The 144,179-nt window shown below is 39.8% G+C and overlaps 2 protein-coding genes and 2 non-coding genes across 5 annotated transcripts; 1 reads left to right on the forward strand and 3 right to left on the reverse strand.

Moving 5' to 3' along the window:
- Nucleotides 1-3,143: 3,143 nt before the first annotated feature.
- LOC138983927 (centriole and centriolar satellite protein OFD1-like) lies at nt 3,144-66,141 on the reverse strand. Of its 2 annotated transcripts, XM_070365789.1 has the most exons (21): nt 65,816-66,141; nt 65,466-65,564; nt 59,236-59,436; nt 56,793-56,861; nt 56,674-56,704; nt 56,066-56,104; nt 47,521-47,628; nt 45,867-46,003; nt 45,381-45,554; nt 40,183-40,289; nt 38,126-38,242; nt 37,315-37,388; nt 35,961-36,052; nt 34,760-34,949; nt 31,993-32,123; nt 31,359-31,470; nt 18,026-18,622; nt 17,432-17,552; nt 12,497-12,597; nt 4,976-5,133; nt 3,147-4,351 (listed from the first exon to the last, which is right to left on the reverse strand). In XM_070365789.1, exons 2-21 carry the CDS (start codon nt 65,556-65,558, stop codon nt 4,337-4,339), a joined length of 2,667 nt encoding a protein of 888 aa, XP_070221890.1. In that variant the 5' UTR covers nt 65,559-65,564; nt 65,816-66,141; the 3' UTR covers nt 3,147-4,336. The 2 variants fall into 2 exon arrangements, 1 of the variants encoding a protein (XP_070221890.1); XR_011463201.1 differs by lacking the exon at nt 12,497-12,597 and having other exon boundaries at nt 3,144-4,351.
- On the reverse strand, nt 17,009-17,113 carry LOC138986519 (U6 spliceosomal RNA). The gene has a single exon (XR_011463335.1). It is a non-coding gene; the product is annotated as a U6 spliceosomal RNA (small nuclear RNA).
- On the forward strand, nt 44,338-44,443 carry LOC138986616 (U6 spliceosomal RNA). The gene has a single exon (XR_011463420.1). It is a non-coding gene; the product is annotated as a U6 spliceosomal RNA (small nuclear RNA).
- Nucleotides 66,142-101,616: 35,475 nt separating the features above from the next.
- On the reverse strand, nt 101,617-107,847 carry LOC138986512 (amelogenin, Y isoform). Its single transcript, XM_070366627.1, has 5 exons — nt 107,794-107,847; nt 105,883-105,930; nt 104,324-104,368; nt 103,161-103,586; nt 101,617-101,622 (listed from the first exon to the last, which is right to left on the reverse strand). The coding sequence occupies exons 1-5, from the start codon at nt 107,845-107,847 to the stop codon at nt 101,617-101,619; spliced, it is 579 nt and encodes a 192-aa protein (XP_070222728.1).
- Between the last annotated feature and the right edge of the window lie 36,332 nt (nt 107,848-144,179).

Raw genomic sequence — 144,179 nt, forward strand, 5'->3', positions numbered from 1 at the left:
TTCAGTCGCGCTGTGGGGAGGGAGGGACACTGCAAACAAATAACACTGGCGTGCGCTCACAACATCTCAGCCACACTGGGCCTGCCCCCACTCATGGCGCCTGCACCCTCCCTGCCCACACAGCTCAGGCTCTAGGTTGCTCTGGTGGGAACCGTTCGAGGCCAGCCCTGGGCTGCATGCACCTCCCAGGTCTAAGCTGCTGTTTCAGGCACTTGGGTAGTCCTCAGAGGCGCAGACTCTGTTGGGCCTGCGTTTTGTGCCCTTCCCAGCTCCAAGCAGCTCAGGTGATAAGGTGTTTGGCGAGCGTGGTCACTGCGACTTATCGCCTGTCCCGTCCCTGCCGCTCAGTTTTCTGGGTGTACAACCAGCGCACCTTCTCAGGCAGATGACTGTCCAGAACCCCAAGAAGTCTTAGTAAGCAAAGAAGCCTGCTTGCAGTTTGGTAGATAATGTCTCTCTGGGGCTGCGAGTGCCTGCTTCCTGCTCTGGCTGCCTGTCACTGGAGGGGGATGGTCCGCAGCTGGCTAGTTCTGTTCAGTCCTTTGTTCTGTGTGCGGGCCTGGTGGTGTCTTAAGGCTTTTCACGTGGTAGCTATCCCACAGTCTGGCTTGCTAGCCCAAATTAGTTCGCTCTGATTAGCCTTGGGGGCATTCAGGCCCGATCCTTAGTCTAAACAACGCAGTCTGCGCTGCTTCTCCACTGGGGCTTACCATTGGGCTAGTAATCTGTGGGTTTTATTTACTTATTTTTCCTCCCTATTATGTTGCCCTCTGTGCTTCGAAGGTTCGGCACAGACTCGGCAGTGAGTGTTTGGAAACACTCTCTGGAAACACTGTTTGGAAACACCAGTTTCCTGGTGTTTGGAAACTTCTCTCTTTTTAAGACTCTCTTCCGGGACAGAGCTCCGTCTCTACCTCTTTTGTCTCTTTTTTGATGTATTTTTCCTACCTCCTTTCGAAGACAATGGGCTGCTTTTCTGGGTGCCTGATGTCCTCTGCCGGCATTCATCAGTTGTTTTGTGGATTTTACTCAGCGTTTAAATGTTCTTTTGATGAATTTGTGGGGGAGAAAGTGGTCTCCCCGTCCTATTCCTCCGCCATCTTAGGATCGCCTCCCCGCCACCTCTTCTTAATATCTTCTGCTTCTGTTAGGTCCATACCATTTCTGCCCTTTTTTGAGCCCATCTTTGCATGAAATATTTCCTTGGTATCTCTAATTTTCTTGACGAAATCTATAGTCTTTCCCATTCTATTATTTTCCTCTGTTTCTTTGCACTGATCACTGAAAAAGGCTTTCTTATTTCTTCCTGCTATTCTTTGGATAGCCCCCTAAATAACAGAGAGCTCTAAATGTGCTACCAAAACATGAGATGATGCTTTCTACAGTGAGTGATAGAAAGATCAAGAACAGGGAATGAAGAGAAAAAATTAAAAATTTATGTCCTTTTCCTTCTGCCTCTGAAACTCAGCTTGCTCCTTGCAAAGTCTAGATCATTTAGGTCTCAGAAAGTGGGGACTCAGAATACTAGCAACTGGAGCTTATCTCAGTCATCCTTTTCCTGCTCTTTGCAATTGTCCTAGCCCCTGCTAACCTGCTTAATCATGCCTGTCCATGTATAAAATCTCTGTAACTCCTCTGTTCAGGGCTCAGAGCTTGGAGTGTTAACTGCTCTGGGATCGCCAGTTTTAATAAATTTGAGTTCTCCAACTCTCTGGGTGTGGTTCTTGGTTTCTCAATAGTGGTTTCGGCAACATTACCACCAGCAACACCTGGGAAGCCCTAAACCATTTTATGAGAATATGTGTGTGCTTAGTCTATTCAGAAGGAATAAAAAACACCTCTGAATATCCTTTCTGCTTTAGTATGAAGCTTAGTGACCAAACACACTTCACCAGCAAAAAGAACTAGCCCAATCTGAATTTGTAAAGGGAAATGAAACCTCTAGGGTTTCACTGGAAAGACAGAGCAGACCGACCCTGCCTGTGTTATGCTCTGGGTAACCTTCAGTTAGCACTGAAAGTCTAGAATAGAAAAACATGTGTTTGTATTTTCAGGGAAAAATCATGAGGAGAGTGTCAAGGAAGATGGACTCTTGTTTGACAGGTGGGAGCCCAGTTCTGAAGAAGAAGGAACACAATGGGAAGTTAAAAAAGGCAGGCCTTGGACTTCAGCAATGAGAGAAATTTTCAAGTAGATATAACCTAAGACAAAAATGGAGATTAAAAAACCAAAAAAACAGCAGCTCCTTTCATTGTAATGAAAGGCCTAAGAATGAGAAACCCTGAAGAGGTGTCATTTGACTATTTTTCATTTATACACTATTGAAAGATTGCTGCTGTGAGCTGAGTGTTACACATGTGACCCCCAGAGGAGACAATTTCAATCTGGGGTCAGAGACAAGGCTTGGAGCTTTTTGTATAGCAAAATTTTATTAAAGTTTAACAGAGATAGGGAAAGCTTCTGAGATAGACATCAGAAGGGGACAGAAAGTGTGCCCCCTTGCTAGTTTTTAGCAGGTGTTTTATGTCTGTTGAGTGAGTGAATGAAAGTTGCTCAGTGGTGTCTGACTGTTTGTGACCCCATGGACTGTCCATGGAATTCTCTAGGCCAGAGTACTGGAGTGGATAGCCTTTCTTATCCCAACCCAGGGACTGAACCCAGGAATAATCCACTGCATTGCAGGCAGACTGTTTACCAGCTGAGCCACAAGGGAATCCCAAAGCTATTAATCAGATAAGAGAGACACCTCAAGGATGAGGGAGTTTCACCATGACCCTCTCCCACAATATGCATTTTTGAGATAGGATGGCACGAAGTGTGTCACTCCCCGGCCATAAAACAATTGACAGTAATACTGGTTTGTTGAGCCATTATCAGCCCAACGTTTGAGAAAAGAAAAAAAGTCTTGGGTGGAACCATTTTGAAGAAAGGCAGATTCCAAAGCAAATACACAGTTTAGGAAAAATGTTTCCAGAAGAAAAATGCATTGGTTAGCTCAAGGCAGAAATGGATATTGTCAACATAGAATTAAAAGAAGTCTGTGTGCAAAAAAGGAAAAAAAGGTCTGCCTCTTGCAGTTTATTTCCTCCTTCCGCTTGGGGAGCTCTGGCCTTCCTGTCTGTTACACTCCCACTGTAGTATCAAATAGAACTAGGAATAAAAATCACACTGGATTACATATGAATTTTTATTGAGCAGTTTTTCTCACTACAGAGAATTCACAGGCCACTATTTATGATCACAGAGTAAGAAGCTGGGCAGCAAATGTGGTTAACAAATGTCATCTGGTTCTTCATGAGAAAAGCCCCCAAAACTAAATTAGGGAAAGAGAAAAATATCTGCTACATTCTTATCATGTTTATTCTGTGATTTCTATCATGTTCTCATTCCTTTTCTGTGGGGTTTCTACCCCTGCTTATGATTTTTATCAGTAATTTTACAGGTTAATAAAATGTAGTAGTTGTTTTTTTTAAGTCAGTCATTATGACTGTTTGTTATAGGCAGACTCAAATATCTGAATGTTTCCCTGATTGAGAATGAACCAGCAATATGCTAAATGGTTTGCATTAGAACACAAAATGTTGGGGACACCACAGATTTTGTCTTTGCCACTAGATGGCAGTATGTCCACTTCTGAGCTCTCTCTGACCACCATTTTGGAACAATGACACAACGGAGATGGAGATGAGAATTTTTCAATTAGATCTGTATTCATTTTATTAAACACTTTATGATTTCTCTAGGAACTACTTTTGAAATATATATGTAACTGAAGATTCTATAAGGCAGTGACTTTTAAACACAGTATTCTGCAAGCACACCAGAATAAATTGCATGGAAGGCATTCTCAACATAGTATATTAGACTTGGATAAAACATTACTGTCTCATGACTAACAAATTTGTCATTTCATCATAGAGCTTCCAATATATTTAGTTCTTGTTCTCAAATTATTAAGACATGTCTCAACTTCTACAAACTTTGACAAATCATTTACTCAAACAAAAGCCATGACATTTTGTCAGGAGTTACAGATATTGAGAAGGCTGGAGCTCTGTGTGACCCTTCAGATTTTCTATGCTTCTCCCTTTGTCTCCAACAGAGAAGGCAGATCGTTATCCCAAGGTTTTCAAGTAAACCACAGAAGCCCTCAGTACTCCTCACCCACAGACACCTGTCCACAGCATCAGCACCTTATCTGTAGTGTCCTGGTCTTGATTCTGTTGCAGGATTTTCATGTATTTCTCTAGATGATTTTCACCACTAACAGATATAGATTTGTCTTTCATTTCCTGAACACTCATTTCGAAGTTTTTTCCATTTCCAACTTCAATGATTATTCAATTAGCCTCTGAAATGGGCACCAAAATAGGAAGAATAAATATTTTAGAACTTTTAAGTTGAAAACACACAGTAATATAATCCTGATCTTTTACCTACAACCCACATGAAAAGAATTGTTTTTTAATCGAAGTCATTGGTATCATTAAAGTAGGGACAAAAACATGACATCTCAATGAAAAAATGGGTTAATATGCCTCAACTGGGATTCTCTGGTGGCTCAGACAGTAAAGAATTCACATGCAATGCAGGAAACCTGGGTTCAATCCCTGGGTCAGGAAGATACCCTGGAGAAGGAAATGGCAACCCACTCTAATATTCTTGCCTGGAGAATCCTGTGGACAGAGGAGCCTGGCAGGCTAAAGTCCCCTGGGTAGCAAAGAGTCAGACACAACTGAGCAAACACACACAGAGTGAGAAAATCACCACAAAAGAAGGTCCTCCTCATTCATGAGCCTATTTCGAGGACCAGTTGAGGATGCATGGGAGAAGGCTGGCCTTGCTATCTTGAACCAGGAGACCTGAGGCCTGTGTGCTCTGCAGCTGTGTTTATGTCATCCAAGGCTGGTTCACTTCCCCACTCCTCCTAGGACTCAGAGACAGAGGGGACTCCCTCTCCCACCACCATGATTACCCTTTCCCGATCCAGCATTTCAAGTTCTCCCCACTCTCTCTGCAGAGTTTCTTGCCGTTTGGTCTGCCTCTGCTCTTCTTCCTGCCTTTGTTGCTTGGCCTGCTGTTCCCAAAGTTTATCTTCTTCCTTCCATTCTCCAAGTGGTTTCTGGTTGACACCTAATGGGACAGAAAATGAAGAACCAATAGTTTTCAGAAGCAAATTTTTCAAACAGGGGATAGGTGTGCAGGGTGGGGGGAGGGGGATTGCCAAGCCCCAGAGAAATTGTGTGATTCTCAGCTGCCACTGTGCACTTGCTTCAAGGGGCTGCTCCACTCTCACTGTCCTCAGAGCCCCTAAACCCACCCTGAGCAGCACGCCCTGCCCACCTCTCAACTGTGCCCCCCATTCCCACTCTGACTGCAGAGGCGAGCCCTGCATTTTCACCTCTGCATTTGGTTTCAAGCCCGCCACATTCTTAGGAGACTTTTTTTTTTTTTTTTCCTGCAGCTTGCACATGCAGATGTGTTTTGTCTTTTTTTTTTTTTTTTAATTGGAGGCTAATTACTTTACAATATTGTAGTGGTTTTTGTCATATATTGACATGAATCCACCATGGGTGTACATGTGTTCCACATCCAGTACCCGCCTCCCACCTCCCTCACCATCCCCATCCCATCCCTCAGAGTCATCCCAGTGCCCCAGCCCTGAGCACCCTAGGATTCTGACCCAATCATTTGTCACCATTTATTCCCACAGCACTTTGGTCATTCCCCTGACCCTACTCCCATGAGGGCGTGAGAATCTCCTGCCCAAAGGAGGACAAAATCACGACCCTCAGCTCCCTACTCAAGCTACCTGGTGAACACTCCATTCCTTTCAGGCAGATCCCTCCCTGGGGTTTGGGACTGCCTCTGTCCCCATCATTCCCCCATAATTCCTCTTGTCCCTCTCTGTCCTCTCTGGCTTCATACCAATGCTTCTATGGGGGCAGTTCCCTGCCATCTGCACATGGCAATCCCACAACGGCAGTTTCCCTCTGGCCCCTGTGACTGAGATCACTCTATGCTCTATCCACCAACCCCCAGGGCTTCAGGCTCCCACCTCCTCATCCTGCTGCTACAGTGAGGGTCCTGATCACCCTTCACTGACAGCGCCAACACCAGTCTCTGTGCTCCCTGACACGAGTCTCTCAGCCTTCAAGTCAGCTTGCTTCCTTAGCACCTGTCACCTCCTGAAGAGAAGGAAGGGAAGCACTGTGTGCTGTCTCTGCTCCGGTAGAGTCGAGACCACCGCAGCCAAGGCCCTGTCAACTGACCTTTTCTTTCTGGACTGAATTCCTCCATGACCACCAGTTTTGCACATCTAACCTCCACCAGCACATTCACTGTCACTTGACTCCAGCTGCTCTTCTCTGCCACCTTTGCTCCCACAGTCTCCCTAATTGATGAATTCCTCCCCCACCTCTCCCCACAAAACCACCTAGCCTGTAAACCCCACCCATGTGTACACCCAGTACCCCTCCTCCCCCATAGGGATGGGGAACCTCTCCAGTGCCTGTTGTGTCCACAATCATGTGTTATTTACTTTCTGTTCCTTCAGGATGAGTCTCAGGCTTCCTTTGCCTACTCCAGAGAGCCTACAGCATCTCATAGGTTGAATTACATTCCAAATCCACTGCTTATGCTTTTTCCTCCAGTTTTGACTGAAAAACCTCAGCACCCACCCCCCAACAGTGCTGAAAAACAGACAAATTCACTGCTTCAACACAGGACTCTGAATCTCTGTGCCGGGACCTGTTTCATATCACCAATGAAACTGAGCTTGCTCTCCTCACAGGAAGAGAGGCAACACAGGCTTGTCTTACCCTTCATCCTGGCTGTTAACCTGACTATCAGGAAGCAGGCACTATTTATTTTCACAGGCAGAAAGGCAACCTTCTGCCTCCTTGCTGGGGACAAGGGTCACCCCTGAAGGGTGCAGCCACACTTCTGAACACTCATTTTAAGAAGACATTACTCAGTTCAGTTCAGTCATTCAGTAGTGCATGCCTTTTTGTGACCGCATGGACTACAGCACTCCAGGCCTCCCTGTCCATCACCAACTCTTGGAGCCTGTTCAAATTCACATCCATCGAGTCGGTGATGCCATCTAACCCTATCATCCTCTGTCGTCCCCTTGTTTTCCTGCCCTCAATCTTTCCCAGCATTAGTGTCTTTTCCAATGAGTCAGTTCTTTGCATCAGGTGGCCAAAATACTGAAGTTCAGCTTCAGCATCAGCCCTTCCAATGAATATTCAGGACTGGTTTCCTTTAGGACTGACTGGTTTGATCTCCTTGTAGTCCAAGGGACTCTCAAGAGTCTTGTCCAACACCACAGTTCAAAAGCATCCATTCTTCCATGCTCAGTTTTCTTTATGGTGCAACTCGCACATCCGCATGTGGTTACTGAAAAAACCATAGCTTTGACTAGACAGACCTCTGTTGGCAAAGTAATGCTCTGCTTTTATATACACTGTCCAGGTTTGTCATAGGTTTTCTTCCAAGGAGCAAGCATGTTTTAATTTTATGGCTGCAGTTGCCATCTGCAGTGATTTCGGAGCCCCCCAAAATACAGTCTGTCACTATTTCAATTGTTTCCCCATCTATTTGGCATGAGGTGATGGGTACCATGATCTCAGTTTTCTGAGTGTTGAGCTTTAAGCCAACTTTTCACTCTCCTCTTTCACTTTCATGAAGAGGCTTTTTAGTTCCTTTTCACTTTTTGTTATATGGGTGGTGTCATCTGCATATCTTGATTTCAGCTTGTATTTCATCCAACCCAGCATTTCTCATGATATATTCTGCATCTAAGTTAAATAAGCAGGGTAACAATATATAGTCTTGACATACTTCTTTCCCAGTTTGGAAACAGTCCATTGTTTCATGCCTCATTCTAACCATGCCTGCTTGCTTCTTGACCTGCAGATTTCTCAGGAGGCAGGTCAGGTGGTCTCTTATGTCCATCTCTTTAAAATTTTCCACAGTTTGTGTGATTCACACAGTCAAAGGTTTTGGTGTAGTCAATAAAGCAGAATTAGATGTTTTTCTGGAACTCTCTTGTTTTTTTTGATGGTCCAGTGGATGTTGGCCATTTGATTTCTGGTTCCTTTGCCTTTTTAAAATCCAGCTTGAACATCTGGAAGTTCACGGTTCACATACTGTTGAAGCTTCACTTGGAGAATTTTGAGCATTACTTGGTTAGCATGTGAGATGAATGCAATCATCAAGTAATTTGAACATTCTTTGGCATTGTCTTTCTTTGGGATTAAAACAAAAAAATGACCTTTTCTAGTCCTGTGGCCTCTGATGAGTTTTTCAAATTTGCTGGCATATTGAGTGCAGCACTTTCACAGCCTTTTAGGATTTGAAATAGCTCATCTGGAGTTCCATCACTTCCATTAGCTTTGTTCATAGTGATGATTTCTAAGGCCCACTTGACTTTGCATTTCAGGATGAGTGATCGCACCATCATGATTATCAGTGTCATTAAGATGTTTTTGTTTAGTTCTGTGTATTTTTGCCACCTCTTCTTAATATCTTCTGCTTCTGTTAGGTCCATACTATTTCTGTCCTTTATTTTGCCCATCTTTGCATGAAATGTTCCCTTGACATTATTACAATGAATTATATAAAAATATAATAATATAATTATTATAATGAACATAAGAGAAGACATTATTATAAGAACTGTTACCTCTCACAGGTGGAACATTAATCTCCTCACTTGGTTTCTTTTATTTTGTTATTTCTATTCCCATCTCTGTCAGATGGCTGCCACCACTGCTACTGAGTATCCATTTGAATGGGGCTCCCTGGTGATGGGTTTCTGATTACACCTTGCCCCCAAATTGGAGAAGCTCCACAAAGCAGGGACTGCTTGACTGCACAATGCCCTGCCCCCAGGAAAGTCCCCAGCATAGAAAAAGCTCTTGATCAAGCCACCCTAAATGAATGTTTTCCACAATGATTTACACTGGAATCAGCAAAATCATCTCTTACAATCTTTATTCTGACAGCAATTCCTCCTGTTCCTGAGTATGGTGACTTCACACTGCCTATAAGAGTCTTTGCACAGCTTTGGGGGAGGATGTTTCCCCAATGTTTGGAAACCACCAGTGTCGGGAGCCAGCACTGGAGTTCCCACCCATGACAATGGTCATGCGGAGAGGCCTGATATGTAAAGGCGAGTCAGGACTCGAGGGGCCCCCCTGGACCTGCCTGAGCATCTACCCCCAAACCAGAATCTGTTTTACTATTTCACGACTTTCACCAACTCCTCTGACATTAACAGGGGGCTATCCCCGATCAGCTTTCTCTGAAGGAAATCAACTTAGAGCTCTAGCTAACTAGCCTCCTGGGCATAATAGGAGTGTTTCAATCCAAACCCCTCAGATGGCTCTCTAACTTGCCTGACAGGTTTACCCGGACTCCTACAACTACGCATATGATTGTTTACCGTCTCCCAACCGCGAGAGACACAAGAAGCTTAAGATATTCAAATAGTATAGAGCCTCTCGGAGAGTTAGAAATTGTTAGAACTAGTAGAATATTTCATTGTCGAGCCAATGCTTGCTGCCAAGTTTCCACGTCCCCTGTATTGTATTCTTGAAAGTGTGTTAATTAATATAGTTGGTATATAGAAAAAATAAGTAGTGGCCTTGGTGCTAACAACTTTAGACCATTAAGGTAATAAATTCTTTCCTCGTTGTAAACCCTCTGCATCTCTGCCCTATAGGAATGCAACTTTATCTAACACCTTTGGAGGATGGCGCCAAATTTTAAAATAATTACTCTTAGAGAAAATAAGTCTTATGGTTGACAAACCTTTATCAGAGTCATAAAATGTTAACAGGCCTTCTGGCCAAAAGATGATGTAAATCACCTAAACCATTTGTATACGATAAGTTTACAAAAAAAAAAAAAAAAAAAAAAGCCTGGTCTCGATAACGATCAAAGACTGCTGACTTTACATGATTTCACACCCCCTATTATCCTCTATGCACAACTTAAGGTATATAAGCTCCCTTTGAAAATAAAGCTACGGGCCTTGCTCAAAGCTTGGTCTCCCCGTGTTGTTCTTTCTTGTTTCCTTTCCTCCTTTTCTCTTCTGATATTCCTTCAGGCCAAAATAATTGGAGCGCGGAGGTCCTCTGAGACCACTTACTTGCCTGGGCTTCTAAGACCCACTCGAGAAGGTGCCCAAGGTGGGGCACCTTCAGCGATTCAAGAGAGTGCCTGCAGCCTCCGTGGTCAGAGCCAATCTGATGTCACAGGTTACACTGATTTTCCGCATAAACCAGTTATAATGAGCCTCTAATCTCTTTGCTTTGCTATTCTAATCGCCGACGCTGTTACCCTGAAAAAATCCCTAGATCCAACTGGGGCTGGACCCCAATACATGAGTATGGCGTTTTACTTGAGGAAAGGCACTTTGGTCAAGGAGAAAAGGACCTGTCTACCTGTCTACCTGTCTACCAGGCAATGCATGGACAGCCTCTAAATGGACAGCCTCTACATGGTGGTGAGGGAAGGGGGAGCCTGCAGAAGAGAAAGAGAGAGAAAGTGGACAACAGGAGGGGTTTAATGACCACTATTCCTTCAATGTCATCACTGTTCTGATGACTGAAATAAAATAGATTAACTGTCCTAATTTATAAAGCATGAAGGAAGCAAAGAGATAGAAAGAAAAATAATATTGAGTTTTATTACTGACATATCTCATTAGTTAATGAGAGGGAAACTCATCCAGGTACTGAAAGGAGATAGGCCTGGCAGGCACAGAGGCTGTGGCACTGTCCATGAGAGGAATGTCACCGGCTTGATGGATACTGTTTTCTTGAACAGCCTTGGCACACTCCATCCATCTATAAGAGGTACAAGCGAGTCTCCCCTAGCCCTCGGCAGCAGCAAGAGAAGAGAGGGTGGGGATAACCACTTGCTGAGCACTTAAGTTTCAGAAAAAGCAACTGGGCCAGCCTTTTCCTTACAGGGTTCCAGGAACTCACTGGAGCCACTTGCCAATGTATCTGCTTCTCCAGTGACAGCAGAATTCATCTGACATGGTGAAAGCATATGAATTCTATTTCAATAGCAGTGATTTAACAAAGTTAATGAAGTTGGTTCAAAGATTTCATAAAATATACTAAGCTCTTTATTTTACCTGTTCAAAGTACTAGACATTCAGACTTGAGGATGAAGTTCTCAAGGCAAAATAATAGGTTAACACACAAACATAAAGACTTTCTGGGGGATGGGTTCAAGATGGTGGAGGAGTAGGTTATGGAGCTCACCTTCTCCCACAAACACATCTCAAAACATCTGCACATGGAACAATTTCTCACAAAACATTACAGATCACTGGAAGACCACATGAGACTTAACACGAGGGCAACACAAGTGTAGGTAACTAGGTGGGATGAAAGAAAAAAGAAAAACCAAAAACAGAAAGGAATTGAGAGGGTACCAGCAACCATGGCAGGGGTGGGGAGGGCGGCGCTGTGAAAAAGGAAAGGTTTCTTCACTCTGGGAGCTGAGGCTCAGGCTTTAGAAGTTAGAACCAGGGAGACAGCCTGAGAGGTTACAGTGTGCAAGAGAGTGTGGTAATAAGCCTGGACCAGCCAGGTAGTTCATGGGGTTACAAAGAGTTGCACATGACTTAGTGACTGAACAACAGCTGACAGATACTTAGGTTATTTCAAGTTTCTGGCTATTATGAATAAAGTTTATATAAAGGATATACCAAGCCATAAAGAAACTCAGAGCTGGTTGACACTACATCTCTATTGTTTAGTGAAGTAGGCTCTGAGGTCGAACAATGTAAGGCAGGGTCAAAGCCAAGACAACAATTTCTAGTCTCTTAAGCTAATACTCTTAAGTCTCCATTCTGTAACTAAGGAAGTGTTTTCCAAATTTGAGGCAACTGATGGAATCAGTATAATCCAAGAGTCTCTTAACATTTTCACATTCTACAAAAGTGGGGGCAGGGAAGCAAATTTTAAGAAGTCACTTATTGTAAATCTGAGGCAATCCTAACCTTCATAAATTAAAGATTCATTTTGGGACTTAGTTCTGAATTTGCAAGTGTTGTTCAACAGTCACTAAGTAGTGTCCAATTCTTTGGGCCCCACGGACTACAGCATACTAGGCTTCTCTGTCCTTCACTATCTCCTGAAGTTTGCTTAAACTCATGTCCATTGAGTGGCAAGGTCATTCAACCATCTCATCCTCTGTTGCCCTCTTCTCTTCCAGCCTCAATCATTTCCTAACTTTGAAACTAGTTATCTTGAAATTTAAAAAAAATGGAACTCAGAACTTAAAAAATTCTTTGTGAAAAAAAAACCTGGCAGTATATCTGTATCAGTGGCTTTATAAGAGAACAAAACTGTATTAATTTGTAGCTGTGTCACTTTTTGTAACAATTGGTATGTTTTGCCAAAACTGAATGTTCTATATTTTGAAACAAGTTCTACATATAAAAATAAGAAGTAATATTTAAACTTACATTCAAAAGATGGTTCAAATTCCTCATTATCCTTAAAAGTTAGCCTGTCTGGATTTGAAAATTCACTTTTGTCTTGAAGGTCTGGGTGTCTCTGATGAAGACTATGGGGAGAATAAAATACAAAAATGTGAAGCTTTAATAAAGTAAGAAACAAGAGCAAAGGGTGATGAAAAGCCTTTTGTGACTCGAGAAAATGCTTTAAAAAATTAATTTTTTGTGGACTCACAGTGATTAGGAGCTACCCTGCACTGGTTGCTTTCCATGCACCAGACATCATTCCAAACTGTTAGTGCATATTAACTCAGTCACTCTTTCATGTTGCCTCATGCCATGCTGCTAAGTCACTTCAGCTGTGTCCAACTCTGTGCAACCCCAGAGACGGCAGCCCACCAGGCTCACCCATCCCTGGGATTCTCCAGGCAAGAACACTGGAGTGGGTTGCCATTTCCTTCTCCAATGCATGAAAGTGAAAAGTGAAAGTGAAGTCGCTCAATCGTGTCCAACGCTTAGCGACCCCATGGACTGCAGCGTTCCAGGCTCCTCCGTCCATAGCATTTTCCAGGCAAGAGTACTGGAGTGGGGTGCCATTAGAATATGCTGGCACTTTCAAAGCTTTCCAAGGAGGGATTTTTTTAAAAAATTCTTTTATTTTTAAATTATTTAAATGGAGGCTAATTACTTTACAATAATGTACTGGTTTTTGCCATACATTGACTACTTTACAATATTGTGGTGGTTTTTGCCATACACTGACATGAAGCAGCCATGGGTGCACATGTGTCCCCTATCCTGAACCCCAACTCTACATCCCTCCACACTCCATCCCTCTAGGTTTTCCCAGTGCACCGGCTTTGAGGGCCTTCCTTCATGCATTGAACTTGCACTGGTCATCTATTTTACATATGGTAAAGTATATATATCAAGATTGCCGGGAGAAATATCAATAACCTTAGATATGCAGATGACACCACCCTTATGGAAGAAAGTGAAGAGGAACTAAAAAGCCACTTGATGAAAGTGAAAGTGGAGAGTGAAAAAGTTGGCTTAAAGCTCAACATCCAGAAAACGAAGATCATGGCATCTGGTACCATCACTTCATGGGAAATAGATGGGGAAACAGTGGAAACAGTGTCAGACTTTATCTTTTTGGGCTCCAAAATAACTGCAGATGGTGACTGTAGCCATAAAATTAAAAGACACTTACTCCTTGCAAGGAAAGTTATGACCAACCTAGATAGCATATTGAAAAGCAGGGATATTACTTTGTCAACAAAGGTTTGTCTAGTCAAGGCTATGGTTTTTCCTGTGGTCATGTATGGATGTGAGAGTTGGACTGTAAACAAAGCTCAGAGTCGAATAATTGATGCTTTTAAACTGTGATGTTGGAGAAGACTCTTGAGAGTCCCTTGGACTGCAAGGAGATCCAACCAGTCCATTCTGAAGTAGATCAGCCCTGGGATTTCTTGGGAAGGAATGATGCTAAAGCTGAAACTCCAGTACTTCGGCCACCTCATGTGAAGAGTTGACTCATTGGAAAAGACTCTGATCCTGGGAGGGATTGGGGGCAGGAGGAGAAGGGGCCAACAGAGGATGAGATGGCTGGATGGTATCACCGACTCGACGGATGTGAGTTTGAGTGAACTCCAGCAGTTGGACAGGGAGGCCTGGCATACTGCTGTTATGGGGTTGCAAAGAGTTGGACATGAATGAGCAACTGAACTGAACTGAACTGAATATATGTTTCAGCTATTTTCTCAAATCATCCCACCTCGCCTTCTCCCACATACTCCAAAAGTCCATTCTTTACATCTGTCTCTTTTGCAGTCTTGCATAAGGGGTCATCATTACCATCTTTCTAATTTCATATATATGCGTTAGTATACCGTATTGGCATTTCTCTTTCTAACTTACTTAACTATGTATAATAGGCTCCACTTTCATCCACCTTATTAGAACTGACTCAAATGCATTCTTTTTTTATAGCTGAGTAATATTCCATTGTGTACATGTACCACAACTTCCTTATCCATTTGTCTGCCAGTACACATTTAGGTTGCTTCCATGTCCTAGCTATTGTAAACAGTGCTGTCATGAACATTGGGGCACATGTGTCTCTTTCAATTCTGGTTTCCTTGGTGTGTAGGCCCAGCAGTGGGATTGCTGGGTCATATGGCAGTTCTATTTCCAGTTTTTTAAGGAATCTCCACACTGTTCTCCATAGGGGCTATACTATTTTGCATTCCCACCAATAGTGTAAGCGGGTTCCCTTTTCTCCATACCCTCTCCAGGATTTATTGTCTGTAGACTTTTTGATGGCAGTCAATTAGACCGGTGTGAGATGGTATCTCATTGTTGGGCTTTTAAAATTAATTTATTTTTAACTGAAGAATAATTTCTTTGAAGAATATTGTTTTCTGTCAAACCTCAACACGAATCAGCCATCAGTTCAGTTCAGTTCAGTTGCTCAGTCGTGTCCGACTCTTTGTGACCCTATGAATCGTAGCACGCCAGGCCTCCCTGTCCATCACCAACTCCCAGAGTTTACTCAATCTCATGTCCATTGAATCAGTGATGTCATCCAGCCATCTCATCATCTGTCATCCCCTTCTCCTCCTGCCCCAAATCCTTCCCAGCATCAGGGTCTTTTCTAATGAGTCAGCTCTTCGCATCAGGTGGCCAAAGTACTGCAGTTTCAGCTTTAGCATCAGTTCTTCCAATGAACACTCAGAAGTGATCTCCTTTAGGGTGGACTGGTTGGATCTCTTTGCAATCCAAGGGACTCTCAAGGGTCTTCTCCAAAACCACACTTCAAAAGCATCGATTCTTTGGCGCTTAGCTTTCTTTGCAGTCCACTCTCACATCCATACATGACCACTGGAAAAACCATAGCCCCGACTACATGGACCTTTGTTGGCAAAGTAATGTCTTTGCTTTTTAATATGCTGTCTAGGTTGGCTATAACTTTCCTTCCAAGGAGTAAGTGTTAATTTCATGGCTGCAATCACCATCTGCAGTGATTTTGGAGCCCCCCAAAATAAAGTCTGACACTGTTTCCAGTGTTTCCCCATCTATTTCCCATAAAATGATAGGATCAGATGCCATGATCTTAGTTTTCTGAATGTTGAGCTTTAAGCCAACTTTTTCACTCTCCTCTTTGATTTTTATCAAGAGGCTTTTTAGTTCCTCTTCACTTTCTGCCATAAGGGTGGTGTCATCTGCATGTTTGAGGTTATTGATATCTCTCCCAGCAATCTTGATTCCAGCTTGTGCTTCTTCCAGCCCAGCATTTCTCATGATGTACTCTGCATAGAAGTTAAATAAGCAGGGTGACAATATACAGCTTTGATGTACCCCTTTTCCTATTTGGAACCAGTCTGTTGTTCCATGTCCACTTTAACTACTGCTTCCTAACCTGCATACACATTTCTCAAGAGGCAGGTCAGGTGGTCTGGTACTCCATCTCTTTCAGAATTAGGTATACACATATCCTCTCCCTCTTGAACCTCCCTCCCATTTCCCTCTCATCCCATCCCTCTAGCTGGATATAGAACTCCTGTTTGAGTTTAGACACATACAGCAAATTACTGTTGTCTATTTTACATATGGCAATGTAAGTTTCCATGTTACTCTCTCCACACATCTCAACCTCTCCTCTGTGCTTCGCATGTCCGTAATTATGTTCTCTATGTCTGTTTCTCCATTCTGCTGCCCTACAAGCAAATTCTTCTGTACCATCTTTCTAGATTATGCATATATGCATTAGTATATGATATCTATCCTTCTCTTTCTGACTTACTACACTTATAATTGGCCCTAGATTCATCCCCTTCATTAGAACTGTCTCACATGCATTGCTGTTTATGGCTGACTAATATTCCATTGTGTATATGTACTACACCTTCTTTATCCTTCCATCTGTCAGTGGACATGTAGGTTGCTTAAATGTTCTAGCTACTGTAAACAGCAGTGCAATGAACAATGGGATACATTCGTCTTTTTCATTTTTGGTTTTCTCAGGGTATATGCCTAGAAATGGGATTGCTAGGTCATATAGCAGTTTTATTCCTAGTTTTTTAAGGAATCTCCATACCGTCTTACATAGTGGCTGTATGAATTTACATTCCCACCATCAGTGCAAGAGTGTTCCCTTCTCTCTACACTGCCTCCAGCATTTATTGTTTGTTAACTTTTTGATGATGGCCATTATGACCAGTGTGAGGTGATATCTCATTGTAGTTTTGATTTGTGTTTCTTTAATAATAAGTGGTGTTGAGCATCTTTTCAACCATAGTCATCTGTAAGTTGTCTTTGGAGATATGTCTGTTTAGGTCTTTTTCCCACTTTTTGATTGACTTCTTTGTTTTTCTGGCATTGGGTTGTATGAGCTGTTTGTATATTTTAGAACTTAATGCTTTGTCAGTTGTTCCATTTGCTATTATTTTCTCCTATTCTGAGAACTGTCTTCTCATCTTGGTTATAGTTTCCTTTGCTGTGCAAAAGCTTTTAAGTTTAAAAAATATGGAGTGATTCATGAATTTGGATGACATCCTTGTGTAGGGGCAATTAATCTTCTCTGTATCATTTCAATTTTAGTGTATGTGCTGCTGAAGTGAGCACTGCATTTGCAGATTTAGTACAGCTGCTTTATCTTTAATACCAAGTCTGCTCATGAAACTATAAAGATACTTATTAATACCTGAGTACATCATGTTTAGCAAACAAAAAGGAATTAGTCATTTGCTAAAAGCAGTCTTTTTTTTCCTCCAGCCAATGATTCAGATGATTCTCAGAGATCACACATCCTATAATCTGATTGCTTATTCTATCCTGCCAGGTGGTTTTTAACATCACTTAAAAAAGTGGAGCCAGCCATGGCTGAGAACACAGGAAGCTAATCAGTTTTGGCAGAGGCCGGGCAGAGGATGAGGTACTTACCAGGCATTCTGCTCTGGAGGGCTGGAGAGTGAGTGCACGGGAAGGCTGCACTTGGACTCGGCAGGTGATGGCTGTGACTTTCTGTCGGGACAGGGAGCAGCGACTGGGGACCGGCTCAGACCTATGGGGCAGGAGGATCCAGGACGAGCATGTTATAGATTGCATGGAGAAGATGGCAGTGCAACTTCTAAGGATTTCTACTGCTTTGAAAATGCATTCTATCATCCTTGCAAGAAATGGAGTAAGTGGAAATCATCCACAGATGATTTTATAGGAAATCAGAACAATTCAGGCATGAAAATGAAAGTGCAGTGATAATAAGAGAACACATGAAACTAACCAGCAGCTAAGAAAAGCCACGGTCACTCTCGGAAAACCTCCATGTGCCAAGCAAAATGCCAGCACTTGACTCTCCATCCCACAACCTCCACACCACCTGTTACCTGGGGGGGACGCCCTGCTCCCCAGTAGCCTGCAGTTCAGAGGCTCCCATGACTCCTTGTACTTCCAGCTGCACTCTTATCCAGAGATGCGGGGATGAGGAGCAAAGTGACCCCTGTCCAGAGTATCCACAGGCCTGTGTCCATAGCTCACCTTCCAGGTACATTTCACTATCATGGCTTCTTGCGTTGGGGAGCAGTGTGGAGGAGAGCCATCTGGAGACTGCACTCTTGCGTGACGTTGAGGCCATACTGCTGGGCACCTCAGACACCACACTTTTGTCCCCTCCACATGTGTTTACTGGAGGCTGCGGAGAGGTGACTCTGTTGTCCACAAAAACACACCTCTCAGGAGCAGCTGCAGTGATGTTCTTAAGAGTCCCTGGCAGGTAGAGGGTAGGTGAGCTTCTGACTGCCACCAGGCTCTTGGCAGGGCACAAACGAACCCTTGGATGGTAGTTCTGGAAAGCTTTTTCCAGGTTCTCTGCCTCCTGCTCCAGCTTTCTCACCCTATCCTTGGCACTGGCTACAAACTCGAGGTCAGAATCAGGGGAACTGACCTCTGTGCTGGTATTTGGGTAACCAGAGATCTGCGATGTAACTAGGCCTGCTGTTGCCTCCTCTTTTCTCAGAGGATTTTTCAAGAAATCTCCACTGATGTTACCCTCATGAGCCCAGGTGCTCAGTAATGTGCTGATGGAGCAGTTTTGAAGACAGTGCTTCTGGTTGCAGTATACTTCATTCTCTAGTGCTGTGGGTCACAAACAGATAGTTTGAGACAGGAAGGGAAAAAGTAGGGAACTAAACTGAAAGGTCTGGGGAATTTTTTCATTGAAAAATCAATTAGCATGTTAAATAGTTTGTAGGAAGTGATCAAGATGGTGGAGTCTTAAGACATGAACTTAAGACACCCACAAATACATCAACAATACATCTCTGTGTAGAATGATTCTCACAGAATATCTACTGAACACTGGCAGAAGATCTCAGACTTCCAAAAGGGCCAAATAATCTCCATGGAACCAAGCTGATTCCAAAATAGTACAACAACAAAATAAAGTGAAGAAGAATCTGGGACAGGAACTGTACCCTCAGGAAGGAGCTGTGAAACAGGCAAGGTTCCTGCACTCCAGGAGATCAGCCAAGATGGGGGTGAGCTCCAGAGCCTTGGAGGAGAATGCAGACTCTGATGTGCAGCAGCTGGGAGAGAGACAGACCTGCACAAAAGGTCAGCACCACTGCCTTGTATTCCCTACCCAGAGACATGTGTCCATCCATGCATACAGGAGCTGGGTGTTGAAGCTTACACTTTGGAGATCAGACTCAGGCTGAAGGGGCTGGAGTCTGGAGCAGTTGCTTCTGAGGGTGTACATGGAGGAAGCTTGGGCCGCCTTAGAGGCCAGGTGCTATTGATGGTCGAGCTGTGTGAGGGGGGTGGTGGGACACACCACTGCAGCCTTTTCTGCTGTGCATGCTCTCAGGCAGTATGACATGGCCTACACGAGCTCCAGGAGGGGTCATGGGCATGGCAACTGCCATCTGCATGCCACAGGCTTCAGGTTGGTTCTGAGCCTCTGCTACTACCTGCTCCCCATCCCAAACTACAGAAGCAGTCTCGAACTGCTGCCACTGCCACCCTCCCAGGCTCCAGGAGTGGTCACATGCTCTAGGTGGTATGTATAAGATCCTCCACCAATGCCAAGAACTTCAGGACTGGGCACCAGCCACCACATCTGCACACCTGGATTATAAGGGTATAATGATCATGGCCAGCACACATTGAACAAAGAGACCACAGGCATTCAAACCAAAAACAGCCCTCATGACAAACAAACATTAAACCCACAGAAGCTACACAGGGATGCTTCCACATATAAATAGTCCCCCAGGACCACAGTAGATGTATTTCTCTTCTGTAAATTCAGGAGGGAAAATTATGTAAAATGAAGCAGAGGAATTACCCCTAGTTAGGGGTGATTAAACCAAGAAAACTCCCCTGAAAGAACAAACAATGAAACAGAACTCTTCAGTTTAATAGCACAGATTTCAAAAAAGGATAGTGGAAATACTAAAGGAATTAAGAAAAAGTTATCAGTAAAAGTTCAAAGTACTATAAAAATGGACTAGAAACTATAAAGAGGAAGCAAGAAAATCACAAAACTCATTTGCTGAGATGAAAACCAAACTAAAGGCAATGAACAGAAATGAATAATGCAGAAAAACAGGCAATTTCCTAGTAGTGCAGTGGTTAGGACCCCATGCTTTCACTGACAAGGGTGTGGGTTCAATCCAGGGAACGAAGATCTTGAAATTCATGGGGCATGGCCAAAACAAAACAAATAATTCAGAAGAATCAGTAAGTGCCCCCAGAAGATAGAATAATGAAGATCACTCATTCAAGACAGTAAACAGAATGCCAAATAAAAAAAAAAAGAAATCTACATACAAGACCTATGGGACAATAAAAAGCATGCCAATCTATACATATTAGGGATTCCAGATGGGGAAGAAAAAGAAAAGATAAAAAATGTATTTGAAGAAATTATGGCTGAAAACTTCCCAAACCTGAAGATGTAAACAGATATACAGGTGCAGGAAACAGGGTTCCACACAAGGTAAACCCAAAGAGACCTACATCAAGATATATTATAAAAATGGCAAAAGTTAAAGAGAGTGTACTAACAGCAGCAAGAGAAAGACAGAATTAATTATAAGAGAACCCCCATAAAGGAATCAGCTGATTTCCCTACAGAAATGTTGCAGCCCAAAATGGAATGGCAAGAGATATTCAAAGCACTGAAAAGGAAAAATCTGCAACCCAGGATACTTGGCATGCATGCATGCTCAGTTGCTCAGTCATATCTGATTCTTTGAGCCCTCATGGGCTGTAGCCTACTAGAGTCCTCTGTCCATGGAGTTTCCCAGGCAAGAATACTGGAGTGGGTTGTCATTTCCTCCTCCTGGGGATCTTCTCAACCCAGGGACTGAACCTACATCTCTTGCATTGCAGGCAGATTTTTTACCACTGAACCATCTGGCAAGCCCCAAATTAACCAGTATAGAGATTAAAAAAAAAAAAAAATCTAAGAAAGTGATGATAATCACAATGAATGGCAGAGAAATGAACATGAAGATGTAAAAGAGGACATAAAAATCATAAAATGTGAGGGAAGAGAGTAAGAAAATTTAGATTCCCCTTACTTCCTATAATGTGTTTGAATCTATATGGCTACCAGTCCAAGGCAAGTAGATAAAGGATGAAAACAGGATAACTAAAAAACAAAAAAACATAGAACAGATTCACAAAAACCAAAAAGAAGACAAGTAACTATAATAAAAAAAAATTCATCAATTCACACAAAGTAAAACAAAAAGAAATGGACAAAGAAATATAAAATCAATGGGAAAACATTTCTTAAAATGGCAATATACTATTGCTTTTAAGTCTCTCAACTCTGTCCAACATTCTGTGACCCCCATGGACTGCAGCACACCAAGCTTCCCTGTTGATCACCAACTCCTGGAGCTTGCTCAAACTCATGTCCATTGACTCAGTAATGCCATCCAACTAACACTATCTCTCATCCTCTTTTGTCCCCTTCTCCTCCTGCCTTCAATCTTTCCAAGCATCAGGCCTTTTCTAATAAGTCAGCCATTCGCATTGGGTGACTGAAGTACTGAGCTTCAGCTTCAGTATCAGTCTTCCAATAAATATTCAGGATTGATTTCCTTTAGGAATGACTGCTTTGATCTTCTTTCAAGGAACTCTCAAAAATCTTCTCCAACACCACAATACAGAATTGTCAATTCTTCAACCTTCTTGATGGTTCAACTCTCACACCCATACATGACTACTGGAAAAACCATAGCTTTGACTAGACAAATGGACCTTTGTTGGCAAAGTGTTGTCTCTGCTTTTATAAATGCTGTGTAGGTTTGTCATAGCTTTTCTTCCAAGGAGCAAGTGTCTTTTAATTTCATGGCTGCAGTCACATCTACAGTGATTCTGGAGCCCAAGAAAATAAAGTCTGTCACTGTTTCCATTGTTTCCCCAACTATTTGCAATGAAGGGATGGGACTGGATACCATGATCTTTGTTTTTTGAAGGTTGAGTTTTAAGCCAGCTTTTCATTCTCCTCTTTCACTTTCAACAAGAGATTCTTTAGCTCCTCTTTGCTTTCCACCATATGGGTGGTGTCATTTGCATATCTGAGGTTATTGATATTTCTCCCAGCAATCTTGATTCCAGTTTGTGACTCATCCAGGCCATCATTTCACATGATATACTCCGCATACAAGTTAAATAAGTAGGGTAACAATATATAGTCTTGACATAATCCTTTCCAATTTGGAAACAGCCCATTGTTACATGCCTGGTTCTAACTGTTGCCCCTTGACCTGCATAAAAATTTCTCAGGAGGCAGGTAGGGTGATCTGTATTCCCATTTCTTTGAGAATTTCCCACAGTTTGTTTTGATGCACAAAGTCAAAGGATTTAGCACAGTCAGTCAGTTCAGTTGCTCAGTTGTGTCTGACTCTTTGCAACTCCATGAACCGCAGCATGCCAGGCCTTCCTGTCCATCACCAACTCCCAGAGTTCACCCAAACCCATGTCCATTGAGTCGGTGATGCCATCCAACCATCTCATCCTCTGTCGTTCCCTTCTCCTCCTGCCCTCAATCTTTCCCAGCATCAGGGTCTTTTCAAATGAGTCAGCTGTTTGCATCACGTGGCCAAAGTATTGGAGTTTCAGCTTCAACATCAGTCCTTCCAATGAACACCCAGGACTGCTCTCCTTTAGGATGGACTGGTTGGATCTCCTTGCAGTCCAAGGGACTCTCAAGAGTCTTCTCCAACACCACACTTCAAAAGCATCAATTCTTCAGTGTCAGCTTTCTTTATAGTCCAACTCTCACATCCATACATAGTATAGTCAATGAAGCAGAAATAGATGTTTTCTGGAACTTTCTTGCTTTTTCCATGATATAGTGTATGTTAGCCATTTAATCTCTGGTTCCTCTGCCTTTTCTAAAACCAGCTTGAACATCTGGAAGTTCATGGTTCATGTATTGCTGAAGCCTGGCTTGGAGAATTTTGAGCATTACTAGCGTGTGAGAAGACTGCAATTGTGTGGTAGTTTGAGCATTCTTTGGCATTGCCTTTCTTAGAGACTGGAATGAAAACTGACCTTTCCCAGTCCTGTGGCCACTGCTGAGTTTTCCAAATTTGCTGGCATATTGAGTGCAGCACTTTCACAGCATCATCTTTTAGAATTTGAAACAGCTTATCTGGAATTCCATCACCTCCACTAGATTTGTTTGTAGTGATGTGTCCTAAGATCCACTTGACTTCTCATACCAAGATGTCTGGTTCAAATTAAGTCTGAATTTTGCATAAGGAGTTCACAATCTGAGCCACATTCAGCTGCAGGTCTTGTTTCTGCTGATTGCATAGAGCTTCTCCATTTTTGGCTGTGAAGAATATAATATGATTTCAGTAATGACCATCTGCTTACATTCATGTGTAGAGTCATCTCTTGTGTTGTTGGAAGATGGTGTTTGCTATGACCAGTGCATTCTCTTGGCAGAACTGTTAGTCTTTGTCTTTCTTCATTTTGTACTCTAAGACCAACTTGCCTATTACTCCAGATACCTCTTGACTTCCTACTGTTGGATTGCAGTTCCCTATGATGAAAAGGACATTTTTTTTTTTTTTTTTGGTGTTAGTTCTAGAAGATCATGTAGGTCTTCATAGAACTGTTCGACTTCAGCTTCTTTGGCATTAGTGATTGGGGCATAGATGGATTACAGTTGGATTACTGTGATATTGAATGGTTTGCCTTGGAAACAAAATGAGATCACTTGGTCATTTTGAGACTGTACCCATGTACTGCATTTCAGGCTCTTTTTGTTGACTATGAGAGCCACTCCATTTCTTCTAAGGGATTCTTGCCCACAGTAGTACATATATAATGGTCATCTGAATTAAATTTTCCCATTCCAATCCATTTTAGTTTACTGATTCCTAAAATTTTGATATTCATGTTTGCCATCTTGTTTGACCACTTCCAATTACCTTGATTCATGGTGCTATCATTTCAAGTTCCTATGCAATTCTGCTGTTTACAGCATTAGGCTTCACTTTAATCACCAGGCACATCCACAACTGGGCACTGTTTCCAAACTGGCTCAGACTCTTCATTCCTTTTGGAGCTATTACTCAGCTCTTCTCCAGTATCATACTGGGCACCAACCAACCTGGGGACTTTATCTTTCAGTATTGTATCTTTTTGCCTTTTCATATTGTTCATGGGTTCTAAGGCAAGAATGCTGAGTTTGTTTGCCATTCCCTTCTCCAGTGGACCCAGAACTCTCCACCATGACCTTTCCATCTTGGGTAGCCCTACATGGGATGGCTCATAGTTTCACTGAGTTAGACAACATTGTGATCCATGTGATCACTTTGGATTTGTTTTTGTGATTATGGTTTTCATTCTGCCTGCCCTCTGATAAAATCTAAACAACCAGTTCAGTGCAGTTCAGTCACTCAGACTTATGTCTGACTCATTGCACCCCATGGACTGCAGGATGCCATGCCTCCCTGTCCATCACCAACCCTGGGAGTTAACTCAAACTAATGCCCATTGAGTCAGTGATGCCATCCAACCATCTCATCCTTGGTCAGCCCCTTCTTTCGCCTTCAATCTTTCCCAGCATCATGGTCTTTTCAAACAAGTCAGCTATTCACATCAAGTGGCAAAGTATTAGAATTTCAGCTTCAGCATCAGTCCTTCCAATAATATTCAGGATTTATTTCCTTTAGGATGGACTGATTGGATCTCCTTGCTATCCAAGGGACTCTCATGAGTCTTCTCCAATACCATAGTTCAAAAGCATCAATTCTTTGGTGCTCAGCTTTCTTTATAGTCCAACTCTCACATCCACACATGACTACTGGTAAGACCATAGCCCTGACGATACAGATCTTTGCTGGCAAAGTAATGTCTCTGCTTTTTTAATATGCTGTCTAGTTTTGTCATAATGTTTCTTCTAAGGAGGAAGTGTCTTTTATTTTTATAGCTGCAGTCACCATATGCAATGATTTTGGAAACCCCCAAAATAGTCTCTCACTGTTTCCATTGTTTCCCCTTCTATTTGCCAAGAAGTGATGGGGTGAGATGCCATGATCTTAGTTTTTTTTTTTTTAATATAAATTTATTTATTTTAATTGGAGGTTAATTACTTTACAATATTGTATTGGTTTTGCCATACATCAAGATGAATCTGCCACGGGTGTACACATGTTCCCCATCCTGAATCCCCTTCCCACCTCCCTCCCTTGATTTTAGTTTTTGAATGTTGAGTTTTAAGCCAACTTTTTCACTCTCTTCTTTCACTTGCATCAAGAGGCTCTTTAGTTCTTCTTCGATTTCTGCCATAAGGGTGGTGCCATCTGCATATCTGACATTATTGATTTTTTCCCTGGAAATCTTGAGTCTAACTTGTGCTTCATTCAGCCCAGCTTTTCTCATTATGTACTCTGCATATAAGTTAAACGAACAGGGTGACAGTATACAACCTTGATGTATTCCTTTCCTGATTTGGAGGCAGTCTGTTGTTCCATGTCCAGTTCTAAATGTTGCTTCCTGACTTGCATATGGATTTCTCAGGAGGCAGGTCTGGTGGTCTGGTATTCCCATCTCTTTCAGAATTTTCAACAGTTTGTTGTGATCCACACAAAAGCTTTGGCATAGTCAATAAAGCAGAAGTAGATGTTTTTCTGGAACTCTCTTGTATTTTCAATGATCCAATGGATGTTTGGAATTTGATCTCTGGTTCCCCTGCCTTTTCTAAATCCAGCTTGAACGTCTGGAAGTTCATGGTTCATGTACTGTTGAAGCCTGGCTTGGAGAATTTTGAGCACAGATTTGCTAGAGTGTGAGATGAGTGCAATTGTGTGGTACTTTGAGCATTCTTTGGCATTTCTGTCTTCGAGACTGGAATGAAATTGACCTTTTCCAGGACCTTTAAAAATTGCTTCCCCCATTCCAAAACATAAAAAATAACCATGAATGAAGAGATGAAAGATTTATATAATGAGAACTATAAAATATTAATAAAAGAAATTAAAGAGGATTCAAAGAAATGGAAGATGTCCCATGCTCTTGGACTATAAGAATACTGTTAAAATGGCAATACTACCTAAAGAAATCTATAGATTTAATGTGATCTCTATTAAATTACCCATGATACTTCCTCACAAAACTAGAATAATCAATCATAAAATTTATATGTATAAAAACTGAATTCCCAAAGAAATCCTGAGGGCAAAAAACACACGGGAGGAGCCATAATCCTTTCAGACTTCAGAAAATATTAGAATGGTATAGTAATCAAAACATCATGGTACTGGCACAAAAACAGATAAATGAATCAATGGAATAGAATAGAGAGCCCACAAATAAACCCCCATACCCAAAGTCAATTAATCTTGGACACTGAAGGCAATAATGTACAATGGGAAAAACACAATTTGTTCAAAAAGTGGTGTTGGGAAAGCTGAAGAGCTGCATATAAAGCAATGAAATGAGAACACATTCTCTCATCATACACAAACTCAAAATAGCTTAAAGACTCAAACAGAAGACACGATTCCACAAAACTCCAAGAAGAGACCATAGGATAACATTCTATGACATAAATCATACCAGTGTTTTCTTAGGTCAGTCTCTTGAGATAATAGAAATAAAAACAAAATCAACATTTATGTCATAAATCTAAAAAAGCGTGATAAGCTTTTGTAGAGCAAAAGAAACCATAACCAAAACAAAGACAACTTATGCAATGGGACAAAATATTTGGTAACAACACTTAATTTGTTAGCTTAATTTCCAAAATATACACACTCAACAGCAAAAAATTAAACAACCCAAAATGGGCAGAAGGCCTAAGTAGACGTTTCTCTGAAGAAGAAATACAAGTGGCCAATAGGCACATGATAAGATACTCAGAATCACTAGTTATCAGAGAAATACAAGTCAAAACTCTAATGAGGGGTTACCTCACACTGGATCAGAATGGCCATCATTAAAGACTCTACAAATGCTGGAAAGAGTGTGTAGAAAATGGAACCCTCCTACACTGTTGGTGAATATGGTTCGTACAGCCACTATAGAACAGAGGTTCCTCAGAAAAGCAAAAAAGGAATTACCATACGATCTAGCAATCCTGTTCCTGGGCATATATAGAGACAAAACTCTATAATCTAAAAAGATACATGCACCTGTATGTTAATAGCAGCACTATTCACAATAGCCAAGACATAAAAACAACCTACACATTCATCAATATATGAATGGATAAAGATGTGGTGTGTGTATACATACATAAACACACACAGACACAATGGAATACTAACAAGGCAAAAAAACAGAAGAACAAAAATAATGCCATTTGCAGCAACATGCATGCAAGTAGAGATTACCATACTAGGTGAAGTAAGTCTGAAAGAAAAACAAATACCATGTGGTATTACTTATATGTGGAATCTAAAATATGACACAAATGAGCATGTCTATGAAACAGAAACAGACTCATGAACAGTGAGAAGAGACTTGGGATGGCTAAGTGGGAGGGATTTGTGTAGGGATAGAATGGGATGGCACCCACTCCAGTACTCTTGCCTGGAATATCCCATGGATGGAGGAGCCTGGTAGGCTGCAGTCCATGGGGTCGCTAAGAGTGGGATATGACTGAGGGACTTCACTTTCACTTTTCACTTTCATGCATTGGAGAAGGAAACGGCAACCCACTCCAGTGTTCTTGCCTGGAGAATCCCAGGGACAGGGGAGCCTGGTGGGCTGCTGTCTATGGGGTCGCACAGGGTTGGACACGACTAAAGTGACTTAGCAGAGTGGGCTGGGAGGCTGGATTTGACAGATGTAAGCTATTATGTATGTAATGGATAAACAACAAAGTTCTGTAAAGCACAGACAACTATATTTAGTATCCTGTGATAAAGAAAAGAAAGCGAAGTTGCTCAGTCATGTCCAACTTTTTGCGATCCCATGGACTGTATGTAGCCTACCAGGTTCCTCCGTCCAGGGGATTTTTCAGGTAAGAGTACTGGGGTGGGTTGCCATTTCCTTCTCCAGGGGATCTTCCCAACCCAGGGACTGAACCTGGGTCTCCCACATTGTAGGCAGATGTTTTAGAATCTGAGCTACCAGGGAAGTTCATCCTGTGATAAACTATAATGAATAAGAATATCAGAAGCAATCTACATATGTGTAACTTAATCACTGCTGTATAGCAGAAATCAACACAATAGAGTAAGTCTACTAAACTTCAATAAAAAAATAGCTTGTAAAACCACAATCATAACAGTAATTAATGTTTGAGAGTTTATGTATACCAACTGTTGCTTCATACGCTTTCTTCTGTAATGCATGTTATAATTTCACAATCCATCAGGCACAACCTTGAAATCCAACAAGCTTGGAGAACTGAAAAGGCATTCACAATGTGTTTGGGGACAAAGCCTAACCAGACTTGAACTCAGATGGTTGAAAACCTTACCTGAGCTGATATAAATCCATTTATAATCTTTGCTTATTTCACCTGGCAGGAACATTAACACACTTGACTTTAAAATACTGAATGTGTCTCATTACAGAATGAGACCCCAAACTCCCAGGGCTGTGGCAAATTCTATTGCATACAGCTTGAGTCTCAGAGAAGGGAAGAAGGGTGTGTGTTCAGGGAACCACTGTTAGCCCAAAACTCTCACTGCTCCCACGTCACAGAGGGGAGACTGCAGCTAAATCACCCAGCAGCAAGGCACCAAGTCACTGGGCTGGCCTAATGCAAAGCCACAACATGTGACCACTCCTCTCCTGCAAGGCCACCTTGATGATGCCAGGGACAGATGCATGGTAGACTCATGCTCATGAAGCTTCCATCCTCACTGAACTATTTCTAATGATCTGAGTTCAGGACAGTTTGAGCAGTAGGCAGTTTGGCAAATGCAGAGTTGTAGAGAGAAAATGAGGAACAGGCAAGAGTAGAGATGAGTGAACAGATGGAAATAAAAGTGGTGTGGGGAGAAGGGGCCAAGGGAGAAGAAGTGCAAACAGGAAGTGAAGAAGGCTCAGAATCATAGTCTCATGAACTTCCACTGGGCTTGAAAGCAGCTCAACAAAGCATCTAAGCCTCAGCACTTGTTAGGATGGAGGAAGGGCAGATGTCACGTTTCCACAGGAAGACACAGTAGTAAAATGATAGCTATGACCATTTCTCCAATGTTTTATACGCCCCCAGGCACTGCCCTGGAGCTGCTCACATTTCCCCTTTGTCTTCCAGAGAACGGAAGATATTATCCTCATCACAAAGGGGAAAACTGAGGCCCAAGGAAGTTAAAAGGAATGTACCCAGGGCTGAATAACTAGCTTCAAAATTGGTGTACAAACCCAATTTTCTGATTTCAGCGGCAGTACTATTTCTGCCAGGCAATGCTGCCTCTCTCACTGACATACTCCTCTGTCAGGGAGTATATAAAACTATTCAAGAGTTCACTGGTCTTTTTATCAGGATGTGTATTAGTCACTCAGTCATGTCTGACTCTTTAAGACTCCATGGACTGTAGATTACAAGGCTCCTCTGTTCATGGAAATCTCCAGGCAAGAATACTGAAGTGAGTTTCCATTCCCTTCTTTAGTGGATCTTCCTGACCCAGGGGTCGAATCTGGGTCTCCTGCATTGCAGGTGAAGTTATCACTATCTGAGTCACCAGATAGCAAATAAAAAAGGAAAGGCTAGGTCCAGGATGAATTTGGGGGCATCTATGTCACTATCACCAGAGATCATTGCCAACATTTGCTGGATTATTGAAGAGGCAAGAGAGTTCCAGAAAAACATCTACTTCTACTTTATTAAGTATGCCAAAGCCTTTGACTATGTGGATCACAATAAACTGTGGACAATTCTGAAAGAGATGGGAATACCAGACCATCTGACCTGCCTCTTGAGAAACCTGTATGCAGGTCAGGAAGCAACAGTTAGAACTGGACATGGAACAACAGACTGGTTCCAAATAGGAAAAGAAGTCCATCAAGACTGTATATTGTCACCCTGCTTATTTAACTTTTGTGCAGAGTACATCATGAGAAACGCTGGGCTGGAGGAAAGACAAGCTGGAATCAAGATTGCTGGGAGAAATATCAATAACCTCAGATATGCAAATGACACCACCCTTATGGCAGAAAGTGAAGAACTAAAGAGCCTCTTGATGAAAGTGAAAGAGGAGCGTGAAAAAGCTGGCTTAAAGCTCAACATTCAGAAAACGAAGATCATGGCATCTGGTCCCATCACTTCATGGCAAAGAGATGGGGAAACAGTGGAAACAGTGGCTGACATTATTTTTTCTGGGCTCCATAATCATTGCAGATGGTGACTGCAGCCATTAAATTAAAAGATACTCCTTGGAAGGAAAGTTATGACCAACCTAGACAGCATATTAAAAAGCAGAGATATTATTTAGACCACAAAGGTCCGTCTAGTGAAGGCTATGGTTTTTCCAGTAGTCATGTATGGACATGAGACTGGACTATAAAGAAAGCTGAGCACCAAAGAATTGATGCTTTTGAACTGCGGTGCTGGAGAAGACTCTTGATGGCAAGATGTCCCTTGGACTGCAAGGAGATCCAACCAGTCCATCCTAAAGGAGATCAGTCCTGGGTGTTCATTGGAAGGACTGATGTTGAAGCTGAAACTCCAATATTTTGACCACCTGATGCAGAGAGCTGACTCATTTGAAAAGACCCTGATGTTGGGAAAGATTGAGGGCAGGTGGAGAAGGAGACAACAGAGGATGAGATGGTTAGATGGCATCACTGACTCAATGGACATGAGTTTGGGTAAATTATGTGACTTGGTGATGGACAGGGAGGCCTGGCATGCTGCGGTTCATTGGGTTGCAAAGAGTGCCGGAACTGAACTGAACTGATGTCACTATCACACCTATCTGTGGTATGAGGTTCCCCCAGTCACGGGGCAGCTGTGAAAACAAGTCCAGTTAGCTGACCACCTGAATGGTACCCCTGAAACGGACAGGGGAGCTTGACTTCTGAGACGGCACAGCTCTATGACTCTTCCCTATGATCTGCTGTGTGCTCAGTCGTGTATGATTATCTGTGATCCTACAGACTGTAGCCCCCTAGGCTCTTCTGTCCATTGGACTCTCCAAGCAAAAATACTGGAGGGGGTTGCCATTTTCTCCTCCAGGGATCTTCCTGACCCAGAGCTCAAACTTCTATCTCCTATGTCTCCTGCACTGACAGAAGGTTTATTTACCACTAAGCCATCTGGGAAGCTTTCCCCTACTATAAGAATTAGTAAAAATTCAATGAGTAAAATCATTAAATGTACACAAATGTCAGAAGTTTGACACACACGGACACACACACAAACATAGGTTAAAATGTCTCTAACCTATTTGAGTTTGTTTCAGTTGTGATTTTAAATTGGTAACCTGCACAGTTAACCTCTTGAAAGAAGCATCATATTCTAATATCTGGGCCTTCAGCTGGGTGGAGTGCTCAATCTGCAGAGAATTACAGAAGAAAAGAAATCAATGCAGAAGAAATCACAGCTCACTGCAACGGGAGCAGTACTCTCATTGGGCTTATGCTTTTTTTCCGTTTTGCCAATTCTGAGTAGCGATCCACACTTAATCCTTAATGCACATGGTCCCTACAATGATAAGAAATAAAACAAGTTTCCACATCTTGTTACATGCATGTTAAAGCAGCTACTCCAGGGCATGGGCAGACACCAGAGAGATGGCAGCAGTATTTCCAAGGCCCTGCCACTGTGGGCACCACCAGGACTTGTAGAATTATGTGTTTCAGTAAGTTTGCTTGCCTCTGGATTTTGTGACAATTATGAATGTAAAGTCACATGAGCACTGTAGAGAGCTCTCAGATGAGAAAGCACACCCTTTAGTACCTTGGGGAAGCTCTAATTTTAAAGTAAACCCCATTTACACCAGTGTGGCATGTGCCAAGTTCACATGTTTATGCAGCAGACTGGCCCAACCCCTGGCTGCACAAGAAGCAATACTTACCTCGCTTTGAAGCTGTTTTTGCAGAGCTTGTTTGTGGGTTTCAAACTCCTTATGCTCAGATGCAATTGCATTTTCTGCTTTCTTTAATTCTTTCTGAAAAATTAGTACCTCTGGAGATGGCTGAGCTATGCCTAGGAAGGTAGAAGAGCCTGGTTGTTATCAACCTGAAATTTTATAATTGTACTCTACTTTTAAAAGCAGCTAAAGAAGTTTAAAATTTGTTCTTCTTTTTTGTGTATGCACACTATTTTCTATCAGCTCTATCACATGGACAATGAGCAGTTCTGCCACAGAAATTTCAAAACAAAATAGTTTAATGTACTAAATGCAAATTTTACTATTTGTTGAGTCCTTCTCCATGTAATAGAGTTCTTTCAAATCCTTAAATTAACTTGAAAGCCTGTCTCTCCCCTATACCAAGCACAGAGTTAGAGAAGGAACACTCTATCAAAACCTATCCATGAATACTCTGAGGTCCAATCAATCTGTGTATCTATCAGCAGCTCTCAGGGTCCAGGCAGAGAGCAGATGGCATTCCCAATTTGGATCATCAGAGAGGCCTTCAACGAAGACTGACTTAGGCTGGTCCCTAGCCACAAAGGATGAAATAGTTCCCTAGACTGCTAATGGGGCCAGGCTCTTTGCTACCAGCCCTTGGGCCTGGAGGGTCAGGGAGGCAGGAACTCCCAGAACTCCCAGTAGAAACACACCTACTGATGGAGCAAAAGATCTGTATGGAGGTAAGCTGACAATGAATGAAATTAAAGACAACACAGATGGAGAGGTTTACTATATTCTTGGATTGGAAGATCCAATACTGTGAAAATGACTATACTACCCAAGGCAATTTAGATGCAGTGTAAACCCTATGAAATTACCAACCACATTTTTCACAGAACTCGAACAATTTCGCAATGTATTGTTAAAGACCCAGAGTAGCCAAGACAATGTTGAGAAAGAAGAATGCAGCTGGAGGAATCAGGCTCCCTGACTTCAGACTATATTACTAAGCTACAGTCATCCAGACAGTATGGTACTGGCACAAAGACAGAAATATAGATCAATGGAACAAAATAGAAAGCCCAGAGATAAACCTATGTCCCTATGGTCAATTAATCTATGACAAAGGAGGCAAAAATATCCAACGGAGAAAAGACAGTCTCTTCAAGTGGTACTTGGAAAACTAGATAGCAACATGTAAACGAATGAAATCAGAACATTTTCGAACATGATACACAAAAATAAACCCCAAATGGATTAAAAAGCCTAGGTGTACATTAAGCCCGGATATTATAAAAGCACTTAGAGGAAAACATAGGCAAACACACAATACTGATATCAATTGCAGAAATATCTTTTTGGATCTGCCTCCTACAGTAATGAAAATAAAAATAAAAAGAAACAAATGGAACCATATTAAACTTCAAAGCTTTTTCATAGCAAAGGAAACCATAATAGGATGAAAAGACCACTCAGAGAATGGGAGAAAACATTTCCAAATAAAGTGACTGACAAGGGATTAATCTCCAAAATATACAAACAGCTCATGCAGTTCAAATAACCCAACTGAAAAATGGGCAAAAGATTTAGACATTTCTCCAAAAAAGACATCCAGAAGGCCAAAAAGCACATGAAAAGATGTTCAATATCATGAATTATTAAAAAATGAAAATGAAAACTACAATAAGATATAACCTCACACCAATCAGAATGGCTATCATCAAAAAGTCTACAAAATATAAATGTTGGAGAGGGTATGGAGAAAGGGGAACTGTCCTACACTGATGGTAGGAGTGTAAATTGGTACAACCGTTAAGGAGTACAGCATGGAGGTTCTTTACAAAACTAAACACAGAACTACCATATGATCTATCAATCCCACTGCTAGGCATATATCTGGAGAAAACCATAATCTGAGAAGATACATGCACCCCAATGTTCACTGCAGCACTATTTACAATAGCCAAGACATGGAAGCAACCAAATATCCGCTGACAAATGCATGGATAAAGAAGATGTGGTACATATATACAATGGAATACTATGCAGCTACAAAAAAGGAATAATGCCATTTGTAGTAACATGGATGCAACTATAGAATACCATACTAAGTGAAGCAATTCAGACAGAAAAAGACAAACATCTTATGATATCACTTATATGTGGAATATAAAAAAGTAATACAATTGAACTTATTTACAAAACACAGCAGGCATATAGTCTTTGGAAAAAAGTTATGATTAGCACAGGTGAAAGGCAGGGTGAAGGATAAAATGAGGAGTTTGGAATTAACAGACACACAGTATCATATATGAAATAGATAACCAATAAGGGAACTTGACTCAATAATCTAATGATCTATATGAGAAAAGAATCTGAGAAGAATGGATATGTGTATATGTATAACAGAATCTCTTTGCTATACTTTTGATACTGATACAAAACTGTAAATCAACTATACTGTAATATAAAGATTAAATTTTAAAAACATTCTTCTTAGGACACTATGAATTACAGAATAGCAAGCAAAAAAGAAGGAATTTCAATCTGAGGATTTTAATTTTATAAAATCTTCCCAATTGAAGCCTCCCCTAGAACAGTTTCCTGGGACTTTCCTGGTGGTCCAGAGGTTAGCACTTTCACATGGGACATGGGTTTAATTTCTGGTTGGGGATCTAAGATCCCATATTCTCATGGTATAGCCAAAAAAGCAGTTTCCTAATATGAGCCTAACATGAATTACAAATCATATAAAAAAAAGACTTACGGTTTAGAAGATGCATGTTTTCACTTTTCATGTCTTCCACTTGTTGTTTAAGTAGTTTATTTTGCGCCTGAAGCTCCAGTTTTCCTTCTTTCAGTAGTGAATAGTTGTCCATCTCTTTAACCTTCTCGCTTAGCATTTGGTTTTGCTTTGTTAATGCCAAACAGTGAGCTCTAACAGACTCCATCTCAAGCTGGAATTGGAAAAGGAATACTTATATTGGAACAGCGACTCTATAGGACTGAGTAGGTAAACACTGACAGTCTGCTCTCAGCTTTGTGGCATAATTTAATCATGGTCAGTTTGCTGGTCTGGTTCTCTGTAACAAGATGACCCTGACTACAATTACTTCTGTTCTGGAGCTGAGGCAAGTTCATACAACTCGATTTATGCAGAACCCTGTCCTACACAGCAAGTCCTTCAGATTACCACCCATTTTCCAGATGCACTAAGGACCCAAAAGCCATCACAAATTTAATTACATGTCTGTTTTTCAACACAAAAAGGTGAGACAGATACCACTAAGGTGTTGGGAGGTGCTTTCCTTCCCTCAGTCTGATATATCTCTTCTTTGAAGACAGGAAACTATAAAGTGCTCAAATAAATAATTTCAGTTGCAGGAACAAATTTTATATACAGAACATATTTAATTATCTGAAGTTCCAGTTCTGTCCTTAGTATATCAAGTACAAAAAAAAAAACAAAAAACAGAAAAAAAGTAACAGTTTGTGAAAAATGCCTCTCATTTTGCTTTAGTCTGTGAGATCCTAATGTAGTGATAGAAATTTTTACCTGGTGCTGAGAAGAGAGAAGAAACCAAATAGATGCCAAACACCTGCTATGGGAAAGGCACATAAATCAGCTGAAGTCCCTCCCATGAGATGTGAACAATATCCTAGAGTTTATGGATAAAGGATCTGAGGTCACAGATCTTACCCAAAAGCACACAAACTGTGAGGGAGATAAACAAGATTCAAGGATGACTCTAGGCTCCAAAGGACATGCTCTTTCTATTCTTCTCTAGGAGACAAAGATTGAAATGAAGAACTACTGAATTAAGTTCAGCCATCGCCCTCTTGAGTCATATAATAAATAGTCCAAACATAACAGGAAGATCACTGGAGATAAATTATGTGTGACTGAAGTTAAAATTTCCTGTGTTGTCTAACATCTATTTAAAAAAATCAATATGCTTAACAATTACCTCAAGTTCTTTCACACGGTTTACAGAATGACCAAGTTCTTCCTTTTTACAATTAAGAGCTGCAAGTTCCTCTTGCAAATGTATAGCTTTTTCTGAAAGACAGAACCAAGCAACTAAACATCATAAAGTTTTACCAGTGAATATAAAAGTCATTTAATCATTTATAGCCAGTATGCCAGAAATAATGAGCATTAAACCTCATCATCTAAAATAGCAGCAGGAATTCCCTGGTGGTCCAGTCATTAACACTCTATGCATTCACTGCCGGGAGTGCAGGTTCAGTCATTGATCAACGAATAGAATCTCACAAGACACGTGGCATGGCCCCTTGCCCCCCCTCCCCAAAAAAGATATAAAATAGCAGATACTGGGCCGAAAAAAATTAGTGAGCAAGTAAGTCCTGTTACTCAATAGGTGATGGGAAGTTAGTATACATGTGGTGCACTTCCTGCTACACACAAGTCACCAGAGTTACACCACCTGTGTGGAATGTGGGATCCTCATGCCAACAGCTGTGAATTTCCTTAAAGACAGACTGCTCTGGTAAGATTTTGCAGTTATTATTTTGTCATTTTCACTTCTTCTAACATAAGCATATATACAATGCATCATCAAAAAGTCACAAGCTAACTACGTGGCAAAACCAATTGCTAAAGAAGTATTACTACTCACTAGCCTGAGTGAGTGAAGGTCACACACACCTGGTGACCTTCTGATAAGGACCAAGTACTCAGCCCTGGTTTACCCTCTGGAATCCATTTGAAATACCAATCCAAAACTCTTGTCTTAGGCTAGTTCCTAGAAAGACACTGCAATGTAATATACTTGAAAGATCAAAAAATTAGCCAACTTTCCTGGTCTTGGAGTAATATATACAACAGTTTAGGAAGTTATATGTGAAAATAAAATATCATGAAGCATAAATATGTGTTAGAAGTTAAGAAAAATAAGTAACAAGGTCACTAGAGACAAATAAAATTTCTCCTAGGTTAAAAAAAAAAAATCTCATGGTTCAGAGTACTATTAAGTAATGGCAGCAAGTTGCTGCCACTTTCTTGACATCACAGATCTATTCATCAAAATATACTGAAATAAAGTTGAATAAAATTCTACCAATAAAGCTCTGATCTTTATGAATATACAAAAATTAAACAAGGTTTGCAAAAACATAGGGAAAGACTGATCATTTTTTTCATTGTGTAAAATTAAAAGGACATAAACTGTGTCAGTTTATAGTAACAATGATGTAGAAGGGGTATACACTTTATGGATTAAAGAACAGACCCAACTCAGAAGCCTAATAACCTGTGTTAAAAATAAAAAATAGAGAATTGTACCCCAGCCCAAGAATCACCTTTATTCTTCCTTTCACTTTCAATCAGTCTGTTAGTTCTAGTGATGTAGTCCTCCTTCAGTTCAAGTTGATACCTGAGAATCGGAAGGATGGAAATGAGTTCCTGGTCACTTCCCTAGGCAGACTGCTGTCAATGATGAGCTTATCTATGGTACCAGGGCACAGAAGAACACTGAACAGGACATAGGGACATAGTTAATTCCATTTGTTTCTTTGATTCTGGCTTGGCAGAATCTTAAAAAAATACAGATCAACAAATACTATAACAAATAAGCAGAATAATTTACACATCATTAGAGAAGGCAATGGCAACCGACTTCAGTACTCTTGCCTGGAGAATCCCAGGGATGGGGGAGCCTAGTGGGCTCCCGTCTACGGAAATGCACAGAGTCGGACACGAGTGAAGTGACTAAGCAGCAGCTGCAGCAGCAGATATTCCATCTTAATGGCAGTATGAGTGGGGCAGAGGAAAAGATAAAAATGACCATAATTCCCATTTTATAGCTTCTCAGGAAGTTACAAGGTGCTGTAAGAAATTCACGCAAAATCACAGGCCTTCAATAAATACTTGAGAAGTGACAAAAGCGAGCAGAGGATGCTATTCCCTGTACTGTATCTTTAAAAAAACATCTTAACTCAAAATATTCATGGAAAAAACTTGACTGTCAATGAAAACATGTATTTCTTTTTTCAGAAACACTGGATTTTGCTATAAAATACTAGATTTATCTACTCATTAATGTTGCTGTGTTTCCATCAACTTAATTCAAACACAATACTTTTTTTCTTTTTTAAGATGCCAAACAATTACTTTAGAAATTTGTTCTTCAGCTTCTGGTCATAGGTCTCCTCAAGGCTCTTTATAGTCATCTCTCGCCTCGTCAGCCCATCGGTCATGCATTTGTTTTTTTCTGGTAGCTTCTGGGCCCTGAAATTAGTCAAAACAAATAAGTCAAATTAGAAAAATATTAACATTGGTGAAAAGATACCATGTGTTTTTAGTCCCACAGACTCAAAACTGTTCTGTAATTGTCATGGCTGGGGAGTTAAAAACAAAGAGCCAGAAGTCACCCATCATTTTAGGGGCTGACCTAGTGATGATGGATCTGAAGTACAGGCAGAACTCCATAGTTCTATGGCTGGAGAGTGTGAAAAAATGCCAACACCAAAGTGGTTCCTCATTGGAGATCATTCACATTAAAAAAAAAAAAAAGATCACAAGTGATAAGTAATTGTAATTAAAGGGTAAAAGATTGTTTAAAGTTAGAAAACTACAAGCCAAACTTTAGTTACAACATTCAAGTGCTTGTTTCTTTTATAATATTGTTTCTAACTGTGAGGTTTAACTGACTAGCCCATAGCTATTAAAGACAGAAGATTAATTTTGGTGTTTGACAACCTACTAAATCAATACTAGTTCAATACCAGTGAACTTATTCAATACTAAAAGTAAATACTGAAAAGAGAGCAAAAGACAGATGGATCAGTCAAAACGTGACAACACTGAAGAAAGGAATAGCCGTGATGGTGAAACCTCAAGTCAAGCACAAAATCAGTTCCAGAGCCAGGGAACTGGGTTCACAAGAACTCAGATCAAGTGAAAAACAGAACTGCTAGGGAACAGACTGCCAAGCAAATTATAAAAGGTCTCTGTGTTAGCTCCCTCTGCTGGTTAATCTGTACACTGGTATAGTTGTTTAGTTTGTATGATATGCTTCTCTGATGGCACAGATGGTAAACAATCTCCCTGTGATGCAGTAGACCTGGGTTTGATCTCTAGTTGGGAAGATCCCTTGGAGAAAGAAATAACAACTCACTCCAGTATCCTTGCCTGGGGAATTTCATGGACAGAAGAGGCTGGTGGGCTACAGGGGTCACAAAGAGTTAGACATGACTGACAACTAACCCTTTCACTTTCAGTATACTTAGAAAGGAGGAATAGGGGAAGTGGAGGTAAATAAGTGATTACATAACCACTAACTATCAATGCCCAAATTGGTTTCCTTTTCTCTTATGGTCAATTTATCTCTTCAGTATTGCCAAAAAGAGTAAGGTTGGCAGAGAGAAGAAATCAAATGAACTGAGCCTACGTAAATGAGAAAACAACGTTCATGAAAATGAAGACAAATCTTTCAAGGAAAGAAGATTTCTGGTGTATCTATGAGTGCCGATTAATGGCAGATAACAAACAGGAAAGAAGGCTTATACCATAACCTATAAAACTGCTGAGCCTGTTACTAATCCCTGGTAATATATGAAGAATGAAACACTAGTGAGCACTTAAGAAAGCAACACACACATTACATGAAACAGTTTCTCCCAGTACAAGTCAACTCAGAGGCATTGTGTTGCCCTTTTTTGCCAGCAGAGTATGTCAATATGGCAGGTTTTGCTGTCTGGAATTCAGATACCATATGCACATGAAAATGTGAGATCTGAATGTTTGACATAAATGGGAAACATATGATCTGTTAAAGTGTCATCCGCTTCTCCAAATTATTTGTCAGGTCCCACTGTAACCTGACGATGGTATCTCCTGCTTTCATCCCAAAAACAAAATGCTCATCTTCATTTCACCTGAAGTGTGCCTTGAAGCTAGGTGATAACACCTTTACAATCAAGAACTCTACTCTGCAGTTATTATTAGAATATGTAGACATATTTCGGAGAAGGCAATGGCACCCCACTCCAGTACTCTTGCCTGGAAAATCCCACAGACAGAGGAGCCTGGTAGGCTTCCATCTATGGGGTCGCACAAAGTTGGACACGACTGAAGCGACTTAGCAGCAGCAGCAGCAGCAGCAGACATATTTAGTTCTTTTTCATCTCATTCATTCTGAAAGTCCAAAATGGACACACATTACTTACAATTCAAAGGCTTCAATTCTTTGCTTCAGCTCAGCTTCTCTGCCTCTCAGCAAATCTATGTCTTTTAGTAGAAACTGCCTTTGGGCATAGATTTCTTTTGTTTCATTCTGCAGAGGAAAGCATTAACTTTTACCAAGCAAGCTAAAGAAAACAAAGGAGACGAACAAATACATTGCTTCCTAAATTCTAGAAAACAAAGGATGGACATTTAAAGGAACAATTTTCAAGAGGTTCCAATGCAAGGTGTATGTTTTGCCTTTTTATCCCCACAAAACTGTACTTCCTCATCTCCCAAGGACTGTTACATTACCCTGTATTTCTAGCATCCCTTGTCTATAGTTATTTTATTACTTCATTAATGCCTCTCAGATACTGAAGAAAATTCATTAAGTTTTTCAGCAAGAAAAAATGAAACTAAATGTTCATTCAGTAATAGAATAAAACTTAAAAGATGATGCCCCAAATGAACGACCACACGTCCATGTATGTGTTCCCTGAACACCTATCACATATTCAAGGCCAAACTGGGTGTTGTGTACATAAAGATGTACAGATAGAGCTCAGTCTTCACCTTAAAAAAAAAAAAAAAACTCAGTTTATTCAGGGAGAGAAAGACAAACCAAACATGATGATTTCACAATTAAAGTAAATTGAGACTCCACAGGATGAATGATGCCTGGAGGAGTACATCATTGAGGGGTCAGGAGAGGCATCATGAGGACCTGACATTCCAGTTGGATTTCGAAGAATGGACAATTTTATCAAGCCAAGAAGGGAAGGGGCATTCCAGGTGGTGGAATAAAGGCATGGTGCTCTTCATAAATGGCAACCTTCTCAGGAGCCTTCGTAGACCAGTTGACTAAACCAGAGTTCGAGTCTGTAAACTGACTGATCTGATCTAATCGGTCATCTATCTTCTTTTTTTGAATGGTATTGAAGTTTAGATGATTTATCATGCTATGTTAATTTCTGCTGTAGAGTAGTAACTCAGTTACACAAATGTATCTTTTTTATATATTTTTTCCATTATGGTTTATCACAGGATATCGAATATAGTTCCATGCCCTATACAGGAGGCCCTTGTTGTTTATCCATCCTATATATTATGGTTTGAATTTGCTAATCCCAAGCTTCCAGTCCATTCCCACCCTCTACAACCTTGGAAACAAGTCCATTCTCTTGTGTCCATGAATATGTCTCACAGACATGTCCATTTGTTTTGACTGGTGATAGAAGCAAGGTCCGATGCTGTAAAGAGCAATATTGCATAGGAACCTGGAATGTTAGGTCCATGAATCAAGGCAAGTTGGGAGTGGTCAAACAGGATATGGCAAGAGTGAATGTCAACATTCTATGAATCAGCAAACTAAAATGGACTGGAATGGATGAATTTAACTCAGACAACCATTATATCTACTATTGTGGGCAGGAATCCCTTATAAAAAATGGAATAGCCATCAGTCAAAAGAGAGTCCGAAACACAGTACTTGGATGTGATCTCTGAAAGGACAGAATGATCTCTGTTCATTTCCAAGGCAAACCATTCGATACCATGGTAATCCAAGTCTATGCCCAAACCAGTAACGCTGAAGAAGCTGAAGCTGAATGGTTCTATGAAGACCAGAAGACCTTTTAGACTAACATCCCCAAAATATGTCCTTTTCATTATAGGGGACTGGGATGCAAAAAGTAGGAAGTCAAGAAACACGTGGATTGACAGGCAAATTTGGCCTTGGAGTATAGAATGAAGCAGGTCAAAGGTTAAGAAAGTTCTGCCAAGAGAACGCAGTGGTCAAAGCAAATACCCTCTTCCAACAACACAAGAGAAGACTCTACACATGGATGTTACCAGATGGTCAACACCGAAATAAGACTGATCATATTCTTTGCAGCCAAAGATGGAGAAGCTCTACACAGTCAGCAAAAACAAGACCGGGAGCTAACTGTGGCTCAGATCATGAACTCCTTATTGCCAAATTTGGACTTAAATTGAAGAAAGTAGGGAAAACCACGAGATCATTTAGGTATGACCTAAATCAAATCCCTTATGATTACACAGTGGAAGTGAGAAATAGATTTAAGGGACTAGATCTGATAGACAGAGTGCCTGATGAAGTGTGTATGGGGGTCCATAACATTGTACAAAAGACAGGGATCAAGACCATCCCCAAGAAAAAGAAATGCAAAAAAGCAAAAGGGCTATCTGAGAAGGCCTTAAAAATAGCTGTGAAAAGAAGGGAGGTGAAAAGCAAAGGAGAAAAGGAAAGATATACCCATTTGAATGCAGAGTTCCAAAGAATAGCAAAGAGAGATAAGAAAGCCTTCCTCAGTGATCAGTGCAAAGAAATAGAGGAAAACAATAGAATGGGAAAGACTAGCAATCTCTTCAAGAAAATTAGAGATAACAAGGGAACATTTCATGCAAAGATGGGCTCAATAAAGGACAGAAATGGTATGGACTTAAGAAGCAGAAGATATTAAGAAGAGGTGGTAAGAATACACAGAAGAACTGTACAAAAAAGATCTCAAGACCCATATAATCAGGATAGTGTGATCACTCAACTAGAGCCTGACATCCTGGAATGTGAAATCAAGTGGGCCTTAGAAAGCATCACTATGAACAAAGCTATGGAGGTGATGGAATGCCAGTTGAGCTATTTCAAATCCTAAAATGTGATGCTGTGAAAGTGTTGCACTCAGTATATCAGTAAATTTGGAAAACTCAGCACTGGCCATGGGACTGGAAACGGTCAGGATTCATTCCAGTCCCAAGGCAATGCCAAAGAATGATCAAACTACTGTACAATTGCACTCATCTCACACGCTAGTAAAGTAATGCTCAAAATTCTCCAAGCTAGGAGTCAGCAATATGTGAACTGTGAACTTCGGGATATTCATGCTGGTTTTAGAAAAAGCAGAGGAACCAGAGATCAAATTGCCAAAATCTGCTGGATCATAAAAAAACAAGAGAGTTCCAGAAAAACATCTATTTCTGCTTTAGTGACTACACCAAAGCCTTTGATTGTGTGGGTCACAATAAACCATGGAAAATTCTGAAAGATGGGAATACCAGACCACCTGACCTGCCTTTTGAGTAACCTGTATGCAGGCAGGAAGCAACAGTTAGAACTGGACATGAAACAATGGACTGGTTCCAAATAGGAAAAGGAGTACATCAAGTCTGTATATTGTCACCCTGCTTATTTAACTTATATGCAGAGTACATCATGAGAAACACTGTGCTGGATGAAGCACAAGCTGGAATCAAGTTTTCTGGGAGAAATATCAATAACCTCAGATATGCAGATGACACCACCCTTATGGCAGAAAGTGAAGAACTAAAGAGACACTTGATGAAAGTGAAACAGGAGAGTGAAAATGTTAGCTTAAAGCTCAACATTCAGAAAACTAAGATCATGGCATCCAGTCCTGTCACTTTCTGGCAAGTAGATGGGGAAACAGTGGAAACCGTGGCTGACTTTATTTTGGGGAGCTCCAGAATCACTGCAGATGGTGACTACAGCCACAGAAATTAAAAGATGCTTACTCCTTGGAAGGAAAGTTATGACCAACCCAGACAGCATACTAAAAAAGCAGAGACATTACTTTGCCAACAAAGGTCCATGTATTCGGGGCTATGGTTTTTCCAGTGGTCATGTATGGATGTCAGAGTTGGACTATAAACAAGGCTGAGCACTGAAGAATTGATGCTTTTGAATTGTGTTTTTGGAGAAGAGTCTTGAGAGTCCCTTGGACTGCAAGGAGATCCAACCAATCCATCCTAAAACAGATCAATTGTAAGTGTTCATTGGAAGACTGATATTGAAGCTGAAACTTCAATATTTTGGCCACCTGATGCGAAGAGCTGACTCATTTCAAAAGACTCTGATGCTGGGAAAGATTAAGGGCAAGAGGAGAAGGGGATGACAGAGGATGAGATGGCTGGATGGCATCACTGACTCAAAAGACATGAGTTTGGGTAAACTCCGTGAGTTAGTGATGAACAGGGAGGCCTGGCATTCTGAGGTTTATGGGGTTGCAAAGACTTGGACACGCCTGAGCAACTGAACTGAACTACCATTTCTCACTTAAGTGATATCATGCGGTATATTTCTCTTCCTGACTTCGTCACATATCTTAAAGATGACATTGTTAGTACTCACTTTAACGGCACATATACAAAAGTAGAATGACACAGAGAAGATTAGCATGGCCCCTGCAAAAGGATGACTTGCATATTTGTGAAACATTTCATATTTTTTCCTAGTTTAGACACTTCAGTTCAGTCGCTTTGTTCATAGTGATGCTTCTAAAATCCACTTGACTTCGTATTCCAGGATGTCTGGCTCTAGGTGAGTGATCACACTATTGTGGTTATCAGGATCATTGAGACGTTTTCTGTACAGATCTTCTGTGTATTCTTGCCACCTCTTCTTAATATCTTTTCCTTCCGTAAGGTGTTTGCCATTGTTGTCTTTATTGTGACCATCTTTGCATGAAATGTTCCCTGGTATCTCATTTTCTTGAAGAGATGTCTATTCTTTCCATCTAAGTGAGGCCAATTCCCAGAACTGCTTATACAAAACTTGCAGAAGGGTTGTAATTACCCTTCAATAACTGGGTCTTCTTTGGAGAAATGTCTGTTTAGTTATACAGATGGCTAACAAACACATGAAAAGATGCTCAACATCACTCATTACCAGAGAAATGCAAATCAAAACCACAATGAGATATCATTTCATGCCAGTCAGAATGGCTGCAATCCAAAAGTCTACAAGCAATAAATGCTGGAGAGGGTGCAGAGAAAAGGAAACCCTCTTACACTGTTGGTGGGAATGCAAACTAGTACAGCCACTATGGAGAAAAGTGTGGAGATTCCTTAAAACCTGGAAATAGAACTGCCTTATGATCCAGCGATCCCACTGCTGGGCATGTGCACTGAGTAAATCAGCAGCCATTTCATATCTTGGATCCTCTCCTCCTGCTGTTAATGAAGCCTCAAAGCTGCCACTTCTTTGGTATGACTTTCTTCCATTCCCAAATGATACCATCTGCAGTCCCTTCCATCCACCCATCTCAGAGGATGGGTGCCTGCATATCCTTTTCAAGTCCCCTGCTCCACTTGCATTCTTGACCCCAAGAACTACTGAAGAGATAGCCCAGAAATAGCCACCCAGTAAATGATTTTAGAATGTTACCTCCTGGTGCTTTTGAATTCTCTCAAGGGCCATCTTTTCACGAGATATAAGGGTCTCAGATTTTGCTTGATAAGCTCTCTCCAATTCGTTCCGGAACTCAGCTAATTCCTTCTCACACTTACTTTTCTCTTCTGTTTTAATTTTCTCTATTTCAGTATCTTTAAAGTACTTTAACTGCCAGTTGATGGGAAAAAATTGTAAATATCAATAACTACAGTAAAGATACAATAACAAATTTTCTCTATTAACACTGTCTAAATATATTTAGCTTATTTCATCTTCATGTTACATCTCATCCATTACAATTCTAGGGTGTGCTCAGAAGCCATAAAGAAATGATATTATCTGGAAAGAGAAATAATATCCACAACAGTATAGTACCACATTCATTAGTAAAGATTTTCACTATTTCTCCATATACCAAAGGTGAAGACATTAAAATTTGAGGAAAAATATCACTCTTGATGATAACAAGATAAATCTTACCTCCTGATTCATTTCTGCCCGTAGCTGCTGTTCTATTTTCCTCTTACATTCATTTAACTTGACTTCTAAGGATTCTAACTTTGGATGTTGAAGACAAGCACCAGCAAACTCATTGTCAATAAGCTGAAGCTTCTCCACTGCCAAAGAATGACACAGTATATGAGGTCAGAGAGACATGTGTAGGTGAGCAAACAGCCAGAGCTCTGTTCAAACACAGAGTATACTCAGGGAAAAGTGTAAGGATGTCTGCCATTTTACTTATTAATAGAAATGCATCCAAAAAAGTGAGAGTGTTTAATGGATGGACAGATAAGTGATGAAGCAGGTATAACAAATTTCATGGCAGCCTCAAGATGTACAAGTGTTTGCTGTAAAGCTTTCAACTTTTCTGAATATTTGAGAATCCTTATCATAAAATATCAGGGGAAAAGAAAACAAAAAATATACTTTAAGTCAGAGAACAGTGGCTTTTCTTTCTTATGTTAAAGTGCCATGGGAGAGGGCTCTTTCACTGCACTGACTCACACTTTCAAAACATTGACCCTAAGAGGAATCAAAGATGTTGTGTTTCACTTCCTCTACTTCACAGATTAGGAAACTGATGCCCATCCAGTTGAAGGGACTTCCAGAAGGCTATGCAGCTACATAATGGCACCAATGGGGCTAAGGCCAGGACTATGATTGTCTCACATTCCAGCAGTCTTTTCAGGAGACCCCCAGCTCTCAAAAAAACTGTGGATTTGAAACCAACCACACCACACACTGCATACCTGGCCCTCTCATACAGTCTTAATCAGTGTAACACCAATATTGCCAAAAAGTAGGCAGAGGAAAAAATAGCTGGCACAAGCAGATTAAAATATGTGCTCAGTCATGTCCAACTCTTTGCAACCCCATGGACTATGGCCTCCAGGCTCCTCTGTCCATGGGATTCTGCAGGCAAGCATACTGGTGTGGGCTGCCATTTCCTCCTCCAGAGGATCTTCCCCACCCAGGGAATGAATCCATATCTCCTCTGTTTCCTGCACTGCAGGCAGATTCTTTACCACCTTAGTCATCAGAAATCAAACTATTGGCAGGTATGTCTCTGACTGGCAAAATGTTACACATGGTTTCCATCTACTTTTTTGTATTCTACAGAAGGCGTATAACTCAGAAAAGGCTCCAGTTCACAGGCCAGAAAATGTGGACTCCAATATCAGCTCTGATCCAGACAGGGCATTGCCAAGTTGTCCTTCCTCAAATGATCTTAGGTTTTTAAATTATAAAATGCAAGGATGGCCCACTGACTTTTCTAGTTCCCTGCAAAGTAAGTAGTCTATCTTCCCACTTTAGTAGCTATAAAATAAAGTAAGATGAGACACAGGGAAGAACTTCCCAGTCAAGAGAGATTCAACTGAACAAACAAGGAAGTGGTCCTCTGGATCCCCATGTGAAAAGCGTAGCCCTGGTGGTCATGAACAGAGAAGCAGCCCTGGAGAGCAGCTTCTAGTCCCTCCGAGAGAAAATGAGCAATGATTCCAGAAAACATGTCACCAGCAGCCTATATCCCTCTCAGTGAAGCAACAAATACATAATACAGTACATCAGATCATCACATTCACTGTAAAAATAAAATGGAAGAAATGTAATTATGGACGAAGATCACAATTACCAAGAGAGTCTTCGATGGGAAATGTTGAACTTGTCTGAGTTTCCATATTGCGACTCTCTTTACTTTGATGAAATTCTGCCAATTCTTTCAGAAACATAATAAGAAAACCTGAAAAGCACAAAGTATATATTTTTGTTTCATAACTTTCTTTCATTCAACCATTGTTCAATCACTGCTTATGCAATCTTGAACTTATAACATTATCTTTCTCACATCATGTATCCTTTAAGAATAACTTCTGAGAAACGGCCTTTCCAGACATGGAACAACAGACTGGTTCCAAATAGGAAAAGGAGTACACCAAGGCCATATATTGTCACCCTGCTTATTTAACTACTATGCAGAGTACATCATGAGAAATGCTGGGCTGGAAGAAGCACAAGCTGGAATCAAGATTGCTGGGAGAAATAATAACCTCAGATATGCAGATGACACCACCCTTATGGAAGAAAGTGAAGAACTAAAGAACCTCTTCATGAAAGTGAGAGGAGAGTGAAAAAGTTGGCTTAAAGCTCAACATCCAGAAAACAAAGATCATGGCATCTGGTCCCATCACTTCATGGCAAATAGATGGGGAAACAGTGGAAACAGTATCAGACTTTATTTTTCTGGGCTCCAAAATCACTGCAGATGGTGATTTTAGCCATGAAATTAAAAAAAGGCTTACTCCTTGGAAGGAAAGTTATGACCAACCTAGATAGCATATTCACAAGCAGAGACATTATTTAGCCAACAAAGGTCCATTTAGTCAAGGCTATGGTTTTTCCTGTGGTCATGTACGGATGTGAGAGTTGGACTGTAAACAGCTGAGTGCCGAAGAATCGATGCTTTTGAACTGTGGTATTGGAGGAGACTCTTGAGATTCCCTTGGACTGCAAGGAGATCCAACCAGTCCATTCTAAAGGAGATCAGTCCTGGGTATTCATGGGAAGGACTGATGCTAAAGCTGAAACTCCAGTACTTTGGCCACCTCATGAGAAGAGTTGACTCATTGGAAAAGACTGTGATGCTGGGAGGGATTGGGGGCAGGAGGAGAAGGGGATGACAGAGGATGAGATGTCTGGATTGCATTACCAACTCAATGGACATGAGTTTGAGTGAACGCCAGAAGTTGGTGATGGACAGGGAGGCCTGGTGTGCTGCGATTCATGGGGTCACAAAGAGTCGGACATGACTGAGCGACTGAACTGAACTGAACTGAAGCATGATATCAAACATGAAAATAAGAACTTATATATGGCATGAAAGAACAAAGTCAAAAGACAAATGACATATTGGAAACAAGTATTTGCCATAATATGAAGACAGAGGATTAATTTTTGTAGTATCAAAAAGCTTTTACAAATCAGTACAAAAATATAAAAATAGGACAAGGACAAACTTTATAGGTAATAGTTTTAATGTCAAATAAACATGAACAAAATCATAAATAAATATGAATTAATACTATGACTAGAAATACTAGAAAGATACTATTTTCTCAATAGATGTATTATCAAAGTTTTAATCTTACCACTAAAAGTGTTGGCAAGGGAGCAGGAAAGCAGGCATGCTCTTTCACTCAGGAGGGAAATGGTCAGTGTTTATGGATATTCAAAATGCAAGTGTCCTTTAACCCACTCTCTGAATTTATAGAACTAGACTTTCTCAAAAGTGTATACCACCGTACACCACACACTTCTAATGGCAAACCCCTATCAACAGGGGGGGTTAATTAAATACATTTAAAAAATATAATTAGTCTAAGTACACAGCTAGATAAAGATATACTGGTGGATAAAGGAAGCAAATTGCACTACAGTATAATGATTCCATTTATGAACATATGTGCTTTAATTACATATAGACTTTGATCCCCATAAACTAAATGCTCATAGGATATACAAGAAACTCTTCATTCTAGGTACCAGCAGAAAATGAAATTAGACTATTGAGACTATTTTTCTTTCACTTTATACCTTTCTGAATAGTTTGAAGCTTTTTTCTTTTAAGCCATGCCACGTGGCTTGTGAGTTTTTAGGCACCTAACCAGGGATTGAACCCAGGTCCCCCACAATGGAGTCCTAACCAGTGGACCACCAAGGAATTGCCTGAAACTTGTTTTTTTCTTAAGTTCTGAGTATAAATCTTGTAAGTTTTCAGTTTATGCACAAGGTTTCCTCTGCTACCCCAAGCTCCTCCCCCTTGGCAACCACAAGTCTATTCTCTACATCTGTGAGGCTGTGTCTGTTTCATAGATAGGTTCAATCGTGACATATTTTAGATTTCACATAAGTGATATGACACAAGGAACTGTTTTTTCATTTCTCCTACTGTAGGTATAAACTTTTCTTTCATATTCAGTGCCTTGTAACTCTTCTCTCTCATCCACCCACTTCTGACCATTTCCTCTGAGCCTGTTCTCACCTCATCCCCCTCCTCATGCTGAGGCCAGATCTTGGCTCCCTCTCCAGGAGGTCAACATTTGGCAGAAACTTTGAGGATCTTGCAGTAGGTCATCTGTAGGTATTCATTATTCCACCTCAGCACTCTAATGCTGTGAGTTCTGCAGCTCTTTCCACAGGCCCCTAATTAGTTCCACTTCCCCCTTCTCTCCTCCACATCCCCTCCCCGAAGAAGGATATGGCTAGTCTCCTTTATCCATTCATTTCTTGGTGTCAGTATGAACCCCTACTTTATACTTTGGTAATTATAATTCATAGCTAATTCTATAACTCATTTATATAACTCAGCCATTTTTCTTTTTGTTGTTGTTGTTGCTCCTGGTGTTCCAGCTTTCTTTTGCCTTCAGGAGCACTTACATTGTAAATTTTTTCTTAAGCATTTCCTTAGGTTCTGGAACTATAATGGGCTCCAAGTTCATTATATTGGTTAGCCTCTGCCCCATTCCTGGAATCAACCACTGTTGCAAGGAGCCCTGGTTTCTGATTATTACAGAATGGTACTAGAAACTGTATCTTAGTTCTGCAAACTGGGCTTGAGGTGTGCTCACTGCAACTGAGATGTCACTGCTTCTAGCCCCTCAGCCTGCAGAGTTAGGAAATATGAATGTATATTAACCTATGCATACATACTTATTTATAAATATCTCTATGTCTCATCTGTATCTATGTTAAATTAAACATGAGTTCATATTGATGTCTCCAACGACACCATTACCATATGTATCATCTTAGCCTGTTGTTTATCTGTAAGTTCCCACCTGGCTCCCACCATCTACTATTCACTTTCTTTATTGTTCAATTCCAGCCCACACGTATAACGGTTTCAGAATTGTCAACCAGCACCCCCATGAGAAGTTAACTCTCATCTTGACTACATAACCTTTATATAGTTCCTTCTGCATTCAGTTGTAGTCTTCATCCCTTTCTAGAGTTACCCCTTCAGTGAGGTTACTACACTTATATTGTTTTGTCACAAGCAGCATTTCATCCTGAGATCACCTGACTTCCTACATTTGCATATACTAAGGTTCACACTTTGTAAAGCTCTACAGGATTTGACAAATAGTGCCATGTATTCTACCATTATAGTAATCTTTCACCACCCTAAAAAACATCCTATGCTTTCTATCTTCAACTTCCTACCCCTTCCCTCCACATCCCTAGAAACCACCTAGCAGCAAGGTGGTCAGGTGTGCTGACCACTCTAGCTTTGCCTTCCTCAGAATGTCACATATATAGATTCTTAGACCGTGGCCTTTTCAGATGGGCTTCTTACATTAACAACACAGATTCGTGATTCATTTCTCTCTCTGCATGGCTTGATAGTCATTTCTTTTAGCTGAACAGTATTTCCCAGTTTTGATGTACCATATCCTGCTTATCCATTCCCCTACAGAAAGATATCTTGTTTGTTTCCAGTTTCTGGCAATTGTAAATAAAGTTGCTATAAGCAATTACATGCAGTTTAAGTCATTTGGGTAAATACCTAGGACAATGATTGGTGGGTCACCTGGTAAGTCTATGTTTAGTTGTACCACCAAACTACTCCCTGCCCCCAAGCAACTATACCATTTGTCCCACCAGCAATGAGTAACAGCCCCTGTTGCTTCACATCTTTCCAGCATTTAATGTTGTAGATGAGCTGGATATTAGCCATTCCAATAGGTACAGAATGTTACTTCATTTCTGTTTTAATTTGCATATTATTTGTCTAATAACAAATAATATGGAGCATCTTTTGATATGCTTACTTGCTGTTTGCATATTTTCTTTGGAGAGTTATTTATGCAGACCTTTGCTGATTTTTTAACTGATTTGTCTTTGTTGAGTTTTCAGAGTTCTTATATATTTTTGACATAAGTCCTTTATTGGATGTCTTTTGGCAATAACTTCCCCCATCATTATTTGTCTTTTCACTCTCATAGAAATGCAATTTTAAATTTTAACAAAATCTAACTGGTCAATTTTCTTTCATTTAATTACACTTTTGATGTCATATCTCATCACCAAAAACCAAGGTCACAAAGATCTTCCCCTAATGTTTTCTTCAAGAATTTATTATCATTTTGTGTTTTACATTTAGATATATAATTCATTTTCATTGAATTTTTGTGTAAGGTGTAAGGTCTGAGTCTAAGTTCATTTTTGTGCTTATGAATGTCCAATTGCTGCAACACCACTTGTTGAAAAGACTTTCTTCCAGTAAATTGCTTTTCCTTTTGTCAAAAACTAGTTGACTGTATTCAGTTTAGTTCAGTTGCTCAGTTGTGTCTGACTCTTGCCGACCCCATAAACCGCAGCACCTCCCTGTCTGTCAACAACTCCCAGAATTTACCCAAATCCATGTCCATTGAGTCGGTGATGCCATCTAACCATCTCATCCTCTATCATCCCCTTCTCCTTCTGCCCTCAATCTTTCCCAGCATCAAGGTCTTTTCAGATGAGTCAGCTGTTCACATCAGGTGGCCAAAGTACTGGAGTTTGAGTTCCAACATCAGTCCTTCCAATGAACACCCAGGACTGATCTCCTTTAGGATGGACTTGCTGGATCTCCTTGCAGTCCAAGGGACTCCCAAGAGTCTTCTCCAACACCACAGTTCAAAAACATCAATTCTTTGGTGCTCAGCTTTCTTTACAGTCCAACTCTCACATCCATATATGACCACTGGAAAAACCATAGCCTTGACTAGACAGACCATTGTTAGCAAAGTAATGCCTCTGCTTTTTAATATGCTGTCTAGGTTGGTCATAACTTTCCTTCCAAGGAGTAAGCGTCTTTTAATTTCATGGTTGCAGTCACCATCTGCAGTTTTCCTGGAGCGCCACCTACCCTGCCACCAGCAAATAAAGTTAGCCACTGTTTCCACTGTTTCCCCATCTATTTGCCATGAAGTGATGGGACCGGATGCCATGATCTTAGTTTTCTGAATGTTTGAGCTTTAAGCCTACTTTTTCACTCTCCTTTTTCACTTTTATTTGGTTCTCTATTCTATCCCACTGATCTATCATTTTTTCGATCACAGATATGGACTTTAACTTCGGGAAAGAAAAGAACCAGTGTCCAAATTCTCCACCCAGCTATTTTCTCTATACCATTTATCTTTGAAAGAACAACTAGGGGTGGGACGGATGTGTGAGTGGAATCTAAGGGAAAGTACCAACAGACACAGTACCAACATCCAACAGATCAGCATCCCCTAAGTATAGATACAGTTAGATAAGACCAAAGATCTCTGTCAGGAAATATACAGCAGTCAGGTACAAAACATTTTCCTACATGTTTTCTGATGGTCTCAGTTTCTTTAGGCTAAAGAAGCTCTAGTGTTTTGTCCTCCTGATGCAAAGAGCTGACTCACTGAAAAGACCCTGATGCTGGGAAAAACTGAAGGCAAAAGGAGAAGAGAGGGGCAAAGAAAGAGATGGTTGGATGGCATCACTGATTCAACAGACATGAATTTGAGCTAACTTTAGAAGACAGAAGACATAGGAGACTTGTGTGCTGCAGTCCATGGGGTCGCAAAGTGTCACACATGACAGTGACTGAAACAATAACAATTTCTTAATTAGAAGTCACCAATTTAAAAATAATTTCATTGTAAGAGTAGCTATTTTACTGTTAGCCCAGAGTTTTATGAAAATTATGCCACTAGCATGTGTGAACTGGAGAAGGAAATGGCAACCCACTCCAGTGTTCTTGCCTGGAGAATCCCAGGGATGAGGGAGCCTGGTGGGCTGCCATCTATGGGGTTGCACAGAGTCGGACACGACTGAAGCAACTTAGCAGCAGCAGCAGCAGCATGTGTGATGTGTCTGTAACTCAGTTTTTCTGACTTTCAGGGATTTTACAAGGATGCTGGGTGAAGCTGACCAGACATCTTTCTGAACTAGAAAGAATCAAAGAGCATGTTTAAAAGTTAAAGCTATTTTTAATAATATAAATACCTAGAAATAAATGGATTAAACCCTTTAAAGCCTCTAATTTCTTTCTGAATTAGTTACACTACAGATAGGAGCTAATTACTTAGATGTGTGCTGTCCAACGTGACAGCCAGTAGCCACATGTAGCTATTTAAATTATAATCTCAGTTCTTCACACTAACCACATTTGCTCAATAACCGCAAATGGTTAGTGGCTACCATATCAGAAACCACAGATTCAGACATTCCCATTATCACAGAGTTATATTAGACATCACTGCCTTAGAATCTACAACCTTTGATCAAGTACCATCCTCAACTTCAGTAAGGGTGAGCTACTTTGCAGGTTATCTAGAGTGCCTTGTGATCCAAATATTATATACAGGATGGAGAAACAACAAGATCCTACTGTACAGCACAGGGAACCATATTCAATTATCCTATAATACTGGGTATGTGGGAAACAATATTAAAAAGAATGTAAATGGCACCCCACTCCAGTACTCTCGCCTGGAAAATCCCATTGATGGAGAAGCCTGGTGGGCTGCGGTCCATGGGGTCGCTATGAGTCAGGAACGACTGAGCAACTTCACTTTCACTTTTTACTTTCATGCATTGGAGAAGGAAATGGCAACCTACTCCAGTGTTCTTGCCTGGAGAATCCCAGGGACGGAGGAGCCTGGTAGGCTTCCATCTGTGGGGTCGCACAGAGTCGGACACAACTGAAGCGACTTAGCAACAGCAGTATGTTTAACTTTTCTGTATAGCTGAAATTAATAGAATATTGTAAGTCACCTATACTCCAATAATACAATACAATAAAGCAGAAATAGAATGTCTTGTAATTTAATTTACTTATCCTCAGCTAACATTACTTCCAGGAGACCAGGAAGTTAAGTTACAGACTAATGACTGGCAGAAAGTACTCAAATGTTTGCCAAAGACTGATGAATCAATGTTCTAATGAGCATGGTAGCAATGCTGGCAAAATCCAGGAGCACACCAACATGAAAGGGCCATTACATAATATGTTACAGATTTTTTGAAAAGCTCTAAATAATAGTTAGGCAACACAGGCAGGTTACCAGCTTATGTTCATTCATACTACCAAGTCCATCAAGTCTAGCCCATGGCCTGGCAACCCACAGAAGTTGTAAAGGGAAAAAGAACCTCAGATTTCATCCTTCTGTGTAGGAAAAAATCCACCTCTTTCACCTCTCCACTCCCTGTCAGCCTCCTTGGCTTTTACACAGAACGGGGCACCACACTTCACTCCCGGCAGCCCTGCTTACCTGAAGTGTGGGGGTTTCTCCCCACATCAAGCCATATTCTTATGAGGCCAGCTGTGTGTCCTAAAATTTAACTTAATTCTGACATTGTCTACCTGGAGCTAGGACCTGATGCCATGGGTGAGGGGTCTCACTCCGACAAGACTGATTCCCCACCCCTCTTAGATACAATACTGCTTCAGATGCCAGCCCCCAGGCCAGGTTGCCACCTGTGGTTCTGAGCAATGGCTATCAATAGGAGATGCCACCCTCCTCCGTGGGCTTGCTGAACGTGTCAGAGCAGCACACAAAACTCAGTGAAGCTCTTAGACTTGGTAGTTTATTAAAGGACATAATGAAACAGCTGAACAGCTGAATGGAAGTACTGCACAGGAGCCAAGCAGAAGCCTGGAATTCCATGCCTTCTTCAGGCATGCCACTCTTCCAGCACCTCCACCTGTTCACTGACCTGGAAACTCTCTGAACTCTATACTTTTGGGATTTATGAAAACTTCATCACAATGCATGATTCATTATTAACATCATTTTTAGTCCTTCTCCCTTCAACAGAATGGGGGGGGGGGCGGGTAGGCAGGGCTGAAAACCCCAGGCTTCTAATCATGGCTTGGTCTTTTTGGTGACCAGTCCCCATCCAGGAGCATACCCAGTGCTGGCTCATTCAAACAGAAGACACCCCTATCCCCTAGGAAACTACAAGGGTTTCAGGAGCCCTGTGACAAGAACTGAGGTCAAAGACCAACATGAGAACAAGAGCTGCTCCATATATTCCTAGTGGATTACATGGGTTTGCAGAGCTGTGTGTAGGAACCTGGGGGTAGAGATCAATATATATATTTTTTCTATTATCTCAGAGTAGTTGTACTTCCCAGATGGCGCTAGAGGTAAAGAACCTACCTGCCAATTCAGGAGACTTCCCTGGGTCAGGAAGATTGCCTGGAGGAGGAAATGGCAACCCACTCTATTATTCTTTCCCAGGAAATCCCAAAGACAGAGGAGTCTGGTGGGCTGTAGTCCATAGGGTCACAAAGAGTGATACATGACTGAAGCGACTTAGCATCAGATTTATATAAACACTTGATTACAAAAATAACATACAACATACAGTTCATTCTTTAAGCAAATATGAATACACAACTCAATACACTGGACTTGTGGGATGTCTAGGATACAAACACACCTAAACATTGTTCTCTTTGTTTTGGAAATGTTCCATACAGTGGTTATCTTTAAAAAAACTAGCTTTCAAGCTGTTTGTAGGGCTCTTGATGCTATCTCTAGTTTTCTTATTTGAGTAAGAGCTATCTTAAAAGGTTGAAAACTAGGGGAAAAGATCCACATTTGTCAAAACAGATGAATGATTGTATTTAAAAACGTATCGCTAACAAGGAAAATCAAATGATTCAATGTAAATTCCCTATTCTTCCACCTAAAAATTATTAGCTTCATATAAAAAAACACATAACAAAAATGTTCCTATTCTCCACAAAGATGAAGGCTCCTACCTTTTTGGTTTTCTTTATCAAATCCTGAAATCTGTTAAAAGAAAACAGTTTATTTTCATTCAACTATTCAGTTTTTATTAACAAACCAAAGCAGGTTATTAAAAACTAAACAATCCTACCAGTGACTTGTAGAGACTGGATTCAGGACTGATTTTAAAAAGATGTAATAGATTCTGCATAGTAAATACCTTAAAAAAAAAAGCACACATATTTTAACATCAATGATTAAGTCATTATCTGAGATGTTTCTGAATTTTAAACTAAAAATCATAGTTCAAGTTAAATAAGATTGTAACTATGCTAGTAACATAAAATGTTACTACTATTAAATAAATTACACTAAACATTGAGGTCAAAAGGATAAAATTTCTCTTGATCATGTAATTAACCTCCAAATAATTCACATAAAGCATAATATGCCTAGAGCTTGTCTGGTGGCTCAGTGGTGAAGAATCCACCTGCCAATGTAGGAGACACAAGTTCAATCCCTGATCTGCTAAGATCCCACATGCCATGGAGCAGGTAAGCCTGGAGCAGCACAACTACTAAGCCAGTGCTCAACAGCTCACATGCCACAGTCACTGAAGCCCACGGGCCATAAAGCCCATCCTCCACTAAAAGAGAAGCCACTGCAATGAGAATCCTCATGCCAAAACAAAGTAGCCCCTGCTTGCCACAACTAGAGAAAAGCCAGTGCAGCAGTGAAAACACAGCATGAAAACAAACTTAAAATTAGATATATATTTAAAAAATGATATGCCTGACAGAAATAACAGAAATGGTTAATGACTTACAGCTGACTCTCAAATATCTGAGGCACCATGAACATATGAGTGTATTCCAGCATCTCTCAATTACAATGAAGTTTTAAAATTACTATTGCTTCAAAATGTAAATAAAGTAAGTTTTTACTCTATTTAAAACAATGAATGTTTAAAACTATTTTAGATATACCTATGGTCAAACATTTTGAGTAAATTAAAAAAATATATTTATTTTGGTTGTACTGGGTCTTCACTGTTGCACAGGGGCTTTCTCTGGTTGTGGCCAGTGGGGGCTATTCTTTACTGCAGTGTGCAGGCTTTTCATTGCAGTGGCTTCTCTTATTACAGAGTATAAGCTCTAGGGCTTGGGGGCTTAGTTGCTCTGCATGCTGGATCTTCCCCAACCAAGGAAACGAATATGTCCTCTGTACTGGCAGGTAGAGTCTTAGTCACTGCACCATCAGGATAGTTCCTTGAGTAAATATTTTTCACATGTATTTCTATTACCATATGTATTGCTTATTATCTCTACCCTGAGGACACTGATATAATTTTCAGTTGGTTTTCCTTTAAAGACAATATTTTATACTATAGAAACCTTTAAGTGTGTGAACTAGATCAATGTTATAACTATGTGATTATTATTCATTCAAGCAGCAAAATTGTGAAATATGAGAAATTTAGATGGAAGGATCAAAAAAGAATTCCTAATGCTGCTAAAATTTAGTTGTTAAATATACTGTATTTATTCATTATTGATTTAGTATTTATTTGGTGGTGCTGGTGTTAGCTGTGGTATGTGGGATCAAGTTCTCTGAGCAAAGATTGAACCCAGATTCCCTGCATTGGGAGCATGGAGTTTAAGGCAGTGAACTACCAGAAAAGTGTCTATACAAGGCATCTAAATTTTAAGTTTTTTCCAATAATAACACTATTGTTTTCTTAAAACTTCTGAGTATCACACTTTTGGGCAATTATGGCCCAGATAAACAGCAAAAACACAGGGACAACCCCAAGACTGAACCCTAATGTAAACTATAGACTTCAGATGATAATGATGTGCCAATGTAGGTTCACTGAATGTAAAAATGTACATAGTAGAAAATGCTGGGGTTGAGGGGCTGTGCTTGTGTGGGGTCAGGGAGCAAATGCACTGCTTTTTTGCTGTAAACATAAATTGTTCTAAAAAATTAAGTCTATTAAAAAAAAAAGAGGAAATTTCCTATATCTGCTTTTAAAAAAACCAAAGTGTAACTATTATGTTCAATGGTTGGTAGAGAGACAGTTAAAATCATTAGGAAAAAGCTATTTTACTATTGAAGAACTCCACAGGCTTTTAGAAATTATTCTTCTCTTATGTAATCACAAAGAGGACAAGTATCTGACCAGACTGTAGCAGAGTCAAGAAAGCACATTGTAGACCTAAATTAATGCCCTGTTGCCACTTACAAATCATATGAACTTGAGTAAATCATCTCATTTCTCCAGAGGCTGGATTCCACCTAACCCATCTACCATCTGCAAAGTGACCAGCAGTGCCAGTCTCATGACAGATGTTCAACATAAATGGCAGTCTGGGGGTCTCAGACTACATGGAATGTCAGGTCAATTCTAGCTCTAAAACATCACAATTTTATAAAGACAAAACAAGATACCAAGGAATTGGTAACAATGTTATATTTCCTATTCTTTTGTCACCTTATACTAAATGCATGATGTAGTTTGAAAGATAGACCCAGCTATCCAGGGAGCACTTAGCAATTTTCTGAGAAAAGTTCAGAAAAGCAAAAGGTGTTACCTTTTCTTTTGCCAAACCACTTTCGGGAAAGAAGACAGAAAGTGAATACTCATAGCCACATCTCTGTAAGTGACTGGCTACTAGAAAGTTGGAGGCTTCTATTAAGAGGCAGCTTTCTTCCACTGAGATGGATGGGGACTGCATCTTGCCATTCAGTGCAGGGTCCATCAGTTCATGAATCAGCTGGTTTCTGACTTGTGTCTAGAACAAATACATAAGTGAAACAAGAGAAAAAATAATTTCAGCAGGATTTCCACTGGAGGTTCACAGATTTGTCACATAAATTAGAATCTTTCCTTTTATTTCCAGAATGGTTCAAGATCCATGGCCAAAATTTAGAAATCTTTTCTTGCACTCTGTCTTACACTGTGAGACAAACAACCCAGTGGGTTCTGAAAAGAGCAGTTTGAACTGGTGGTGAGCTACAACGTGGTGAGACTCATTTCACTTTTCAGTTACGGAACTTTTCATTGTGGTTTCAAACATAGGAGAAAACTTGGCTACTAAGCCCCTCACCTTTCTGTGGATAATTGGAGGATATGAAATTAAAATGTTTAAATATTAAATATTAATAGGATTATATATGTTAAAGTATGTTGATGAAAGAAAAATTAGGTTCCCAAAAAAATAATACACGCAAGAGAGAAATCAATAAAACCACAAATGCTTATTAAGATTCATTTTCACATGGACTATTTATAATTCAAGACACTGTGAAACATAATTTCCCTCTATTTTACAATAAGAAAATTTTAGGCTAAAGGTGGCTAATTTTCTCAAGGTTATAACATGAGTATCATTGTTTATCTGGATTTTAAGAAAAATCCCCTAAATTATTCAAACTAGTGGGTTTTGCTTTAACTGTTTTCCACATAATCTGAAAACATACAACTGGGCCGAGCTTAAGAATACACACACTGCCTAGATTCATGGGGCTTAACAGTAAACAATATCTAAGAAATTCTTATTAAAAGAATAAAAAGAATAAACCAACGGAGTTCTTGGTTTATTACATCTCTTTCTTCTCTTCTTTAGCTAAAGAGTAGAAAGTATATGGTGAGTGTAAAACAAAATTTATTATATGTACATTTAAAATTCTATTGTAAACAACACTTCTACACAAAACAGAATATACACATTTTGCTTCATCTGATACTAAGTTACAGCCTTTATCATCAATAAAATTTAATGGTCTAATTCAACATAGCAAGAAGAAATATATTTAGATCCAGCTTAATTAAAAGGATTTAAGGTGTCTTGCAAACAAGTACTGAAATGGGTAAGAATTAAATGAAGGACATATGCAGGGTAAAGGAAAAGAAGAGAAGCAAACAGTGGAATGACATTACAGATGAATTTCCATCTAGACAAACACAAAAGTACACCATATAGCATTTGTTAGAAGGAATCCAAAAAGTGGCTGGGAGGCTTTCCAGAAGCCAGTGCAAAGAGGGAAATCTATTCAGAATTCAAGTGTGAAATGTCCCCAAAGTAGAAATAATGACAGAGCACTCACTAAAGATTTTACCTATTAAAAACTTCTCCCTCAAAACCACAGGGGAATTCGGGTTTTTTGAGCATGAGTCACCTGTTCTCCTAACTTGGCCCTGCAATCAACCTTTCTCTAATTTAAAAAACAAACAAACAAACAAAACCCCAAAAAACAAACCACAACTATTCCCAACTATTGTGGGAAAGAGGGGAAGTGGGAGAAACAAGAGTTATAGACCCTAAGCACATCTCTCATGAGTTGACAGAGTATACAACCATGATTACTCTACCCGGAAAGGATCTCATTCAGATTCAACAGACAAATCAAAAGTTTTTCAGATGAGCAAAAGCTAAGAGAATTCAGAACCACCAAATCAGCTTTACAACAAATGTTAAAGGAACTTCTCCTGGCAGGAATCACAGGAGAAGAAAAAGACACAAAAAAACAAATCCAAAACAATTTAGAAAATAGTAATAGGATTACACATATGAATAATTACCTTGAATGGAAATGGATTAAATGCTCCAACCAAAAGACACAGACTGGCCAAATGTATACAAAAATAAGAGCTGACTCATTTGAAAAGACCCTGATGCTGGGAAAGATTGAGGGCATTAGGAGAAGGGGACAACAGAGGATAAGATGGTTAGATGGCATCACCGACTCAATGGACATGAGTTTGGGTAAACTCCGGGAGTTGGTGATGGATATGGAGGCCTGGCATGGTGCAGTTCATGGGGTAACAAAGAGTTGGACATGACTGAGTGACTGAACTGAACTGAACTGAGAAACAAATAACAACAGAAACACAATGACCCAAACTTTATAGCACACAACAAAAAGCAGTTAAAAGAGGGACATTTATAGCAATTCAAATCACTTCAAGAAACAAGAAAAAAACTCAACGATCTAAACTTACACCTAAAGCAGCTAGAGAAAGAACAAAAGAATTCTGATGCTAGTAGAAGAAATCATAAAATAACAGAGCAGAAATCCCTGAAGTAGCACCAAAATGACAATAGCAAAGATCAATTAAATAATAGCTAGTTCCTTGAGAAGAATAAAATTGATAAACCTTTAGCCAGACTCACTGAGAGAAAAAGAAAAAGGATTCAAATCAAAATTAGAAATGAAAAGTTACAACTGACTCTACAGAAATACAAAGGATGAGATTACAAGCAATGACAACCTAGAAAAAATAGACAAACACTTAGAGCAGTACAAACTTCTAAGACTGAACCAGGCAGAAATAAACAGATCAATGACAAGTAATAAAACTGAAACTGTAGAATCTTCCAACAAAAGTCCTGGATCAGATAGCTTTACATACAAATACTATCAAACATTTCGAGAAGAGTTAACACCTATCCTTCTCAAATTTGTTCACAAAGTTGCAGAGGGAGGAACAGTCCCAAACTCATTCTACAAGGCCACTATCACTCTGATACTATAACCAGACAAAGATATCACAAGAAAATTACAGCCACTATAACACATGAACACAGATTCAACAATTTTCAACAAAACACTAGCAAAAAGAATCCAGCAACACATTAAAACAATCATACATAATGATTAAGTGGGATTTATCCCAGGGAGGCAAGGATTCTTCAATATACACAAATCACTGTGATACACCATATTAACAAGCTGAAGAATAAAAAAGCATATGCTCATCTCAATAGATGCTGGAAAAGTTTGACAAATTTCAATACCAATTTATAATAAGAAAAATACTCTCCAGAAAGTGGGCATAGAGGGATCCTACCTCAACATAATAAAGGCCATATACAATGAATGCACAGTAAACATCATTCTCAATGATGAAAACATGAAAGCATTTCCTCTAAGATAAGGAATAAGAAAGGATGTGCACTCTTGCCACTATTATGCAACATAGTTTTGGAAGTCCTTGCCAAGGCAAATAGAGAAGAAAAATACAAGGAATCCAAATTTAAAAAGAAGTTAAACTCTCTCTCTGTTTGCAAATGTACCATACCTAGAAAATCTTAAAGATGCCACCAGAAAACTCATTGATTATGAGAGCTAATTAATGAATTTGGTAAAGTCATAAACACAAAATTAATACACAGAAATCTCTTGCATCTCTATACATTAACAATGAAAGATCAAAAAGAGAAATTAAGGAAACAATCCCATTTACCAATGCAACAAAAAGAATAAAACACTTAGGAATAAATCTTTCTAAGGAGGCAAAAGGCCCGTACTCAGAAAACAGTGACGAAAGAAATCAAAGATGACATAAGATCAGTTGGAAGAATCAATATTGTGAAAATGACTATAATACCCAAATAAGTAAAGCAATCTTGAGAAAGAAAAAAAGAATTGGAGGAATCAGGGCCCCTGACTTCAGATGACACCACAAAACTACAGTAATCGAGACAGTACAAAACTGGCAGAAATACAAAATACAGATCAACGGCACAGGATAAAAAGTCCAGAGATAAACCCACACACCTATCACCACATAATCTGTAAAAAAGGAGACAAGAAAATACAGTGGAGAAAAGACAGTTTCTTCCAAAAGTGGTGCTGGGAAAACTGGACAGTTATATGTTTTTAAACACAAAATTATAACATTCTCTAACATGGTACAGAAAAATAAACTCAAAATGGGTCAAAGACATAATGGGTTAATTAACACTATGTTAGTAAAACTCTTAGAGGAAAACGTAAGCAGAACACTCTTTAACATAAATCACAGCAAGATGTTTTTTGACCAACCACCTGGAGTAATAAAATTTTTTTTAAATTAACAAATGGGGCCTAATAGTAAAAACTTTTGCAAAGCAAAGGAAACCATAAACAAGATGAAAAGACAAATCTGGGAATAAAAGAAAATATTTGCAAATGGATGGGTTGTGCAGTTCAATAGCAAAACAACAAACAACCCAATCAAAAAATGGACGAAGATCTACATAAACATTTCTCCAAAGAAGACACACAGATAGTCAAGAAGCACATGAAAAGATGCTCAACATGACTAATTATTAGAGAAATGCAGATCAAAACTACAGTGAAGAATAAGCTAACACTGGTCAGAAGGACCATCTATGTGGGGCTTCATAGAACCATTAAGTTTCAGCTTCTTCTGTTTTAGTGCCCATGGAACAGACCTGGATTACTGTGATGTTGAATGGCTTGCCCAGGAAATGAACAAAGATCATTTTGTTGTTTTTGAGATTGCACCCAAGAACTGCATTTCTTACTCTTTTGTTGAGTATGAGGGTTACTCCACTTCTTTTAAGGGATTCTTGTCCTCATTAGAAACAGACCCCGATGCTGGGAAAGACAGAAGGCAGGAGGAGAGGGGGACATAGAGGATGATGGTTGGATGGCATCACCAACCTGACAGACATTAGTTTGAGCAAGCTTTGGGACTTGGTGATGGACAGGGAAGCCTGGTGTGCTCCAGCCTATGGGGTTGCAAAGAGTTGGGTACAACTGAGTGACTGAATTGAACTGATTGATGATGATATCAGTTTCCATCAGCCCTGGGATTATAAGTGGGAATCCCAAACTGCAATCTTTGAAGTCTCACCCACGGAGCAGACTCACTGCCTGGGACCTCTTCCCAACTGGTACTCCAAAAGTGCTATGACATGGGACTTCCAAGCGCTGTTTAAGTCTGGATGTTGGTCAAAACCCAATTTGATGATGTATTCCCTGCTATTCCTATTTTGATTTTCTTTTAATGTTAGTATATTAAATGAAAGCTAGATAACTTTCTAATAAATATTTGTATTATTTACTTGTATACAACAAGTGTCTTATTTTGTTAACAAATCCTTTGAACCTGTGATGAAAGTGAAAACTTCAGCAAAAGATATGTTCTTAAAAACAAAAACCACACACAGGAAAATGATCACCACTAAAGTTTACACTTAAAGAGAGAACTCAGAGAAAAATCTTTTGTTCTGCCTCCTCCATTGTTTTTGTATCTTAGAAATACTTCAGGTAGAAAACATTTGAACTAATCCTACTCCCTGCTATTAATCGATACATGAAATTTATTAAGAAATATTTGCTGTGCAAGGGTTCATACCTTTCAATATCTTTTAAAGAATTTTCTCATTACTCAAACTTTTCTACTGTAATTAGTCCCTTAATGTTTTCTACATGCTGTCAATATCCTCCATTCAAATGTAACTATTACAAAACCATTTGATTCAGGAACCACTATAACTGATTTTTAAAACAAACAGAGTCAGACACGACTGAAGCGACTTAGCAGCAGCAGCAGCAGCAACAATCTTACTAAAGGAGAAGGCAACGGCATCCCCACTCCAGTACTCTTGCCTGGAAAATCCATGGAGGTAGGAGCCTGGTAGGCTGCACTCCATGGGGTCACTAACAGTCGGACACAGCTGAGCGACTTCACTTTCACTTTGCACTTTTATGCACTGGAGAAGGAAATGGCAACCCACTCCAGTGTTCTTGCCTGGAGAATCCCAGGGATGGGGAACCCTGGTGGGCTACCGTCTTATGGGGCCACACAGAATCGAACACGACTGAAGCGACTTCGCAGCAGCAGCAGCAACCTTACTAAAATGTGTTTACTGTTTGATGATTAAAGAGTGAACAGAGCAATAAAAGTCACCAACACAATCTGTGTATCATGCTATTTTTAACCCCCAAGACGTGGATGTATTTACATGTGTACCACCTGTTACAGGTTACACTTGTAAAACTTACATAACAGGACTATAACTGATACCTTGAGTGTGTCCAGTATACCTCGATCTGTAAACGTCTGGTACAGCTTTTTGCGAAGTTCATCTTGACTCAACACATCAGATTTAAGGGGCATGACGGACTAGAAAAGAAATGGTTATGGGTTACCCAGAGGGCAGAGGAGATGTTAACTTCTGCAGACCAGTGGTCTCTAAGGAAGACTTCAGAAGTCCAAGGGGAAAAAGGTTAGGGTTAGGAAACAAGTTGGAGAAGGAAATGGCAACCCACTCCAACAGTTCACGGGGTCGTAAAAGTCGGACACGACTAAGGAACTAACACACACAACAGAAACAAAGGCTTCACTTCCACCGAGGAAGGTGCCGCTGTACCTACCTGAGCTGTCAGGCGTCGACTTCCTCCGGATCCCTCCCCACCGTGTCCTGCCGTGCCCCGTTTGCGTCCGAACGTGGGACGCAGGCTCTGGCTTAGGGCAACACCTGCCTTCACACCCTGGCTCTGTCCCAGAGGATGGGGAGGAACAAGGTGAAGCTTCTGCCTTGCACTCCTAACTAGGAACTCAGACAGAAACGCACACTTCTTGGCGGTTCTGGCCGGTGGGCTACCTATGGCCCACGCGCCCCTCTAACGGGTAGGAACCGGAAGACAGAAGACTAGACAAAGTGCAGCAGCGGCCGGAGTTCGCGCGGCTCAGAACTTATCCCACCCGCCCCGGAAGTCCTTCGAGCATAGCAGCTACAGTCTGGGGCTCTAAGGCGCAGGCGCCAAGTTACCTAGCTGTGCTGCCGGAAGTTCAGCCCACTGGCGAAGGCGGTATCACGGAGTCTGGCGTGCTGTGCTTCCGCAGTGTCCACAGGGAAGCCAAGGAGCACGGGTTGATACCCGGGTAACAGACCGGTCATTTTAGTTGCCAGTGTCTCTAGGAGGGTGGAGCTAGTAGGTGATTGGTGCTCTGGGACTCGGGGGAAGTGCCTTTTACTGCGTGTCAGCCTTTTCTTCCACTTCTGTCCCACTCATCCTTACCTCATGGACATTCAGTCTGTACACGCGACTACTTAGATGCTTTGCTTCTTCTAATACCTTTCACTGGGTCACGCAGCCCAGGTTTTTAATTTGTTTTTAATTGAAGGATAATTGCTTTTTTTTTTTTTTTTGCTTTATAGAATTTTGTTGTTTTCTGTAAAATGTCAACATGAATCACCCATAGATACATATGTTCCTCCCTCTGGAACCTCCCTCCCATCCCCTTCACCGTTCTACCCCTCTAGGTTGATACAAAGCCCCTGTTTGAGTTCCCTCAGGTATACAGCAAATTACTGTTGGATATTTTAAATATGGTAATGTAAGTTTCTGTGTTATCTTCTCCATTTCCTAGCTTATCCTCTGTGTCACCCCACCCTCTCCTCCACTCTCCTGCTATCCGTAGGTCTTCTCTATGTCTGTTCTTTATGTCTGAGCTTCTTTTCATATGTTTGTTAGCCATCTGTATGTCATCTTTGGTGAAATGTCTGTTTAGGTCTTTCCCCCACTTTTTGATTGGGTTGTTTGTTTTCTGGTATTGAGTTGTATGACCTAAAAATAAATCCATCAGTACCATATTATTAGATTCCACATATAGGCATTAGTATAAAATATTTATCTTTCTCTTGCTGACTTATTTAACTCTGTATAATAAGCTCTAGGTTCATGCACCTCATTAGAACTGACTCAGATGCATTCCTATTTATGGCTGAGTAATATTCCTTCCTGGGTATGTACTGCAACTTTCTTATACATGCGTTTGTTGATAGACATCTAGGTCTCTTCCATGATCTAGCTATTGTAAATAGTGCTGCAGTGAACAATGAGATACATGTGTCTCTTTCAATTTTGGTTTCCTAGGGCCTATGCCTAGGAGTGGGATTGCTGTGTCATATGGAGGTTTTATTTCTAGTTTTTAAAGGAATCTCCATACCATCTTCCATAGTGGCTGTATCAATTTACATTCCCACCAGCAGTGCAAGAGAGTTCCTTTTTCTCCACACCCTCTCCAGCATTTATTTTTTGTAGACTTTTTGATGAGGGCCATTCTGGCCCATGTGTGGTGATATCTGATTGTAGATTTGATTTGCATTTCTCTAATAATGAGCAGTGTTGGGCATCTTTTCATGTATTTGTTAGCTATCTGAACGTCATCTTTGGTGAAATGTCTGTTTAGGTCTTTTTCCCACTTTTTGATTTGGTTGTTTTTCTGGAATTGAGTTATATGAGCTGCTTGTATATTTTGGAAATTGATGTCTTTTTTTTTTTTTTTGGCTATTATTTTCTCCCATTCTGAGAGTTGTCAGTGAAAACACTGTCCTTATAGTACCCACTTCATTATTCTTGCTGGAGAATCCCCATGGAAAGAGAAGCCTGGTGGCTACAGTCCATGGGGTCACAAAGAGTTGGACACAACTAAGCGACTAAGTACATAGTTTCCCTTGCTATCTTGCATCCTTTGTAAAAAAAAAATAAGGTACCCATAAGTTCATGGGCTTATTTCTGAGCTTTCCATCCTGTTTCTTGGTCTAAATTTTGGTTTTTCTGCAAGTACTGTACTGTTGTTAAACAATACAAGAGAACTCTACAAATGGACATTACCAGATGGTCAATGCCAAAGTCAGTTTGATTATATTCTTTGCAGGAAAAGATGGAGAATCTCTATACAGTCAGCAAAAAGGAGACTGGGAGGTGATTGTGGCTAGGAACATGAACTCCTTTTTGCAAAATTCAGATTTAAATTGAAGTTCATTTCAGTTCAGTTCAGTCACTGAGTCGTGTCTGACTCTTTGCAACCCTGTGAACCACAGCACACCTGGCCTCCCTGTCCATCACCAATTCCTGGAGTCCACCCAAATCCATGTGCATTGAGTCAGTGATGCCATCCAACCATCTCATTCTCTGTTGTCCCCTTCTCCTCCTGCCCTCAATCTTTCCCAGTATCAGGGTCGTTTTAAATAAGTCCGCTCTTCGCATCAGGTGGCCAAAATACTGGAGTTTCAGCTTCAGCATCAGTCCTTCCAATGAACACCCAGGACTGATCTCCTGTAGGATGGACTGGTTGGATCTCCTTGCAGTCCAAGGGACTCTCAAGACTCTTCTCCAACATGACAGCTCAAAAGCATCAATTCTTTGGCACTCAGCTGTTTACAGTCCAACTCTCACATCCATACATGACTACTGGAAAAACCATAGCTTTGACTAGACAGATCTTTGTTGACAAAGTAATGCCTCTGCTTTTCAATATGCTGTCTAGGTTGGTCATAACTTGCCTTCCAAGGAGTAAGCGTCTTTTCATTTCATGGTTGCAGTCACCATCTACAGTGATTTTGGAGCCCCCAAAATAAAGTCAGACACTGTTTCCCCATCTATTTCCCATAAAGTGATGGGATCGGATGTAATAATCTTAGTTTTCTGAATGTTGAGCTTTAAGCCAACTTTTTCATCCTTTCACTTTTATCAAGAGGCTCTTTAAAGAGTTCTTCTTCACTTTCTGCTATAAGGGTGGTGTCATAAATTGAAGACAGTAAGGGAAATCACCAGGCCATTCAGTAAGGGAAATCAAATCCCTTATAATTATATCATGGGAGTGACAGATAGATTCAAGGGATTAGATCTGATAGACCACTTGAAGAATATGGGTGGAGGTTCATGACATTGTACAGGAGGCACTAATGAAGACTACCCCGAAGAACAAGAAATGCAAGAAGGCAAAAGGTTGTTGCTTGAGGAGGTGTTACAGATAGCTGAGAAAAGAACTGAAGCTTAAGGCAAAGAAGAAAAGGAAAGACATATCCTTCTGAATGCAGATTTCCAAAGGACAGCAAGGAGAGATGAGAAAGCCTTCTTCAGTGATCAATGCAAAGAAACAGAGGAAAACAATAGAATGGGAAAGACTAGAGATCTCTTCAAGAAAAGTGGAGATACCAAGAGAATATCTCATGCAATGATGTGCTCAGTAAAGGACTGAAATGGTATGGACCTAACAGAAGCAGGAGCTATTAAGAGGTGGCAACAATACACAGGATAACTTTACAAAAAAGATCTTCATGATCCAGATAACCACGATGGTGTGATCACTCACCTAGAGCCAGACATCCTGGAATGCAAAGTCAAGTGGGCCTTAGGAAGCATCACTATGAACAAAGCTAGTGGAGGTGATGGAATTCCAGCTGAGCTAGTTCAAGGCCTAAAAGATGATGTTGTTAAAGTGCTGCACTCAGTTGCCAGCAAATTTGGAGAACTCAGCAGCGGCCACAGGACTGGGAAAGTCAGTATTCATTCCAATCCCAAAGAGAAGTAATGCCAAACCATGTTCAAACTATATCATAGTTGCACTCACCTCACAATCTAGCAAAGTAATGCTCAAAATTCTCCAAATGGGGCTTCAACAGTACATGAACAGGAAACTTCCATATGTTCAAGCTGGATTTAGAAAAGTCTGAGAAAGCAGAGACCAAATGGCCAACATCCAGGGAGAACAATATAGCAGAGGAGTAAGTGGAGGTGGAGTACATTTCTCTCCACGGGTACCTCAGGAATACACCTTCAGACACAGACGTGAATGCAGAACCCCAGCTGAGGGTGGACAGGAGTACCTGACCAGTGGAAAAGAATATATAGAATGACGGAGTCCCTTGGACTGCAAGGAGATCCATCCAGTCCATTCTGAAGGAGATCAGCCCTGGGTGTTCTTTGGAAGGACTGATGCTAAAGCTGAAATTCCAGTACTTTGGCCACATCATGCGAAGAGTTGACTCATTGGAAAAGACTCTGATGCTGGTAGGGATTGGGGGCAGGAGGAGAAGGGGACGACAGAGGATGAGATGGCTGGATGGCATCACTGACTCAATGGGCATGAGTTTGAGTGAACTCCGGGAGATGATGATGGACAGGGAGGCCTGGCGTGCTGTGATTCATGGGGTCTTAAAGAGTCGGACACGACTGAGCAACTGAACTGAACTGAACTGAAAACTCGGTAGGATGAAGGAACTAGGGGGATAAACAGGAGTGTTGGTAGGACTGGACCTGCCTTTTGTGGGTGGGGAAACTGAGGCAGAGGTCCGATCCCCACTGTGGGGCAGTTGTCTGAGTCAGAGGAGAAATATTTAAGGCTGAGAGTGAAATAGATGATCTGTGGCAGCCTAAATGGAATGAGAATCCGACAGTCCTTACCACAGCCGTACATACCCCAGACAGGAATGCTGATTTCCTGAAAGGCCCAGCAGCTGGGAGCTGGAGTTTAGGAATTGTGGAGCAATCCCAGGGCGAGGGCTGCTGTTGACTGCAGAGAGATGGATAGGATGTGAGGGAGGAGATCATGATGGGAAATACCATGGAGGGAAGCCAGGCAGCCATGGAAGTAAGGCAATACTGCTGACTCATGCATGGGTGGTGGAGCCATCACTACAGTCTCTTTCCCCATGAGCTGAACAATAGAGAGGCTGGCTCATCAAACACCTGAAACACTGAACTACAGAGTAGGACCACCACCTACCCCCCCCCCACCTGCCGCAGAGTGCTCCTTTCAGTGACTTATGTGCCAAACTACAGAGTAGGACCCCAGCCAGTGTGCCCCTTCAAGTGCCTGATGCACCAGTGTACAGGGTAGGACTCCAGGCAGGGTGCCCCTTTAAGTGCCTGACACGCCGAACAACAGAGAAGGACCACAGGCAAGGGAGCCCTCTAAGTGCCTGAATGGGCAGAGCTATGGAGAAAGACTGGCCAAAGAGCTATTCTGATCGCCAGCTACAAGAGGCTCAAAAAAATACTCTAATACAGCTTTAACTAATGCGGCAGAGGCAGTCTGTGTCCTTGCACACTTGGCACACTTTGAAAGAAATCAAAGATGATGTAAACAGATGGAGAGATATTCCATGTTCCTGCGTAGGAAGAATCAATATTGTGAAAATGACTGTACCACCAGGTGCAATTTACAGATTTAATGCAATCCCTATCAAATTACCCGTCAGTAATTTTTCACAGAGCTACAACAAAAAGTTTCACGATTCATATGGAAACACAAGAGACCCCGAATAGTAAAAGCAGTCTTGAGAAAGAAAAATTGGAGCTAAAAGAATCAACCTTCTTGACTTCTTGTTGGACTTTGCCAACAAAGGTCTGTCTAGTCAAGGCTATGGTTTTTCTAGTAGTCATGTATGGATGTGAGAGTTGGACTGTGAAGAAGGCTGAGCGCTAGAGAATTGGTGCTTTTGAACTGTGGTGTTGGAAAAGACTCTTGAGAGTCCCTTGGACTGCAAGGAGATCCAACCAGTCCATTCTGAAGGAGATTAGCCCTGGGTGTTCTTTGGAAGGACTGATGCTAAAGCTGAAATTCCAGTACTTTGGCCACCTCATGTGAAGATTTGACTCATTGGAAAAGACTCTGATGCTGGTAGGGATTGGGGGCAGGAGGAGAAGGGGATGACAGAGGATGAGATGGCTGGATGGCATCACCGACTTGATGGGCGTGAGTTTGAGTGAACTCCTGGAGATGGTAATGGACAGGGAGGCCTGGCGTGCTGTGATTCCTGGGGTTGCAAAGAGTCGGACACAACTGAGCGACTGAACTGAACTGATGACCTAGCAATCCCACTCCTAGGCATATGCCCTAGGAAACCAAAATTGAAAGAGACGCATGTATCCCATTGTTCATTGCAGTACTATTTACAATAGCTAGAACATGGAAGCAACCTAGATGTCCATCGACAGATGAATAGATAAAGTTGTGATACATATCATATACACAATGAAATATTAGTCATAAAAAGGAACACATTTGGGTGGAAGAACCTAGAACGTATTACACAGAGTGAAGTAAGTCAGAAAGAGAAAGATAAATATTGTGTTCTAACACATATATATGGAACCTAGAAAAATGGTACTGAAGAATTTATTTACAGGGCAACAGTAGAGAAACAGACATAGAGAATAGACTTATGGACATGGGGAGAGGTGAAGTGAGGGTGAGATGTTTGGAAAGAGTAACACGGAAACTTACATTACCATATGTAAAACAGATAGCCAACGGGAATTTGCTGTGTTGCTCAGGAAACTCAAACTAGGGCTCTTTATCAACCTAGGAGGGTGGAATGGGGAAGGAGTTGGGAGGGAGTTTGAAAGGGGAGGGGGTATATGTATATGTATGGCTGATTTATGTTGAGGCTTGACAGCAAGATTCTGTAAAGCAATTATCCTTCAATAAAAAATCAAATATAAGCATCCTTTGGATCATCGAAAAGCAAGAGATTTTCTGAAAAATGTCTATTTCTGTTTTATTGACTATGACAAAGCCTTTGGCTGTATGGATCACAAATTGTGAAAAACTCTTAAAGAGATGAGAACACCAAACCACTTTACCTGCCTCCTGAGAAGTCTGTATGTAGGTCAATTAATAACAGTTAGAACTGGACCTGGAACAACAGACTGGTTCCAAATTGGGGAAGGAGTACATCAAGGCTATATATTGTCACTCTGCTTATTTAACTTATATGCAGAGTACGTCATGTGAAATACCAGGCTGTATGAATCTCAAGCTAGAATCAAGATTTCCCAGAGGAATCTCAATAACCTCAGATGTGCAGATGTCACAACATTTATGACAGAAAATAAAGAGGATCTAAAGAGCCTCTTGATGAAAGTGAAAGAGGATAGTGAAAAAGCTGGCAGTTAACAACATTCAAAAACTGAAGATCATGGCATCCAGTCCCATCAATTCATGGCCAATAGTTGGGAAAACAATGGAAACACTGACAGATCTTATTTTCTTGGGCTCCAAAGTCACTGCAGATGGTAACTGCAGCCACAAAATCAAAAGACTCTTGCTCCTTAGAAGAAAATCCATGATTAACCTAGACAGCATATTAAAAAGCAGAGACATTACTTTCCTGACAAAGGTCTATATTGTCAGAGCTATGGTTTTTCCAGTAGGAATGTATGGATGTGAGTATTGGACTATAAAGAAAGCTGAGCACCAAAGAAATGATGCTTTTGAACTATGGTGTTGGAGACGACTCTTGAGATTCCCTTAAACTTCAGGAAATCAAGCCAGTCAATCCTAAAGGAAATCAGTCCTGAATATTCGTTGCAAGGACTAATGCTGAAGCTGAAACTCCAATACTCTGACCACTTGACAGGAAGAGCTGACTCACTGGAATAAACCCTGATTATGGGCCAGATTGAAGGCAAGAGGAGAAGGGGCTAACAGAGGGCAAGATGATTGGTGATGTCACTGATTCAATGGACATGAGTTTGAGCAAGTTCCTGGAGTTGATGTTGGGCAGGGAAGCCTGGTGTGCTGCAGTCCTTGGAGTCTCAAAGAGTTGCACATGAGTGATCAACTGAACTGAACTGAAGTGTACTGTCTTGATGACTGTAGGATTGTAGTATAATCTGAAGTCAGAAACGTTGATTCCTCTAGCTCCATCCTTCTTTCTCAAGAATTCTTTGGCTCTTTGGGGTCTTTTCTGTTTCCATATAAATTGCTATAGTTCTGTGGAAAATGCCATTGTTAATTTGATAGGGATCACATTGCATCTGTAGATTGCATTTGGTAGTATAGACATTTTAACAATATTGATTCTTCCTATCCAGGAACATGGGATATCTCTCTGCATGTTTATGTCATCTTTGATTTCTTTCATCAGTATCTTATAATTTTCTGTATACTGTTCTTTTGTCTCCTTAAGTAAGTTTATTCCTAGATATTTTATTCTTTACGTTGCAGTGGTGAATGGGATTGATTCTTTAATTTCTCTTTCTGGTTTTTCATCGTTAGTATGTAGGAATTCAAGTGATTTCTGTGTAATGATTTTATATCCAGCAACTGTGCTAAATTCACTGATGAGCTCTAGTAGTTTTCAGATTTTCTATGTATAGTATCACATCATCTTCAAACAGTTAGAGATTTATTTCTCCTTTTCCAACCTGGATTCCTTTATTTCTTTTTCTTGCCCTAGTTAGGACTCCCAAAGCTATTTTGAATTGTCGTGGTGAGAGTGAACACCTTTTTCTTGTTCCTGATCTTAGGAGAAATGCTTTCAATTTTTCACCATTGAGAATAATGTTTGCTGTGGGCTTATCATATGGTTTTATGGCATCACTGACTCAATGGACATGATTTTGGGTAAACTCTGGGAGTTGGTGATGGACAGGGAGGCCTGGCATGCTGCAGTTCATGGGGTTGCAAAGAGTTGGACACGACTGAGCGACTGAACTGAACTATCATATATAGCTTTTACTATATTTAGGTAGGTTCCTTCTATGCCCATTTTAAAAAGAGTTTCAACTGTAAATGTGCTAAATTATGTCAAAACCTTTTATGTGGAGGTAGTCCTAAGATGGTGGAGGAATAGGATGGAAAGACCACTTTCTCCCCCACAAATTCATCAAAAGAACATTTGAACGCTGAATAAATTCCACAAAAAAACTTCTGAATGCCAGCAGAGGACATGAGGCACCCAGAAAAGTAGCCCATTGTCTTTGAAAGGAGGTAGGAAAAAATATAAAAGATAAAAAGAGAGACAAAGAGATAAGGATGGAGATCCATCCCAGGATGGGAGTCTTAAAAAAGAGAGAAATTTCCAAACACTGGGAAACACTCTCACTGGTGAGTCTGTGGAGATCCTTGAAATCTCAGAGGGCAACATAACCAGGAGGAAAAATAAATAAATAGTTAAAACTCACAGATTACATGCCCAATGGTAACTCCCAGTGGAGAAGAAGATCAGACACCCACATTTGCCACTAGCAAGCAGGGGCTTGGCAGGGAGGCATGAGCTGCACTGCTTAGAGTAAGGACCGGGCCTGAATGCCCTGAGGACAATCTGAGGGAACTAACTTGAGATAGCAAACCGGACTGTGGGATACCTGTCCTGCGAAAGCTCACAAAACAAAGGACTGAGCAGAGCTAGCCAGCTGCGGACTGGCCCATCCCCCACCCAAGACAGGCAGGCTAGGGCAGCCAGAGAGGGAAGGAGACAATTGTGGCCCCAGAGAGGCATCATCTACCAAACTGCAAGCAGGCTTTGTTGCTAACCAAGACTTCTTGAGATTCTGGACAGTTGACATCTGCTGGGAGGGTCGCAGCCAAAGATCACCTCCCCAGAAGAGACACACAGCATAAGTGAGAAGGTGTGCCTGATTGTACACCCGGAAAACCGAGGGGCAGGGACCAGGGAGGTGATAAGTTGCAGAGTCTGCGCTCCTCAAACACCTGGTCACCTGAGCTGCTTGGACCTGGAAAGGGCAGAAAACACAGGCCCAACCGAGTCTGTGCCTTTGTCGAGTACTCTAGTACCTGAAACCTGAGTGGCTTAGACCTGGGAAATGCATATAACCCAGGGCCAGCCTCAGATAGTTCTCAGCATACCAACTTAGAGCATAAACAGTGTAGACAGGGAAAGCACACACGCCATGAGTGGGGGCAAATCCAGTGTGGCCGAGACACTGCGAGCAAATGCCAGTGTTGTTTGTAGTGTCCCTCCCTCTCCACAGCGCGATTGAACAAGTGAGCCTTAAAAAGTGTCCAACACTGCCACCTTGTGCCAGGGCGGAAATTAGACACTGAAAAGACCAGCAACAGAAAAAGCTAAAACAGAGGGAACCGCCTTGGACGTGACAGGTGCAATAGATTAAAACCTTGTAGTTAGCACCAAATACATAGAAAGGGGCAAATAGATCTTGAGAAGTATAAGCTGGACAAAGGAACTGTCTGAAAATGAACTGACCCCACACTGTCCACAACACCAGAGAAAGTCCTAGATATATTTTTACTATTATCATATTTTAAATTTTAAAAATTTATTTTAAGTCCTCTTATTCCTTTAGTTTTCATTTTTATAACCTACTATTACTTTGCAAAAAAAAGGACTCCTTTTTTAAAGCAGACTTCATCTATATATATATTTTTTATAATTTTTGTGACTTTGTTTTTTTCTTTAATATTGTATTTTTGAGAATCTAACCTCTACATTTTTAATCTTTGCTTTTTGGTATTTGTTATCAATTTTGTACCTTTAAGAACCCAATCTTCAGTACCCATTTTTACTTTGGAGTGAGATTACTGGCTTCTCAGGAGAGTCAGGATGAATTGGTACAGCAAAGAATATTCATTGACTTTAGAGGAATATTTCTGTTTTAACTTGATACATTAGTTTGCTAGGACTGCAATACTAAATAATCCAGAATAAGTAGACTAAACAGCAGAAATATAGTTTTCACATTACTGAAGCCTAGAAGTTCAAGATCAAGATGTTTTCAGTCTTGGATACTTCTGAGGCTTCTGTCTGTGGCTTGCAGTGACCATCTTTTCCTTTTGTCCTCACAGGATCTTTCTTCTCTACACACATGTACCTGGTCTCTCTGTGTCCAGTGAAAACTGAAAGTGTTAGTTTCTCAGTGATGTCCAACTCTTTGAGACTCCATGGGCTATAGCCTGCCAGGCTCCTCTGTCTATGGGATTCTCCAGGCAAGAACACTGAAGTGAGTTGCCATGCCCTTGTCCCAGGGATCTTCCCAACGTGAGTGGAACCAACATCTCCTGCATTGGCAGGTGGAGTCTTTAACACTGAGCTATCAGGGAGGTGCAAATTCTGTCTTTTACAAGGACAGCAGTCTGATTGGATTAGAACCCAGCCTGATAGTCAGATTTTAACATAATTATGTCTTTAAAACCCTATCTCCCTATATATATTCTTAGGTCCCAGGGTTATGGCTTCAACATACAAATTTGGGGAAGAGGGGATACAATTCTGCCCGTTACAGTCAAAGCCACTCTTGCTAAGTTAGGTTGCCAAATTATATTTGTTTGTTACTAAAAGACCCAGTGTACTTTAAAATATCATTGTAATTATATGATAAAGACATTAAGTTCCTAACCTTTAAATTGTATTGCTGCATCATATGTCTAATTGTTCCTCTTTGTGTCTATTGAGTTTGCCTACTTTTATTTGTTTCAGTAATCTGGTAGAACTGAAGATCAAAGACATATTTGACCTACTAATTAGTTGCCAGTTGCTGAAGCTGAAGCTCCAGGAAACACCTGATGCAAAGAGCTGACTCATTGGAAAAGACCTTCAGCTTGGAAAGACTGAAGGCAAGAGGAGAAGGGGGAAACAAAGGGTGAGATGGTTGAATGGTATCGCCAACTAAATGGGTGTAAGTTTTAGCAAACTCTGAGATAGTTAAGGACCAGGAAACACCATGTTGCAGTTCACGAGGTTGCCAAGAGTTGGAGGTGACTTAGCAACTGAAAAACAATGGCATTAATTAGAGTTGAAGTTCTTTAATCAATAAACTTTCATTTGTTAACTATAAAATGTATATTATGAAGTCCAGATTGCAGGAGATTTAAGATGCCATGTAGATACTCAGTAAAGAGTGGCTACTAATCTTATTATAGTCACAGCATTTTTTAATAAGCAAATAAATGTCAGTAGATGAGGAGGGAAATGCACTATCAGATAACATGATTATAAAAGGACATGGGAATTCTTTGTCTGCCCTTCATGTTAAGGGGAGAGCAAGGGTGGAGTTGAAGAGAAAGATACAGTTATAAAGGTTTGGAATCATTGGTTTTATGGTCCAAGACGACATGGTTTAGAAAAGAAAACTTCAACTGGGAAAATATCTACACTTAAAAACTTATTATAAAAGTGAAATGAGTAGATTGAAGAAAGTTAAAGCCTGATAAAACTGTCAAAGTAGCTTTTTTCTCCCAAGGGCACTGACAGACAATTTAGACCTGATAGAGGCAGTAATAAATGTGTTGGTTAGTAAATCCTGGCTAAAAATAAAAAGTTACCATATGTCTGTAGTGAAATTTATAATATTATGCAAAGAAACTTCCTCAGTGGGCCTATTTCTTCTTCTTCTTTTTTTTTTTTTTTAAGATTTGAGGACTTGTTATTCCAATGGCAATTTTCTTGTTCTCCCAGTATCAGTTAGATGTCTACACTGATACTAACTAATCAGAGTTAGCAGTTTTGAGGACCTCAGGTCTATAAAAGTATATTCATTTCTGTCACTGTACAGAAGTTTCAGGCTACCACATTTCTGTCCAACTTGATTATAAATCAGAGGTTCCCACATGCTCTCCAACCCACATTCACTAATTTGCTGGAATGACTCAGTAAAGGTCTGTACTTAAAGTTTTATAAAGATACAACTCAAGAACAGTTACACTCACTTAGCACATCATTATGGCAAACAATCTAGAAGCTCCATGGCCTCCCTGTTTCAGAATTTTTATCAAAGTTTCATTACATACACATGATTGATTCAATATGAGTTGATGACTGAGTTTAATCTTCAGCCCCTCTGTCCTGAGATGAGGTGGAAAAACTAGTTTTTCCAACTCTCTATTCATTCATATGGTGGTTTTTCCTAATGTTACAAAATCAGTGTTTGCCTACTGAACAGCAAGCCAAATGCTCAGATGTTAACGTTACCAACAGAGTAAAAACTTTATTCTTAAAGCAACCAAGCAAGGAAATGGGAGAACAAGTCTCAGATATGCCTCCACAGGGGCAAGGGGCTTGTGATATTTATGAAATAAGCAGGGTGATCTTAGGTGTGGGGAAAGGTGATTAGAGGAAGGGAAAAAGTTCTGCATAAGCACATTTGAGTTACATGCTTCTTCATGGTATGCATGTTCAGAAAATGGCAATATTGACATGATCTGAGGGTGGAGTTTTGGCCTTCTGATATCAAAAGGCCAAGCAAGTCTGTTCTGCACAGGCTCCATTTGTCCATGTTAGTTTTCTCCAGTTTCAGCCCATTTTCTTGTATTAACAAGCAGAATGGTTTTTAACAGTTATTCCCTTAGCTGCTATTGTTTAAGGCAGCCTCAGGAAATTTCTGTTAGTAACCAGTTTCTGTTAAACCTGTGGGGCATGGTTTCATATTCCCTGCAAAAGGAAATGACAACCCACTCTGGTATTCTCCTGTGGATAATCCAATGGCCAGAGAAGCCTGGTGGGATGCAATCCCTAGGGTCACAAAGAGTCAGACATGACTGAGCAACTAAGTGGTTTCAGGTGGGCTTTTTAACCCCATAGGTCATCAAGTCTTCACCTTGAAACTGTCTATGAATCTGCCTACAGCCATCTCATTAAAAGAAGTTCAGGAGTGTACGAAGTTGTTCCTTATGAATTATAGAAAAACTCCTTTTACTAAGGAAATTCCATGGGTTTTTAGAAGCTGTCTGCCATGAAACTGGGACAAAAAATAAAGTTATTTTATTGTAGTATCTTGAGATTTTATGTAGTTCCAGACAATAGGCTATACCTGAGAAAACTCACTGGATGGGGATATTCTCAGGGTGAAAAAAATGGTCAAGCATAAGGGTCTGTTTCTAGAATAATGCACACTTTAGGGCTCCATATGCCTTACAACATTTAGATAAGGACTGAAGAGAAGCCCTTGAGTTGGCCATTAGGAGGTCTCCCATGCCTTCTGACACTCAGGGGGATAGAGTGGTTGAGACCCTGCATTCAGTGAGTAGGGTGCAGTGTGGATCTGGCACAGAACTGAAATGTACAATGATGATGGAGTAAGTCTGGACTCTGGAAGCTTTTTGTAAGCCAAGTCAGCTTCAGCTTGGTGGGGACCAACTGCAGCATCACCAATGGAGACATGCAATGGAGTGAACTTTCTGGAAAGCTACCTATAGGTCTCTTAATGTTTCTTCTCACTTTGACCTGGTGATGGTTTTCCTGCACAGGGAAACCTTTAATTTTCTTTAATTGCATGTCAGGCATAGGTTTTCATTTTAAATCTGTCTTGTTGAGAAGTTCCCATTGCCTGTTTTTCACTTAATGGTGAAACAGCATAAGTAGAGAAATAGATCTTGATAAAAAGTACTATGCTATAATTTCATGCCTTTTAGACACTGCACTTTGTTTCCAACCTCTTTTCTAATACGCTTTATGTAAAGCCATATGTTTAGCTACTTTATTTAGAGATGTAACAACTCAGTTTTTCCTGGTGTTACAACAGTACATTACATGTTATATGTGCTGACAAAGGTCTGTCTAGTCAGAGCTATGTTTTTTCCAATAGTCATATATGGATGTGAGAGTTGGACTGTAAATAAAGCTGATCACTAAAGAATTGATGCTGTTGAACTATGGTGTTGGAGAAGACTCTTCAGAGTCTCTTGGACTGCAAGGAGGTCAAACCAGTCAATCCTAAAGAAAGTCAGTCCTGAATATTCATTGTAAGGACTGATATTTGTAAGGCAAGTGCAGAGAAAAAGAGAGTGAGCTGGGCAGCCAGTCAGAGAAAGATTTTAATATAGGAGGAAAGAAAAAATGTGACCGGCTTTAGAGAAAAACTGATGCTTTCTTTTTTTTACAGGCAATCCTTCGTATACACTTGATGGGAAATTGTGCCCCAGAGGGAGGGGCCTTATTTTATATTTAGCTTGCAGCTGGGGTCTTATGGTCACATTGTCGAAGGGGTCTCATAGTCAAAGGGGTCTTTGGTTGGGTGGTCACATAGTCTTGAGAAACTGGCACCAGCAGGGAAAAGCAGGATGCCCACCAGGGCAATATGTTCACTGTAACTTCATTCCTTATTTGTCAGGTCACTACAGTCTGCCATATTTTAACTGTAGACTATGAACCCTTGTGAACCCTAGCATTTCAGCCTTTTTGATATAGGAAAAGGGCAGAAGGTCAGTCTTCTGTATCTGCTTCACACTGGATAGTGGCATCATCATGGGATAAGGCAAGAAAAGGCTGAAACATGGGTTAAGGGAAGTCTGAGTGGGCTAAGTTAGAAGTAGCTCATGAAGAGTCTGGTTGGTGAAGGCTCATAGGGAGTCCTGGAAAAACTTTGAAAAAGTATGCATTAGATGAGCCAAAAGTCAGAAGGGTTAATATGAGAAGGGGGCCAGTAAAGGTAGGATCCATGGCATTCAGTCCTAATTGCTTAACCAGTTTTCCATGCATTACTGAGATGACATATTTTTGAGGCCGTATTTTGTCAGATTCCTTGCTGCCTCCTTTATAAAGCCCAATTTATTGGTGTAGAAACAGCAGGCTTCATCTAGAAAAACACATAGGCCTCCTTTTTATGCTGTGAGAAGGTCTAACTCTCTTCTGTTTCGAAGAACCACAGCTTCCAGGGAATCTAGTTGGCCCTGACGAGTGACAAAGCTGGCAGCTACTTCTTCTAGGCTTTTGCTAAGATCTTTAGTGAGGTTCTGATGGTAATTTAAAGATGTTGTGATCCATGCAGTCCCTGTTCCAATCCCCACTGTTATGCCTAAGCTTATCAATAAGGGAATGAATCAAATTGCTTGTTTGGGTTGGTTGTGGATTAGTGGGATAGGGAGAGTTTGCTTGTTAGGAGCAATAGAGATATCTGGAGCTAGATATATCAGAGTGCATGTCCCTGTCCAGTTAGTGGGAAGACATAAGTATGTCATGGTTCCACATAAGAAAAATATCCCAGAAATAAGGATGCACCAATTGAAATCAATAACAAATAAGAGTCTTTCTGGGTATTTGTTAGCTGACTCCCAAACCAACAAGGAGCCAGATAGTGTGGCTCTTACAGGCGGTCTGGTGTCTCCATAGGCCAAAGGAGACCTTCCTGTGAAAGCAATAGACATGTAGTTCCTGAGACATGGTAAATAGCATGACCCAAAGGAAAGGTGAGATGCGGGTGTGAGTTGTTCATAGAGTTCTGTCTAGAAAAACAGAAGGGAGCTTTTTGATGTAAATGAACATCAGAGATAGTAAGCCATCCTATAGCTGGTTTGATAAAAGTAGAAGCGAGCTTAACAAGAAGTGTGGACAACATTTTATCAGGATTGTTGCTTTGATCTAGTGAGTAAAAATAGCATGAACGTGAAAGTGAAGTCGCTCAGTCATGTCCAACTCTTTGCAACCTCATGGACTGTAGCCTACCAGGTTCCTCCATCCATGGGATTTTCCAGGCAAGAGTACTGGAATGTGCTGCCATTTCCTTCCCCATGAGATCTTCCCAAACCAGGGATTGAACCCAGGTCTCCTGAGTTGTAGGCAGATGCATTAATGAATAGCAAATATATGCCCAAAAGAGGAGTTCTCCCCTGTAGGTGTGGTAGAGGGAAGTGTTTTTCTGGTTCCATTAATCTGTGGAGACAGGTAGTGCCGATCCATAAGGCAAGGAGATGGACAAAGAGATCCAACAATCATTAAGGTATTGAGTAAATGGTAGGTTAATTTTAAAGGTTTTAAAAGGTAAATTAAATTTGGTGTAGTGTGATAATTAGGTATAAGGCATGATGGCTGTATAGAGGAAGAGAATGAGATCAGTACCATGATGTGGTGGCTCATATTTAAAGGGATTAAACAATGAGGATAAGGACCCAGGTGTAAGTAAATTTGGACAGCTGTAAAATCTATTAAGTGTCCCTATATCCTTGCTGCTGCTGCAGAGTCGCTTCAGTCGTGTCCGACTCTGTGCAACCCCATAGATGGCAGCCCACTGGGTCCCCCCTTTCCTTCTCCAATGCATGAAAGTGAAAAGTGAAAGTGAAGTCGCTCAGTTGTATCCATCCCTCAGTGACCCCATGGACTCCAACCTTCCAGGCTCCTCCGTCCATGGGATTTTCCAGGCAAGAGTACTAGAGTGGGGTGCCATTGCCTTCTCCGCCTTATCTCCTTAGATCAGTAATAAAACCAATATGTGTGGAAAGATCAGTGATTATGAGATTTTATGGAAAAATGAGGTTTGCAATATTATATATAGAAAGTAGGCAATGAGTTCATTTAAATTTACAGTAAAAGAAGGCCTCAAAGAATAAAAACCATAAGGAAATAAAAGAGGAATTTCTTAACAGGAGTCCACTCAAGGGGTGATACAGAATAATGTTCTATTTCAAACAAAGTAAGTAAACAGGGTCCCAGTCCAACCAGTAACCAATACATCTGATTGTCTGTTTTACTTATTGATATTGATTATTTTTCACTGTTTCGCTTCTTCAGGGATTCAATCCACTTGGAGCCTGGTGGGAACCAGGATGGTGCTGGAGTAACAAGGGATGTCCGAGTGGGGAGTAATTTTGGTGGAGATGGACTCTCCTGAGGCCCAAACTGACATGGAGATAGAAGACCATGAATGACCTGCCAATTTAGGGGTTGTCAGTGTGATTAAGATGACCTCAAAGGAGCCTGTCCACCAAGGCTGTAAATCTTTATGGTACAAGTCTTAAGTAAAACTCAATCCCCAGGTGTGAGTGTCATGTCAGTAGGATTTGTTTGAAGAGGCTTCGGGAGACAGCAATGTGCATGTTATCTCATGAGGTGTCTCATAAGGCTAAGAGAGGGGAGATAATCTCCCATGAAGGGACTCATATAGTAGGAAATTAACCTAAGAGTAAACGACATCTGTACATGAATTCAAAAGGACTAAGAAAAGATGGAGCCCAAGGAGTGGCCCTAATGCAAGTCTAAGCCATGGGGAGGAGTTCAGTCCAGGGCTTTTGTAGTTCAAGAGAAAGTTTAGTTAAGTTGTGTTTTGAGAATTGAATTTGCCTTTTCTACTTTTCTTGAGGATTGAAGTGTATAAGGAATATGCAGCCTCCTGGTTATGCCAAGAGATTGGGCTACTTGTTGAGTGATTTGTGAGACAAAAGCTGGTCCATTATCAGATTGGAGAGGAAGTGGGAGGCCAAAGTGAGGGATGATTTTTTAAATAAGAACTTGTGTTGCCTCTGACACAGTTTCTGACCTTGTTGGAAAAACTTCAACCCACCATGAAAAGGTATCCACTGAAGTGAGTATGAGTTTTATTTTGTGTGTAGGAGGTATGTGAGTGAAGTTGATTTGCCAGTCTTCTCCTGATATGTGACCTCGTGCCTGATGTGTGAGGAGCAAAGGAATTGACTTTAGAGCTCCCTGGGGTGAGATGGAGAAACAAACAGTACAGGAGTGAGTGATTTGTTGTGGGGTGAAAAGAGGTTAAAATAAGTGGTAACAGGTCTTAAAAGGTGGTAGAGAGGTTTAGTGTCTATATGTAAAGCTCAGTGAACATCTGTAAGAATTCATATGGCTTGGGATTGGGGAAGGATATAGTGGCCTTGCTTTTGTAACCAGTCTCCTTGAAGTTGGGCTCCCTTTTGTATTAACTGTGTCTTTTCCTCAGGGTGATAAAGTGGTTTTATGTTAGGGATTACTATGAGCCGATGAGTACGTGTTCGGAGTGAGGCTTGCTTTGCCTCCCTGTTCTCAGCATTGTTAACCTGTGAGATGAGGTATAGTGCCACTTGGTGATCTTGACGATGTATGATGCCATTGGTTGGCCTATTGGCTGCCTTTAGGAGTTGAAGTATAAGTGGGGCATTAGTTATGGGGGATTCTTTTGTAGAAAGGAGCCCTTGTTCTTTTCACATGACCATATATGAGTGTGTGATGTGAAAGGTATAATTAGAGTCAGTGTATATATTTACTCATCTGTTAGCTGCAAGGGTACGTGCCCTGGTTAGTACAATAAGTTCTGCCTTTTGGGAGGAGGTTCCCACAGGGATAGGTTGAGATTCAATAACCTCAGTGTCAGCAACAATTGCATATCCAGCTACTCTTTTTCTTTTTGGGGTTGTTGCCACCAATATACCAAGTAAGATCAGGATTATTTAAAGGGCTGAGGAGATACGGGAGAAATGAAGTATCAACTCTTCAAATGTCTCATTGCAAGTGTAAATTGGAGGCTCAGAAGAATTAGGGATGAGGGTGGCTGGGTTAAGAGTAGGGCAGCATTCAAAAAAAGAACTCAGGAGATTCTAGGATGGTGATGTGAAGTAGTTGTATGTGAGAAGGTGATACAAGAGCTGTGGCCTTGTGTGAGAGTAAGTCCTTATGGTCATGTAGTTAGTGAATGACCGTGGGGGTCCCAAAAGTAAGTTTTTTGCTTTCTTGAGTGAGAAATGCAGCTGCAGCCAGAACACATAGGCAAATTGGCCATCCCTGTATGGTGGTACCCAGTTGTTTTGACAGAAAAACAATGGGAGCAAAGGAAGGGCCCTTCATCTGTCCTAATACTCCCAGGGCAAATGTTATGTCTTTCAGTACTCTAGACTATAAAAGGGCAAGAGAGATCAGGCATTGTTAAAGCTGGGGCTGAGAGAATACCTTGTTTTAGAGCATGAAGGCTGAACTTAGGCTCAAGAGGCTCTGAAAGATCCCCCCACATAGCTTGGTATGGGGGTTGTGCTAGGAGGGGAAAATTGGGAATCTAGAGGTATAGATACCCAGCCAAGCCCCAAAAGGATATAATTTCCATTTTTTTATGTAGGGAGTGGCAGGGCAGATATATGGGGCTTTCTATCAGTAGTTATATATCTCTTTGTTGGTGTCAAGAACTTCAAGATAGGTGACCTCAGAAAGGGAAAGTTGAGCCTTAATAGGAGGTACTCAGTAGCCCCAATCAGCTAGGAAGTTGAATTGTATCTCACTGAGAGTGTATGAGTGAGGGGCTACAAAGGAGAAGATCATCTCTGTATTGAAGAATAGAGCTTGGGGCAAGATTGAAGGATATTCAGTCTGAGGCCAGGGCATGGCCAAAGAAATGACGAGTATCACGAAATCCCTGGGGAAGGACACCCCATGTTAATTGTTGGGGACAATGGCCATCTAGATCTGTCCAGGAAAAAGCAAAAATATTTCAAGAGCCTGGGTATAAAAGGAATGGTGAAAAATGTATCCTTGAGGTCCAGAATGGTGAAATAAGTGGTAGAAGGTGAAATGAGGGAAAGAAGAGTATAGCGGTTTGGGACTACTGGGTGAATTGGGATGACAGCAGCATTAATAAGTCTCAAGTTTTGAACCAGGTGGTAGGAGCCATTTGGTTTTTTAACAGGTAGGATAGATGTGTTATGAGAAGAATGAGTAAGATGCAAAAGACCCAGATGCAACAGCTTAGACATGATGGGTTATAACCCCTATTGATATATCTGAGAAATAGGGTATTGAGTTCAATTGGGACACTTTGTTGGGTCTTTTAGATGAATATAAATGGGAGTCTGGTGGGAGACAATGGAGGGGTTATCAGATCAGGTCAGATCAGTTGCTCAGTCGTGTCCGACTCTTTGCGACCCATGAATTGCAGCACGCCAGGCCTCCCTGTCCATCATCATCTCCCGGAGTTCACTCAGACTCACGTCCATCAAGTCACTGATGCCATCCAGCCATCTCTCCTCTGTCATCCCTTTCTCCTCCTGCCCCCAATCCCTCCCAGCATCACAGTCTTTTCCAATGAGTCAACTCTTCGCATGAGGGGGCCGAAGTACTGGAGTTTCAGCTTTAGCATCATTCCTTCCAAAGAACACCCAGGACTGATCTCCTTTAGAATGGACTGGTTGGATCTCCTTGCAGTCCAAGGGACTCTCAAGAGTCTTCTCCAAAACCACAGTTCAAAAGCATCAATTCTTCAGCACTCAGCCTTCTTCACAGTCCAACTCTCACATCCATACATGACCACAGGAAAAACCATAGCCTTGACTAGATGAACCTTTGTTGGCAAAGTAATGTCTCTGCTTTTCAATATGCTATCTAGGTTGGTCATAACTTTCCTTCCAAAGAGTAAGCGCCTTTTAATTTCATGGCTGCAGTTACCATCTGTAGTGATTTTGGAGAAAATAAAGTTTGACACTGTTTCCACTGTTTCCCCATCTATTTCCCATGAAGTGATTTTGGAGAAAAATAAAGTCTGACACTGTTTCCACTGTTTCCCCATCTATTTGCCATGAAGTGATGGGACTGGGTGCCGTGATCTTCATTTTCTGAATGTTGAGCTTTAAGCCAACTTTTTCACTCTCCACTTTCACTTTCATCAAGAGGCTGTTTAGTTCATCTTCACTTTCTGCCATAAGTGTGGTGTCATCTGCATATCTGAGGTTATTGATATCTCTCCCGGCAATCTTGATTCCACCTTGTGTTTCTCCCAGTCCAGCATTTCTCATGATGTACTCTGCATGTAAGTTAAATAAGCAGGGTGACAATATACAGCCTTGATGAACTCCTTTTCCTATTTGGAACCAGTCTGTTGTTCCATGTCCAGTTCTAACTATTGCTTCCTGACCTGCATACAAATTTCTCAAGAGGCAGGTCAGGTGGTCTGGAATTCCCATCTCTTTCAGAATTTTCCACAGTTTATTGTGATCCACACAGTCAAAGGCTTTGGCATAGTCAATAAAGCAGAAATAGATGCTTTTCTGGAACTCTCTTGCTTTTTCCATGATCCAGCGGATGTTGGCAATTGCTATAGGGTATATGGAGGAGGAAAGTAATGGGAGAGGTGAGGAAATAGTAGGTTTGAGAAGTAGCCAGGCAAGGTCAGGAGAAATATGTGGAATACTGAGGAAAGCTTTGAATTTGGAGTGGTAGATCTTGAGAAACTAGTACCAGTGGGGAAAAACAGGCTATCACCTTAAGGGAGAACAGGATGCCCACCAGGGCAATGTGGCCACTGGGACTTCATCACTTGTTTGTCAGGGTGCACTGTGGTAGGGAGGGTAAAAAGAAGAGGAGGAAATATCCAGAGATCAGGAGATTTTGCCCACCACAATGGCCCATATTTTAACTATAGGTTATAAGCCCCTTATAACCCTAGCAATGCTGAAGCTGAAGCTCCGATACTTTGGCCACCTGATGCAAACAGCTCATTAGAAAAGACTGATGCTGGGAAAGATTGAAGGCAGGAGGAGAAGGGGATGACAGAGGATGAGATGGTTGGATGACATTACTGACTTGATGGACATGAGGTTGAGCAAGATTGAGAAGTTGTTAATGGTCAGGGAAACCTGGCATGCTTCAGTCCATGGGGTAACAAAGAGTTGGACCCAACTGAGTAACTGAACTGAACTGAATTTATCATGTCATATGTAGTATGTATTGTGCTGTTCTGAGATCTTTATTTTTAATTACTTTATTTTTTATTGAAGGATAATTGCTTTATAGAATTTTGCTGTTTTCCATCAAATATCAACATGAATCAGCCATATGAATACATATATATCCCTCCATTTTGAAACTCCCTCCCATCTGCCTCCCCATCTCACCCCTCTACGTTAATATAGAGCCCCTGTTTGAGTTTTCTGGGCCACAGGCAAATTCCTGTTGGCTATCTATTTTACATATGGGAATGTTAAGTTTCCATGTTACTCTTTACATATATCTCACCCATGTCCATACTTTGTTTTCTATGTCTGTTTCTCCATTGTTGCCCTGTAAATAAATTCTTCAGTACCGTTTTTCTAGATTCTGTATATATGCATTAGAATACAGTATCTGTTCCAGGGCAAGACATACCAAGCAAATTCTCCAGCAACAAAGGAACACAGCCCTGAGCTTCAAGATACAGTCTGCCCAAAGTCACCCCAAAACTATAGACATCTCATAACTCACTACTGGACATTTCATTGCACTCCAGAGAGAAGAAATACAGCTCCAACCACCAGAACACCGACACAAGCTTCCCTAACCAGGAAACCTTGACAAGCCACCTGTACAAACCCACACACACAGTGAGGAAACGCCACAATAAAGAGAACTCCACAAACTGCCAGAATACAGAAAGGACACCCCAAACTCAGCAATATAAACAAGATGAAGAGAGAGAGGGGTACTCAGCAGATAAAGGAACAGGATAAATGCCCACCAAACCAAACAAAAGAGGAAGAGATAGGGAATCTACCTGATAAAGAATTCTGAATAATGATAGTGAAATTGATCCAAAATCTTGAAACTAAAATGGAATCACAGATAAATAGCCTGGAGACAAGGATTGAGAAGATGCAAGAAAGGTTTAACAAGGACGTAGAAGAAATAAAAAAGAGTCAATATATAATGAATAATGCAATAAATGAAATTAAAAACACTCTGGAGGCAACAAATAGTAGAATAACAGAGGCAGAAGATAGGATTAGTGAATTAGAAGATAGAATGGTAGAAATAAATGAATCAGAGAGGATAAAAGAAAAAAAAACGAATTAAAAGAAATGAGGACAATCTCAGAGACCTCCAGGACAATATTAAACGCTACAACATTGAATCATAGGGGTTCCAGAAGAAGAAGACAAAAAGAAAGACCATGAGAAAATACTTGAGGAGATAATAGTGGAAAACTTCCTAAAATGGGAAGGAAATAATCACCCAAGTCCAAGAAACCCAGAGAGTCCCAAACAGGATAAACCCAAGGAGAAACACCCCAAGACACATATTAATCAAATTAACAAAGATCAAACACAAAGAACAAATATTAAAAGCAGCAAGGGAAAAACAACAAATAACACACAAGGGAATTCCCATAAGGATAACAGCTGATCTTTCAATAGAAACTCTTCAAGCCAGGAGGAATGGCAAGACATACTTAAAATGATGAAAGAAAATAACCTACAGCCCAGATTATTGTACACAGCAAGGATCTCATTCAAGTATGAAGGAGAAATCAAAAGATTTTCAGACAAGCAAAAGCTGAGAGAATTCTGCACCACCAAACCAGCTCTCAACAAATACTAAAGGATATTCTCTAGACAGGAAACACAAAAACGGTGTATAAACTCAACCCAAAACAATAAAGTAAATGGCAACGGATCATACTTATCAGTAATTACCTTAAATGTAAATGGGTTGAATGCCCCAACCAAAAGACAAAGACTGGCTGAATGGATACAAAAACAAGACCCCTACATATGTTGTCTACAAGAGACCCACCTCAAAACAGGGGACACATACAGACTGAAAGTGAAGGGCTGGAAAAAGATTTTCCATGCAAATAGGGACCAAAAGAAAGCAGGAGTAGCAATACTCATATCAGATAAAATAGACTTTAAAACAAAGGCTGTGAAAAGAGACAAAGAAGGTCACTACATAATGATCAAAGGATCAATCCAAGAAGAAGATATAACAATTATAAATTATAGGCACTCAACACGGGAGCACCACAGTACGTAAGACAAATGCTAACAAGTATGAAAGGAGAAATTAACAATAACACAATAATAGTGGGAGACTTTAATACCCCACTTACACCTATAGATAGATCAAGTAAACAGAAAATTAACAAGGGAACACAAACTTTAAATGATACAATAGACCAGTTAGACCTAATTGATATCTATAGGACATTTCATCCCAAAACAATGAATTTCACCTTTTTCTCAAGTGCACATGGAACCTTCTCCAGGATAGATCACATCCTGGGCCATAAAGCTAGCCTTGGTAAATTCAAAATAGTAGAAATCATTCCAAGCATTTTTTCTGACCACAATGCAGTAAGATTAGATCTCAATTACAGGAGAAAAACTATTAAAAATTCCAACATATGGAGGCTGAACAACACGCTGCTGAATAACCAACAAATCACAGAAGAAATCAAAAAAGAAATAAAAATTTGCATAGAAACGAATGAAAATGAAAACACAACAACCCAAAACCTGTGGGACACGGTAAAAGCAGTCCTAAGGGGAAAGTTCATAGCAATACAGGCACACCTCAAGAAACAAGAAAAAGTCAAATAAATAACCTAACTCTACACCTAAAGCAACTAGAAAAGGAAGAAATGAAGAAGAACCCCAGGGTTAGTAGAAGGAAAGAAATCTTAAAAATTAGAGCAGAAATAAATGCAAAAGAAACAAAAGAGACCATAGCAAAAATCAACAAAACCAAAAGCTGGTTCTTTGAAAGGATAAATAAAATTGACAAACCACTAGCCAGACTCATCAAGAAACAAAGGGAGAAAAATCAAATCAACAAAATTAGAAACGAAAATGGAGAGATCACAACAGACAACACAGAAATACAAAGGATCATAAGAGACTACTATCAACAATTATATGCCAATAAAATGGACAACGTGGAAGATAATGGACAAATTCTTAGAAAAGTACAACTTTCCAAAACTGGACCAGGAAGAAATAGATAATCTTAACAGACCCATCACAAGCACGGAAATTGAAACTGTAATCAAAAATCTTCCAGCAAACAAAAGCCCCGGTCCAGACGGCTTCACAGCTGAATTCTACCAAAAATTTAGAGAAGAGCTAACACCTATCCTGCTCAAACTCTTCCAGAAAATTGCAGAGGAAGGTAAACTTCCAAACTCATTCTATGAGGCCACCATCTCCCTAATACCAAAACCTGACAAAGATCCCACAAAAAAAGAAAACTACAGGCCAATATCACTGATGAACATAGATGCAAAAATCCTTAACAAATTCTAGCAATCAGAATCCAACAACACATTAAAAAGATCATACACCATGACCAAGTGGGCTTTATCCCAGGGATGCAAGGATTCTTCAATATCTGTGAATCAATCAATGTAATACACCACATTAACAAATTGAAAAATAAAAACCATATGATTATCTCAATAGATGCATAGAAAGCCTTTGACAAAATTCAACACCCATTTATGATAAAAACTCTCCAGAAAGCAGGAATAGAAGGAACATACCTCAACATAATAAAAGCTATATATGACAAACCCACAGCAAACATTATCCTCAATGGTGAAAAATTGAAAGCATTTCCTCTAAAGTCAGGAACAAGACAAGGGTGCCCACTTTCACCATTACTATTCCACATAGTTTTGGAAGTTTTGGCCACAGCAATCAGAGCAGAAAAAGAAATAAAAGGAATCCAAATTGGAAAAGAAGAAGTAAAACTCTCACTATTTGCAGATGACATGATCCTCTACATAGAAAACCCTAAAGATTCCACCAGAAAATTACTAGAACTAATCAATGACTATAGTAAAGTTGCAGGATGTAAAATCAACACACAGAAATCCCTTGCATTCCTATACACTAATAATGAGAAAACAGAAAGAGAAATTAAGGAAACAATTCCATTCACCATTGCAACGGAAAGAATAAAATACTTAGGAATATATCTACCTAAAGAAACTAAAGACCTATATATAGAGAACTATAAAACACTGGTGAAAGAAATCAAAGAGGACACTAGTAGATGGAGAAATATACCATGTTCATGGATTGGAAGAATCAATATAGTGAAAATGAGTATACTACCCAAAGCAATTTATAGATTCAACGCAATCCCTATCAAGCTACCAACGGTATTTTCACAGAGCTAGAACAAATAATTTCGCAATTTGTATGGAAATACAAAAAACCTCGAATAGCCAAAGCGATCTTGAGAAAGAAGAATGGAACTGGAGGAATCAACCTACCTGACTTCAGGCTCTACTACAAAGCCACAGTTATCAAGACAGTATGGTACTGGCACAAAGACAGAAATATTGATCAATGGAATAAAATAGAAAGCCCAGAGATAAATCCACGCACATATGGACACCTTATCTTTGACAAAGGAGGCAAGAATATACAATGGATTAAAGACAATCTCTTTAACAAGTGGTGCTGGGAAATCTGGTCAACCACTTGTAAAAGAATGAAACTAGACCACTTTCTAACACCATTCACAAAAAATAAACTCAAAATGGATTAAAGATCTAAATGTAAGACCAGAAACTATAAAACTCCTAGAGGAGAACATAGGCAAAACACTCTCCGACATACATCACAGCAGGATCCTCTATGACCCACCTCCCACAATATTGGAAATAAAAGCAAAAATAAACAAATGGGACCTAATTAACCTTAAAAGCTTCTGCACATCAAAGGAAACTATGAGCAAGGTGAAAAGACAGCCTTCAGAATGGGAAAAATAATAGCAAATGAAGCAACCGACAAACAACTAATCTCAAAATATACAAGCAACTCCTACAGCTCAACTCCAGAAAAATAAACGACCCAATCAAAAAATGGGCCAAATAACTAAATAGACATTTCTCCAAAGAAGACATACAGATGGCTAACAAACACATGAAAAGATGCTCAACATCACTCATTATCAGAGAAATGCAAATCAAAACCACTATGAGGTACCATTTCACACCAGTCAGAATGGCTGCGATCCAAAAGTCTACAAATAATAAATGCTGGAGAGGGTGTGGAGAAAAGGGAACCCTCTTACACTGTTGGTGGGAATGCAAACTAGTACAGCCACTATGGAGAACAGTGTGGAGATTCCTTAAAAATCTGGAAATAGAACTGCCTTATGATCCAGCAATCCCACTGCTGGGCATACACACTGAGGAAACCAGAAGGGAAAGAGACGCGTGTACCCAATGTTCATCGCAGCACTGTTTATAATAGCCAAGACATGGAAGCAGCCTAGATGTCCATCAGCCGATGAATGGATAAGAAAGCTTTGGTACATATACACAATGGAGTATTACTCAGCCATTAAAAAGAATACATTTGAATCAGTTCTAATGAGGTGGATGAAACTGGAGCCTATTATACAGAGTGAAGTAAGCCAGAAGGAAAAACATAAATACAGTATACTAACGCATATATATGGAATTTAGAAAGATGGTAACAATAACCTGGTGTACGAGACAGCAAAAGAGACACTGATGTATAGAACAGTCTTATGGACTCTGTGGGAGAGGGAGAGGGTGGGAAGATTTGGGAGAATGGCATTGAAACATGTAAAATATCATGTAAGAAACGAGTTGCCAGTCCAGGTTCGATGCACGATACTCAATGCTTGGGGCTAGTGCACTGGGATGACCCAGAGGGATGGTATGGGGAGGGAGGAGGGAGGAGGGTTCAGGATGGGGAACACGTGTATACCTGTGGCGGATTCATTTTGATATTTGGCAAAACTAATACAATTATGTAAAATTTAAAAATAAAATAAAATCAGAAAAAAAAAAGAATACAGTATCTATTTTTCTGTTTCTGACTCACTTCACTTATAGAATAGGTTCTAGGTTCATGCACCTCATTAGAACTAACTCAAACGTGTTCCTTTTTATGGCTGAGTAATATTCCATTGTGTATATGTACCACAACTTCTTTATCCATCCATCTATCGATGGACATCAAGGTTGCTTCCATGTTCTAGTTGTTGTAAATAGTGCTGCAGGGAACAATGGGATACATGTGTCTCTCTCAATTTTGGTTTCCTCATGGTATGTGCCTAGGAGTGGGATTGCTGGGTCATATCGTGATTTTATTCCTAGTTTTTAAGGAATATCCATACCATCTTCCATAGTGGCTGTATCAATTTATATTCCCACAAACAGTGCAAGAGTGTTCCCTTTTCTCCACACCATTTCCAGCATTTATTATTTGTAGATTTTTTTACTCTATTTATTTTTATTGAAGGATAATTGCTTTATGGAATTTTGCTGTTTTCTGTCAAATCTCAACATGAATCAGCCATATGTATACATATATTCTCTCCCTTTTGAACTTCCTGCCTTCTCCCTCCCCATCTCACCCCTCTAGGTTGATTCAGAGACCCTGTTTGAGTTTCCTGGGTCATACAAAAAATTCCTATTGGCTATCTACTTTACATATACCATAATGTAAGTTTTCATGTTACTCTTTCCATACATATCACCTGTCCTCCCCACTCCCCATGTCTATAAGTCTATTCTCTATGTCTGTTTCCCCATTGTTGCCCTGTAAATAAATTCTTCTTTCCCATTCTATTATTTTCCTCTATTTCTTTGCACTGATCACTGAGGAAGGCTTTCTTATGTCTCCTTGCTATTCTTTGGAACTCTGCATTCAAATGGGTATATCTTTCCTTTTCTCCTATGCTTTTCACTTCTTTTCTTTTCACAGCTACTTATAGGACCTCCTCAGACAGCCATTTTGCTTTTTTTGCATTTCTGTTTCTTGGAGATGGTCTTGATCCCCATCTCCTATACAATGTCACAAACCTCCATCCATAGTTCATCAGGCACTCTGTCTATCAGATCTAGTCCCTTAAATCTAGTTCTCACTTCCACTGTGTAATCATAAGGGATTTGATTTAGGTAATACCTGAATGTTCTATTGGTTTTCCCCCACTTTCTTCAAGACTGAATTTGGCAATAAGGTGTTCATGATCTGAGCCACAATCAGCTCCCAGTCTTGTTTTTGGTGACTGTATATAGCTTTTCCATCTTTGGCTGCAAAGAATATAATCAATCTGATTTCGGTGTTGCCCATCTGGTGATGTCCATGTGTAGAGCTGCTTTTAGAAAAGGCAGACAAACCAGATATCAATTCCCAACATACACTGGATCATTAAAAGAAACAAGAGGATTCCAGAAAAACATTTATTTTTGCTTTATTGACTATGCAAAGCCATTGACTATGTGGATCACAATCAACTGGAAAATTCTGAAAGAGATGGGAATACCAGACCACCTGACCTGCCTCTTGAGAAATCTGTATGCAGGTCAGGAAGCAACAGTTAGAACTGGACATGGAAAAACAAGCTGGTTCCAAATTGGGAAAGAAGTAATCAAGGAGGTATAGTGTCACCCTGCTTATTTAACTTCTATGCAGAATACATCATGAGAAAAGCTGGGCTGGATGAAGCACAAGCAGGTATCAAGTTTGCTGGGAGAAATATCAATGTGCATATCAAATATGGAGATGACACCACCCTTATGGCAGAAAGTAAAGAACTAAAGAGCCTCTTGCTAAAAGTAAAAGAGGAGAGTGAAAAAGTTGCCTTAAAGCACAACATTCAGAAAACTAAAGTCATGGCATCTGGTCCCATCACTTCAAGGCAAATAGATGGGGAAACAGAGGAAACAGTGGCTGACTTTATTTTGGGGGGCTCCAAAATCACTGCAGATGGTGATTTCAGCCATGAAATTAAAAGATGCTTACTCCTTGAAAGGAAAGTTATGAACAACCTAGATAGCATATTAAAAAGCAGAGACAGTACTTTGCCAGCAAAGGTCTGTCTTGTCAAGGCTATGGTTTTTCCAGTAGTCATGTATGGATGTGAGAGTTGGATTATAAAGAAAGCTGAGCACCAAGAATCGATGCTTTTGAATTGTGAGAATTGATGCTTTTAAACTTTTGAGAAGACTCTTGAGAATCCCTTGGACTGCAAGGAGACCCAACCAGTCCATCCTAAAGGAGATCAGTCCTAAGTGTTCATTGGAAGGACTGATGTTGGAGCTGAAACTCCAGTACTTTGGCTACTGAGGTAAAGAGATGACTCATTTGAAAAGACCCTGATGCTGGGAAGGATTAAAGGTGAGAGGAGATGGGGACAACAGAGGATGAGATGGTTGGATGGCATTACCGACTCGATGGACATGAGTTTGACTGAACTCCAGGAGTTGGTGATGGACAGGGAGGCCTGGTGCGCTGTCATCCTTGGAGCTGTAAAGAGTTAGATATGACTGAGTGAACCGAACTGAAATAACTTCTTTAGTACCATTTCTCTAGATTCTGTATATATTCATTTGAATACATTATTTATCTTCCTCTTTCTGACTCACTTCACTCTGTATAATAGGTTCTAGGTTCATCCACCTCATTTGAACTTATTCAAATGTGTTCCTTTTTATGCTTGAGCAATATTTGATTAACTACAACACAATTGCACTCATCTCATACACTAGTAAAGTAGTGCTCAAAATTCTGCAAGCCAGTCTTCAACAATATGTGAACTGTGAACTTCCAGATGTTCAAGCTGGTTTTAGAAAAGGCAGAGGGACCAGAAAATTGCCCACATCCACTGGATCATTGAAAAAGCAAGAGAGTTCCAGAAAAACATCCATTTCTGCTTTATTGACTATGCCAAAGCCTTTGACTGCATGGATCACAATAAACCGTGGAAAATTCTGAAAGAGATGGAAATGCCAGACCACCTGATCTGCCTCTTGAGAAATCTGTATGCAAGTCAGGAAGCAATAGTTAGAACTGGACATGGAACAACAGACTGGTTCCAAATAGGAAAAGGAGTACGTCAAGGCTGTATATTGTCACCCTGTTTATTTAATTTATATGCAGAGTACATCATGAGAAATGCTGGACTGGAAGAAACACAAGCTGGAATCAAGATATTATGGGGAGAAATATCAATAACCTCAGATATGCAGGTGACACCACTCTTATGGCAGAAAGTGAAGAGGAACTAAAAAGCCTCTTGATGAAGGTGAAAGTGGAGAGTGAAAAAGTTGGCTTATAGCTCAACATTCAGAAAACAAAGATCATGGCATCCGGTCCCATCACTTCATGGCAAATAGATGGGGAAACAGTGGAAACAGTGTCAGACTTTCTTATTTTGGGCTCCAAAATCATTGCAGATGGTGATTGCAACCATGAAATTAAAAGACGCTTACTCCTTGGAAGGAAAGTTATGACCAACCTAGATAGCATATTGAAAAGCAGAGACATTACTTTGCCAACAAAGGTCCGTCTAGTCAAGGCTATGGTTTTTCCTGTGGTCATGTATGGATGTGAGAGTTGGACTGTGAAGAAAGCTGAGCACTGAAGAATTGATGCTTTTGAACTGTGGTTTTGGAGAAGACTTTTGAGAGTCCCTTGGACTGCAAGGAGATCCAACCAGTCCATTCTGAAGGAGATCAGCCCTGGGTGTTCTTTGGAAGGACTGATGCTAAAGCTGAAATTCCAGTACTTTGGCCACCTCATGTGAAGAGTTGACTCATTGGAAAAGACTCTGATGCTGGTAGGGATTGGGGGCAGGAGGAGAAGGGGACGACAGAGGATGAGATGGCTGGATGGCATCACTCACTCGATGGACGTGAGTCTGAGTGAACTCCGGGAGTTGGTGATGGACAGGGAGGCCTGGCGTGCTGTGATTCCTGGGGTTGCAAAGAGTCGGACACAACTGAGCGACTGAACTGAACTGAATCTTTATTTAATGTGTTTTTACAATAATCTTTAATAAAATAATCTTTATAATAATCTATTAATTTAAAATTTAAATTAAAGATTAATTAAATAAACTGCTAAATATGATTATAATTTTCATGACTTTTTTGTCTGACATATTAAGTGGCTTTTAGACTTTGTTTTCAGATATAAAGAAGCTTTTCTCCTCCAGTAATTTATGGTTTAAAACAATTTGGTAATTTACACTGTGGGTAAAATTAAAACACTTTTCTTTTCCCTCTGTTTTGTTCCTCCAGAAGTTGGAGACATTTAGGTTCTGAACAGTTTTGTCAGATAAATAAAAAACTATCTTCAGACATGTACAGGAATCTCAAAGTAGTTTGAAGACCTCCAGAAGAGAAAAAAATTCACATTAGCAAAATCTGATAACAGATCCATGGCAGTTATGGTTAACAGGTAAAACTTTTAAAAATTAGTCTTGTTTAGATATTACGTTGCCAACAAAGGTTCGTCAAGTCAAGGCTATGGTTTTTCCAGTGGTCATGTATGGATATGAGTGTTGGACTGTGAAGAAAGCTGAGCACCGAAGAATTGATGCTTTTGAAATGTGGTGTTGGAGAAGACTCTTGAGAGTCCCCTCGAGTGCAAGGAGATCCAACAAGTCCATTCTAAAAGAGATCAGTCCTGGGTATTCATTGGAAGGACTGATGCTGAAGCTGAAACCCCATTACTTTGGACACCTCATGTGAAGAGTTCACTCAATGGAAAAAACCCTGATGCTGGGAGGGATTAGGGGTGGGAGGAGAATGGGACAACAGAGGATGAGATGGCTGGATGGCATCACCGATTCAATGGACATGAGTTTGAGTGAACTCTGGGAGTTGGTGATGGACAGGGAGGCCTGGCATGTTGTGATTCGTGGGGTCACAAAGAGTCGGACACAACTGAGCAACTGACCTGAACTGAACTGATGTTTAATACCTGGAGAAGGAAATGGCAACCCTCTATAGTATTACTGCCTGGAGAACAATGGACTGTAGCTTGTCAGGCTCCTCTGTCTATGGGGTCACAAGAGTTGGAGACGACTTAAAGACTAAACCACCACCACCACTACCACCACCACCACCACCATGTTTAATATAAATGGGAGTACCTTCAGAATGTTTCACTAAATGTTAGCTTTTTAGCTTTGTTAATTAAGGCCTGTATTTACTTAGACTGACTTGCCAGATAGTCACTTGCTGCTATGTTATGCTGCTAAAAGTTTTAACTGAGTTAATGAAAGCTCATCCTAAGTTTGTTTCTAAAGCCTAACTTTGTAATCAACCTTTGGATAAAAATCAGATGCTCCATTATATACAGCCTTAATGCAAGGCTACAGTCAATTAACAGACTAAGTCAGACAACCTAGTTGTATACCTAATAAAATTTCTTAAATTCTTAGTCATGACCTTATTGTTACTCCTAACTATATTGTTTTCTCTGTGCTTCCCAGGTAGTGCTAATCATAAAGAATCTGCCTGACAATGCATAAGATGCAAGAGACTTGGGTTACATCTCTGGGTGAGGAAGATCTCCTGGAGAAGGAAATAGCAACCCACTGCAGTATTCTTGCCTGGAAAATTGCATGGACAGAGGAACCCAGTGGGTTACAGTTCAGAGGGTTACAGAGTCAGACATGACTAAGCATGCATGCTTTTTGGCTTTTTATGTTATTTGTGTATTTCTAGTTTCAGAAAGTTATTTCTTACATTAGCCCATGTGTGACTGAACCTCTAATAAAATGATGACATATAGTTCTATATGATATCAGTGATTATAATAATGTACCTTTAGATATGAGAGAGGAAATAAGAAGAAATATTTTCTCTGACTATAAGACTGCCAGTAAAGTGTATTGTCCAGGACTCTTGCTACTTTCATGGACCAAACCAGGGGCAGCATACTGAGTGAACTATCACAAAAATCTTGGCCAGGCCTGGAGCAAAATGCACATGAGATGCCCCAAATCCATGGTTCATCTTGTGGCCATGAAGGAATTCTGCCAGCTGGAAACTGGCCCTTGTCATCTGCATCTACAAAGATCACATTGGTAGCCACTTCATGTGCTGACCTTCAACACCCCCTGAAAGGTACAGCATGGAAATCAGAAAGGCACTCTGTGCTCTTAGGAAAACTGGCAGGGTAGGCCTTCAAATATTTACAGGTTTTCATTTAAACATTTTTATGAACTCCAATTGTTGCATCTTCTCATTCCTAGAGAAACACCAACATCATGGGCCAATTTCTGGTCCTGGTTCTTCAGACTAGCCCTCTTCTAGGCCCCTTGGCAGCTTTTCTACTTCTATTAATCTTCAGGCCATGTATCTTTAACCTTCTTGTTAAGTTTGTTTTTTCTAAAATATAGTAAATAAATCCCCAGATGCTGTTAAAAAAAGGATTCCAGCCAGTTAACACACAGACTACTCTGGAAAAAGCTGCCTTGTTATTTCATGGACTCTCATCTTCTTCCACAAATGCACCCTGACGGAGAGCAGGTATTAGGACCCAGGAATACACAATGCCCCTGTCCAGAAGTATGGAGTATGAGTGGCCTCCACCCCTTTCCCCAATGATCTGGGACTTGTGTCCTGAGACAGGTAGTTAGACACGAGTTAAGGGACCAAAAATCTGCCCCACTTGTAAGAAAAAGGGTAATGTTGAATCCTGCATCAAGGCTACAGAAGTGGAACCCAGAAGCATGGTCACCTCTGAAGCTGATTGAGTCCCTTTGTAACTGTTGCCCTGATCATAAAAGTCCCCTGATCGTAACTAGCAAGCTTCCTGATTTCAAATTAGGCAAAGATGCTCATTGTGGTAGTCACCCTATAACATCCTAACCAATCACCTGATGCCAACCTTTCAGGAGGAATTTTCTTCATCTTGAGGCTATAAAAGCTGGCTATTAACCCACAAAACAACTGTCAGTTTTCTCATGTCTGTCAGGAGGCCAGTCAACTACACTCACAGTGCCTATTATTTTCTCTACTCTTTGTTAGTAATAAACTCACCTCCTTCTGAAATACTGTGTCTGGAAACTGTTTTCCAACCTGTGCTAAGACTGCTTGAACAAATAGTTTTCTAAAATTTAGGTTTAGTGACTTTACACAGTCATATATATTTTGACTGTATCATGAGTAAAGTAAAAAAGATGTTAAGTAGTATATTTTAAATTTTGCCTAAAAAGGAAATAGCTTTAGTTACTTGACAAATAGCTGTTTATAGATTGTAAATTATATGACCCTTCGGGTGACTTGAAAATTTGTATTCAATTCAAAAGCAATACATAATTAATTCGTACAATATTTTAATTGGTTATTAATAGTACTTTTAGTTACAGAATTTACTAGTAGAATGATTATGGGCACAAATTATTGGTTTTTTGTGTCATTCCTAAGAACAGCTGAAATACCAGGTTTTGTTCTCTCATTTTCTTTTAATCCTGGGGAAAAAAACAAAATGAACATGTAATTTACAAATATTACTAGAGAATCCATCTTCAGTTTTACTAGAAAAGATGGTAACCAGTAAGTTAAAATTTATAATTTCCAAAAGGTTTGTCACTTTATCATTATATTTGAAGTGTCTATGTGGGCAGCCCTGCTTTAAAACCTTTATAACCATCAGATAATTTTGAAGTAACAGACCGATATTTTTCTGACCTTTGCCTGCTTGACAGACTTATAATTAATCTGTCAACCTAATAGTTAATAATTTTATATCATTTTCTATAAATAATTCTAAGAAGATCCATTTATCCTAATTTTCCAGAAGCAGAAATGAAATTTTAAGAGTTTACCTAACCAGAGCATCTTTACATGCATATCTTTGACATGATATAAACATACTGTAAATTCCATGACATTATTTGTTAATGAACAAAGAAATGTATCTTCTATTTAATCAGAGCCCATGTAGGTTACACTGAAATAGTCATTGGTACCACAATGTTTGGGATACAATCAATTTTCAAACAGTCACAATTTCTCATAAATGTACCAAAATTATGATATTGTTTATAAAAAATTTTTATTGGGAAATTATATTTAATAATAAAATATTTTGATTAATTGAATATTTTAACTTTTAAATAATGAACATAAAATATTTTACTCTTTGTACTCTAAGCACAAATACTTGCAAAGAGCCTTTAAACTGATCACTTTCACTTATTTTAGGAAGAGGAAAACAAATTTAGAGGAAACATTTAGAGGAAAACAGCTGTAAATTTCTTCTTCAGGGCAAAGCTAGCAATAGAAGCCACATATCCTGACTATATATTCAGGTTATTTCTACCTTACTCTTCAGTGTTTCTCAGTAGCAAATCCCTAACAGCATTTATTAATTGTAGAATTACTAAACTTAATGCAGAGAAATGAGGGTTTACAGGAATGAATGAAGGTGACCTTATTGGTTACTTCTCATTTATTTCCAAAAGCTTTCTGAAGTGGGAGGAAATTTTAAGCTATGTTATGAAACATTCTTATTAAAATTTTTTTTAATCCTGGGAATGAAATAGAATCTACGTTTGTCTACTTTAACTGTCTCCAAATTACTTTAAAAACCACCTACAACAGGTAATATTCCTTTAGAGCCTTGAAGATCCAGCTATAATTTTTTTAAACTGATACTTCCTTCTCCTCAATCCCAGAAATACTCTTTTTATTTATTTCTGTGTAAGTCTAATGTACTAGTTAAGCAACCAGAAGATAAGAATTGTTGCCTTTATTATACTGCATTTCAATAGCAATTCATATTGCCATTAAAATTCAAAACAATTGTAGATTTTGAATTCACAAAGTGTATGCCATATAGATAAACAAGCTCATTTATAAACTTACAACACACACTTGGAATAATAGAATCACTAACTGCAGTTGAAACTCTAGGCCTTGGACTGTGAGAGAATTTTGATTTCTGTGGGCTATTTTTGCTCGATTATTTTCATAACTGTTGTAAATGGCTTTAAGGTGTACTTACCACTTCTTCCCGCTTGGTCTTGTCTGTTGCTGGCCAGGCTTCCAGAGGCAGGTCAGGAAGCACAGGGGGCAGAGGTTGCATGGGGAATATTGGAGGCAGAGGTGGCTGTGGTGGCAAGCGCTGGATGGGGTGCACAGGTGGCTGGGGCTGCAGGGGTTGGTGAGGCTGTGGCTGGATGGGCTGGGGCTGGAAGGACTGCTGGGCGGGCAGAGGGAGGTTTGGCTGGTGGTGTTGGATTGGAGTCATTGAGTGTTGGCCAGGAACTGGCATCATTGGTTGCTGGGGTACCACAGGCTGCTGAGCTGGCACCATGGGGTTGTGGTGATGAGGCTGCAGGGCATGATTCTGGGGACTCTGCTGGGACACCACAGGAATTATTTGGTGGTGCAGCCATCCACCAACGGGTTCATAGCCATAGGAAGGGTACTGGTGAGAAACAAAGAGTCAGGTTTACCATCAGCTCCATTAACCTCTGTCAGATACACATTGACACTTGCCATGGACACCTGCCATCTACCTCTATAAGGATTAGATCATTGATTGTTACAGCTCCTGACCTTCAACACACCCTGAAAGGAGTTCAGTGTGGAGAGCAGAAATGAGGCCTCTGTGCTCTAGGAAAACTGGCAGAACAATACTTCAGAGAGATATTTTCTGTATCTGATTTTACTAGCTCAACTTTTGTGTCTTCTCATATCTAGAAAAACACTAAGTTTCTTCATGTGACATCTGTTCCACATGACTAGCAGTAAATGTAAAGAGACATCAACATTTTGAAAAAAATATGTGAATTCATGCATTCCCCCTTTCTAAAATCAAATATATGTAACCTCCCTATTGCCTATTTGGAGCAGTTTCTGGAACTACCTGTGGTGCTGTCTCCTGGACCTTGTTCCAAATAAAACTTAACTCATAACTTAGGTTGTGTGTTTGTTTTCCAGTCAATGCTTTGCACAAGAAGGGGCAAAATTTTCCTTGTTATTGTGACAAAAGGAATTAATACTTATTCATTTTTCCTTGCAAAACTTTCTAACTGTATATATAGATATAACCTATTATAAACTGCATTTCCCATTAGTGTCTATATGTGACATAGATATGTTTCCTCATTTAAAAGGGAATTGAAAATGCATGCTTCACTAAATAACTAAAAATCTACATACCGGATATCTTAACATGTTCTGATACCACTTCAGAGGTGTAAGTACCTTAGGAAAAAAAGACATTAGAATACATTTGTTTTAATTTAGTTACTTGAAACACAGGCTCACTGATACATTTCTGTGAATACTGATAACCTTAAAAATAAGAGCTGTATGAATGAAAGAATAAGGAAAACATTTTTCAAATGCTTCTTAATTGTGAGGCTCCAACTTGGAGACATCACACATATTTTTCATGTTTTCTTACAGATTCTGAGGCAAGTATCATCACCCTTACTTTTACAGAAAAGGTCATGGATAGTTAAAGCGGTTCATGAGCTTGACTGAGATTATAAATGTTGTAAATCTGTTTAATTCTCCAGCTTCTGCTCTTCTTTGCAAGAGGAAAATAAAACAAAATTAATGTGATGAACATTAATTGTATCCTTTTTTAAAATGTGGTATCACAAATAAAAAAGTAAAAGCATAAACACTGTCCATCCTACTAGAAACATAGGTTTCCAGGTCAAATATCATTCTTTTAAGGTTTAACAGAAAATCTGCCTCAGATTTTTACTAATGCTTCTCCTCAGTTTGTATGAGTAAACAAGCTCATGGACTGTCATTTGAACTTGTGAAAGAAGGAAGAGTTTACCTCCTTTCTAAACATGTATTTGGTTTACCTCAGATCCAGGGATTCCTTCAGATACCTAGTACAGTATTTTATATTGATACAATAAAGGGATACTAGTATAGTATTTTATATGAATACAATAAACAATAACCTTAAGCATCTTTGATACTGCTTTAACTATTTTGTTCCCAAAACAATACTTTGAAGGCTGTGTATATCATTATTTCCCTTCTCCAGATGAGGAAATCAAAGTTCTAGAGAGAGAAAATGTTTTTCCCAAGGTCATGCCAAGTATAGGGGTGAGGAGAGCCTCAAACTTGATTTCCAGAAATTTCTTGCTTTCCATGGCGTCACTGACTCAATGGACTTGAGTATGAGAAAACTCAGAAGGTTAGTGAAGGACAGGGAATTCTGTTATGCTGCAGTTCAAGGGCTTGCCAAGAATTGGACACAACTGAACAACATCCTTTCCATTGCTCTCACAAATCACTCGGTCATTGGGATTTCAATCAAGATAAATAAGGGAGATACACAGAGTGTGAAACATCTTAGAATCAGGAGTTTTCCGGGAGTTTTCCAGATGGAAAGGATCTTAAATAATGTTTTACCTGATTACCCATGTTTTACAGTCTGGGACAGTGCAAAGTTGTTCAGCCAAAGTTCATTTCTGCCCTACTGTGCAGTCCTCCTGACTAGTAGTTCATGGGAGATAAATTTTATAGCCATATAAGTAGAAGAAACTGAGTCAGAGAGGCCAGGCAGGAGTGTTCTGGGGCAATGAAGGCTTGAGGTGACCCATCAGTGCTTAAACCAGTAAGCTGGTAGTGAGATCTGAAAAAGTGGAACTGAGAAACATCTTAAATGAAGAATAAACACATTATTATTTATGGACTCTAGGAAATTTTTAAGTTAAACAATGGTCAAAATTAGTAAAGAGAAAAATTACCTCATAGCTGAAGTTGATATAACCAGGGTGCCCAGGATGAGGTGGTAGCTTTTATGTGAGAGAGGAAAAGGGAACAAAAAGAATGAGAGAGAGGAAGAAAAGAGGGAGAGGAAGAAGTGGGGGGAGAGAGAGAAACAGAGAGTGAAAGATTAAGTCAATATGCAATTTTACACTAAAAGAGATTGCAGCTATTTTTAAAAATCTACATAGTGCAGAAGATATTTGAGATCTGCTTTAGGTTTGAACATGTATGCTGTGTAGAAGAAGAACACTCTTAAATTAAAGAGGTGGAAAACAATTAAGAGTCCTGGGAACAGAGAAAAGCACATATTTATCCTTTAGTGGTCTTCAGTCACCCCTCCATCTATGTTGTCAAGTCAATCCTACTCTAGTCCTGTCATTATTTTATTTCTTGATGAAACCACTTAAGGCTGGGGAGAAGAATATGTTTCTCTTACATAATTATAAAATAGCTACAAAAAAACACTTTGTTGCAAAAACCCTCCCTTTTGGATGAAGTGGATAAGCACTTAAGGAGGTGGATAAGCACTTAAGGAGGTGGATAAGCACTTAAGTATCAAAGAAATTACTCATAATTGGGGTGCAAAGTAAATAACATATCAACAACAAGGGAGCAACTTTGTATAAATTATTAATGAATGTGAAAACAAGATAGGTATGGTAAGGTTATAAATCCCATGGAAAATGAAAGAGTTGGTTAGTGAAGTTTCGGCTGACTTTTAAAAATTATTTTGTCAATGTTTCTATGGCAAAAAAAATTTAAAAGCTCAAAATAAAAGGCTCAGTAATTATCTAAGCCATGACTCTCTGTCTTGTCCATAGTGGAAGCCAAGTATTTGATGTCTGCATTGTAGAATTCTGGTTGGCTCTGGCGTAGGGGGTGAGGAGAGGAGAATCATGTAGATCATCCCCCTCGGGCAGTGAGTTAAGGCTCTATTGCTTTAAAATGCTCATATTTCATAAAAAAAAAGTTTGCTCCTCTCATCTGTAAAATTATAGCCAGATAATTTCCTTTCTTCTATCTTCTGGACACAAGGCCACAGACAGTAGGAGCATTAAGTTGAAAAAGGACAGAGCTTGTAAAGCAGAGGCCTTCAGGGAGTTAGGAATTGCCACAATGCAGCATTTTAGGAAGGCTGAGCACAGAATATGGGTATTACGGATGTGAGACAATGACATGAAGTAGATATTCAAGCTTTGTTGGCTTCTGAATAGCAAATGGACCTTGCTTTGCTTGGAGGTGATCTAACCTTTCTGAATTTATGTACATATATTTCAAGAGAATAAGTCAGACTTCCTGGTTCTTGGTGCATTTGAATGTAAAACATATATTTATGCATTAGTCATAGAGAATATTCTCAATAACTGCTTGTAAGTCATGTCTTAATTAAGCACATGCACCAAAGAACTGGGAGGTGGTTCGAGAAGGGAATTTTTAACACAGAAGCATAACTCTCTGATGGATAAGAACTGTGGAGTTTGGAGGGCAGGAAAATATTTATAAACTTGTAAGAAATTGGATTTTAGGTAAAACTAGTATATTTGTGTATTTAACTAACATTGATTAAATATTTACTCTTCAGGCCTTTGAAGAGTGCCTTCCAAAATTCCTTTCAATTAGAGATGGGTAATTATATTTACAAGATAATTGTATCAATGGAATCCTCTCACATGTTAAAATAGACTACCCCAGCTACACTGAATCAGAATCTTTAGCAGAAATATCTGGGGATCTTTTTTTTTTTTTTTTAATAACAAGCTCTTCAAATTGTATCTTAAACACAGAGACATTTTAGGACATTTGATCTTATTCTAAACACTGAAGTTTACCTATTTTGTGGCAGATTTTTTTTCCAAACTTGGAAAATTAGCTCATTGCTTTATACTCACAGGCATACTATAGGCTCCTCCCAAAAGGCAGGCAAATAAAATCCAGGTCCCCATTTCTTGATGTCCCTGAAATACAAGTCAGCATCTGCTTTGCTTAACCCATGTCAAATAAGCACATAATTAATGTTTCATAAAACAAGTAACTCACATCAGTCTGTAGCTAATGATTAGGGCCATTTTTGGTGAGGTTACTTCATCATATTTAAGCTTCAATTCTCAGCTCAGTTCATTGTTTTTGGAGTCAAAGAAGTAAAAAGATGCTTTTCATTTATATTGTCTGATAAAAAAAGCTTAGGGGAATGAATTGTCTATTACATATTTTTACATAATAGACATAATATATGTCTATTATGTATTTTTTACAAAGCCTCTTTCTGTATCTACTCAGACTTTATAGTCACCTCACCTGTGTCAGAGAAGCTAAATATGATTTATAATTAAAGATATACAGTTGGCTGTAAAAGTTCAGGGGACAGTAAGGTATTTTCATTGTCATATTATTATTTTATAGCAATGGATGGCAAAAATGTTTTATTGTCCACTGGGTATTGGTACTGTTGAGGAGATGATATTTTGAGGAGATATACTTTACTGTTGAGGAGATTTAAGTAAGTTGCAAAAATAGATTAAAGAATAAATGGGAAATAGTTCTGATTGTTCTAACTGTAAAGGACTTTAGACAAGATGCTGCAGTAACACCTCTGAACTCTGAGAGTCCACACTGCAAAAAAAAAAAAAAAAGTGCTTGAAAAAAAATTCTCTCAAGGGATGAGAGGTTTTTAAATTTTTAATTCTACTATTCTTTTATTTTTTATAAATATGGAATGATTTTTAACCCCAAATTTCATTTTTAGTCAATGGCATTTTTCTCTTCATAGGTGTTTGCAATCTTTCCTCAAATTACTCAAATGAAATAGGAAGCAAATCTAAACATCCTAAGAAATGCTTATTGCTTCATGTCCCAAACTTACTTTGAAAACTGTATATAGAAAATAAATATAATATGCCATAATGTTAATATAAGAAACATAATATGATTGTTAACATTCTGGTCTGTTGCTTTGTGAACTAATAATAAAAATGTGAAAAAGAAAATTTAGTTGATGATTCTATTTTAAAATAAGTTATTTGATGTACTTAAACTTTTTTAAACCATAATAAGTAGATCACAGCATAAAAATAGAATTTTAGCAATTGTTAAATGATTAAAATATATTTACTGTAGTTGTGATTTTAGAAAGTCTTTCTGGGTTCTGGAACTCAAATTTAAGGAAATCTAAACTAGTGGTTTGCTACATTAAAAATAAAAAATTAATTTAGTTAATCAAAGAATAATTAAATTATAGTTCAAGTGAAAAAATTACTAATTCTAGACAACCTAAGGTATTTGCATCTGTTAAACATTAAACACAGAGAAACCAAGAAGGATAATAGAAATATAATAGAAAGGATATGAATTTATGGATAAACTTCACATACCTTTGAGTGTACTCAGAGGAAGTTTCTATCTGAAAGTCAAAAATGTCTGATCTAATAGATTTCTTGCAAGTATGAACTCAATTTATATCACTCACAGCATCTAAAACAACCAGTCATATTTCTGAAGACAAAAATATGTGATGTATAAATAAAAATTCTTGTATCATGAATTTTTAGCAACTGTGGGCAAATTTAAAATGGTATATTGTGATTAGTATGTATAGTCTTTCATTATGGGAAATAAAACATTTCAGAAGCAAAAAGAACTTCACTAGACTGTTTTTAAGTCAGTAAATTGACTGATCATACATTGCAGATACATTCAAGATTATAAGAAACTGTTATGCCTGAGCAAGTTATAATTTTGTAATAACCACTGTTATGCCTGAGCAATTTACAATTTTGTAATGACCACTGCTTTCATTGAAGGTGTGGCCTCTTTTCCCTGTGATTACCCTCTGATTACCAGTATGACTGTCTATCCAAATAAGGGACAAAATCTATTTTCCTTAATCCAAATATGAAACATATTAGCCACCAAAGCAACAAAGTTTGTCACAATAACAACACTTTTACTACTGATCTGAAAGATGAGGTAAGAGACATATCACACACTACATCACACACTAAAACATATACTTTTAGTTTTACAAACTAAGGATATATTGCCCTGGCTTCTCTATTTTTGTAGCAATAATTTAACCTTATTTAAACTAAGTGGACATAGTTGCAGGTCAGCATATATACACCCCAAGGTAACCACAAGGCAAAAACCTACCATAGATATACAAAAATTAAAGAAAAGAATAAAGCATACTACTAAAGAAAATCATCAAGCCACAAAGGGAGAAACAAAAAGAATTTTTAAATGGCAAATGCATCTTGCTGCTGTTGCTAAGTCGCTTCAGTCGTGTCCGACTCTGTGCAACCCCATAGACGGCAGCCCACCAGGCTCCCCTGTCCTTGGGATTCTCCAGCCAAGAACACTGGAGTGGGTTGCCATTGCCTTCTCCAATGCATGAAAGTGAAAAGTGAAAGTGAAGTCGCTCAGTCGTGTCCAACTCTAGCAACCCCATGGACTGCAGCCCACCAGGCTCCTCCGTCCATGGGATTTTCTAGGCAAAAGTACTAGAATGGGATGCCATTGCCGTCTCTGGCAAGTACATACCTGTTAATAATTACTAAATGCTTCGATCGAAAGACATAGGGTGGCTGATTGGATAGGGGAAAAAAGACCCATCCATATACGGCTTAACAGAGGCTCAGATTCTACAGATGCTATAGGACTTTAGAAACAAAGCCTATAACAAAAGACATATACAGTGATAAAAAGATAAATACTAAAAGAGGATATTTTAAACATTAAAAAATATGCACCAATACAAGAGGACTTAAATATATGAAGCAAATACTAACAGATAAAAGAAGATAAATTGATCACACTATAAGACTAGGGGACTTTACCATCCCACTCACATCAATGGACAGATCATCTACCCAGAAAATCAATAAGGACAGAGTTGTCTACTATAATATAGTAGTCCAGTTGGACTTAATAGATATCTATGGGACATTATGTCCAAAGCTACTAAAACACACCCTTTTTTATTAAGCCCACATGGAGCATTCTTCTTGAAGTACCTTGGTTTAGGCCAAAACACAGATCTCAACAAATCTAAGAAGATAGAAATTATACACAGCATTTCTTCCTGAACACAATTCTGTGAAATAAGAAACTAATTTCAAAAAATAAGAAAACAAACATATGGATGTTAAACAATATGCTACTAAGAAACCAGTAAGTCAATGAAATCAAAGAAGCCAGAAAAAACCTTGGGACAAATGCAGATGGAAACACAATGCTCTAAATTTATCAGATCAGATCAGATCAGTCGCTCAGCCATGTCCGACTCTTTGCGACCCCATGAATCGCAGCACGCCAGGCCTCTCTGTCCATCACCAACTCCCGGAGTTCACTCAGACTCATCCATTGAGTCAGTGATGCCATCCAGCCATCTCATCCTCTGTCGTCCCCTTCTTCTCCTGTCCCCAATCCCTCCCAGCATCAGAGTCTTTTCCAATGAGTCAACTCTTTGCATGAGGTGGCCAAATACTGGAGTTTCAGCTTTAGCATCATTCCTTCCAAAGAAATCCCAGGGCTGATCTCCTTCAGAATGAACTGGTTGGATCTCCTTACAGTCCAGGGGACTCTCAAGAGTCTTTTCCAACACCACAGTTCAAAAGCATCAATTCTTCAGCACTCAGCTTTCTTCACAGTCCAAATCTCACATCCATACATGACCACTGGAAAAACCATAGCATTGACTAGACGGACGTTTGTTGAAAAAGTAATGTCTCTGCTTTTTAATATGCTGTCTAGGTTGGTCATAACTTTTCTTCCAAGGAGTAAGCATCTTTTAATTTCATGGCTGCAGTCACCATCTGCAGTGATTCTGGACTCCAAAAAAAGAAAGTCTGACACTGTTCCACTGTTTCCCCACCTATTTCCCATGAAGTGATGGGACCGGATGCCATGATCTTCGTTTTCTGAATGTTGAGTTTTAAGCCAACTTTTTCACTCTCCTCTTTTACCTTCATCAAGAGGCTTATTAGTTCCTCTTCACTTTCTGCCATAAGAATGGTGTCATCTGCATATCTGAGGTTATTGATATTTCTCCTGGCAATCTTGATTCCAGCTTGTACTTCTTCCCGCCCAGCGTTTCTCATGATGTACTCTGCATAGAAGTTAAATAAGCAGGGTGACAATATACAGCCTTGACATACTCCTTTTCCTATTTGGAACCAGTCTGTTGTTTCATGTCCAGTTCTAACTGTTGCTTCCTGACCTGCATACAAATTTCTCAAAAGGCAGGTCAGGTGGTCTGGTATTCCTATCTCTTTCAGAAATTTCCACAGTTTATTGTGATCCACACAGTCAAAGGCTTTGGCATAGTCAATAAAGCAGAAATAGATGTTTTTCTGGAACTCTCTTGCTTTTTCGATGATCCAGCAGATGTTGGCAACTTGATCTTTGCTTCCTCTGCCTTTTCTAAAACCACCTTGAACATCTGGAAGTTCACGGTTCACATATTGCTGAAGCCTGGCTTGGAGAATTTTGAGCATTACTTTACTAGCATGTGAGATGAGTGCAATTGTGCAGTAGTTTGAGCATTCTTTGGCATTGCCTTTCTTTGGGATTGGAATATATATATAGGATTTAGTAAAAGCAGTTTTAAGAAAGAAATTAATAGAAATATGAGCCTTCCTCAAGAAATAAGAAAAGTCTGAGATAAACAGCCTAATCTACCATACATACCACTTAGATGTCAGAGTAGAAAGACATGGCCTCATCTTCTCATGAGAACATCAAAAGTGCAAATAGCTACTGCACAGGCATCAGTAGGAGAATTCTGGAATCCCACATCCAGGAGCAAAGAAGTTGCAACAAGATGGTGAAAGGGGTTCAATGGCATTTAAAATCAAACTTCATTCCCACCAGAGATGCTTGGAGGGCAAAAACAAAACCCTGTGCATATCAGGATCCCAGGAAAATGAGCAGTTCCCAGGAAAAGGAGCAGTAACTGCCACAAGAGACTGAGCCACACCTGCCTTGAGTGTTCAACAGTCCCCTGCACAGGCAAGGATTAGCCGTGGCTTGACATGGAGATAGGACAGCCACAGTCATGGGAAGCATTGTGTGTGGCATAAGTCCTCTCAGAGGTGGTCACCACTAGCCCCACTAAAGAGCTTCTGAGTGGGCAATCCACAAACTGGAGAACAATTATACCAAAAAATTCTCATACTATTGCAAAAGTTCTAGGCCCTTCCCAACCTGGGCACCAGCAGAGGGATGGAGAATCCTCAAGGAATCTGCCTTTGAAAGTCAATAGGATTTGATTATAGAACTTCCACAGGACTGGAGAAACAGGAGCTTAGAAGGCCCAAATAAAACCATGTGAGCACCAGGACCCAGGAGAACAGAGCAGTGACCTGACAAGAGACTAAGCCAGTCTTGCCAAAGAGTGTTTGCAAGTCTCTGGCAAAAGTGTGGGTTGACAGTGGCCTGCCATGGGGTCAGGGTCACTGATAACAATAGTCCTGGGAGGCACAGCATGCTGACATAAATCCTTTTGAAGGAAGTCACCATTACACCATTACCCCTACTAAACTAAACTGCAGGAAGGAACACAGACCCACTCATCAGCAGAAAATTGGATTAAAGATTTACTAAGCATGGCCTTGCCCACCAGAACAAGACCCACTTTTCTCTACTCCCAGTCCCTCCCATAAGGAAGTTTCCACAAACTTTTATCCTCATTACCGGAGGGCAGACAGAATGAAAACCACAACCACAGAAAGCTATTCAAAATGATCAATGGATCACAGTTTTTTTAACTTAATGAAATTATGAGTCAGACTGTGTAGCACCTCCCAAGATGGACAGGTCATGTTGGAAAGTTCTGACAAAACATAGCCTACTGGAGAAGGGAATGGAAAACCACTTCAACTTTCTGGCCTTGAGAACCCCGTAATGTGTATGAAAAGGATAAAAATATGACACTGAAAGATGAACTCAATATGATACTGGAGAAGAGCAGATACATATATCTCCAGAAGAAATGAAGAGGCTGAGCCAAAGTGGAAATAACACCAAGTTGTGGATATGTCTGGAAGTAAAAATAAAGTCTGATGCCATAAAGAAAAGTATTGCCTAGGAACCTGTAATGTTAGGTCCCATGAATCAAGGTAAGTTGGAAGTGGTTAAACAGGAGATGGCAAGAGTGAACATCAATATTTTAAGAATCAGTGAACTAAAATGGATGAGAATGGATGAATGTAATTCACATGACCATTAGACTACTACTGTGGGCAAGAACCCCTTAGAAGAAATGGAGTAGCCATCATAGTTGACAAAAGAGTCTTAAATGCAGTACTTTTGTGCAATCTCAAAAACAACAGAATGATCTCAGTTTGTTACCAGGGCAAACCATTCAATATCACAGTAATCCAAATCCATGCCCCAAACACTAATGCCAAAGAAGCTGAAGCTGAATAGTTCTATAACATCTTACAAGACTTCTAGAACTAGCTGCTGCTGCTGCTGCTAAGTTGCTTCAGGTGTGTCAGACTCTGTGTGACCCCAGAGGTGGCAGCTCATCAGGCTCCCCCATCCCTGGGATTCTCCAGGCAAGAACACTGGAGTGGGTTGCTATTTCCTTCTCCAATGCATGAAAGTGAAAAGTGAAAGTGAAGCCCCTCAGTTGTGTCCAACTCCTAGCGACCCCATGGACTACAGCCTACCAGGCTCCTCTGTCCATGGAATTTGCTAGGCAAGAATACTGGAGTGGGTTGCCATTGCCTTGCAAAAAAAAATTTTTTTTTTTTTTGTCATAGAGAACTGGAATGCAAAATTAGGCAGTCAAGAGATACATAGAATAACATGCAAGTTTGGCCTTGGAGTACAAAGTGAAGCAGGGTGAAGGCTAGCACAGCTTTCAAGATAATGAGTTGATCATAACAACCACCTTCAAGAACACAAAATACTGCACATGGAAATCACAGTTGTCAACACCCTAATCTGATTATACTCTTTGTAGTCAAAGATGGAGAAGCTCTAGAATGTCGGCAAAAACAAGAGCCAGAGCTTAACAAGGCTCAGGATCATGAACACTTTATTGTGAAATTCAGACATAAATTGAAGATAGTTGGGAAAATTATTAGGGCATACAGGTATCAGTTAGTTTAGTCGTTCAGTCATGTCCAACTCTTTGCAATCCCATGGACTGCAGCATGCTAGGCTTCCCTGTCCATCACCAACTGCTGAAGCCTACACAAACTCATGTTCATTGAGTCAGTGATGCCATCCTACCATCTCAGCCTCTGTTCTCCCCTTCTCCTGCTGCCCTCAATCTTTCCCAGCATCAGGGTCTTTTCAAATGAGTCCGTTCTCTGTATCAGGTGGCCAAAGTATTGAAGTTTCAGCTTTGGCATCAGTCCTTCCAATGAAAATTCAGGACTGATTCCTTTAGGATGGACTCGTTGGATCTCCTTACTGTCAAGGGACTCTCAAGAGTCTTCTCCAACACCACAGTTCAAAAACATCAATTCTTTGGCACTCAGCTTTCTTTATAGTCCAACTTTCACATCCATACATGACCACTGGAAAAACCATAGCTATGGAAAAGCATACTGGAAAAAACCATTCAGGCATAGCCTAATCAAATCCTTTATGATTACAGTGAAAGTGACAAATAGATTCAAGTTAATAGACCAGACAGAACTAAGAACTGAAGAACTATGGGCATACATTTATAGCTTAGTACAGGAGGCAGTGATCAAAACCATCTCCAAAGAAATATGCACAAAAGCAAAATGGTGCCTGAGGAGACCTTAAAAATAGCTCTGAAAGAAGAGAAGTGAAAGGCAAAAAAAGAAAGAAAAGATATACCCATCTTAATGCAGAGATCCCAAGAATAAAAAGGAGAGATAAATGGTAATGATGACCCTATATATGAGACAGCAAAAGAGACAGGGATGTAAAGAACAGACTTTTGGACTCTGTGAGAGAAGTCAAGCGTGGGATGATTTGAAAGAATAGCACTGAAACATGTATACTACCATATGTGAAATAGATCACCAGTCCAGGTTCAATGCACGAGACAGGGCAGTCAGGGCCAGTGCACTGGGACAATCCTGAGGGATGGGATGGGGATAGAGATTGGAAGGGGGTCCAGGATGGGGGACACATGTACACCTGTGGCTGATTCATGTGAATGTATGGCAAAAACCACTAAAATATCATAAAGCAATTAGCCTCCAATTAAAATAATTTTTTAAAAGGACTTCTTAAATAAGCAATGGAAAGACATGGAGGAAAGCAATAGAATGGGAGAGACTAAAGATTTATTCAAAAAAATTAGAGATACCAAGGGAAAATTTCATGCAACGATGGGCACAATAAAGGACAGAAACATTGTAGACCTAACAGATGCAGAAGATGCAAATAAGAGGTGGCAAGAAGATGCAGAAGAAGTTTACAAACAAGGTCTAAATGACCCAGAGAACTACGATGGTGTGGTCACTCATCTAGAGCCAGACATCCTGGAGTGTGAAGTAAGGTGAAGTGGGCCTTAGGAAGCATTACTACAAACAAACTAGCAGAGGTGATGGAATTCAGCTGCCCTATTTCAAATCCTAAAGATGATGCAAAGTGCTGAACTCAACATACCAGCAAATTTGGAAAACTCAGCTGTAGCCACAGGACCGAAAAAAGGTCAGTTTTTATTCTAATCTGAAAAAAGGGAAATGCTAGATAATGTCCAAACTGCTACAAAACTGCACTTATTTCACATGCTAGCAAGGTAATGCTGAAAATCCTTCCAGTTAAGCTTCAGCAATACCTGAACTGAGAACTTCCAGATGTTCAAGCTGGATTTAGAAAAGGGAGAGGAACTAGAGATCTAATTACCAACAATCCCTGGGTCATAGAAAAAGCAAGGGGATTTCAGAAAAACATCTATTTCTGCTTCATTGACTATGCTGAAGATTTTGAATACAGTCTAGACATACTTCTTTTCCTATTTGGAACCAGTGTGTTGTTCCATGTCTAGTTCTAACTGTTGCTTCGTGACCTGCATTACAGTCAGCAAAAGAGTCCAAAATGCAGTACTTGGATACAATCTCAGAAATGACAGAACGATCTCTGTTCATTGAATGGCAAACCATTCAATATCACAGTAATCCAAGTCTATGCCACAACCAGTAATGCTGAAGAAGCTGAAGTTGAACAGTTCTATGAAGACCTACAAGACCTTTTAGAACTAACACCCAAAAAAGATGTCCTTTTCATTATAGGGGACTGGAAAGCAAAAGTAGGAAGTCAAGAAACACCTGGAGTAACAGGAAAATTGGGCCTTGGAGTACAGAATGAAGCAGGGCAAAGGCTAATAGAGTTCTGCCAAGAGAACGCAATGGTCATAGCAAACACCCTCTTCAACAACACAAGAGAAGACTCTACACAGGACGTCACCAGATGGTCAACACCGAAATAAGATTTATTATATTCTTTGAAGCCAAAGATGGAGAAGCTCTACACAATCAGCAAAAACAGGACTGGCTGACTGTGGCCCAGATCATGAACTCCTTATTTCCAAATTCAGACATACATTGAAGAAAGCAGGGAAAACCAATAGACCATTCAGGTATGACCTAAATCAAATTCCTTATGATTATAAAGTAGATGTGAGAAATACACTTTAAGGCACTATATCTGATAGACTGAGTGTCTGATGAACTATGGATGGAGGTTCATGACATTGTACAGAAAACAGAGATCAAGATGATCCTCAAGAAAAAGAAATTCAAAAAAGCAAAATGGCTGTCTGAAGAGGCCTTACAAATAGCTGTGAAAAGAAGAGAAGTGAAAAGCAAAGGAGAAAAGGAAAGATATTCTCATTTGAATGCAGAGTTCCAAAGAATAGCGAGGAGAGATAAGAAAGCCTTCCTCAACAATCAATGCAAAGAAATAGAGGAAAACAATAGAATAGGAAAGATGAGAGATCTCTTAAAGAAAATTAGAGTTACCAAGGGAACATTTCATGCAAAAATGGGGTCAAGAAAGAGCAGAAATGGTATGAACCTAACAGAAGCAGAAGATATTAAAAAGAGGTGGCAAGAATACACAGAAGGTCTATACAAAAAAGATCTTCATGACCCAGATAATCACTATGGTGTGATCACTCACCTAGAGCCAGACATCCTGGAATATGAAGTCAAAAGGGCCTTAGGAAGTATCATTACAAACAAAGCTGGGGGATATGATGGAATTCCAGTTGAGCTATTTCAAATTCTAAAAGATGATGCTTTGAAAGTGCTGCACTCAGTATGTTAGTAAATTTGGAAAACTCAACAGTGGCAACAAGACTTGAAAAGGTCAGTCTTCATTCCAATCTCAAAGAAAGGCAATGCCAAAGAATGATCAAACTACTGCACAATTGCACTCGTCTCACACGCAAGTAAAGTAATTTTCAAAATTCCCCTTCCAGGCTTCAGCAAAACGTGAACCGTGAACTTCTAGATATTCAAGCTGGTTTTAGAAAAGGCAGAGGAACCAGAGATTAAATTGCCAACATTCACTGGATCATCGAAAAAGCAAGAAAGTTCCAGAAAAACATCTATTTCTGCATTATTGACTATGCCAGAGCATTTATGTGGATCCCACTAACCTGTGGACAATTCTGAAAGAAATGGGAATACCAGACCACCTGACCTGTGTCTTGAGAAACAACACAATTACTGAAATTAAAAATACTCTAGAATGAATCAATAGCAGAATATCTGAAGCAGAAGAATGAATAAGTGAGCTGGAAGATAAAATAGTGGAAATAACATCTGAAGAGCAGAATAAAGTAAAAAGAATGAAAAGAGCTGAGGACAGTTTCACAGACCTCTGGAACCATATCACATGCACCAACATTTGAATTTCTGGGTTCTGAGAAAAAGAAGAGAAAAAGAAAGTGTATCATACAATTTTTGAAGAGATTATAGTTGAAAATCCCCAACGTGGAAAAGAAAATATCCAATCAAGTCCAAGAGGCACAATAAGTTCCAGAAGGATAAACCCAAGGAAAAACACACAAAGACACATACTAACAAAAATTAAACACAAAGAAAGAATATTAAAAGCAGCAAGGAAGAAGCAACAAATAACATATAAGGGAAACCCCATATGCTTAACAGATGATCTTAAGCAAAAACTCCGCAGGCTAGAAGGGAAAGGCAGAATATATTTAAAGTACTTAGTGAGAAAAAATCTACAACCAACATTGCTGTACCCAGCAAGGATCTCACTGAAACTTCATGGAGAAATAAAAAGCTTTTCAGACAAGCAAAATTTAAGAAAATTCAGTACCACCAATCCACCTTTACAACAAATGTTAAATGGACTTATGTAGACAAAAAATACAACAGAAGAAAATAGATCTACAAAATCAACCCCAAATAATTAGAAAATAGCAATAGGAATGTATATGGATCAATAATTACTTTAAATGTAAGTGGGTTAAATGTTCCAACCAAAAGACACAAACTGGCTGACCTGATACAAAAACAAGACCCATATATATGCTGTCTAGAAGAAACCACTTCAGACCTAAAGACACATATAGACTGAAAGTGAGAGGATGGAAAACTATATTCCGTGAAAATGGGAAGCAAAGGAAAGCTGGAGTAGGAATCTTTATATCACACAAAATAGACCTTAAAATGAAGATTACAAGAGATAAGGAAGGACACTACATAATGATCAAGGGAACAGTCTGAAAGAAAGACACCATAATTGTAAATATTTATACACACAACATAAGAACACCTCAATACATAAAACAAACACTAACAGACATAAAAAGAGAAATTGACAGTAACACAATCATAGTAGGAGATTTTAACACCCCACTCACACCAATGGAAAGATCATCAAAATAGAAAATAAGATGGATCTCACTGATGTCTTCAGGACATTCCATCCATATGAAGAAGAATATATCTTCTCAAGTGCACATGGAACATTCTCTAGGATAGACCACATCTTGGGTAACAAATCAAACCTCAGTAAATTAAAGGAAATCTAAATCTTATCAGGCATCTTCTCAACCACAATGCTATGAGACTAGATATCACTTACAAGAAAAAAAAAAACATAAGAAACACAAACACGTAGAGATTAAATAACTCTTTTCTAAATAACCAATGGGTTTCTGAAGAAATCAGAAGGGAAATAAAAAAATTTCTACAAACAAATGGCAATGAAAACACAATGCAAAACCTATGGGAAGTAGCAAAAGCAGTTCAAAGAGGGAAGTTTATAGCAATATAATCCTACCTCAAGAGGCAAGAAAAATATCTAACAGAGAACCTAACTTTACACTTAAAGCAACTGGAAAAAATAATAGTAGAAATCATAAATATCCAAGCAGAAATAAATGAAAAATGAATGAAAAAAGTAATAGTAAAGATTAATATGGAAATAGAACTGCCATATGACCCAGCAATCCCACTGCTGGGCATACACACCAAGGAAACAAGAACTGAAAGAGATACATGTATTCCAATGTTCATCGCAGCATTGTTTATAATAGCCAGGACAGGGAAGTAACCTAGATGTCCAGCAGATGGATGGATACGAAAGCTGTGGTACGTATACACAATGGAGTATTACTCAGCCATCAAAAAGAATGTTTGCACCAGTTCTAATGAGGTGGATGAAACTGGAGCCTATTATACAGAGTGAAGTAAGCCAGAAAGAAAAGGCACCAATACAGTATACTAACGCAAAAATATGGAATTTAGAAAGATGGTAACGATAACCCTGTATGCGAGACAGCAAAAGAGACATAGATGTATAGAACAGTCTTTTGGACTCTGAGGAAAAGGGAGAAGGTGAGATGATTTGGGAGTATGGCATTGAAACATGTATAACATCATATATGAAACAAATCGCCAGTTCAGGTTCAATGCATGATACTGGATGCTTGGGGCTGGTGCACTGGGATAACCCAGAGGGAGGGGATGGGGAGGGAAGTGGGAGGGGGATTCAGGATGGGGAACACATGTACACCCATGGCAGATTCATGTTGATGTATGGCAAAACCAATACAATATTGTAAAGTAATTAGCCTCCAATTAAAATAAATAAATTTATATTAAAAAATAAAATTAAAGTACAGTTCTTCTGTGTATTCTTAATATCTTCTGCTTCTGTTAGATCTGTTAGATCTCCTGTTACTTTTCTTCAAAAGTATAATGAGATATCTATCACCTCACACCAGTCAGAATGGCCCTCACCAAAATGTCTACAAATGGTAAATGTTGGAAAGTGTGGAGAAAAGGGAACCCTCTTACACTGTCGGTGGGAATGTAAATTGTTACAGCCACTATGGAAGACAGTATGGAGATTCCTTAAAATCTAGGAATAAAACCATCGTATGACACAGCAATCCCACTCGTAGGCATATACCCTGAGGAATCCAAAACTGAAAGAGACACATGTATCCCACTTTTCATTGCAGCACTATTTACGATAGCTAGATTATGGAAGCAACCTAGATGTCCACGGAGAGATGAATGGACAAAGAATTTGCAGTTTATATACACAGTGGAATATTACTCAGCCATAAAAAGGAACACATGGTTCAGTTCTAATGAAGTGGATGAACCTAGAACCTACTATGAAAAGTGAAGTGCATCAGAAAGAGAAAGATAAATACCATATTCTAACACATGTACAGAATCTAGAAAAATGGCACTTAAGAATTTATTTACAGGGCAACAACGGAGAAAGAGGGTCAGATGTATGAAAAGAGGAATGTGAAAACTTACATTACATATGTAAAATAGATAGCCAATGGAAATCTGCTGTATGGCTTAGGAAACTCAAAAAGGGGCTGTGTATTAACCTAGAGGGGTGGGATAGGCATGGAGATGGGAGGGAGTTTCTAACGGCTGGAGATATATGTATACCTGTGGCTGATTCATGTTGAGGTTTGACAAGAAATGGCAAAATTCCATAAAGCAATTATCCTTCAATAAAAAATAAACTAATTTAAAAAAGAAAAAAATCAATTTACTAATAGGGTCTACATAGGTAGTCAAAATTTTGTTTGTTTATGGGGTAAAAATGCCCATTCTATTATAGATTCATATTGCCATATTATTCCTGTAGGATTATTAGGTGTAGGCATAATTAAAACAGTTAAGTGTTGTTGAATATCAATTAGAGATAACTGTTTTTCTTGCATGGCTTGATTAATTTGTTGTAATTCTTGATTAGGTGCAGCTGTGAGTGTTCTAGACTATTGAGATCTGTATCTCCAAAGCTTAATTAGTCATACCCAGTGTAGGTTGTAACCAATTAATATCTCCTAATAATTTTTGGAAGTCATTGAGGATATTAAGGTGATCAGTTTTAACTTGTATCTTTGAGGGGATAATGTATGAAGATTAAGAATGTATCCTAAATAATTGTAAGGTATATCTTTCTGTATGTTACCCATGGCAATTATTAAACCAAATTCTTTTAATGTACTTTGAGTATCTAAAAATATACAGTGCAATAACTGGTTATTGGATGAACCAATAAAATTGCCACATAATACAAAGTTGGGGATATTTTTGTCTAATGATAGATATGGGCTGATTAACAGAAATTTGACATAAAGTAGGATTGTTCATCATTCCTCAAGGTAAGACAGTCCATTGATATCTCTAACTGGGTCCAATATTATTAATGCTAGGCACAGTAAAAGCAAATTTAGGAGCATCAGAAGGATCTAAAGGAATAGTGAAAAAAATCTTTTAAGTCTATTACTGTAAGATGCCATTTTTTTAGGAATCATAGATAGTAAGGGAATACCTGGCTGTAGGCTCCCATGAGTTCCATGACAGCGTTAATTTTTCTTAGGTCTGTTAACATTTTCCATTTACCTGATTTCTTTTCATAACAAAAACTAGGGAATTCCAGGGGCTAGTAGATTCAATTATACCCTCCCCTCCTCCACTTTTTTTGGCCCTAATAATGCTTCTAAATTTTCTCTGGTTAAGGGCCATTACTCCACCCATATGGGTTTTTCTAAAAGCAAAGTAAGTTTTTCTAAAAGCAAAGTAAGTTTTAATGTAGTCTTTTTTGAAACAGTGGCCCCTAGGATAAATTTGGGTTTTGGAAAGTGTTATATCTCATAGTGGCCATAATTTATTTATTTGTGGGGATATAGTCTGTATGGTTATATATGCTACCCATTTCATTAATAAATCTCATCCCCATAAATTGATTTATGGGGATCTGGGGATCAACCTCAGGTTGCAATGTGGCAGCTTGTTCTGGGCCTTTAGAGAGCATAGGTTGAGAGCTTTGGGATGTATCATTCATAGTCCGTATTCCTGTTGTAATAGTAGGAACTGATTTTAATGGCCAGGAATGAGGGCAATGTTTTGTAGTTATCATTGAAACATCAGCTCTTGTTTCCATTAGCCCAGAAAATCTCTTTCCCATTATTTCTGTATCTAGTTTTGGTCTCTCATCAGTAACATATGTCTGCCAATATACTTGTTTTCCTGTACTTTCAAATCCTCCTTCACTTTTTCTAGCAGAATTATTAATCTTTATGTAAGGCAAGAGGAGTTGTGCAATTTGGTCTCCTTTATTTATTTGATATGGAATATTAGTGCTCATCATAACATGAATTTCCTCTTCAAAATCTTAATTAATAATTCCAATTTGTACTGTCCTTTATAGTAAGACTATTTCTACCCATCCTAAGTCCAACAGTATTTTTTGGAAGAGGACTCCATTTTCCCATAGGAATTTTATATATTCCCATAAGTGGCATCAATAATTGATTATCTAGGGCAGGAATATCTACTGTTGCACTGCCTGAGGTTTCTGCAAGTAAATCATAGATTGATTGTTATCTAATGTTTGAGTGGGATATGTGAATGAGACTGCATTCCACGAGCTCAGATTGTTTTGGAGGAACTGAGCTGGGTCCCGTGAGGTGTTTCCTGACAGAAGAGTCCTATCTTTATGAAATTTGGAATGGCATTGATTAGCCCAATGATTGTCCATTTGACATTTGAGACATAATCCAGGGACTTTACCTTCCCCTTTTTGATTATCATTATTTTTTTTATTTTACAATCTTTTTTCATCCAGTTTTCCACATCCATGACATTTAATTTTATTGTCCTTTTTTTCCTTTTGAAAAGGCCTGTGTCAATAATTGTATCTTATATGGTTCTGATCCAATATCGTGACACACCTTTATATAATCTTCCAAGTTGCTTCCCTTAGCTTTTAAAGGTTGGAGCGCCTTTTGGCATGCAGAGTTAGCATATCATTAGCAAATAACTGTAAAAGCATGTCCCTTAGATTATATTGAGACACCACCCTCATTAAATTTTGTTCAAGTCTGGCTATAAAGTCAACATAAGGTTCTCCATTAGATTGTCTAATTTATGTAAATGGTGGAGTAGTATGTCCCAGAGGATTAAATTTTCCCCAAGCTCTTAAACATATGTATCATACTTGGGAGAGGACCTGATCGTCAAATTGTATTTGAGCCTATATTCCAAAATATCCTCCTGACCCCATCAGCTGTTTCAAGGAAATCTTAATAGGTAGATTTGAAGCAGCATTTTTATAGGCTTGTTGATTTGCTTCATCTTGCCACTAGGTTTTAAACTGTAAAAATTCAGAAAATGATAAATGAGTTCTTGCAACCATATCCCAGTCAAAAGGGATCAGCCTTTCAGCTTGTGAAAGTCCTTGAATTAAACCCATGGTATATGGAGAGTTAGTATCATATTTTGTACATGCTTGTTTTATCTCTTTGACTGTCTTAAAAGGAAGAGGATGATAGTCACAAGTAATAGGACCTTGTGGATATTGTGGGCCAGGGGGAACATGAGTGACTACCCACAGGGAGGGCTAGGGCATCTCATCCTCTTGTGGTTGTGCCTGTCTAATCCCCCTTTGAAAGGGAGAATATGGTTGGGCACTGTCAGACAAGGTTTCAAAATGTCATCATCCCATGGAGTCTCTGGATCCAAAGTGGGTGGCTCCCTTAAGGATGCTGAAGGATGAGCCACATTAACTATGGGAAAATAATCCTTATCCCAAATAATTTTATTCTCTTTCGCTCTTTTCTTTTGGGGTTCAGAGGTGCTTTTTCCCCTTCAGAATCACTATTTTCATATAAACAAGATTCATTCTCCAACTGTTTATATATTGTCTCTACAGAGTCTTCAGAATTGGAGGCTTTCTAGTGCAGTGTTAATAAGATTCCCCAGTGACCAGACAAAGGAATATGTTCCCCACAGTGACAACCTCTACGTAGGCAATGCATAACTTCTTACCATTCTTTATACCTTAAAGTACCTCTGTCTGGATCAAGCCACTAGTGATGTTTTTCAACAGCAGAAAATAAGTCTTTAAAAGCAGAATGAAACACTTGCACTTCCAACCTTTTCAACAGTCTTTAAAATCTGCATATACCTGGTATGCTTAGAAGGATTTTGTCCCATTGTTACCCTGATTGAATTATATGCAGCGGGTATAGTCACCAGGTACTTTTCACCTGTCCCTCTTTGGTTGGAATTCCCCGCATTTGTGGCCACCTGAGGAGAATCTTGGAAAGCTGGCTTCAGCTTTCAGGTACCTGTTTGGGCACTACTTGTCGAGTCCAGCTCAATAGCACAAGTTCCTGAAAGCACAGAGTGGGAAAGAATGAGAAACACTTAAGAAAGTTACAGCAGGAATCAGGGGACCAATACCTCCATGAAGTGAAGGTGCACAAACTGATCTCAAGTCTGCTTTATTATAATTTTTGAGGCTTGTTTGTACGTGTTTACATGAGCATAGCAGGCCAGGATTATCCTGAAAGGTAAATGGGATTCAAACTATGGAGAGTCACTTGGATCACAGGCCATCAATCCAGCTTAGTACTCTGGACTGCTACACAGGAGAAAATAACAAAGAAAAAGAAAATGATCATTTAAAACCTGGCCCTGAAAACAGACTGCTAACGTAAGGGGAAAATATGAAGGTCAAGGACCAGATTGTCTTTAGCCACTAAGCCATGTCTATGACCCTGCAGGACCCCATGAATGGCAGTACACCAGGATTCCCTGTCCTTACATTGTCCTTGCATTTGCTCAGACTCGTGTCCCTTGAATCCTGTAATACCATACAACCGTCTCATCTTCTGTTGTCCTCTGCTCTTGCCCTCCTGCTTTCCCTGCCTCAGGGTCTTCTCGCAGCCGACCCTTTGCATTAGGTGGCCAAAGTATTGGAGCCTCAGCAGCAGTCCATGCAGTGAATATTCAGGGTAGATCTCCTTTAGGATTGACTGGCTTGATCTCCTTGCTGTCCAGGGGACTCTCAAGAGTCTTGTCCAGCACTACAGTTGAAAAACTTCAACTCTTCAATGTGCAGCCTTCTTTATGGTCCCAACTTTCACATCCATATGTAACTTGTCATTTGCTTCTCCACAGGATCATCCTGACTCGGAAGTCTAGTGCGTGTCTCCTTTGTCTCTTGCATTTGCAGGTGGATTCTTCATGGCTGAGCCACCGGGCAAACCTGTAATTTGGGATAGCCAGTAGCCCTATGTGGGTGTTGAAATGAAGGTCTCTTTTGCTTTCACTCCAAGGGCACAGGTTCAATCCATGGTTAGGGAACTTAGGTCCTCTAAGCCACATGGCAAAAAAAAAAAAAAAAAATCCCATAGACTATCATATACAGTAAATACATTACAAATTATCTACATAAATTTTAGTTTAATCTGTAATGAGAAGGACAACTTACTTTTTTTGTATTAGGCATAGCTTTTGTACTATTTGTACAGTCATTTCCAAAATAACTCTCAGATATTTGTTTTATTTTTTTAATTTAATATATTTTAATCAGAGGCTAATACTTTACAATATTGTGGTGGTTTTTACTATACATTGACATGAAGCAGCCATGGGTGTACATGTGTCCCTTGATCCTGAAACCCCTGCCTACCTCCCTCCCCATCCCATCCCTCTGGGTTGTCCCAGAGAACCAGTATTGGGTGTTCTGCTTTATGCATCAAATTTGCACTAGTCATCTATTTGACATATGGTAATATACATATTTAGATGTTTTACTTTTATATTGTCCCACCCTTGCCTTCTCCCACTTGGTTCCATACGAAAAAGGCTTTGCTCTTAGAGGATGATATAATTAGGGCTAAAAACCATAACTGTATGTAACTAGACCTGCCGACAGCTGTGGTGGCCTTTTTTGAACCCACAGGTGTCCGCGGTGACCATCTCTGTCAGAGAACAGAATATTCAAGCCAGTATGTTTGAGTACAACTGCTGTATGTTTTTTACTCAGACTCACATGCCTCCAAAAGACTTACCCCCTGTGCCACAGCTATTGAGCCTGTGCTCTACAGCCTAGAAGCCGCAACTGCTGTGCCCACATGCTGCAACTACTGAAGCCTGGTCTCCCCAGAGCCTCTGTTTCACAAGTCGGGAGAACGCCCGATTAAGAAGCCTGTGCGTTGCAGCTACAGAGGAGCCCCGCTCCCCATAACTAAAGAAAAGCCCATGCACAGTAATGAAGGCCCAGCATAGGCAAAAACAAAAAACAAAAAAACCCACATAAACAAATAAAATCATTTAAATTTAAAAATAAAAGGAATTATGAGACAACACACACCCACACACAGAGCCCTTCCACACACAGAGCCCTTCCACACACAGACACACACCCACACACAGACGCAGTTAATCTTCATGAGTCTCCCAGGCACCAAAGATAAGATCAGTCTGTGGATGGCTTTCCATCCTCAGGTATACATCCTGCTTTCCAGATGTTTTTGTGTCTTCTTGGATTCCTTCAGGAGTCAAATACTGAGTCATGTCCTCTCAGCAAGATTGTTTAATTATTTTGCCAGACCTTATAGTAGGTGTGTCTCTTTGTGGAAGGGGTCTGTGTGTGTGTGTGTGTGTGGGTGTGTATCTCTTTATGGAAGGGGTCTGTTGTTGTTTTTCAGCCACTATGTTTCAAATAATTTCCAGCAAAAACATTTGTGTTTGTGCCCGAGCGTGTGTGTGTGTGTGTTTAGTGACTTGCACTATGCAGGAATAACTACATGGCTTTGTATGAAGAACTGGAAATTACTGAAACAAGTCGACAAATGTGGAATGGGCACAGTCAGACATGCATGCCTAAGCACAAGCAACAGGGCTAGACACCTTGTTTACAGATGCCACATAAGCCTGCAGGAGAAATAGTGTAAAATGAATTATTTAATACAGAAATTCTGGAAAATGCAGGGCACTGTAAATGGGAAAAAGCTGGAGATACGTGGGGCTTCTGTGGTGGCTCAGTGGTAGGGAATCCACCTGCCAATACAGCAGACACCAGTTTGATCCCTGGAATAGTTTTCAGTAGACTATGAGAAATCTATGCCAAGACCTCAGCCCCTCAGTACTGCATGCTCTGAAAGAAAGCATGAGTGTATTTAATAAAATAACTGAGTACTTTGGCCACCTCATGCAAAGAGTATGATTTCAAGATATTTAACCTTAGCGAAGTGCTTCAGTCAATTATTTTCCTCTTATTTTAGTCTGCACTTACTTAAATAAGAGATAGCATCATTCCTTCCAAAGAAATCCCAGGGCTGATCTCCTTCAGAATGGACTGGTTGGATCTCCTTGCAGTCCAAGGGACTCTCAAGAGTCTTCTCCAACACCACAGTTCAAAAGCATCAATTTCTATCTTTCTAAATTCCATATATATGCATTCATATACTGTATTGGTGTCTCTCTTTCTGACATACTTCACTCTGCATAATAGGCTCTAGTTTCATCCACCTCATTAGAATTGATTCAAATGCATTCTTTTTTATACCTGAGTAATATTTCATTGTGTATATGTACCACAACTTCCTTATCCATGCATCTGCTGATGAACATGTATGTTCCTTCCATGTCCTAGCTATTGAAAATAGTGCTGCAATGAACATAGGGGTACATGTGTGTCTTTCTGGTTTCCTCTGTTTTTATGCCCAGCAGTGGGATTGTTGGGTCATATATGCAGTTCTATTTCCAGTTTTCAAAAGACTCTCCACACTGTACTCATTTGCATTCCCACCAACAGTGTAAGAAGATTCCCTTTCCTCCATGCCCTCTCCAGCATTTACTGTTTGTAGACTTTTTGATGGCAACCAGTGTAAGGTGGTAGCTAATTGTGGTTTTGATACATTTCTCTGGTGATGAGTGATGTTGAGCACCTTTCCGTGTGTTTCTTCAGTCAGTTAAGTTCAGTTCAGTGACTCAGTTGTGTCCAACTGTTTGCTTTCTGCCATAAGGGTGGTTTCATCAGCAAAACTGAGTTTATTGATCTTTCTCCTGGCAATCTTGATTCCAGCTTGTACTTCTTCCAGCCCAGCGTTTCTCATGATGTACTCTGCATAGAAGTTAAACAAGCAGAGTGACAATATACAGACTTGACTTACTCCTTTTCCTATTTGGATCCAGTCTGTTGTTTCATGTTCAGTTCTAACTGTTGCTTCCTGACCTGCTCACAGATTTCTCAGTATTCCCATCTCTTTCAGAATTTTCCACAGTTTGTTGTGATCCACACAGTCAAAGGCTTTGGCATAGTCAATAAAGCAGAAATAGATGTTTTTCTGGAACTCTCTTGCTTTTTCAATGATCCAGCAGATGTTGGCAATTTGATCTCTGGTTCGTCTGCCTTTTCTAAATCCAGCTTGGTCATCTGGAAGTTGACTGTTCATGTATTGCTGAAGCCTGGCTTGAGAATTTGGAGTTTTCTTTACTCACATGTGAGATGAGTGCAATTGAGTGCAATTGAACATTCTTTGGCATTGGAATGAAAACTGATCTTTTCCAGTCCTGTGCCCATAGCTGAGTTATTTCAGGTTTGCTGGCATATTGATTGCAGCATTTTCACAGTTCTGCCTTTGAGAACTAGCACAACTGGATTTGAAATAGCTCAACTGGAATTCCATTACCTCCACTAGCTTTGTTTGTAGTGATGCTTCCTAAGGCCCATTTGACTTCACATTCCAGGATGTCTGGTTCTAGGTGAGTGATCATACCATTGTGATTATCTGGGTCACAAAGATCTTTTTTGTACAGATCTTCTGTATGTTTTTGCCACCTCTTCTTAATATCTTCTGCATCTATTAGGTCCATACCATTTCTGTTCTTTGTTGAGCCCATCTTTGCATAAAATATGCCATTGGTATCTCCAATTTTTTTGGAGAGATCTCTAGTCTTTCCCATTCTGTTGTTTTTCCTCTATTTCTATGTTCTGATCACTGAAGAAGGTTTTCATATCTCTCCTTGATATTCTTTGGAACTCTGCATTCAAATAGGTATATATTTCCTTTTCTCCTTTGTTTGTCACTTCTCTTCTTTTTACAGCTATTTGTCAGCCCTCCTCAGACAGCCATTTTGATTTTTTTGCAATTCTTTTTCTTGGGGATGGTCTTGATCCCTGTCTCCTGTACAGTATCACAAACCTCCATCCATAATTTATCAGGCACTCTGTCTATAAGATCTAGTCCCTTAAATCTATTTCCCACTTCCACTGTATAATCATAAGGAATTTGATTTAGGTCATACCTGAATGGTCTGGAGAAGGCAATGGCAACCCACTCCAGTGTTCTTGCCTGGACAATCCCAGGGACGGGGGAGCCTGGTGGGCTGCCATCTATGGGGTTGCACAGAGTCAGACATGACTGAAATGACTTAGCATACCTGAATGGTCTAGTGGTTTTCCCTACTTTCTTCAATTTAAGTCTGAATTTGACAATAAGGAGTTTATGATCTGAGCTACAGTCAGCTCTCGGTCTTGTTTTTGCTGACTGTATACAGCTTCTCCATCTTTGGCTATAAAGAATATAATCAATCTAATTCTCGGTCAACTTATAGGCAATTATTTGAGATTGGAAAAAAAAAAACATATGTTTTTAGTTATGAAGACTCTTGAGAGTCCCTTGGACTGCAAGGAGATCCAACCAGTCCATCCTAAAGGAGATCAGTCCTGGGTGTTCATTGGAGGGTCTGATGTTGAGACTGAAACTCCAATACTTTGGCCACCTGGTACAGAGAGCTGAATCGTTTGAAAAGAACCTGATGCTGGGAAAGATTGGGGGCAGGAGGAGATGGGGATAACAGAGGATGAGATCATTGGATGGCATCACCGACTCAATGAACATGGTTTTGGGTGGACTCCGGGATGCTGCAGTTCATGGGATAGCAAAGAGTCAGACTCGACTGAGTGATTGAACTAAATCAAACTGAAGACTAATGAATGCTTTCTTAAGAAGTTTTTTGTTGTAAAATCATACTGCTGGGTCATTTGGAAGTTTTCAACTAAAAATTATTTCTTCTCATCAGATATCTCCTTACTGTTTTATTTTGCTGCATAAGAAAAGCATGCTATAGAAAAAGATTTTTTAATTAAAACATGCTATTTGTAACTTTCACACTGATAATGACAGTTTTATTACTGAAAATGTGTTTCTATAATGTATATCTTGTGCTATAATGAATAAAAAGTTATGGAGAGGCTTTGTCCTCTGGCATTAAATAAACTTTCATCCCATTCCAGATATATACTTCATTCTGCTGTCTAATTTTAATGAATAATGTCAAAACTATAAAAATAAAACTCAAAAACTTGTAAAAATGTCAGCTGCTTTCAAAAAACCTATCCTGAAATACTTAAGATTTATGAATTTATAATATGTTTGTAATAATTGTTTATAGCAAGAAATGTTGATTTCCTCAATTATCAATAAGGAAGCAGTTTTCTACAGGTGAGAACTTAGCTTTCCTACCTGCTGGTTATGAAAACCAAGAAAAATTTTACTAGTCTCAATTTCTCTATAAGCCTTAGGTGCTTATTTTTCTTCAGGGCTCAAATAACAAAATTTAACATTATATCTAATGTGGTTTTTTTTGTGTGTGAAATAATTGCGAAAAAGAGCACACTATTTTTTAAATATTATTGTGCTGTTCAGTCACCAAGTCATGTCTGATTTTTTGCAACACCATGAGCTGCAGTGTACCAGGCCTCACTGTCCTTCATTAAGTCCCAGAGTTTGTTCAACTTCATGTCCATGGAGTCAGTGGATGCTACATAATTGTCTCATCCTTGGTCACCACTTTCTTCTTTTGCTCTCCCTCTTTCCCAGCATCAGGGTTTTTCCAGTGAGGCAGCTGTTTACATTAGGTGGCCAGTGCTGGACTTCAGCTTCAACATCAGTCCTTCCAATGGACATTCAGGGTTGATTTACTTAGGATTGACTGTCTTGATCTCATTTGAGTCCAAAGGATTCTCAAGAGACTGCTCTAGCATCAAAATTTGAAAGCATCAGTTCTTCAAAGCTGAGCCTTCTTTGTGCCTCTCACATCCATATATGATTACTGGAAAAGCTATAGCTTTGAATATATAGGCATTTGTTGGCAAAGCAATGTCTCTGTTTTTTAATACAGTGTCTAGTTTTGTCACAGGAGCAAGCATCTTTTAATATCATGGCTGCAATCAACATGGGACCACATAACATCATCTTAGTTTTTTGAGTACTGAACATTAAGCCAGTTTTTTAACTCTCTTTCAAGAGTCCTCTTTCAACTCTCCTTATCAAGAGGCTCACCTGCACTTAAAGTTCATAGGAGTACCATTGACAATATCTAAGACATTAAAGAAATCTAAGTTTCTATTGATAGATAATGAATAAAGATGTGGCATATTATGAAATGGTACTCTTCTACAAAAATAAAATTTTGCCATTTACAGGAAAATGGATGGACTTGGAGGGCATTCAGTTCTGTTCAGTACAGTTACTCAGTTGTCTGACTCTCTGCGACCCCATGAACCACAGCACATCAGGCTTCCTGTCCATCACCAACTTCTGGAGTTTACTAAAACCCATGTCCATTGAGTCGGTGATGCCATCCAACCATCTCATCCTCTGTAGTCCTGTTCTCCTCCTGCCCTCAATCTTCCCCAGCATCAGGGTCTTTTCCAATGAGTAAGCTGTTTGTATCAGGTGGCCAAAGTACTGGAGTTTCAGCTTCGGCATCAGTCCTTCCAGTGAACACCCAGGACTGCTCTCCTTTAGGATGGACTGATTGGATCTCCTTGCAGTCCAAGGGACTCTCAAAAGTCTTCTCCAACACCACAGTTCAAAAGCATCAATTCTTTGGTGCTCAGCTTTCTTCACAGTTCAACTCTCACATCCATACATGACCAATGGAAAAACCATAGCCTTGACTAAATGGACCTTTGTTGGCAAAGTAATGTCTCTGCTTTTCAACATGCTATCTAGGTTGGTCATAACTTTCCTTCCAAGGAGTAAGCATCTTTTAATTTCATGGCTGCAATCACCATCTGCAGTGATTTTGGAGCCCGGAAAAATAAAGTCAACCACTGTTTCCCCATCTATCTGACATGAAGTTACAGGACCAGTTGCCACGATTTTAATTTTCTGAATGTTATGCTTTAAGCCAACTTTTTCACTCTCCTCTTTCACCTTCATCAAGAGGCTTTTTAGTTCCTCTTCACTTTCTGCCATAAGGGTGGTGTCATCTGCATATCTGAGGTTATTGGTATTTCCCTCGGCAATCTTGGTTCCAGCTTGTGCTTCATCCAGCTCAGCATTTTTCATGATGTACTCTGCTGCTGCTGCTAAGTCACTTCAGTCATGTCCGACTTTGTGTGACCCCATAGACGGCAGCCAACGAGGCTCCCCCATCCCTGGGATTCTCCAGGCAAGAAGACTGGAGTGGGTTGCCATTGCCTTCTCCAATGCATGAAAGTGAAAAGTGAAAGTAAAGTCACCCAGACATGTCCGACCCTCAGCGACCCCATGGACCACAGCCTTCCAGGCTCCTCCATCCACGGGATTCTCCAGGTAGGAGTACCAGAGTTGGGGTGCCATTGCTTTCTCCGATGTACCCTGCATATAAGTTAAATAAGCATGGTGACAATATACAGCTTTGATGTACTCCTTTTCCTATTTGGAAAATAGGATGTACTTTGATGTACTCCTTTCCCAGTGTTGTTCCATGTCCAGTTCTAACTTTTGCTCCCTGACCTGAATATAGGTTTCTCAAGAGGCAGGTCAGGTGGTCTGACACTATTTCCACTGTTTCTCCAAATAGTTTATAATAACTATAAATACAAAATTAGCTTTAAAAATTGTGAATCGCTACATAGTTAGCCTGTAAGAAATCATACTGTACTTCAGCTATAATTTTTAAAAATAATAATAATGAAGTAAAGGAAAAAGAAAGAAGATGTTGGATAACAACAAAGGGCAAAAATAATCAAATTTATAAGAGAATATAGAATTTTATTTGACCCAAACTGAGATATATAACCTGAGAGATAGACTCCCAGAAAACTCTGAGGACTGTTCCATCTATTACAAGTCAAAAACATAATCATATACATTTTGTGGAAAAGCAAATATACATAAAATAACATACTGATATTTTACATAAGCTTCACCAAGGAGGATACATGGTTCAGCTAGGAACACATAAAACAAGTAGAAAGTCACAGTTACCCACTACCGAGTTAGAAAAGAATTCCATTCTTTTTAGAAGTTGGTAATTGATAATGTCAGAAGAAAGGAAAAGAGAAGATCTTTATAACTGAGCAGGCAGTTTCCACCGTTCAGGAACTTTGATTAATGTGCATTGCAGATGCACACTGCACATTAGGGAGAGAAGGAGGAGATCTAAATAGACAGAGAAAGTTTTTTAATGCCTTAAAATGTAAATATTAGTTCATCTATTGTCTGAGTCCCCAGGTAAGCCCAAATGAGATAATAAACCTACTAGTTATATTATTTTCACATATTTTCTTATTCAACTAGGTTGTCTTCCATTTTCTCATGTACCATTGCTGTGAAAAAGCTTTTAAGCTTAATTATGTGTCATTTAATTTTAACTATGTCTAATTTAATTATGTGTCCAAAAGTTGGTTTAAAACTCAACATGCAGAAAACTAAGATCAAGGTATCTGGTCCCAGCACTTCATGGCAAATAGATGGAGAAACAATGGAAAGAAACAGTGAGAAACTTTATTATACTGGCCTCCAAGATCACTGTACATGATGATTGCAGCCATGAAATTAAAAGACACTTGCTCCTTGGAAGAAAAGCTATCTAGACCAACCTAGAGAGCATATTGGAGAAGGCAATGGCACCCCACTCCAGCACTCTTGCTTGGAAAATCCCATGGACAGAGGAGCCTGGTGGGCTGCAGTCCATGGGGTCGCTGGGAGTCAGACATGACTGAGCGACTTCACTTTCACTTTTCACTTTCATGCATTGGAGAAGGCAATGGCAACCCACTCCAGTGTTCTTGCCTGGAGAATCCTAGGGACAGGGGAGCCTGGTGGGTTGCCGTCTATGGAGTCACACAGAGTCGGACACGACTGAAGCGACTTAGCAACAGCAGCAGCAGCAGAGAGCATATTAAAAAGCAGAGACATTACTTTGTCAACAAAGGTCCATTTAGTCAAAGGTAGAGTTCTTCCAGCTGTCATGTAAGGATATGAGATTTGGACCATAGAGAAAGTTGAGCAGCAAAGATATGATGCTTTTGAACTGTGGTGTTGGAGAAGACTTTTGAGAGTCCCTTGAACTACGTGGTAATCCAACCAGTCAACCCTAAAGTAAATCAGTCCTGAATATTCATTGGAAGTACTGATGCTGAAGCTGAAATTCCAATACTTTGGCCACCTTATGTGAAGAACTGACTCACTGGAAAAGACCCTGATATTGGGGAAAATTGAAGGCAGAATCAGAGAGGATAAAAGAAAAATGAATTAAAAGAAATGAGGACAATCTCAGAGACCTCCAGGACAATATTAAACACTACAACATTCGAATCATAGGGGTTTCAGAAGAAGAAGACAAAAAGAAAGACCATGAGAAAATACTTCAGGAGATAATAGTTGAAAATTTTCCCTAAAATGGGGAAGGAAATAATCACCCAAGTCCAAGAAACCCAGAGAGTCCCAAACAGGATAAACCCAAGGAGAAACACCCCAAGACACATATTAATCAAATTAACAAAGATCAAACACAAAGAACAAATATTAAAAGCAGCAAGGGAAAAACAACAAATAACACACAAGGGAATTCCCATAAGGATAACAGCTGATCTTTCAATAGAAACTCTTCAAGCCAGGAGGGAATGGCAAGACATACTTAAAATGATGAAAGAAAATAACCTACAGCCCAGATTATTGTACACAGCAAGGATTTCATTCAAGTATGAAGGAGAAATCAAAAGATTTTCAGATAAGCAAAAGCTGAGAGAATTCTGCACCACCAAACCAACTCTCTAACAAATACTAAAGGATATTTTCTAGACAGGAAACACAAAAACGGTGTATAAATTTGAACCCAAAACAATAAAGTAAATGGCAACGGGATCATACTTATCAGTAATTACCTTAAATGTAAATGGGTTGAATGCCCCAACCAAAAGACAAAGACTGGCTGAATGGATACAAAAACAAGACCCCTACATATGTTGTCTACAAGAGACCCACCTCAAAACAGGGGACACATATAGACTGAAAGTGAAGGGCTGGAAAAAGATTTTCCATGCAAATAGGGACCAAAAGAAAGCAGGAGTAGCAATACTCATATCAGATAAAATAGACTTTAAAACAAAGGCTGTGAAAAGAGACAAAGAAGGTCACTACATAATGATCAAAGGATCAATCCAAGAAGAAGATATAACGATTGTAAATATATATGCACCCAACACAGGAGCACCACAGTACGTAAGACAAATGCTAACAAGTATGAAAGGAGAAATTAACAATAACACAATAATAGTGGGAGACTTTAATACCCCACTCACACCTATGGATAGATCAACTAAACAGAAAATTAACAAGGAAACACAAACTTTAAATGATACAATAGACCAGTTAGACCTAATTGATATCTATAGGACATTTCATCCCAAAACAATGAATTTCACCTTTTTCTCAAGTGCACATGGAACCTTCTCCAGGATAGATCACATCCTGGGCCATAAAGCTAGCCTTGGTAAATTCAAAAAAATAGAAATCATTCCAAGCATCTTTTCTGACCACAATGCAGTAAGATTAGATCTCAATTACAAGAGAAAAACTATGAAAAATTCCAACATATGGAGGCTGAACAACACGCTGCTGAATAACCAACAAATCACAGAAGAAATCAAAAAAGAAATAAAAATTTGCATAGAAACGAATGAAAATGAAAACACAACAACCCAAAACATGTGGGACACGGTAACAGCAGTCCTAAGGGGAAAGTTCATAGCAATACAGGCACACCTCAAGAAACAAGAAAAAAGTCAAATAAATAACCTAACTCTACATCTAAAGCAACTAGAAAAGGAAGAAATGAAGAACCCCAGGGTTAGTAGAAGGAAAGAAATCTTAAAAATTAGAGCAGAAATAAATGCAAAAGAAACAAAAGAGACCATAGCAAAAATCAACAAAACCAAAAGCTGGTTCTTTGAAAGGATAAATAAAATTGACAAACCACTAGCCAGACTCATCAAGAAACAAAGGGTGAAAAATCAAATCAATAAAATTAGAAATGAAAATAGAGAGATCACAACAGACAACACAGAAATACAAAGGATCATAAGAGACTACTATCAACAATTATATGCCAATAAAATGGACAACGTGGAAGAAATGGACAAATTCTTAGAAAAGTACAACTTTCCAAAACTGGACCAGGAAGAAATAGATAATCTTAACAGACCCATCACAAGCACGGAAATTGAAACTGTAATCAAAAATCTTCCAGCAAACAAAAGCCCAGGTCCAGATGGCTTCAGAGCTGAATTCTACCAAAAATTTAGAGAAGAGCTAACACCTATCCTGCTCAAACTCTTCCAGAAAATTGCAGAGGAAGATAAACTTCCAAACTCATTCTATGAGGCCACCATCACCCTAATACCAAAACCTGACAAAGATCCCACAAAAAAAGAAAACTACAGGCCAATATCACTGATGAACATAGATGCAAAAATCCTTAACAAAATTCTAGCAATCAGAATCCAACAACACATTAAAAAGATCATACACCATGACCAAGTGGGCTTTATCCCAGGGATGCAAGGATTCTTCAATATCCGCGAATCAATCAATGTAATACACCACATTAACAAATTGAAAAATAAAAACCATATGATTATCTCAATAGATGCATAGAAAGCCTTTGACAAAATTCAACACCCATTTATGATAAAACTCTCCAGAAAGCAGGAATAGAAGGAACATACCTCAACATAATAAAAGCTATATATGACAAACCCACAGCAAACATTATCCTCAATGGTGAAAAATTGAAAGCATTTCCTCTAAAGTCAGGAACAAGACAAGGGTGCCCACTTTCACCATTACTATTCAACATAGTTTTGGAAGTTTTGGCCACAGCAATCAGAGCAGAAAAAGAAATAAAAGGAATCCAAATTGGAAAAGAAGAAGTAAAACTCTCACTATTTGCAGATGACATGATCCTCTACATAGAAAACCCTAAAGACTCCACCAGAAAATTACTAGAACTAATCAATGACTATAGTAAAGTTGCAGGATATAAAATCAACACACAGAAATCCCTTGTATTCCTATACACTAATAATGAGAAAACAGAAAGAGAAATTAAGGAAACAATTCCATTCACCATTGCAACGGAAAGAATAAAATACTTAGGAATATATCTACCTAAAGAAACTAAAGACCTATATATAGAGAACTATAAAACACTGGTGAAAGAAATCAAAGAGGACACTAATAGATGGAGAAATATACCATGTTCATGGATTGGAAGAATCAATATAGTGAAAATGAGTATACTCTAGCTTTTATATTCATTTTCAGTTATGGGTTTTTCTATTGGCTTTCTTGTACTCTTCTTTTTTCACTCCTGTTTTAATCACTTTTTCCCCTTCTTTTCTCTCTTCTTTTCCCTTTGAACGTGTGTGAGTTTCTTTGGGTGTCCTGGGCCCTTGAGTATCACTTTCGTCATTAGTCTTGGGATTTTTCTTTTCTAGGTTGTATGGCCCGTGAAGTCTTGGGCCGATATAGTAAAGGGTCAGGCCTGACCCCTATTATGGGAGACACAATCCAGAATATTGGACCACCAGAATACTTCCAACCCCATGGAACATTAATTAATGAGAGCTGATCCAAAGGCTTTCATCTAAAGACTATGATCAATATTCCCCAAAGGACATCAAAATCCAGTGCTGACATCGCAGGGCAAACCTGCAACAAAATAGGAGCTCTACTTAGCAAATTTCAGGATATCTCAAATCCTGAAAGATGATGCTAAGAAAGTGCTGCAGTCAATGTGCCAGCAAATTTGGAAAACTCAGCAGTGCCCACAGGACTGTAAAAAGTCAGTTTCATTCCAATCCCAAAGAAAGACAATGCCAAAGAATGCTCAAACTACCGCACAATTGCACTCATTTCACACATTAGTAAAATAATGCTCAAAATTCTCCAAGCCAGGCTTCAGCATACGTGAACTGTGAATTTCCAGATGTTCAAGCTGGTTTTAGAAAAGGCAGAGGAACCAGAGATCAAACTGCCAACATCCACTGGAACACAGAAAAAGCAAGAGAGTTCCAGAAAAACACCTATTTCTGCTTCATTGATTATGCCAAAGTCTTTGATTGTGTGGATCACCATAAACTGTGGAAAATTCGGAAAGAGATGGGAATACCAGACCACCTGACCTGCCTCTTGAGAAACCTGTATGCAGGTCAGGAAGTAACAGAACGGACATGGAACAACAGACTAGTTGCAAATAGGAAAGGGGGTACGTTAAGGCTGTATATTGTCACCCTGCTTATTTAACTTATATGCAGACAACATCATGAGAAACGCTGGGCTGAATGAAGCACAAGCTGGAATCAAGATTTCCAGGAGAAATACCAATAACCTCAGATATGCAGATGACACCACCCTTATGGCAGAAAGTGAAGAAGAACTAAAACCCTCTTGATGAAAGTGAGAGAGGAGAGTAAAAAGCTGGGCTTAAGATCAACATTCAGAAAAATAAGACCATGGGATCTGGTCCCACCACTTCATGGGAAATAGATGGGGAACAGTGAAAACACATCAGACTTTTATTTTTTTGGCTCTAAAATCACTGCAGATGGTGATTGCAGCCATGAAATTAAACGATGCTTAATCCTTGGAAGGAAACTTATGACTAACCTAGACAGCGTATTACAAAGCAGAGACATTACTTTGCTAACAAAGGTCTGTCTAGTCAAGGCTATGATTTTTCTAGGGGTCATATATGATGTGAGTTGGACTGTGAAGAAAGATGAGTGCTGAAGAATTGATGCTTTTGGACTGTGGTATTGGAGAAGAGTCTTGAGAGTCCCTTGGACTGCAAGGAGATCCAACCAGTCCATCCTAAAGGACATCAGTCCTCGGTGTTCATTGGAAGGACTGATGTTGAAGCTGAAACTCCAACATTTTGGCCACCTGATGGGCAGAGCTGACTCATCTGAAAAGACCCTGATGCTGGGAAAGATTGAGGGCAGGAGGAGAAGGGAACGACAGACGATGAGATGGTTGGATGGCATCACCGACTCAATGGACATGAGTTTGGGTGAACTCCAGAGTTGGTGATGGACAAGGAGGCCTGGTGTGCTGAAGTCCATGGGGTCGCAAAGAGTCGGGCACGAATGAGTGACTGAACTGAACGGCTCCTTGGAAGAAAAGCTATGACAACTCTAGGCAGCGTGTTAAAAGGCAGAGATATTACTTTGCTGATATGGATGTGAAAGTTGGGACCATAAAGAAGGCTGAACATTGAAGAGTTGAAGTTTTTCAACTGTAGTGCTGGACAAGACTCTTGAGAGTCCCCTGGACAGCAAGGAGATCAAGCCAGTCAATCCTAAAGGAGATCTACCCTGAATATTCACTGCATGGACTGCTGCTGAGGCTCCAATACTTTGGCCACCTGATGCAAAGTGTCAGCTGCAAGAAGACCCTGAGGCAGGGAAAGCAGGAGGGCAAGAGCAGAAGACAACAGAAGATGAGACGGTTGTATGGTATTACAGGATTCAAGGGACACGAGTCTGAGCAAATGCAAGGATATTGTAAGGACAGGGAATCCTGGTGTACTGCCATTCATGGGGTCCTGCAGGGTGATAGACATGGCTTAGTGGCTGAAAAACAACTCCACCAAAGAGATCCTAATCTGTCATTATCCTGAAAGGTAAATGGGATTCAAACTATGGAGAGTCACTTGGATCACAGGCCATCAATCCAGCTTAGTACTCCGGACTGCTACACTGGAGAAAATAACAAAGAAAAAGAAAATGATCATTTAAAACCTGGCCCTGAAAACAGACTGCTAATGTAAGGGGAAAATATGAAGGTCAAGGACCAGATTATCTTTAGCCACATATCATGTTTCAAATAATTTCCACCAAAAACATTTGTGTTTGTGCCCACGTGCGTGTGTGTGTGTGTGTTTAGTGACTTGCACTATGCAGGAATAACTACATGGCTTTGTTATGAAGAACTGGAAATTACAGAAACAAATGGACAAATGTGGAACGGGCAGCTCAACAACAGAGAACAGAATTTTCAATTTAGAGAAAAGTATACATTTGAACTGAGCAATATCTTAAGTTCAATTCATTTCAACACCCACATAGGGCTACTGGCTATCCCAAATTACAGGTTTATGTGGTGGCTCAGCCATGAAGAATCCACCTGCAAATGCAAGAGACAAAGGAGACACGCACTAGACTTCTGGGCCAGGATGATCCTGTGGAGAAGCAAATGACAACACTCCAGAATTCTTGCCTGGAGAATCCCATGGACACAGGAGCCAGGTGGGCCAGGTAGAGTTAGGGTTCTGGTGAAGATGCTCCTCTGATTTGCAAACTGCTGAGTTCTTGCTGCTGCCACTCATAGTGAACCCTCTGAGGTCAGCTTCATAAGAGTAGAGAGAGATTTATTTCCTATGAGTTCCTCTGTAGTGGCATAATGACATTGTGTACATCAGTACACAATTTTAGGAAAATAAAAACAAAAACCAAAAACGTAAAACAACCAGACCATGACAACTAGCCAACACAATGTAAGTGTAGATGAAATCTCTGGACAAGCCCGTATTTGTTTGAGAAAGTCTACAGAGAAGTTTTAACCTATGTCATATGTGCAGATTCTGGTATTTTTGGCAAAGGGTTGAATAAAGATATGTAAAAAGACTAAATAACCAGGAAGTTTTGATTATTCATGGAGTCAACTTCTCAAGTTTGTTTCTTCAGAGTATTAAAACTAGTCCTCCATCTCAAATACATTCAGCATATGAGTGTTCAGGAAGTCCTCAGATTAAGCACCAAAAAACACACTGGTGAACTTTTTTCTTGGATTTAACTATGTACACACTCAGTTTATAATCTTGGGAAAGAAAACTCTAGCAAAGTGAAGTGAAACCATCTGAGGGTTTACTCTTCTTTTTTATATTACAGAAACCAGCTAACTGTGTATTCCCTGTAAATTCTCAGAAGAAATATGTTTCAGAAATTACTTGATGAATGGTCTCTCACTACACATGAGTAAAATTTTATTGAGGCCATTGAACTAGCCCTGAACTTCATCTTACTACAGAAGATACTTTCAAATCACTCTGTTAAAAGGCAAGGTTAGTGTCTAAATTTGCAGTTAACACACACACGAGACACACAAATACAGCAGTGACACAAAGCAAGGCCAAAATATATTGAGTGCAACACTTTCTTGTATTTTTCAGCGGCGGTTCCTTCTTTTCCCTTATCTCAGCTAAGGGAAAAATTTATAAAAGTCTTACTTTATAGAATTTACTTAGGAAACTGTACAATGTGATTCCATTACTCATCAAATTCAGCACTATTTGGTTACAATGCATATGACTTTTGAGAATGAAATGACATACAAGCTGGTTTCCTCGGTGTGTATGCCCAGCAGTGGGATTGCTGGGTCATAAGGCAGTTCTATTTCCAGTTTTTTAAGGAATCTCCACACTGTTCTCCATAGTGGCTGTACTAGTTTGCATTCCCACCAACAGTGTAATAGGGTGCCCTTTTCTCCACACCCTCTCCAGCATTTATTGCTTATACACTTTTGGATCGCAGCCACTCTGACTGGTGTGAAATGGTACCTCATTGTGGTTTTGATTTGCATTTCTCTGATAATTAGTGTTGTCAGAATTGAAAGAGACAAGTGTACCCCAATGTTTATCGCAGCACTGTTTAAAATAGCCAGGACATGGAAGCAACCTAGATGTCCATCAGCAGATGAATGGAAAGAATGCTGTGATACATATACACAATGGAGTATTACTCAGCCATTAAAAAGAATACATTTGAATAAGTTCTAATGAGGTGGATGAAACTGGAGCCTATTATAGAGAGTGAAGTAAGCCAGAAAGAAAAACACCAATACGGTATACTAACGCATATATATGGAATTTAGAAAGATGGTAACAATAACTCTGTATATAAGACAGCAAAAGAGACACTGATGTATATAACAGTCTTTTGGACTCTGTGGGAGAGAGGGAGGGTGAGATGATTTGGGAGAATGGCACTCAAATATGTATAGTATCATATATGAAACGAGTCGCCACTCCAGGTTCGATGCATGATACTGGATGCTTGGGGCTGGGCACTGGGACAACCCAGAGGTATGGTATGGGGAGGGAGGAGGGAGGAGGGTTCAGGATGGGTAACATGTGTATACCTGTGGAGGATTCATTTGATATATGGCAAAACCAATACAATATTGTAAATTTAAAAAATAATATAAAAATGACATAGAACCTATTTTATCTGTAAAGGATCATTTAGTTACTTTATCCTTCATGGTTGTCGTACTTGAGAAATATTTAAAATGCTAAGTAAAAACATTCTCAACAAACAGATGAAGACTTTCAGTGTTAAGAAAACTATTACTTAGTGTCGAATTTCTGCAATTTCTAATCACATGAATTGAACATTACGACTCCAACCTGTCTTCTGAAAGCTGCACTTTGGAAATGCCCTTCTTATGATAGTGGCAACCGCAAATTTTGAAAAGAATGTATGTTACCAAACAGAATGAAATTACACTTGGGCAACATATGTAAGAAAATAGCCCTTCTCACTAACTTCAAATGCATACTTCTGCTTTCTTTATATTGTACCAAAAATCTCAAGACACCTCTGCTGCGGCTGCTGCTGCTAAGTCATGTCAGTCATGTCCGACTCTGTGTGACCCCATAGACGGCAGCCCACCAGCCTCCCCCGTCCCTAGGAT

Source organism: Bos mutus, chromosome X, assembly GCF_027580195.1.
Source record: "Bos mutus isolate GX-2022 chromosome X, NWIPB_WYAK_1.1, whole genome shotgun sequence".
Taxonomy (NCBI): domain Eukaryota; kingdom Metazoa; phylum Chordata; class Mammalia; order Artiodactyla; family Bovidae; genus Bos; species Bos mutus.

Excerpts from the sequence above, each read along its gene's own strand:
- LOC138983927 (XM_070365789.1), bottom strand. The coding sequence starts at position 65,558 with ATGCCCCTTAAATCTGATGTGTTGAGTCAAGATGAACTTCGCAAAAAG. Across the intron at positions 56,705-56,792 it reads CCAGTCTCTACAAGTCACTG|ATTTCAGGATTTGATAAAGA; the intron begins GTAGGATTGTTT and ends TTCTTTTAACAG. Across the intron at positions 12,598-17,431 it reads CCTCCAGAGCAGAATGCCTG|TCTTCATCAGAGACACCCAG; the intron begins GTAAGTACCTCA and ends TTCTCCCCATAG.
- LOC138986512 (XM_070366627.1), bottom strand. The coding sequence starts at position 107,847 with ATGGGGACCTGGATTTTATTTGCCTGCCTTTTGGGAGGAGCCTATAGT. Across the intron at positions 105,931-107,793 it reads GAGGAGCCTATAGTATGCCT|CTACCACCTCATCCTGGGCA; the intron begins GTGAGTATAAAG and ends CTCACATAAAAG. Across the intron at positions 103,587-104,323 it reads AGAACATGTTAAGATATCCG|TACCCTTCCTATGGCTATGA; the intron begins GTATGTAGATTT and ends GTTTCTCACCAG.